The sequence below is a fragment of the Thunnus thynnus genome, chromosome 11, assembly GCF_963924715.1.
Source record: "Thunnus thynnus chromosome 11, fThuThy2.1, whole genome shotgun sequence".
Classification (NCBI taxonomy): domain Eukaryota; kingdom Metazoa; phylum Chordata; class Actinopteri; order Scombriformes; family Scombridae; genus Thunnus; species Thunnus thynnus.
The window spans coordinates 13,191,834-13,336,012 of NC_089527.1; the positions used below are offsets into that span (position 1 = coordinate 13,191,834).

Consider the following 144,179-nt stretch of genomic DNA (forward strand, 5'->3'; position numbering starts at 1 on the left):
GTCTTCTGTGACAGTAAACTGAACATATTTGAGTTGTGGACTGTTTGTTGTGACAAAATGAGACTTTTGAGGACATCAGCTTGGACTTTGGGAAACAGTGATCAACATTTTATAGACCAAAGAATCAATCACTTAAGAATCGTTATATAATCGTGAAATTATCGTTAGTCGCAGCCCTATACTGTTTGTATACTGTGTCACGGTTTACTGATTTGTGATGTAAAACATTTTGCTAATAATAGCCTACTTACATATCCTTACTTCATGGCATCTTCAATGCAGGACGTGTAGTTGAGTATTTTCATAAAACTTTTCAGTATTGCTACTTTTTTTTTTTTTTTTTTACTTGTTGTTGTGGACGGCTGCTGTGGATCCAGAAGGTTGCCGTCTGCCTCCGATACCCTGGCTGGATGTCTCCAGACGGGGTTTTACTGTCTGTGTAGGCTGGGATGTATCTTGTGGTCGTGTCAGTACATGTCAGGAAGTCACGTAGAGCAACACAAGCCTTCACTATAATGCACAGTGTTCTCTGTGCTGCACTCAACTGGACGACCATCACAGTGGAGGACCAAATCCTCCACTGTGATGCTTCGTCTTCACCTTCGTTCTCTCCTCAGGTCTTCTCAGAGCTGCTGAGAGCATCGCTGTTCGACTACACTGAAAGACACACTTACACTCACTGTTTGGAAATGTTGGCTGCACATATTAACCACATGACTCCCATCCATGCATACATACAACATAAGATATTTTGCATGAGACTATATTAACTCTTTTTGTGATAATGTCAAGTTGTGTTACAGAGTCTCAAATAACATCTTATCATGAGCTCTGTTTTCAACTTTTTGAACCGTTCTTTTACTGTAGATGTGTGCAGTTTTTTTTAGAGAGTAGGACTTTATCAACTTTACCCTGGATCTGTGAATCAGACACTGAAGAGATATCTGAAGGTTAGTGACACGTCTGCTAATTCACTCATCTGATTGTTGTCATCTGATTTGATGTTTATGTAACAAACATGTTAACACCTATAAAAATATTGAAACTAAAACATGTTTTTCTGCTGCAGGAGACCCAGATGGAGTATCAATGTTAGTGCAGTGCTCAGGTATCTTCTTCTTGAAAGTGATGACAGCACAGGATGTTATTACTTAATTACTTATTATTATTTGGGCTCCATCGTCCCCTTTAGTCTCCCCAGAAAACCACAGTTGTTTTTTTTTAAATTCTGCCATTTAACCCCATTCATGACTTTCTCCCCCTCTAATTTCTTTCCTGCGTTTCCTTTTCCACTCCATGGCTTCTGTCTTCGTCTATTAATGAATCCTCCTCCATTTCTTCTTCTCCCTTTTCTGCTCCGTCAACAGCGCACTGATCCTCCATCTGAGGTGTTTCAGGTAGACGAACCAATTATCTCGACAAGAGAGCAGGTGGTGAATGTTAAAATAGGTACGATGAACACTGACTGACACAACTGGAACGCGACTCAGTGTAGATGTTAGAGGTTGGGTAATGGCACCAAATGGACACAAGAGGGAACCAGTCACCTGTACTGGTAACGGTATGTGATGGTACAGTATCCAGAGAGATGGTTGGGACAACAAATAACCAAGATATTAGTAAAGTGTGGATGAGGACATCAGCTTAATATCAGCCAACTACCCCCGCTGAGCTCTTCAGTAGACTGTTTATACATTCCCTCACTCCACCAGAGCAGAAGATCCAAAATAAAGTGAAAGACTTGAGGCCCTGACATATTATCACCATATAAAGTTAATGAATGTAGGTTCAGTATTCATCAGGCCATCTACCCAGTAACTTTGTCTGTCTGGTGGGTTCATTAGAGCTTGTTTGACAGCAGCCTGTTGCTACTGGAAACAGGATACGACTCAACTATACAGTAAATTTATAGGCCGCAAAACCAAAACAATGAACTAATAGATAATGCTTCTTGGTCTCGATGAGTGACTCCTTTCACTTTACGCATTTGATTCAAAGTAAATATAAGAAATACACATAATAACTGTAACTGCAGTAACAGCTGATTGCAGCTACAGACCGACTGTCAAAGCATCTGGAAGTAATTAACTGTTGGCTTGAAAACTTGTGTCTGACACTTAATGTCAAAAAAACAGTGTCCATATGTTTTTCTTCCGGCTCACATTGACTGAACTAGTTGTTAAGGTCAACAGTCAGTCAATCAATCAAGTTTCTGAGGTCAAATATCTAAATCTAATGTTGGACCTTCGCCTGAAATTTGACAAACATGTTCAAAAAAAAAATAGTACAACTGTAAAAGTCAATCAGTTCACATTTAGACTAATCGGAGACTGTTTAACGTTAGACGCAGCCAAAATATATATAAACACCTCAGTTACTGTGTTATCTCGTGGTCACAGGCGAGTTCATCAGCGACTGAACCCCTACAGACGTTCTACAATCGAATATCAAATATTGGACAAAAGGCCAATAAGATCACATCACTGTCACATCCTGAGAGATGTGAACATGCTAAGTTTTGACGACTACATTGCATTTGCGAACAATGCCGATCTTATCTGCAAGTGTTTACATGGCTGGGCTCCTCAGGCTCCTCAGGCTCCTCAGGCTCCTCAGGCTCTCTGCAACATGGTGCGTCCGTTTCAGGCCTTTGGATTGTCCACAAGGAGTATCACTGCAGGGAACTATGAAGTTGTAAAGTATCGCACCAGAACTCCTCCTTGGGCCAGACGTCCTTTTCCATAAAGGGAGCCAACACATACGTATAAACACATATATGTGTCTGCTGGAGAGTCGGACTGCTGTTCCTATAATGTCAACAAAATGTACGACATAGTTTAACTCTGTTGTCTGTGAACATGTTTTCTGTCATTTTAAAGGCCCTTCTAGGAAATTAGCAGTAGCTATAAATGTTGTGATACATTGCCTTGGATAATTGCTACGCAGTTATCTGTATTTACTTTATCTGTCCCTAACAAATAAACATTAAATGAAATGGAACTACTGATTAGAGCAGATTTAAGTGCAGTTCTTGAGTAAAAGCTCATAGTTCTTTTCCACCACCGAACATGTCCCTGAAAGTATGAAACGGTGCCTTAAGTAACACAGATCAGGCAAGTAAAAAAGTGAATTTCTTTATGAAGTATCATGACGGCTTACCGAGGTATGCATGTACAGTATAGGAACATTTATCATCCTGCTCGGCCCTGACTGAGAAAGTGGGAGAAGTCTTATTCTACAGACTGACAACCTGCAGCAATGGAGGGTAAACAGCAGTTTGGCTCCCAGATGAAAGCTCGAGTTTTGACTTTCACAGTTTACTCAGAACTTTTACATAATCTTTCACAGCTCTACTGTGGATAACAAAACAAACACAAGGCTAAATCCTAATGAATATGACCCAGTTACATCTAATACTGCCCTCACACCAGGAGAAGTGTTAAAACCACGGCTGCACTGTGCTAAAAGAACAGTGCATAGTGCTGAAATTACATCTAATTAACCTTCCAGAAATTACATTTTAACAGGTGAATTCTTACACTGGTTTAATCCTACGTGACCCGTAACAGATTTGCTCCTCACAAACACAGACAGGTGGCAGTCTAACAGAAACTATGTGTTGATGTTAAGGCAACAGGACTTTCAATCAATCATAAATGAAGGAGGAAGCTGTTTATCGTGTGTGGATGTGACCAAATAAGGTAATCTCCGGTGTCAAAGTGCAACACACAACATATATTCATATATTAGTAAGTTTCAACCAAAGAAAATTACAAGTAAAATGAACAGTAACTCTGGTATTCCTCATGTACTAATGAGGAAACATAACATGTGCCCTCAACTACAATCCTAAACAGTGATATAAATCAATTTTTATTCTTAAATTGATTAAAAGAAATAAACAAAGCATACAGGTCTGCATTTCTAATACGCTGGTTAACAGCCCCCCAATAGAAAATCCTTAAAAACAGACCCATAGTTGAACCTGACTGCTGACCCCCTTCCTAAAGGACACTATGTTAATGCTCTCGTTGTGGCACAGCACTTGTTTGCCTGTGTGACAATTTCACTTTAAAACTTAAATATGACACAAACTGATACAGTAAGTTAAAAATTAAAACTGAAGCAAAGCTCTTCAGGGTTCATGGATGACTGCAGATGTAACCAGTGAACCTACTACAGATCTTTTCCACCTGTGACAGACGTTAGTTGCACCAAAACCTGCAGTGTGTTACCTAAACAGCCTGATGTCACACCTGTCTGTGGGCTGTCACCATAGTTTAGCACTTGTGTTGTAACAAGAGTGTGCATCTTTTTCATTATTAATTTATACTGTAGTTACTCACTTAATTACATTACTCGCATGTGTGTGACAGAGACAATGTATGTGTGTGTGTGTGTACCCTTATTTCATTACATCCAATGCCCTAAAAGCATATTCACATCAATTTAGTGCCTGTCTGAGCAGCATATGAAGTGAACTGTACATTTCAATATTAGGTCAGGAGTTTCTGGGTCTTTCCCGGTGGTTTGATTTGATTAAACTGGCCAATGAGGGAACATTGAGTTAGATGCTGACGCTGTATTTTCCTCTAAAAATTTTAACTCATCACTTTCTGCATCGAGAAAAGATCTTAATATTGATTATACCAGGAGGAGGATTTAATTTGGGCAGCTGGCTCTGACTGACTTAAGAAGAACGTATTTTATGATTAAAATCTTGTGATGTTCCTGTGAAACAAAAACTCACACACACACACGCACGCACACACATTACTGGAGTGCATGCATAAAACACCATGCACTGTATGTACTATAGTAGTAATGTCTATGCCATAAATCACGGTGGAAAGTCCTGTTTCTGAGTATTTCTGAGACCTGCCTTTGATCACAAAACCCTGTTTGGTAAAAAATGTGTCCTGGTAAAACCCACGATAAGGACTTTTCATGTTAGATGTGACTTTATGCAAACTTTCATAAATTTATATGCATTTTTAATAAAATTAAAGGACCATTTCACTGATTTTCAACCTTATCTCTTCCTATCCTAATTAGGAATATAGTGTGAAAAACAGATGTTCTCCGTGTGAACAGCACAACAGCAACTGTTAATGTTACCTGTAACTTTTGTATCTCTGAGCACAATGAAAGAAACAACGTTTGAGTGCAGTTTTTCACCCCTTCATCTGTGAATTTTTCCCAAACCAAGCTGAAATGGGGACGGCAAGTTTGCACTGATCCACATAACTGACTCCAGCGCTGTTTATTTTATGATCCCTGCTGACCAGTACAATATATCCAGACTTGATTAGGAAAAATGTTTTGTAAATGAAGATAAGCCTCAGTAAAGAGATATAACACTGCTTATTAACTTTGTCTCTGCTAACCGTCAGTAATAGATTGGAAAGGACATGTGAAATGCATTCTGTTTGCTGTAGGATTCCCCCTAAAAGAGCGATACAGGGAATCTACAGCCTTTTTCTCAGTTTTCTCCAGTCTCTGGAGCACCAAAAATAATTGCACATTTCTACTACACAGGTGACCTAGTTTTAAGAAATCATCATATTTGCAGCGGTGAAGTTTCCCTTTAAGTCCTCTTTCGGTCATGAGTACACTGTAGACTGCTGAAATATAACTTGCAACAGTAATTTCCTTATATTTGACAGGCAGCAAATGAACTAATGAATCTCATAGTGCTATAACAAATATTATGTGTTCATACATTTCCTTTTTGCAGACTCAGTGACCTGTAACCAGGTGTCAAAACCAGAGGTTGTTCAGGGAAACACGGGCGCTGCAGAGTGTTTAAAAAATATAAAACCTGCTGGCATTTGTTTTGGAAAGACGGAAAGAAAAGAGACATTGGAGGCTGTTTTTAGTAGATGTGGAAACAGACAGTTTGACCTTTAGGAGTTAAATCCAACCTGAACTCAGTTAGTTTCTCTCTGTTGCAGGTTTTGCATTTCATCTGCATCAATAGTCAAATGATATAAATAATTATTATACTGCTGCTAATAGCAACCTTTACAGAGCCTGGAGAGGGACACAGAGGAACTTTTTTTTTTTTTATGGTCGGAAAAAAATCTGTTTTTCTTTTTGTTTTGTTTTGTTTGTTTGAAGGGAATGCAAAACATTTGACTCTGATTCTGAAATATTTTTGAAACTTTCGGAAATACCCCTTAAATCATTCTATCTGCATTTGGCAAAAAGGAACTCATCCTTTAGTAGGAACATATGGAGGATCTTGTGCCGTCACAGTCAGGTTTACGTATAGTAAAGCAAATAAGGAAATGCTGATAATACGAGCAGAGGTGTGTGTGTGTGTGTGTGTGTGTGTGTGTGTGTTTCTGGCCGTATTGCACAGCGAGAGCTGACTTTCAACATCATCTGCAGAGACAGAGCCTGTCCAAGCTGCAGGTCAGCAGGTTCAGGTTGGCACACTTTCTGAAACACATTCACATTTTGGCCGCGTGCCCATATCTCAGCTGCGTTTGTCTGCAGAGAGGATGAGAGAAAGAAAAGGCGGACGAAGAGCAACCGGGGAAGAGCACATGAGAGAATACAAAGCGAGAGGGAAAGGTAGAAAGAAAGAAGGGGACATCAATTCTCATCACATTCGTCGTCTTACTTCTCTTGCTTGAAATCTTCCTATTAGTAAAAATGCTGCTGGCACCGAGAGGGGAAGAATATGTGATGTGTGTGTGTGTGTGTGTGTGTATCCATGTAATTGAAAGATTACAGACCAGGTGTAACTGTAATCCAGCAATAACTAAATCCCTGATTCAGACTCAAACCATGGATAACCTCAACCACCTGTTTAAAAAGAAAAAGTCTAACATAAACAACTTCGCACATCAGCAGCTCCAAATGGCAAAAGAGGTTAAAATGTTGGAAAATCTTAAAAACTGTTTTTTTTTATGAAGGAGAGAAAGGTTTGTTGGTAAATCGGTTAGAAAGGAAGCAAGTACATAAACGAGAAAGAGCAAGAGAGAGTCGCCTCATACACACAAAAAAGGATATTTAGTCCTCTTTGTCTCTTTCTGTGTTTTTACCCTCCTCTCTCTCGTCCTCTCATACAGATCCAGTAACAGAGAATAAATGGAGGAAAGGATAGAAGGAGGACACAGAGGTTTATTGAGCGAGTTATTGACCCAGAAACCTGCTGGTGACCACATGGCTGGCACACTGGCCTGGCCAAGCTGTCCGGGCCTTGACTACATAACTCATCATTCATTCACCTATAAACATTTTCCAACTTACAGAAATAAGTGTAGATTAATGATGTGGCAGAGACATAAATTACAAGGTGAAAAAAAACCAAAAAAAAATCCTGAAAATTCATTTTCTTTCCACTGAACTCACATGGATTTACTCTGAGGTAAATCAGTTTGTGTTTTTTGAAGCGGAACATTTTGGATTGAAGCTGCCAATGAGGTCAATTATGGCAATCTGTGCACAAACCATTAAAAATCCATCTTTCCACAATGAAATGATTATACGAAAAGAGGGAAAAGTAGAAATATACAGTTCTTTTAAAGGCTTAAAATGTCTTTTTGTATATCTTTTATCTTGGGCAGATGAAGTGAACATATAGTCACATTCAAACTGGATTCATATTCGGGGAGACAGCTCATAAAACAACATGCTTTTCTGGGACTTTTCTCATTATTCCGTCACTTTTCAGCTGCTGCTAAATTATTTGAAATAGTCAGGGATATTCTCTGGGAAAGCCACATGCTCCTCATTACTAGTAAACTTCATGCTGGTAATGAAATCATATCTTAATTAAATTCTTTCACTGCATTAAAGGGCAAGAAAACAAGGTGGATGATAGAAGAAACTAAAAGAGGAACAATGGCTCCGACGTCAGAGTCAATTTAAAGGTTTTTAATTTTGCTCCTGTGTCTGTTTAACATCTGATCACCAAATTCAGGGTGATCCTTTTTTTTTGCATCACCTACGACACTGTTGAATATTTTTTGCAGCTATTCAATATTTTTAATTTAACTCGTTTTCCATCGACGGTCTAAAAGTTTGTCTGAGTCATGAAAAAAATGTTGCATCAGTCATCAGAGGTGGATGACTTCCCTTCGCCAATATTAGACTTAATAAAAACTCAGTCTTGGGCTTATTTGTCATATGAACAGCAATATATATATATATACACAAATACATTCAGTTTGTTTTGGTCACAACGACGGGAGCATTTCTGCTGTAATGACACTTCTTGCAACATTTTCCATCTGGGTGGAAACAGTCTTCTGTCTGGACGTCCAAGCCCTGAACTGCAAACTCGCATTTCTTTACAGCCAAGTTGAGCTCTGGACCTTCACCAAGATTTTCAGTCTATGTCAACAGAAAATTCACACCTGAATCCTGTTGAGACGTTCGGTATAATGACTAAATTTTATCCTGAGTCTTGTGTAAACCTGAGCATTAATCTGCTGGTGCATCTTGTATTTCTGTGTACACACATCCGCTATATCATATATGTGTTGGTATACTTGAAAGTTGGCTGAAGGAATGAGGGTCGGTACTTGTGAAAGAGGAACATGTACACATATGAATGTTAAACGGAGTATCTGTGTGTGTTTGAACTAGAGCTGATTGAATAATTATTGTTAATTTTTTTAGGTGAAAATGTCAAACATTTGCTGGTTGCAGCTTCTCAAATGTGAAGATTTGAAGATTTTCTTTATTATACGTGAGAGTAAACTGAATATCTTTGGATTCTGGATTGTTGATCGGACAAAACAAGACATTTGAAGACGTCACCATGAGCTCCACGAAATTATAACCAGCATTTTACACACAAAACAAAACAATTACTCAGTTAATGGAGAAAATAATTGTTAGTTGCAGCCCTAATTTGAACTGTTCTGTTTGGTCTGATCCTGTTGTCCGTTTGATGTTATTAAGTTACCAAACAGACCTTATGACATATAAAAATACTTCGCTTTTAAAACAATTTGTATCTGATATGGGTTATTCTTCTTTTTTTCACAAAAATTTACATCTACTCCTGAATGGAAAAATCTACAATCTACAAATATGCAAATATTTGTCATTTCTAAAGTTTAAATGCTGGACCCAAGATGTCTCTACTTCACTGTAAAGTCCATTCTCAGTGTTCTCATGTTTCCACATCACACTTCTGTTAGTTGAATACTGGACCACGGTTGGCTCCAGACTAGCTGTGATGTCACAAATCCTGTTCGTAGGTACAGGTGCCTTAAATTGAGATTATAGGTGAGCACAGAGAAACTTTCCACTTTCAGCAGATTAATGTGAAAACAGCCTTTTAGTGCTAAACTCTGCACATACATCATTCTGCACAGTGAAGCTCAAACCACCCAAGTGTAGGAACAAGAATAAAAACATATTTGTGACTGGAGGGAACTTTGAAGTTCAAGCTTTATTGTCCTCTGAATAAGAAACAGATATCTCGGAAGTTAAGACTCAAGAACAACATAAATATTAACATTCGAGCAACATCGGGTCGCCTTGTGGTATTATCGCTCATATATAAATGTTTTTATATGCAGAGGAAATTAAGGCTAAAGACAAAAAGGTCAGTTACATAACAGCAGCGATGTGTTTGTGCACATGCTCATGGGACGCAGCTGTTAGTGCAACATCGTGGTCGCACATATTAAAAAAATATATAAAAGATGCAGCTGATTTGAAACATGGTGCACAAGTCCTGTACTTTATACATCCAACTGTGACTTTTCACTGCAGTACAAGGACGTGATGCTACTTCCTGTATTAGAACAAAATGTTTCCAGTGAATACAAATCATGTTTGGATTACGGAGATAAAATTACACCACTAGTCTGAATAGAGGGAGAGAGACAAATTAATCTGAAAATTGAGACTTTACTGTATTTGGTGCCGAGTTTGGAACGACTAGGAGGCCACGCAGTGTATTTCCATGGATGAGTCAGCACAATAAAAATCCCAGACAAGATCATCTGTGATCAGTTCAGGATTAAAATTTCTGTTTAAATACACAATTTCAATCCATAAATATACTGTAGATATCACACAGGTATCGTATTAAACATGTGTGAAAGACAGAAAGAGAAAGAGAGACTGATATGTTTGGCTCGAAGCTGATGGTTGCTAATATTTTAATTATAATAGAAATATTCGCTCTAAGTTTGTTCTTGTCAGTTGTTAGACGATAGTAACTAAGAGGAAGAAGAGGTGAGATACAAAGAAAGACTTTTGTCATCTGGTCGGTGTGCATTAATTAGCCGTTCCCACGCCATGTGCTCATTACCGCTACTGTCAAAGATCACTGGAGGTGTCGTGTATCACTCCCAAAGGACACACACACACACACACACACACACACACACATACACACACAGCCCACAGCTATATGAGCTGCTGGATAGGAGCCAGGTTTGTGAGCAGTGTCATCTACGTGACAGTCTGCAGCCACAAAAGCTTTTTGTCTGCTCAAGTGAAACCAAAGCACCTAAACATCTCACGTATGATCGACTCAGTGTGAGTGAGTCCAGGCAGTGTGCAGTCTGTCTGTAGGCAGGTGGTTGTTGTTGTGGTAGGAAGGACGTTTGCTTTGCTCAAAAAATCTTGTGACCACACTGGTGGTTTTACACGTTTCAACTCCATTACACGCTGAAGCATACAAGTTTTTATCATTTTTATCAACCTACAGGCAGGTTTCAGTCTAATTTTCTATATTTTTATCATCATCAGATCCCACAAAAGAAGAAAAAAAACAACAATGAACTGATGCTGCTAACAAGTATTTTCTGTGTAGATAAAGGCTTATATGGCTTATTCCTCTGCACCATAAAGCTCCACTGTTGTCCAAAAACTGTTAAAAACACATTAATTGAGGCACGAGTGACATGTTCCTTCATTACTGTGAACAAGGACACACTGTAGTTTATTTTGAGTCGATCCCACATACACCATCCTGCTGCTGGAAAAGTCATTAGTGCAGCAGATATGTTATGCTCAAAGGCAGAATATAGTCCCAACAAATGCACCATTTACTAGCCTTTAAAAAAAAAAAATCTGCTATATTTGACCCATTTTTTTTAAAGGTTTACATGTTTAGTAGGAACTTGGGGCTGAGTGCATGAACAAGGTCAGATAGTACCAAGAGACACATCATTGGTTTTGTTCTTTTCGTGAGATTTGTTGATGAGACATAAATAATATAAATAGCAGCAGCCTCATCCCTTAACACAATGTAGAAGTCAATTTTAGACAACTTAAGAGAGAGGAATGGGAGCATGCCCTTGCCTTACAAATATTAAATAAAAAATATGACACTGAACAGACTTCTTTCGGTTTAAATTGTAGAAACTGAAGATTAGGACTGACACTTTGGTTAGCAGTCCCCTTTATTGTTTATTTTGTTGGCCAGAGGGCTTTCAAATATGAACTATTGACTGTTGTCAAGAATTAAAACATAGAGGACAACTTGTGGGTGTAGCCATATACTGCATATCAAGAAATAAACAGTATTTTCTTCTGGAGAAAATCCTCGTGGGGTTTTTCTAGCTTAAACTTGTTTCTGAGCAAAGCAATCGGTGATTTAGATCAGAAATTCCTGTGAATGTAGATTTTTTTTTTAGCAGCAGATTCCACCACAGTTCACACTCAATATTTTAGCTCCAGAAATGTGCTTTTATCACAAAGTGACAGCATCAGATCGCTCTTGAACACACCAGCAGACAGAGTTTCCAGAGTAGTCGACGTTCACAGCCTCAAGACCACATGATGATGATGTATTAAACAAAACAAAATGAATAAATGGTCTTAACTGGGATTAACTGTATCTCGAGCAAGTTTCAAGTCTGCAGAAACCAGCAGATGGTTCCACTGTAGTACATTACAATAAAGCCAAACGGATGCTGCAGTTTACCGTAACAACATGTTGTGTTGTTACAGTAAACTGTGAGTTTGTATGCATTCGTGCAACCTCTGACGTTCCATCTTAATGCACCATTAGACGTCTGGCACTGTTCATCACTACCTGTATGTTCTGAATGAAGATGTTCACATGACTCGCATCTGTAGTAACGGCTTCGATGCCTTTTTATGAGTGAAGTGGTGGAAAAAAAAGTGTTTTAATGTAAAGAGGTCTAATAACCTATTTATGATGTTTTGATTATATTTTCCTGTTATGATTAATATCCACTAAACCATTTTAGAGGACAGGCAATTATGCTGTTTATTCTGTGCAACAGCCAAAAGCAAAAAACTTGAATGAAACTTGATCGTATGGTGCAATTTTGGGAAAGATGGCGACGTAAAATATCATGAACAGAAGAAGCTGGAGGGTGAAACACAAAGGCAAAACACTTTCCCACCACTTTGCTTGTCCATGTTTATATATTAACTACAATAATGACAATAAATCTTGTCTGTCATGCTGCTCACACTGCAATCTACCTGGCTGATGAGTCACTCCTTTCTGAGAAAGTGTGGGAGGCTGTCGTTGTACTTGATCTACTAATTCCTGACAAAGCATCATCATTTCAACAAGTAAACATCGGCAGGAAGTGCTAATGAAGTGGTCTTAATCAAAAATGATTGTACAACCAATGCAAATGTTTTCTGAGTGTAGCTTTTAGTCATGCTAGCAGTGTAGATAGATAGATAGATAGATAGATAGAGAGATATATTTGACAACTGACAAAGATAAAAAACAATTAAGTTAAAAGATTATTTCCAAGGTAGTCGTCTTAAAACAGGACAAAAGGGGTAAATTGGCAGATCTTCAAGTTATACAAGACAAGTTAAAACACCTGAAAAACCAGACAAGACTGAAGTATAGAAAACAGACAAAAAACAAACGTACAGACAGGTGTTGAGTCTAATGTGCAGCCTCACAGAGCTGCTAGCATGGCTGTAGATTTGCAGACTTGTTTCAACCCAATAATCTGTAAAATCTAGAGAGAGAAGGGGAAATTTGAAACGGTTGCAGCCTCTTATCTATTTTGCAACTACAAGCAATATTACTGTTGAAAGTAAATCGAACCTGTAGGGAACCAAGAAAACAAAATCAATTGCTAAAAACAAGAAGGCTTAATCTTTTGTCTTTTTTATGTGTGTGTGTGTGTGTGTGTGTTAGTGTTGGTGATTTAAGATCTGGATTTGCTTCACACCCACTGTTACTAGACTAGAGAGTCATTTAATGCTTTAAAGATGAAAGATCTGTTAGTAACAGAAGGATTCAGTGAGCTCAATCGTGGACTTCTTTCATTTCCATGAAAATGTCAAAGGAGGAATTCCTGGGAGGCGTAACACATCAGACCAACATTCATTCATTAATTACACATGACTCTCTGTGTCATGTGGAGGCCTGATGAGAGGTTGTCTCTTAAAACACTGTGGCAGATATAAAACACTGTAAGAGGGACGGAGTTTATATCGCTGTGCGCTGTCACTTCCCTCAACCAACCTCCATCACTCACGGAGGTCCTCTTTCACATCTGGATAAGGAATGTTTGATCTACATTTGCCCACACACAGACACACACACACACACACACACACACACACACACACACACACACACACAAATAACCAAGCTAAATATTACCTCAGAGGTGTCACTGTCACCAGTGTGCTGCTGGGAAAGGACTGTCTCTCAGCTGGATCTCCTGATCTCCAGTTACATCATTTTCAAAGAGTCGTACACATACATGAATCATTAACTGGTTTTAAACTTTTGAGCCTCATTTCAGGGAACCACTAGTGTTATTTCTAGAGATTTATACATAACAGGAAATGTTGTTACATTGTGAAAATCCTCTAACTAACAGGTCACTGGAGTGGCACCTTTTGTTAATATGTTCCGACAGAGCGCGAGGCAAATTTCAGCAGCGGTGCAATTGCATATAAAATAAATGGAAAGACACGATTAGACGTGAACTTGCCTGGGGAGGGTTTCAACTTGAGAGAAAAATTCATGCTTATATGGCGGCTTTATGAATCTGCTTCATAAGCATTCAGAGATGAGAGGAGAAAGGAGAGGGACTGAAGGTAAATGACGGACAGAACTTGAGTTTCTGTTGAGCTTTGAGTTCAATCAGAGGCTGAACTGAACACAAACACACGGTCGGTGTGTCCGTTTCAAGATTACAGCTAACTATCTGTACAGTTGGTCGAATGTGGTGAATCAACACACTGCACAAATGCTCCAACGGTCTTTTTTTTTATCTCACTTATTCATGCAAATTTGACAGTTTGGATGTTTTTGAGCGAATGGGTTCATGGCACAACTCACAGTAGAGGTGTGTGCTGCAACAACATGCTCCAATTTCGCACGTGAGTGTGTGACAGCTTGGAAAGTTTTCAAAACGTATCACAAGCTCCACTTATTTTCCTCCCGGCTCCCATGCTACCAGTAAATTTCATTATATCTAACACATTTTAATGAAGGCAACACTCAGAATGTTGTCAATCACACATAACTGCATGTGGAAACAAATTAAGTAAACATGGTGACCAGAAGCAATATGAAGTAGCTGCAATAGCTTCCTCTTTCGCTGGTTTAGACCATCTGGTGTCCTGCTGACACCCAACATGTCCGTCACATTGAGGCGTCTCTGCAGAGAGAATAAATGAGAGTGAAGGCATGTGTTTGTAAAAGGAGGTGAGTTTGGCTGTGAACGTCTGCTATGAAATCCCCGATCACCCAAACAGGAGGACGATGATGTCATTAAGACAAACACTCTCCTCTGTGTTTCCAGCCAGCGGTTTCCTTCTGACTGTTTAACATCCAAAACACATCAGGTTGACCACACGTCCCCCTCTGAAGGCCTTCCACATCATCGGAAAGCCACAGCCTCCTCGCTCTCTGCTCTCTTCTGTTGTATTTCCTCTGAAACTGGACGTCGATTAAGTTTCCTAGGAGTGCCAGCGTTGTTATGGCTGCAGTCACGTGATGTTAATCAAAACACAGACGTTACTGGCCTGACGGCGGGGAGAATAACGAGCTAAAGCAAACAAACCCCATACATAGCGTAGTATTTATCCAGGGTTCCTAGAAAGAGGCGCGTTTCTTGAGTCTCTACCACAAAATCCTGAATGAAGTGCAAAGGTCAGCATTCATCAAGCCTGTCATGACTCACTTAGAGTAAAGACACATCAACAGCTACTGTACTAGCAAGATTTTCATGACTGATGATCGGCTGTTGGTTTTCGGGAGGATTCCTTGTGATGTGACAGAGAAGAGACTAAATAAAAGCAGCTGTTAGCTTAACTAGGATGTAAATTCATGTAAGGAAGGTGTTATCATGGACTCACACACATTAAGGTGCTGAGAGCTCCTGCAGATTTTCTAATTTTTATCCAAGTATTGCTTTTCTCCGATGCACCCGTCACAAATTCAGGTGTGCAGAGACCTTTTCGATCTTTTGGGGGGGACAGCTTGTTCTCTCCATTGAAAATAAAATATGGGATCTTAGTAACGCCATTAATCGCTGCCTCGGTTCTCTAAGCAGAGGAAGAAACAGTGTCAGAGAGTCTGTATGTGTGTCAGTGTGTGTGTGTGTGTGTGTGTAACCTGGGCTTGCCAAGTGCTGACCCAGTTTCTCTGCTGAGGGTTGGCATCACCTGCGAGCAGCAGTCGAGTGCACAGAGAGTCATTCACACCACTGCAAACACGCACAAACCAAAACCAAACGTGATTGTGTTTGAATCTGTAAATCCATGAGACCTTAGATACCATAGAAACCTGTTTATGAGCATTTGCATGTGTGCGTGTGTGTGTGTGTGTGTGTGTGTGTGTGTGTGTGTTGACTCTGGCTGTCTGAAAGAGAGACTCGACACTCTTTAAACTGTTTTGGATTATTTTATGGCAGTCCTGGGTCGCCAGGAAGAGGCCATTTTCCAGTATGTTTATCCAAAACACACACACACACACACACAAAATTCAATTTCTTGTGATAAAAATAAGCATAAATTGGTGCATTTTAGTCCTTGATGATGATGCAGTTTGACTCGCTCACGTATGTTGTCTGACCTGTGTTTGCAAAAACATGTGCAGTGCTAAATATGAGCATTAATTTGCACAAACACACACGCACAGTGATTTAAAAAAATCTGTGCAGAATATTATGCGTGTGTGTGTGTGTGTGTGTGTGTGTGTGTGTGTCTGCCAGGCTTTTGCATAGTCATGGTGGAATTCCTGGAGGAGGAATATTCAAATGATGCGGGAAGATCAAGTAATAAAAGGTGTTTTTATTCAACATTAAAATTCACCAACATTGAAATGCAGAATCAAGCTTTCCCTTTTCTCAGAGGACTCTCATCAGGGAGCACATTTACATGAAAGAGAAATGTGATTTTCATAAATCAAGTGAAATCTAATTAAATGTTTAGTTGCAGTAGAATCCGTTCAGTTTACACGCTGCAGCGTTGAACAGTAAACCACATCACACCTAATAAACCCATATCTTTCTATCTCTATTGCAGTCATCTTATTTTCAAGCTCATGTGCAGCTTTATAGCTTTTCCCTCTTACAAATGCCCTTTATTAGCTTTAAAGATGTATTAAGCAATACTTTCATGTTAACATTGAATTAAATGACTCCCAATATGTGAAGCTGCTACTGACATTCCCACTCAGAATCAACAGTCCACTTTGGACGTCAACGCAGCTTTTATTTCATTTCAACTCACAGTTTTTACAGTATGTGTCTGGTTAGCGCCCCGGTGGCTTCGGTGTTAAGCCGTCAACTGTGAGCTACCATGTCCCCGGTTTGAGTCTGACAGAGGACTTCAGCTGCACATCGTCCACCATCTTTCTCTCATTTCCTGTCAACTCTCTACTGTTGCTAAGAACACATAAAGACAAAAAATGCCCATAAAAATTCCAACATTTATCTTCAGCGTTTCTTTTACGTACTTATATGGTCACAATTTTAATTATCAAAATAATAACTAACATTTTTCTTTCTTCTTCTGGAGTGCCCCCGACGTTTGTATCTGTGTCTGAGTGCTGTGAGTTTTGACAGTCTGCTGTCATTTGCTGTCACCACAACTGCCCGTGAAAGACAGACGGCTAACACCGGTTACACCCCCCACATGTAAGAGTGAATGTGCAGGAGCTTAACTGTGGATCTCAGCAGGTGCTGAAATAACATTAACGGAAAGTAACATCTAGTCGCAACCTGTGCTGACACAACACAACACAACAGAGTGGAATACCAACTTTACAGGACGACGGATCCTCTAAAATATCAAATGTTAAAGTGGCAGACATCTCTATGCTACAACAAGTCCAAATTAAACAACAAAATGCTATTTGTATCTGCCTTCCAAAAGCATTTGAGTTAAAATGACCACTTTGTTAAGATTAGGGAGCCTTTGTTGTCATGGTTACAGTAGTCAAGGACAGGGAATGAATTTGGTCATAATTAAAAGAAACCAATTGTGGATTTCAGTTGGAAGTGGGAAGCAAACAGAAACCTCCCTCCTCTATAACATCACACTACGTTCTCCTTTGCTCTGGATGAACAAGAGTCATAATTCCAACAGCTTCCAGAGAGATTTCTCACTCAAATGTTGTTTTTCAGGTGTTTACTGAAATGACCGATGCATGTCATTTTTCTCGGAAGGACAGTCTCAAATGTCAGCCGCTGCCAAGGGAGACACCCAGAGACCTCAATCTTAGATGTTGTTTTCAGAAATATCTCCAAAAACAGTTTTATCCTCTTTTAAAGAATGAAATAAAAACAAAATGAAAAAGCTGCAGAATCATTATAGTTTATAGTATAAAAGTGAGGAAACCTTTCACTGAAACTTTGATCTGCGTCCATACAATCTGCATTTGTAATGATGTAGCCATTAGTGAGTCTAGCAGTGATTAAACTCATCATCAGTTCAAATATGTGAACATCAGACTGTATTCCAGCATCACGAAGCCCATCGACGAGTCCACTTGTGAAGGTGAACACCTGATGCTTCAGAAACCGTGTGTGCCTGAAGGGAATGAACACCAAGACAAAATACAACCCTAACTTTCAGGTTTGTGTGTCAGGATAATTGCACAGTTTTAAAACAAAAAAAGTGACTCCACGGCAGAAAGATTATGGAGTAGAGGGAGAAAACAGTAAAACCTGAAGATAACAAGAAACGGGTGGGTGGGAAATACTACAGGTAAAACCAGAAAAAGAAGAAAACATTTAGAGAAGTGAGACCACGAGAAATAGACCGAAGACGGAGAGATAAACGAGGGATTGCTGCGGACAGGAGAGCAGAGAAAGAGGAGATACTTTAGCAGTGAGGAATGTTGTTATGGAAAAGAAGGCTGGACCTCAGCTTCATCAGAGCAGTTTCTCTTCTCACACACGAACACACACATTCATCTGATCATCCTGAGTCTTTTAATTGACTCCTTTCATTCATTAAACAATGTGAGACCACATAAACACACTTTCAAAGAGTTGCATGACTTTCTGCTTCTCATTTTACTGATTTCAAACTGTGCATGTTTGCTGGCTTCTGCATGTACACTTTGGGCTGGCCCCTACATGTCAGTGCATGTGCATGTGAGATGTATGTGTCTTTGCTCTCACACACTACAGTAAGTGTTTGTATGTACGTGTTTGCCCTCTGCCCCTTGTTCTTGTGTTCTCTCGGGTTTTCAGGCTTGTCGTCATTGTGCCTCTTTTGTCTACAGCTGCTTTGTTCCCCCGATGGTTGTTCAGTAAAACAGCAGCGGCTAGTTGCTAAACCAGCGCACTGGTTTTGTGTCTCAACACAGCGGGACAATATGAACCAGGCTGGAGCTACATAACCGCCAGAAGACCTAAACAAAGAAGTGCTGGGAGCACTAATCGTCAGGACAAAGAGGGATGATCCAACCACTCAACCACAACCACACTCACCAAAACCCGAACGCATCCCCCTGGCTTCTGCAGCCCACCTGTCCTCCCACCAAATTTCGCTTCTATTTAAAGGACACATTATTTGCTTTTTGTGATTTTCTGTTATTTTTTATACTGTTATGCTGTTGGATATCTATGCTAAACATGGTCAAAGTTCCAAATCTTGAGGTGAATGTTTGTAGAAATGCGCCCCAAACAAGACAATCCCAGGTTTCAGCCTTCTCTGAACAATTTATTTGCAGTGTGTTTTCTGTTTTCCAGATGAGATGATACCACCTTGCACAGTTACATGAATGGCTGTGCGTTCTGTAACCTCCGTAGCTGAGGTTGTTCACGTTGTCCACTCTCATATTTTGGATCAGGCTCAAACATGTGCGGATGTTTGAATTGGAAGCGCGGCTCCGCACCATGGAAAAAACAATCAGCTGCTAATATAGTTAGCCAGCCCCTAGTATCCGGTGCGGGCCGACCTAGCGTAGCTCCCACTCCCCCGGTAGCTCCCGAGCAGCCGGGAAGCCAGGGCGGCTGGGTGACTGTCCGAAGGAAGCATAGCCCTAAGCAGAAGCCCACGGTTCACCACCAACCAGTTCATGTTTCTAACAGGTTCTCCCCACTCAGCGACACACCCGCTGAGAAACAAACTCTGATTATTGGCAGCTCCATAGTCAGAAACGTGAAGTTAGCGACACCAGCAGCTATAGTTAAATGTATTCCTGGGGCCAGAGCGGGCGACATTGAGTCAAATTTAAAACTGCTGGCTAAGAATAAGCGTAAATATGGTACGATCGTCATCCATGTCGGCGGCAACGACTCCCGATTACGCCAATCAGAAGTCACCAAAATTAATGTTGAGTCGGTGTGTACATTTGCTAAAACAATGTCGGACTCCGTAATTTTCTCTGGACCGCTGCCTAATCTGACCAGTGATGACATGTATAGCCGCATGTCACAATTCAACCGCTGGTTGTCGAGGTGGTGTCCAGCAAACGATGTGGGCTTCATAGATAATTGGCAGACTTTCTGGGGAAGACCTGGTCTGATTAGGAGAGACGGCATACATCCCACTTTGGATGGAGCTGCTCTGATATCCAGAAATATGGCCAAGTTTATTAGTAAACCAAAACCATGACAACCCAGAGTTGAGACCAGGAGGCAGAGCTGCAGTCCTACACGCTTCTCTGCGCTTCCATTAGAGCAGTTACCCACCCAAAACCACATAGAGACTGTGTCTGTCCCCCGACCACATAAATCAATTAAATCCAAAGTATATAAAAGAAGAGTCATTCATGAAAATCTAGTAAAAATTAAAACCACTGCTGCAATAGTACAACAAAATAAGATAATTAAATGTGGACTCTTGAACATTAGATCTCTTTCATCTAAAGCAGTTTTAGTAAACGATTTAATTTCAGATCATCGTATTGATTTATTTTGTCTCACTGAAACCTGGCTGTGTCATGAAGAATATGTCAGCCTTAATGAATCCACTCCCCCCAGTCATATTAATACTCATATTCCTCGAGACACTGGCCGAGGAGGAGGAGTTGCAGCCATTTTCAACTCAAGCCTAATCATCAACCCTAGACCTAAATTTAATTATAACTCATTCGAAAGCCTTGTTCTTAGTCTCTCCCAGCCATCCTGGAAAACTTTACAGCCAGTTCTATTTGTTATAGTGTACCGTCCTCCTGGCCCGTACTCTGAATTCCTATCTGAATTCTCAGAGTTTTTGTCGTATTTAGTCCTTAGTACAGATAAAGTAATTATAGTAGGTGATTTTAATATTCATGTGGACGTTGATAGTGACAGTCTCAGCACTGCATTTCTCTCATTATTAGACTCAATTGGCTTCTCTCAGTGTGTAAATAATCCCACTCACCGTCTTAACCACACCCTAGACCTTGTTCTAACTTATGGGATTGAAATTGAACATTTAATAATTTTTCCACAAAATCCTATTTTATCAGATCATTTTTTAATAACTTTTGAATTCCTATTACTGGATTACACACCATTAGATAAAAATGTCCTCACTAGATGTCTATCTGATAGTGTTGTAGATAAATTTAAGGAAGCAATTCCGTCAATACTGAATTCACTGCCATGTCTCAATACTACAGAGGACTCTTATGTTAACTTTAGTCCCTCCCAAATTGATAATCTTATTGATAATGCTGCAGGCTCACTAAGACAAACACTCGACTCCATCGCCCCCTTAAAAAAGAAGATAATAAAACGTAAGAGGTTAGCTCCATGGTATAACTCCCAAACCCGCAAATTAAAGCAAACATCGCGAAAATTGGAAAGGATTTGGCGTTCCACCAAAGTAGAAGATTCTCGCTTAGTCTGGCAAGATAGTCTTAAAACATATAGGAAGGCCCTCTGTAATGCCAGAGCCGCCTATTACTCAGCATTAATAGAAGAGAATAAAAACTGCCCTAGGTTCCTTTTCAGCACTTTGGCCAGGCTGACAAAGAGTCATAACTCTACTGATCCATGTATTCCTATAGCTCTCAGTAGTAACGACTTTATGAGCTTCTTTAATGATAAAATTCTAACTATTAGAGACAAAATTAACCATCTCCTGCCCTCAACAGGCACCGTTCTCTCCCCAAACACAGGAACCTTGGTAATGGCAGTAAATCCTGACATATATTTGGACTGTTTTTCTCCAGTAGACTTGTCTGAACTAACTTCAATGATTTGTTCAGCTAAACCATCAACCTGTCTCTTAGATCCCATCCCAACTAGGCTGCTTAAGGAAGCCTTACCCTTGATCAATCAGTCTTTAGTAACAGGCTATGTACCACAGTCCTTTAAAGTAGCTGTAATTAAACCTCTTCTTAAAAAGCCTACTCTTGATTCAGGTGTTTTAGCCAATTATAGACCTATATCTAACCTTCCATTTCTATCCAAGATCCTTGAGAAAGCAGTCTCTAATCAGTTATGTGACTTTCTACATAACAATAGTTTATTTGAGGATTTTCAGTCAGGATTTAGAGCGCATCATAGCACAGAAACAGCACTGGTGAAAGTCACAAATGACCTCCTAACTGCATCAGACAAAGGATTTGTCTCTATACTTGTCCTGTTAGATCTTAGTGCTGCATTTGACACAATTGACCATCAAATCCTTTTGCAGAGACTGGAACATTTAATTGGCATTAAAGGAACTGCATTAACCTGGTTTAAGTCCTATTTATCAGACCGATTTCAGTTTGTACATGTTAATGATGAATCCTCCGTGAAGGCAAGGGTTAGACACGGAGTTCCACAAGGTTCTGTACTTGGACCAATTCTATTCACCTTATATATGCTTCCTTTAGGTAATATTATTAGGAAACACTCCATAAATTTTCATTGTTACGCAGACGATACCCAATTATATTTATCAATGAAGCCAGATGAAACCAATCAGTTAAACAAACTCCAAACATGCCTTAACGACATAAAGACCTGGATGACCTGCAATTTTCTACTACTAAATTCAGATAAAACTGAAGTTATTGTGCTTGGCCCTAAACACCTTAAAAACACATTATCTAATGATATAGCTACTCTGAATGGCATTACCCTGGCCTCCAGCACCACCGTAAGGAATCTGGGAGTTATCTTTGATCAGGATATGTCCTTTAACTCCCACATAAATCAAATTTCAAGGACTGCCTTTTTTCACTTACGTAATATCACAAAAATCAGGCACATCCTGTCCCTAAAAGATGCAGAAAAACTAGTTCACGCATTTGTTACTTCTAGGCTGGATTATTGCAATTCCTTATTATCAGGCTGCCCTAACAAGTCTCTAAAGACTCTCCAGCTGGTCCAGAACGCAGCTGCACGTGTATTGACTAAAACTAGAAAAAGAGATCACATTTCTCCCATTTTAGCTTCACTACATTGGCTTCCTGTAAAATCTAGAATAGAATTTAAAATCCTTCTCCTAACTTACAAAGCCCTTAATGGTCAGGCACCATCATATCTTGAAGAGCTCATAATACCGTATTATCCCACTAGAACACTGCGCTCCCAGTATGCAGGCTTACTGGTGGTCCCTACAGTCTTTAAAAGTAGAATGGGAGGCAGAGCCTTCAGCTATCAGGCTCCTCTTCTATGGCACCATCTACCGGATTCAGTCCGGGGTGCAGACACCCTCTCTATGTTTAAGAGTAGGCTTAAAACTTTCCTTTTTGATAAAGCTTATAGTTAGGGCCGACCAGGCTCGCCTTGGATCAGCCCTTAGTTATGCTGCTATAGGCCTAGACTACTGGGGGACTTCCCATGATGCACTGAGCTCCTCTCTCCTCCTCCTCCTCTCCATCTGTATGCATTCATGTAACATCAATGCATGTCACTAACTTTGCTTCTTCCCCGGAGTTTTTTGTGCTTTCTCATCTCACAGAAAAACCTGACTCCCGGGCCGAACCTTCGCGGTCCTTCACAGTCCTGATGGCATCCTTCCCTGGCTGTTGCTGCTTGTGCTTGTTGTTGTTTGTTGTTGTCATTGTTTTTCTTCTGTCCCCCCTCCCCCTTTCCCTCTCTCTTTCTCTCTCTCAACCCAACCGGTCAAAGCAGATGGCCGCCCACCAAGAGCCGGGGTCTGCTTGAGGTTTCTACCCGTTAAAGGGGAGTTTTTCCTTACCGCTGTCGCCAAGTGCTTGCTCATGGGGGAACTGTTGGGTCTCTGTAAATTAAAGAGTACGGTCTTGACCTGCTCTATGTGAAAAGTGCCTTGAGATGACTTCTGTTGTGATATGGCGCTATATAAATAAAGATTGATTGATTGATTGATTGATTGATGTAGTGGAGTAGTTTGCATTTCAAGTAAAGAACAAGAAAAAGAAGTGAAATCTTACTACTATTGTTTGTTGACGTAGGCTCTGGAGCTGAACTATAAATTATGCAAAGATATTCCAGTAGAGTCCCAGAATAAATATATAGACCTGGAAATGTGCATTATACGTTACCTTTTAAATATCTTTTAAAAAAAAATTCAGAAAGGGAGGAGGTGATATCTCAAAATATCTCTCTCAAAGACCTTGTTTACACTTGGTTTTAAAATACGTCTTGGGCGATCGGCTCACAAATGGACAATGCTAAATACAAGTGTAAACGACCACCAGGATGCATTGTGATCCGATCACTCAAACCACTTGCTGAGGTGGTCTGGGACTCACTACTTATCTAGTGTAATGCGTGTATGCGTCCCCGACAAGGACGTAACAATGCAGGACGTGGTGGTTGACGACTTTGTCTTTGACTTTGTCCTGATAACTGCACGGGGGCCCTTTGACCCGCTAGTGGAAGTGATGTAGGCAGTAACAAAATCTGAACACAAGTGGTCTGCTGGACACCGCGGAGATGTATGATGGACACAGGTGTGAACGGCAATGTGTCTTGGCTGTTCGTGTCACATCCCGCCTGGACTTTGTGTGTTTTTTCGACTCTTTGTGTTTTTGTGTTCTTTAGGGTTTCCTGTGTTACACTTCTGTTGTCAAGTCCTTCTGGTCATATGGTTTTGCTTGTTATGGTTTGGGCAGTGGGTTTAGAGGACTGCATTATTAGTTAGCTTGTAGTGTTCTGTGCTTTAGTTTATTCTGGGACGGTTTGAATTATGCTGGGTTGTGATTTAGAGTCTTGTGTATCTGGGTTTTGGTTTTCTGTTACTCTGTGTTTCCCTTGTGTGTTCATGTACTCCTCCTTACACCTGCCCTGCATTCATCCTCGTTGGCCCTGCCCTTGTCTCAGTGTTCTCCCCCAGTCTGCTGTCACCTTCACACCTGCCCTACATCAGTCTCGTCAGCCCTGCCCTGCTCTCAGCGTCTCAGTGCTTATCAGCTCCCAGCCTGCCCCTGTGTCTTATCACTTGTTCCTCGTTGTCTGATTAGTTTAGTTTGTATTTAAAGTCTGGTTTTCAGCTGAGTTTTGGTGGATCATTGTTCTGTTCGGTTCTGTTCTGTTGAGTTTGCTCCTCTCTGCTCAGCCAGCTTCTGTTTTGCCTGCCCAGTCCTGAGACTAAAGAAGGTTTTCTTCAACCCTGTATTTTGGTCTCTGCATTTGGGTCCATTCCTGCTACTCCACATGACAGGTTGCTTATGTGCAGATCACAGAAACACATTTTAAAACCAACAAACAGCCTCAAAGAGAGATGTTTTGGATTGACAAGCCCTATTAGCTACAGTATATTTCCATCCAAATGTAGTGCAGAATTTAACTGAATTTAACAGGAAATTGGCAAAAGAAAATTTGAATGAATGCATGTTTCCATCTGTTATATTAGGAGTTGTTTCATTAAGATAAACAACTGGTGGTGCTGGTGGCTTTCCAGTTGGGTGTCATTAAACCATTGCAGAGGAAGAGACCACAACAAGATGACTCAATTAAAGGAGTGCCAGTCAAACCTAAAATGGTGAAAAACTGTTGAATACATGATAGAAATGTGACTCTACTGTCCTGTAAACACCACAAACAATGTTTAAAGCCCCTGAGCAGCAGCTATGTCATTTAGTTTAGTTTCTTGGGCTGAGGAGTCGTCAGTATTACACTCAAGGGTGTGCTTTACCGTCATTCAGTCACTTCAGTGACACGACAGTGACCGCATCACTGTCGTGCCAACAATAAGGTAAAGCACACCCTCAAGTGTAAAATTGTGATTATACAACATTTACCAACAAAATAAAATATATAAACTAAATGTATTCATATTGTGAGGCAGTTCGCTCAAAAAATTAAAAAAAACTTTTTGCTTGTGTCATCTCCGTTTCCATGGAGATACATGGGGTATGACTAATACCTGGAAAACAATCACTCACATCAGTTGACTCTTATGTAATAAAACCTAGTTAGCTACTCCAGCAAGTAGGCCAACCCTTAGTAACGACCTAGCAACAGAGACGATTTCTAGTCCCTGTTGAGTCAGCCAGCCAATTTGAGCTAATGCTGTCTAGAGATCGCGGCATTTTTAAGCTTGTAGCGCCGTGTCACAGACTCACCGGCACAGCTGATGGAGGATGCCAGAGTGGGAGCTGAGATATACTCTCAACTGAGGGGAAAATGGCTATGTTTTACTGTGTATGGGGGTGCCGGGTAACGATAAAAAGTGGAGAAGGCTTTGGGTTTTTCACTGTGTGTGAGTGTGTGTGTGTGTAACTCATCCCGTTCCAAGTCTCAGAGTTCAATCCACCTGATAAAGGGTCCGTTTGGTTTCCCCACAACCCTTAATCAGTTCAGTTCAATCCAGTTTCACAAACATAAAAAGACAACTCAAAACAGAAAAAAAACCAAGTTTGCCAAGTTTACATATCTCCGCAATTCAAATGAACCACAAGTCATCTACCCAGAAATGACTGTTGTTGTTAGCGTGACGTCATGGTCTGTAGTTCAAATGAATGGCAGAGTAATATTTTTAGTGATGAGGCTTTTTTCATTTGAGCACAGCTCGGTCTGCTGGTATGCTGATTTGAGCACGTTCTACATGTCTAGTTGACCAGATTACTTCGTCGGAACTACGTGTTGTATAATTTGTAAACTGAGTAAAACCCTAACCCATTCTTGACTGGAGACAGTAGTTTTACAAACTAATCTTAACTCCAAGGCCACGCTTGGTTTTTTTCAGAGCTGTCAAACACATCTCAGAGTTTTCATCAGCAGATGAAGTTTGCTCAGTTGTTATGGTGACTAAAAGGACTCCATACATTGATGAAGACTGTGAGCTGTAGTTGAAAGCTCTTGGGAAAAAAGCTAGTGAATGTGCCATGAGTTAAGATGAGTTAAGATTCTTTAGATGTGTTTTATTGTTTGACTGTACATTCCCATTAGGTTAAATTTTACATATTCTCACTGCTAAAAACACAGATTCACAAAAAGTTTGTCTCCTGTTGTCCATCATCAGGAAAGTGTAGCACACACAACATTTCTGCATCTTCACCTGATGAGCAGCTGTTGTTGAAAGATGGATGAGTGACACTGAACCTGAGTCATCACACTATCTGTCATTGGTTGGATTATGCGTAAGGTCGCGGTGAGAGGAGATCAACATCTTCAAGAGAAAGCCAACTATGTGAGATTGAAGTCGTGTTTGAAAAGCCGAGTGCAAATCGAGGACACTGAAGATTTCGGCGGGTGGGTGCAGAAGGTGACTCTGCCGTCTGGCATGAGCAGGTCGGTCAGTGTGCATCCTTGTGAGCAGGCGTGTGGGTGTGTGTTTGTGTATCCACCCAGTTTCAGATGATAATTTTACACCACAGGAACCTCCAGGAATCCACCTTTTTTGAAACTCAAGAGTCTGGTTTCAGTTTTTGGTTTCTGTGCTACACTTTCTTGCCACGTATTAGTGGAGTTTGCAAGGCTGGAAGCCACAGACTGCTCAGATCCTCGACCCTCAGGTATATTGTCTTTCTAGCATTTTCAACCTCTCGTTTATCAGTCTGATTTGCCTAAAAATCATGGTGATTCAGACAAGTTGGAAAACCAAACAGGAAACGAATTTTTAGTAGAACTTTTTTTTTTTTTACCAGGACTTAACGACCCGTAACCAGGAACATCCCATAATGTGAACCTTAGCGAACATGTAGGGCAAAAAGGACATCGTCATTTGTCTAAATATGGTCTCCACTGTTCTTCATCATGAAAAGTTGAAAAAGTCCTCACCGATGTACCTACAGATGTAAAATGGTGGTTACTGATATGTTGTTGTACCTGGAACTTCATTTTGTACCACCTCATGAAGGGTGCTGAAATGTAATACTTGCCTCCAAAGAGGGCAGTGGAAACAAAAGCACAAAAGCTTGGTGCAGATTTGAAGCTCATTAGCAACTGTGCAGGTTAGTTTTGAGAATGATTAACTAGAGCCAGTAAAATATAGGTGTGCTGTAGAAATATTATAATGAGTGAAAAAGAGAGGATCAAGTATAAGTATTTTTTACAGTTCAGATCCAACAACCACTAAACAACTGCCGTCACTTCACCCAACAGTTGTTTGTCAAGAAAGAGCCTCATCTTCCATCTCATATTTAGAGTCAGGACATTTTCATCTTGACATATGCCCCCATATGTTTTTTGAATCATTGCAGGTATTTTTGCTCTGCATGTAACCGCTCATAGGGGACACATTGATGTAGAAAACAAAGTCACCTTGGTTTAATATGTCTCAGCGGAAGGCCTCCATTATGTACACTGTGAAAGAAAAGCGTCCTGTATGCACAGAGGTGATGTCAGCTGATTTTGATCAGAAAACAAGCAGCTTTCCAAAAATGTCACTCTGAAAATGCTACTTTTCTGTATATCATAATTATTCAATGTATCAAATATAAATACTTATGGTGTTTTCCAATTCTCAAAAAAGGGCTTTGCAATTTTTAATGATTTTATCATTTGCTCTGTTTTTCGGGTTTGTGTCAGTCATGGCCACAGTTGAGGTTCCTTTTTAAATTATGCATTCGTTAACTGCCAGGGTGGAGAGACTGCAAACACACACACACACATAACCAGTGTTGGTGTTTATGGGTATGTTGATCCCTCTGTGGCAGAACCTCAACATTGACCTATTTTCATTTAATAAATCAGCGCTCTTTTCTATTTTACTTCCTATTTTCACCCCCTCCTCATGCTGTATGATTCACTGTTCTGTCTTCACAGCTTCCTGTGACACATCGTGAAATTCTCCTTTTTAGGAGCCATACATTGATTAAGTTTATAAAATGCTGCCAATCATTAACAAGGTAATAAGTGACTCAGTTTACTAAAGGAACACTGGCTACTTTCGGCCAAAGTGACCTCATATCACTTCTCTCTGTTTGTCCTCAACTGACTCTCAGTGGTGGAGGAAGTATTTAAATATCTTATAAAAATAGAAATACCACACTGTAGAAATACAAGTAAAAATCTGACTTAAGTACATGAGTATTAGCATCAAAATATACTACCAAAAGTAAAAGTACTCATTATGCAGAATGAGGTTGGATGTTGGATTAAAATTATTGATGTGTAAGCATGATGGGGCAAAGTTTACTTTATATAGCATCTAGAGTAATAATGTATATCATAAAAAATTATTAGTTTATTGTATTTTGTATTGATTATCTGAACCTGCAAAGTAACTAAAGCTGTCAAATAAGTGTAGTGGAGTTAAAAGTATAATATTTGTCTCCAAAATGTAGTGGAGTGAAGTACATGTACCTCAAAAGTACAACACTTGAGTAAAATGTACTTAGTTACATGTCACCACTACTCACTCTTTTCCAGGGTTACATTGTTATGTGCAGAAAAAAGCCTTTCGTTAGAAATCAGATGTCAATGATCGTATGATAAGATGCTATGATGCAGTTTGATTAGATTGTTATTGAAAATTTGATCAAAAAGCACATTTTATGTGCGCAAAAACGTCACATTGATGACGGAAATGACAGTTTTTACAATTCACGATTAAAGTTCAAGTATCAAACTTCTGTATCGTGACGTATTTTCCGGTGAAACTGGACAGACAGGTGTGAGATAACGTTTGGAGGAATTTGATTTGAACATTGAAAAGTGGGCGCCATAATGAACCTTATCTCTGTGCCACTAAAAGAGATAAAAGATTTATTGATGGGCAGATGTCATGATATCATTGGTTGAAATGGGTCGGTTCAAGCCTACGTAAGCACACGTCATATTTTGTATTACAGGAAGAAAACACGATTGGATTTGACATAGGAATGCAAAGAAATGCATTTTTTTGTATTTTTTGGCATATATAGTTAAATATGTGCACAGTATGACCGGGGATGTGATCTTAAAGGGTTAAAAAGGCATTTTTCATTTCATCTCAACTTAAAAACATTTAAAATATGATATATAAATATAAAATGTATTTATTTCTTTAGTTTAAAGGATTTGGCGCGCAATTTTCCATATTTTTCTTATTTTCAACAAATCTCATGTGCAGAGCCAAACCAACAATGAATTGATAATAATACAACTTATTCCTCTGTGCCGTAGACCTCTGTTGTTGTCCAAAAACTATTAAAAACCACAACATTACACTGGGTGTTCCTTCATCACGAAGATTACAGCCATGTTAGTTTGTTTATCAGCTCCAAAGACTAATAACAGTGTTCACATTTTCAGTCTCCAGAGAGTAGTTCTGTGTAAGGTAGACTGTGTAGGAGCCACTGTGCATGTGCTGGGATGCAGATTGTTTACAGAGCTTATATCATAACCTCTTGACTTAAATTGTAAAAAACATTCATATAAAGAGCTTCTGATGAGATGAAGGCTAAATAACTTTTAACTGGTGTTACTTGGCAGCAACAGAAGTGTTTTTTCAGATAATGAAATTATGCGTGTTGATCATCTTTATACTTTTTATGTTACCTTCAGGGCACATCTGTTTCTTACACTTAATAAGCGCCCAAACGTGTCGTGTGTTATGGATCTCAGAGTTGCAGTTAATGGAAAACATTTTCGCAGGCCAGTTTCTCTCTTTGACTGGGGATAATCCTTCAAGCTGCACGTGTACTTGAAATAAATATACAGCTGGAATTTGTTTTGGCTTTTCCTGTGCGCTGCTGAAGACTGGTGCTTGTGTGGCAGGAAGGGTGTCTGTGTTATTCCCCGTTCGTGACAGTAGCACTGAGGGACTCGCAGAGAACTGCTCCACTGAGGATGACAGCAATGAGATTGAACATCACTGTTTGCAGACACGAAATACACCGAACATGACAGAGCCGCTGGTTTGTTCGATTGTGCATGTATGTTAGGCTGTGAGTTACGGTATATGAAATCACAGATGAAGCTCTGTCTGGCCCAGCACCTACCGCAACATCAAGGCCAGCAGGGTAGCGGGGCCAGCAAATGAGTTTGGCCATCAAAAGGAAAAGAAGGGGGCTTGTTTAGGACGTAATGAGTTTCAACCCAGCGACCCACCTATATGTTTTCATACAGAGCTTATTTTGTTCATGTCACACCCTCGCATGCAGACATCAAACATTTCCGTCCCCTCCCGCACCACTCCACCCTCGTCTCTCTTTACCTGAATTCATCTCTCACGTTTCAGGTTTATTTTGCTAGCTTTAACTACTGTTTACCCTCCTCTCCTGCGGTGGTTGAAGTGCATGTTTCTGCTCTACAGGGAGCGTTTGGACTATGATTAGGGAGGAAGGTTTGAGGTAAACAAGCCAGAATTCAGGTCAAATATTCTCAATGTTACACTCTGAAAATAGATTCAAAACAGAGCTACTGTGGGTGGAGTTTTCTCGCAATGAAGATGCTTTCAACAGACAGTTGACGATGAATAGCTTTGCACCACGGGAGTACTTCACTTTTCTGCATGTCCATCTGTGTTTTTGTATATCCTGTGTGTACTTATGCATTTTATCTGCGTATAGACATTGTCTTTTAACAGCTTTTCCTCAGAACGTGAGCTCAGGTACTTCCTCTGTAAAAGTCGGCTACAGCTGCTGTGTCACATGTGCATGTGTGTTCATGATAACATGTCTGCATGCCATCCTGCAGACTTTTTGCATAATTATCGCCTACAGGGGCTGTAAAGAGCCTCCCCACCCCGGGTCTGCATTTTGTTTGGTCTAACAAACAGCGAGAATATGTAGGTCACTCTGTACTTACTTCAGTGTTATTACTCACACGTTCTGTTATCTTCAAGTCTAAATTTAAAACACAGTATTTGAACAGGTGGATAATGTTAAAAATGCACTTTTGCACGTCTGGTCTATACATTTGACCTCCTGTAGACTAAAACACAGTGTTTTCCTCAAATTCCTGCCATATTCGTCTTTATAACATGTTGTTTTCATTTTTTTTTTTTTTACATGTTCTGTGTAATCTTCGTCCATTCTGTTTCTTTTCTTTACCAATGTTTTTCTTGCAGTGTTGTGTAATGGCTATTTTGACAGGGATGGGTGAAGCAAACAGTGGAATCGAATACTGAAAACAAAAGAAATTATAGCTTTCCTCCTTTAAATCACTTTTTTTTTTTTTTAGCTCGGATGGAAAACAACACAAGGTCAAGGAAAGTTGAAAAGGATAAAAAGAAAACCAGTGTGCTCAGATAATTTACACCAGGAAACATAACGTGTTGACAGTTGGAACTTTTTAATTAATTTAAATCTTTATTCATCAAGAATTTAATGGACAATACTAAAACTATACATTAAAGCATTTACAAACCTCATACTCAACAATACTTCTTTTCTGAGCAGCCAGATATTTACCATGAATTAATGTTAAAATACCATAAATAATTTAAAAGAATACATTAAAAGGTTGTAATCCAATAAAGCAGTACAAAACACAATCAATTAAATCATACAAATACATAAAAACAAACAGTAAAGATCACGATTATGATTTTTATCCAGTCAGCTCGGACTTTATATCAACAAAATTATTTGCACATTTGGTTTTTGTGTTTTGATTCCTTATTCCTGTGAGAGTGAAACCTTCCCTGAGTGAAAAACGTTGCTTTTTTGTCATCTGACAGGTACAAATTACTAGTGTGCACATACAAATTATTAAACTTTTTACCCTTGATACCTGCCAGGTTATGTTGTTTTCAAGCAGATGTGATAATACAGGTTTCCCCACTGATGATTGATTGTAGAAATGGTCACATTTTGGTTTCTTTTATCTAAGAGAATTGGCTTATTGAGATTCTTTTTTTTACACCAGTCACCAAAGACAAAATCATTTATAGAAAGGACAGAAATGCCAGTTTCTCTTGAGATACAAGAAGTGGTATTTTGTGTCAGTTCTAGTCTCTTTCTTTCTCTCTCATGCACACAGACAATGGAGACCCCGGGGACGGGAAAGAGAGAAGCTTGAAAACCAGGTCATTCAACGATGTTAACTTTGAACACACAAGAGACATTTGATCTGCAGCCAGCACCTCTGTTTACTTCCTCACAGCACTTCTAGGGTCTCTCTCACACGTAAATGTAAAAATTATTTGTGGTTTTAAGGGGAGTTGCATGCTGGAACTATTTCTTGGCGAACAACAGTGTTGTCTCGTCATTACAGTGAGGTTGCCAGGTTTGGTATCATTGTGCCTGTTCACCGGTTGTATCCGGCAAGCTGCACTATGGCCGGAGACACGCAACTTAAATATGATTTGTTTTTGTTTTTTAAACATTTCTTTCTGGACAGGTTAAATAAACAAGATTTAACATGTTGTTGAGCTTGATGAGTGAGATTTTGGACAAGGTTAAACATGTCTTGAGTCTTATCATCTCACTCCCAAAAGAAAGTAGATAAGCACATTCCCCAAATGGTTAAACTGTTCCTTTAATAAATCAACAACAGTAGTGATAATGTTAAAACTAATATTTGTTATAATTATCAGTTTCCTGCAGACCTGAGACTCATGAGCCAAATCATTTCACAGTTACAGCAAAACAAGCTGAATATTTTGGCTGAATGATCACCGCCGAAAAGCAAACAAGCATTAGAAAAAGAAAGGCTTCGGTGGGATGAGATATGATTGGATGACTGCTTCGGGGAACTTGAGTCATTGCAGAAGCAAACTTAACGGATATATCCACTGAGCCGCCTTTTTTTTTATACTTTCTTCAATCAGAGTTGTGGGAAAGCTATCCCAGCATGCACTGGGCACGATGCAGGGTACACCGTGGACAGGTTGTCTTCTGTCACACGGGCGTTAGGATACAGAAGGTGAAATTAAAGGACAAGGCTGTAGAGTCAAACTAACAATGAACTCATCCTACTTCATGTTTTGTGTGTGTATCCAAAGTCTGATACATCTTATTCCTCTGTGCCGTAGACCTCCGTTGTTGTCCAAAAACTACTACAAACACGTCAATGAGCCACACCGCTGCACTGGGTGACATGTTCCTTCTCCATGAAGATTACGGTCACGTTAGTTTGTTTAGAAACAGCTCCAAAGATTAATAACAGCGATCACATTTTCAGTCTCCAGAGAGTAGTTCAGTGTAAGGCAGCTAGTAGTACAGGCTAATGTATATACATATATAGGCTATATAGGTACAGACTAAGGGCATTCCACAGGGTTCCATCTTAGGTCCAGTATCAGTCACCATCTATATTAATAACATCGGCATGTCCCTCAATAGATGTAATTTACATTTTTATGCAGATGATACTGTTTTATACAGTTCAGCAACCTCTATCCAGTTAGCCATTGATAATCTGCAACTCTCGTTTAATAGCCTACAGTAAGGTCCTTCTAAACCTTAAACTTGTTTTAAATGTAGATAAAACAAAGTTTATGTCTTTCTCAAGAACTAAGGAAATTGACATTAGTCTTCAGATCTGCACTTTAAATGGTACACCGATTGAGAAAGTTCCTCATTATAAATACTTCTGGATGCATCTGGATTGATGACAAATTCACTTTTAAAACCCACATAGACAACTGAAGTTGCAAATTAAAGATGCAGCTTGGTTTTTTGTACAGGAACAGGTCCTGTTTCCCATTGAAAAGGATTGTGGCAACATTATTTATAGACATGCTCTTTTCTCTAATCTTAAACATCTGGATGTCTACCACTCAGCTCTTAGATTTATTATTGACAACCCATATGGCAGCCATCATTGTGTCTTGGATCAGAAGATGGGCTGGCCCTCCATCTCTGTCAGGCAAGATCAGCACTTTTATCTGCTCAACTATAAAGGAATACTTAAAAAATTATCACCTTATTTATTGTCACTCTTGTGCCTAAGGCGTTATATTTTTGAGACATTATACTTTTAACACCTGTTCTCAGGACTTGCTGACACTGTATGTTCCTGCAGTAATCTTGGAAAGACAGCCTTCAGATATTTCACCCCATTTGTCTGGAATAATTTACAACGTAGACTGAAACCTGACACACTGATATCGATAGGGCAATTCATAAAGGGTCTACTGATTTTATGTTTTTCATAATATGCTTGTACTTTTATTTCTTTGCCTATGCCAAATATATTTTAGAATGCATTTATTTATAATTTGTCATGCCGTTGTCTATATGAATGTATGTTTAAATCTTTACTATTTTATAATTATATTGCTGAATTGTAGATGTAACGGACGTTCCTGAGCTACAGCAGTCTTATATCTGACTGGATGCACATCCGTTACCTTCTGTGTGATCTGTATTGTGTTCTGTGGCTGCGCTGATTGAATTATGGATCTGAACCACAAACAGCTACTGGTTGTTCTTTTAATGAAGACTAGATGGTGGTTGTGTCCCTGTACAAGTCAATAAAAAATAGAAATGTTCTGTAACATACAGTTTGTTCCACACATGCGGGTCATCAATCCAGTTAGCAGATAAACACAAAGAAAACCCTGTAGCGCTTTGAAACACGTGTCTACTATAAAACTTACAAAATGGCATTTACAAAGTTTATATTTGAATGGCGCACAGCTGCATGTTCACAATCATAAGACTAACATTTATAATTGCATACTGCTACGTCTGCATTGTCTACAAACCAAAATAACCATGACCAGGAAAATAATACATACCACTTCTCAGTTAGCATAGTGCGGACTGAGAGTGGCATAGCATTGATGTCAAAACTGCGACCTCTTTAAGTGACAGTACAGGTATTAACACTTCAGTTTGAATTGAAAGTACCATCCAGCTACACTCCATTTTGACAGGGCAAAACAACAAGACAGTTTTTCAGTGAAAAAAATAGACAAAAATATAAGCAAATCATTGGACAAATGTGCACAAATTATAACATTTGCAGATATTCAAGGCAAGGCTCCTACAGATTTCTCCCCCTCTAAAACTTCCATAAAAGATCTTCACATCTTCTCAAAGGAGTATTTATCCTTAATCATGAACATAAGTTTTTCAAGAGCAGGTTTGGATACACACACGACACCTGTAAGTAGATCAATTCATTGTTGGTTTGGTTCTGCACAAGAGATCTATTTACAATATGAAAAATACAAAAACTACCATAGTCCAAACCAAAAGGCATTATTGTGTTATCCATTGACCACACTCCCACCAGCATGATTCCTGCCGATGAAGCTGCATTTATTATTTTTTTTATATGTTTGTCAATACAAATGATCAGTCAACTGCATGTGGGACATCGTACAGAATCTTTAAAAGCAATGCAACACACTTAATTATGAGTCGGCTGCTTAGACTGTAGTCGGGCCGTCTCTTCTTCTTCTCTCCATTGTTTGACTTCGTGTGTCCCTCCCCAAGCAAACCCTTTGATGCAGTTGCTAGGCAACCTCTGCTCTCTCTCTCTCTCTCTCTGCCCTCCTTTCTCTCTGAGCAGCCGGCAAGCTCGTCTTGACAGACTGAGTCAATGATGTAAGTCAGCTGTAACTGATTCAGTAACATGTGCATGTTACACTTATGTAAAGCTTGGTTGTCATTTCACCATATTGGGCTGAGGTCAGATTTTATATTGGTCCTTTTTGAATGCTTTTCTTACTATAATACAGCCAGAGACCTATTTGAAATTGATGTTTGAAATAAATCACACTGACCTTAAAAGATCCTGTCAGCAGGCTGTTGGTGTCACCCTGTTTTCATTGAACTGAAAGCTATAGAGCAGGAGTCACTCAGGGTGAAAAGTGCCCCTGACTGTGTGCAGTGTAGTGTGGAACTATTTCACTGGAAATATAGGTTTGGAATAATCCCTTCATTCAAAAAAATTGGTCTCATTTAAAAATATTGCAGCAATGTCCTACTTAGAAACTTCTCCATGTGGTGTAAAATGGTGTAAAACATGATGGCAAATACATTCAGTTACCAGTTTATTAGGTTTAACTAGCTCAAAATAAAGCAGACCTAAAAAAAAAAAGTTCAGTTTTTGAGAGGTGTTGATTCAAGTTGGTGCTGAACATTTTAACCTTCATGAAAATAGTATTTATGGGAGCTCTGTTGTATTAGACTGTATTCATTTCAGCTAACCTGATAAACTAGCAACACTGCTGTGTATATTTCAATAATAATTTAGATTGTTTCTGTGTTTGCCTGACAGCATCTAGTATTTCTACTACAATATTTTGATCTCTGGTGTTCTCACTCTCATTTGTTTATGGACATGTCATATATCATCTTCCATATGTCAAGACATACATTATTAAAACAGATCAGAACACCCACACACAAATCACAAAGTCCATTCAAATCCATACCAAATAACAACAGACCAATAAATGAATAAATAAATAAACACAAGGCAGCCAAGGCTCTCAAGTTTGAGACAAAAATAAGCTACAGTAGGCAACATTTTCACAAAGTTCCTGAATAATTCAACAGCACTCCGATCCCAATGCAAATGTCTCTTAAAAAGAAAAGAGAGAGGAACTAGCAGCAACAACAAATAATTAAATAACAGAGTTGAATTATTATATTGTTCCATGAAATGTAAAGAAAAAACATAAAGTTGTATCTCCTGTTTCAATTTTGGTATCATCATGTCCCCATTTTTCTCTTTTTATTATTAATAATAATAATAATAAGGAGTTGCTCTTCAGAACATATTGCACACAAGTGTTTGCATAATTCATTTATGTAAAGTATTAGAATGTAAATTATGTACATAGCTTTAGTAAGTTGTTTTTTTTTATTATACTAATTGAATTCAAATAAATCTGCTTCCTTACATCACAGCCTTGCACCGCTACATACATGCTTCCTACATGTACTAGATGGATGGATGGATGGATGGATGGATGGATAGATAGATAGATAGATAGATAAAATAAATGAATACAAATAAAGGCTGAATTGTATTCAATAACTAAATAGACTCAAATAGAAAAAATAAAAATAGAATAGAAACCAGAGATGTAACCATAATTATAATATGCTATATTTACTTGGTAAAACATATAATGATAAGAAGAAGAAGAAGAGAAAGAAGAAGAGAAAGAAGAAGAAGAAGAAGTGAACAGACTTGTCATGCTGTCTTTTTTAATCACTTTTTTTTTTCAAATGAAATCGATTAAAATCCATAATTGATGACAGGAGCGCGCGCCCCGGGCCACGCGAAAGGGGCGCTGTGTGAAGTGCATCAACATTAACCACGTGACTTCCTGTGTCAACCTTCAGAATTAAGGCTTTGACAAACACTTTACATTTAAGTTTCCTCGGAAACACGTCAGAATAATGAAGCAACTATAGATACACCTTTAAAGATACAAACTGCGCTTCCGTCCGTCCTCTCGACCACACACACCGCACCACTAACGTCTCACTCTTGCACTCTGAAAGCGGAATCGGCGTGTTTCCGGTTTGCTTCCGGCGGAGTTGTGCGAGCTTGACGCAGGGGGGGCGCGAGCTGCTGTTGTCAGCCTGCAGCATCAGAAAACAAACAACAGGCGCAGCAGGCTCGTTATAAACGCCGGGAAAGATGGTGGCTAAACAGAGGATCCGCATGGCCAACGAGAAACACAGCAAGAACATCACGCAGAGAGGAAACGTGGCCAAGACGCTGGTGAGCATCCGCTGACAGCATGGCATTAGCCCAGATAGGTGACGTTCAGCATGATGATGATGATGGTGATGGTGTGGTGGTGGTGGTGGTGGTGATGATGATGATGGTGATGACCGTTCAGTGTGTCCCGGTTATCTCACATGTGTCCCCCCTCCAGGTGTGGTGGGAGATGGAGGATCCAGGTTTAAGCTGAGCTGTTTGAATAAAAAAAAATTTGATTTATTCAGTCTCGATTCTCTCTGCTCGTTACCGCCCTCCTCACAGTAACTTAACGTTACTTTGTTGGTCAAGGATGGTGACAAAAATAAAAAGTTTTTTTTATTATATTATACACAGAGGTTAAAGTTCCATGTCTGATTTCAGCCAGAGAGCAGTTTTAAATCCATATAATACTTAATTTAATATATTGTACACATTTCATTCTGAGCAACTTTTCAAGCTCACAAATCTTTTCTTACTTTAATCCCAGTATACAGACTGGAAGGTCAAGTTCTGTACTTAAGCACAATTTTGAGGTACTTCTACTTGTACTTGAGTATTTCCATTTGATGCTATGACATTTCAGAGAAATATTGTACTTTCTACTCCATTATGTTTATTTGACAGCTTTAGTTACTTTTCAGATGAAGATTTGACACAATGGATAATAGAACAAGCTTTTAAAATACAACACATTGTTAAAGATGAAATCAGTGGTTTCCAACCTTTTTGGCTTTTGACATCTTACATAAAGCAGTGTGTAGTCTGGGTCACATTTCAGATGTCTATGAGTTGTTAAAAACTCCACCAAATAGTGATTTTTCCTCTAAACTTCTCACTTGGTTTCATCTCAATAAATGTTCAAATGATACAATATTTCACCAAAAATCAAAGATTAGAGAAAAAGTCCAAAAACTGAAAACAGATTTATGTATCACAACTTTATTTTTTCTTCTTTCCTCTCCCATTAATCATCTCACGACCCCTCAGATTTATCAGGTGACCCTTCAGAGGGGCCCGACCCCTAGGTTGGGAACCACTGGACTAAACCACTGGACTAAACTAGCTAACTGTAGATAAAGTAGTTGAAACTAGCTCCACCTCCAGCAGCTACAACAGTAACATGCTGCTCTAACACTGATGCTTCAGTATTAATAATCTAATTATGTCATATATAATAATATATCAGTCAGAGGGACCAAACCACTACTTTTACTGCAATACTTTAACTACATCAAGCTGCTAATACTTGAGTTCTTTTTCATTCAGGACTTTTAGTTGTAATGGAGTATTTTTACATTGCTGTATTGGTACTTTTACTTGAGTAAAGGATCTGGATACTTCTTCCACCACTGCTGGAAAGTAACTGAAACTGCTGCTGATTAGTGAATCAAATAAAAACCAAACTGAAAAGTGAATATACCAAAACATTGATTGTATGTAGCTTCTCAAATGTGATGATTTTCTGCTTTTCTCTGTTTTATACCACTACATATATTTGGATTATTGGTTGGTTGGTTCAAATTCCCGTTTTTCTTCAAGGACTGTTTGTCCACGCTGGTTTAAAAGCTTAAAAGTTGAGATTGAGAGTTAATTCTTGACTTTAGTTGATAAAACAAATTTACCATGTGGTCCATTTAGCAGCTGTTGAAACTCCTGTTTCAAAGGTCAAGAAACTTTCAATCTCAACTTTTAAGACATCATGGACAAGATGTGAAAAATGTGAATTTGAACATCTGCAACCACAGAAACTCCACCTGCAATCAAAAGCTCCAGAACAGTGAATAATTTTCCCATTAAATCTCTCCATTATGAGGAAGAATATGAGCCATCTTTCTTCCTTCTGAATCTTTTATGAATGAATGCGCTTTTAAGTTTTTCCACCTCATCCTCTGCCATATTTCATCAGAGGACAGAGAGTGTTGTTCCTGTAAAGTATATGTATATTTGATTTTTAGTTTCTTTCAAACACTCACATATAACTTTTTTTGCAATGGGTTCAGTCATTAAATGGTAACTACACACTAAATCATTGTTATATGCTGTACACATAATCACATATGTCTACCTTGGCGTAAGATGTTAATACAGCTCAAAATTAGCTTATTTCTGTCTGCTTGGATTTGGTTATACAAACAAAAGTAGTGACCTATAAAATACCAGAAAACATGGGAATCACTGGTTCCCAAAGCCCGAGGTGACGTCTTCAAATGTGGTTTGTTCTCAACTCAAAGTACTCAGTTTACTATCACAGAAGACTAAAGAAACCAGAAAATATTCACATTTAAGTTGCTGGAATCAGAGAATTTGGACTTTTTTCTTTAAAAAAATGACTGAAAACGATCAATCAATTATCAAAATAGTTGGCAAATAATCGACTAATTGTTGCAGCTTTAGTGTGAATGAGATTTATGGCCATAGAGTAGTGTTTCCTGTCATTTAGATTAATTCTAGTGCATTAAGAAATGATATTGAACCAAATTTTTCTGGAGACTCTTGAACTCTCTCATGGGCGTTTTACTACAATATGTCACCACAAACAGTACAATCACCATTTTTCTCATGTGGGTTGTGGTGTACAGTAACATTGCACAGCCCTCTTGTCACTAAATGGAGACTAAATAGTAGCTTAAAGGTCTAATATCAAGCTGCTCAGGTTACAGACACTGCTAACGCTTGAAGAAAACAACCACTCAGCATCAGTGACTGTAACAGCGTCCCTCATCACCAGCAGACAAACATGTTTCCTGTCCAAGCAAATGATGTCATCCTGTGGGACTGATGGGTTCTCCCTAAATCCTAGACTGACGCCTCGTGCTTTACCACTCATCTTTTCCACATGACCCACAGTGTGAAAATCTGCTAACTCTGCACTATTCAGTTTATAATTAGACACCTCTTGTTGTTCTTTAGTGCAGCCACAGAGCTGTTATTGTGGACATTTTGATGAGTATCATCGCGTCTCGTTACTTCTGAAGATAACTGGCGGTGGCGGGTTTAGGGAGAAAGAGTGACACAGCAAAAAAAACAGCAGCAAAAAACAACCCGAGCAGCCGTGGAAATTGGAAACCTCTTTGTAAAGCTACCCACGCTCAAGCAGTTTTAGCTTTGCTTTGCAGCATCTGTCACTTTTCTATTGCAGCTGTAACGCTAATGTACTCTATGTGTGTGTGTGTGTGTGTGTGTGTGTGTGTGTGTGTGTGTGTGTTTCTTTCCCATAGCGACCACAAGAGGAGAAGTATCCTGTGGGCCCCTGGCTACTCGCCCTCTTTGTATTTGTTGTGTGTGGATCAGGTACGTTCCTTGTACAGCGATCCCTCGAGAGCCTGTGAGCCGCAGCTCGGGGTGAAGAAAACTTGACCTACACACAGATCACCACACACACACGCACACATTCAGGAGTGAAGCAAAAGTCACATGTAAGAAAAAAAATGGGCAAATTTTCTACTTTTCCAGCTGTTGAGGCTGAATCTCAAAGCTCATTAATAATAAGTAGTCAGTTTTTTTTGAGTACATAATAAAAGTGCACACATGCATATTGTGATAGTTTCAAAACTTTCCACACTTTATAATAATATAGCTACAACAGCAAACTCCTAATTTAAAGGACATAAAACAGAATTAAATACTGTATATTAAATGTAAAGAGAATTTCAACCTTGTGATGAACTCTTTGACCTTGATGTCAACTCTTCAGTGCATCCACATCCAACAATTAGTTGCAAAATATGCATCAAATCTTCTTTGTTAAAGTTCATAATTTGGGGAAAAACGCTTATTCGCTTTCTGTCAGACAATTACATGAAAAGATCGACACCACTCTTATGTCTGTCTGTCTTCAGTTTACTGCTTATGCTAAGCTAGGCTTATTGTAGCATAAAGACTGGAAACAGCTAGCCTGGTTATGCCAAAGGTAACAAAATGTGTCTATTAACTCCTCTAAATTCCCCAAATGAACCCATTATATCTTTGATCTATAAAAAAAAAAAAAAACGGAAGTGTAAAAATGACAATTTTGCATTTTATGGGGGCTACGTGACAGACTGATTCTCGGTGGTGAGCAGTAACTTCCTGGAGTCTCCACTGGTTGCCTGGCAACTGCTCAGAGCCAAAAAAATAGTCCAATACATAAACCCCCCATAAAAAAATTGTTGCTTTACACTTTGGAGAACAAGATATAATGTGTTAACAATCTAGTTTCCCCCCCTTTCAGTCTTTGTGCTGAGCATGAGAGTCGTATCAATCTTCTAACCTAACTTTCCATGAGAAAGCGAACAAGCGTATTTCCCAAACTAACTCGCTTTAAAGGACCAGTGTGTAGGATTTAGTGGCGTATAGCAGTGAGGTTGCAGATTGCAACCAAATGAATACACCTTTCCTTCCAAGTATGTAGGAGAACCTACGGTGGATGCGATACTCACGAAAAACGCAAAAAGCGCTCTAGAGCCAGTGTTTGGTTTGTTCATGCTGGGCTACTGTAGAAACATGGTGGTGCAACATGGCGGCCTCTGTGGAAGAGGACCCACTCCCTATGTAGATATAAAGGGCTCATTCCAAGGTAACGAAAACACAACAATTCTTATTTTCAGGTGATTATACACTAATTAAAACATACTATTAAAAATAAAATATTATATTCCATTTCTGCCGAGTCTGTTCTGCTAGATGCCACTAAATTCGACACACTGCACCTTTAAACATCATTAAACTCTATGTTCCTCAGTTGTCATCACTCTGTTTCACACCACAATGAGAATATTTACTGTATGTTGTGTTTTGACAGCTTTGTTTCTGTATTTTTGCTGTGAAATTGGTCGTTTATGAAAAGCAAACAAACATGAAACAAGCCAGCGTGGTTTGACATGTCGGTCTGTGTCCTCTCAGCTATATTTCAGATCATTCAGAGCATCCGTATGGGGATGTGATCCAGAAGGAGCCTCTAGGCTCCCGTTCCCCTCCTCATGCCCTCACTGAGCCTGGCTAACCCGCGCCTGCACACACCCCCCGACCCCCTCCAGAGGCCCAGAGACTGACACCGAAGCTTCGGATCCAGCAGACCTCGGAGACAGAAGCTTCCCCCCGACCTCTGCCTCCAGCGACCCCTCGATCAGCGTTTACATGTGTTGCAGTCTGTGGTGCTGACAGCTTTTCTATGGACAGTCTAAAACCACGCCGGCTGGAGAACGTGTGTGTGTGTGTGTGTCTCATCACTCACTTGGCTCATACCTCTGTGTGTGTGAGTGTGTGTGTGTGTGTGTGAGACTGTTAACGTGAGAGTGTGCGGCCAGTGAGGTCTGCTGACAATGTGCCATACTGTATCTGCCTGTGTTCGTCTGCGTCGTGTGAGAAGAATCTTTTTTCAAATAAATGTCGAGCATTTAGGAAGCGCCCGGGTTTTGTAGACTCTGTGTTGATCTCACACACACACACACACACACACACACAAACACTCTCTCTGTGCTGTTTTGATTGATGCTGTTAAAAATATATAAACATATACTGTGAATAGTACAATCAAAACAGAGTTGTGACTTGACTCCAAAAACACATGATGGGCAGATGTCTGTCATATGTATGTTAACATGTACAGAAAGTGTCTGCAGGATAAAACAAATCAGTTACACTTTGTGTCTCATGTTTAGTCGGGATGAAGCTGCAGAAATATCAAGACATTATTTCAAGGCCTCGACAGCTTGAATGGCACAAAAAATTGATTCCTTACAAGTATCAGTTCGTTGATTAAGTTTTTAGTTTCCTGCAGAGTTTAACACTAAATGAACTGATCATATGTTGTTTGATCCTTTCAAATATGTTAATATAGCATTTAAAAGCAACCTGTGAGAAACTGAGCATCCACCTCGCAGAAAAACAAACTGGAACTCTCCCACTTTGCACAAGGTGACACACCAGAGAGATTACTTTTAACACCATCTGATGAACGTGCATTGAGAATTATAATCTATTAACAACCAGAGTCTCTTACAACCCTCCTGTAACGCTGATGACTTTAGCTTATTAGGATTAGACCATTCACTGGTTTACACTTTTGATGTGGAGGTTTCCCTCAAACCAAGTCCAGTACTGTTTGGGATTATTGAACTAAACCGTGTTTAGAAAAACAAACTGTAAAAAATCAGTTTCAACCTCTTTAAGGTGTAGCTCAGCCACCAGAAACAAGTCCACTTTAGTCTGGGAGACCACAACGACTGAAATACTGATTTTTGTTTTTACATTGTAAATCTTTATTTCACAGATTCATTGTTTCCTGATCATTTCTCTTAAGTTTCCCGGAAAGAACAACGTGTTTTGGTGCTAAATATAGAGAAAATAGAAACAAACTAATGTGCTGTTACTGTAGTTAACTCAAAGGTTTAGTTTTAAAAGCAGTTGATGTCCAGGGGAATTTCCTTGAAATCCAAATTAGTATTCATCAATCATTTATTACTGGGGACTTTACTCTTCATATACTATTTTGAATTGTGTGCTTACCTGTAGACAAATTACTGCACATTTTTACACATTGAAAGTGTAATAACTGAACATTCTTCATATTTTACTTGTAATTGGTGCCAAAATACACATTTCTGTCTGGAAACCTTCCCAGGAAATTATTAAGAATTCAAGAAACTGTGAAATAAAGCCTCACCAATCTCTGTGTGTCTGGTTCAACAGGGAGGTCATGCAGTTCACACTGTTAATGTTCACACCAAACCAGACTGTTAACAGTAATTATCTGCTTTGGCCTCCATGTTTATCATCAGGCTGCCCACCTACTATCAGTACAGTAACTATCTACAGTTACACTCAGCGAGCACTTTATTAGGAACACCTGTGTAATCTAATGCAATCAAACACACCCAGTCTACCATAAATTCTATTTTTACATAGCTTTCAGTTTTTGCTGACGTTGTTATAAAGTTTATTATTCTACTTTATGTTTATTGTTGAGGTCGTAGTGGGTGGTGGTGGTGTGCATTATATTGAAAGGTGTTCCTAATATTTAAAAAATCCACAAGCCTTCTGTGCAAAAATGTATTTAAAAGTTTATCTTGGAGCTAATATGAAGCTTCAGTTGTCCAAATCAAGTACGTTTCTACTTCCACTGCAGCCAAACAGGGAAACACTGTCTAAGGAAACACAAAAAGGGGAATTTTATGCTAAAAATACTGTAAATGTGGCAGATATCCATTTGATGTGAATAACTCAAGACTGTTGAAGCCTCATATAAGCTTCAGATCAACTTCAAAATGCATATTTGCACTAAATGACTGTGTGGACACACTGTGGATTTTGTTTCCCATCACTTACATTGAAAGCACATTTGAAGGGGATCTTTTAATAGCCGGTATGAACAGGAGGAATGATTAGAGTGAGGAAAACCTCTTTCAGGGTTCATAAGACACACTGTGAACATATCCTTTAACTGCTAACAAAGCAGATCAACATAGCAGACAATCATTAACCTCGATTCAATAACGCCCTGAGCAACACGACTCCCAAAGTCACGGGTCTCTTGGTGTACATTCGCGTGGTCGCACCCGCTGGACTGAGCTCACCAGCCAATCAGGAAGGATGAGAAGGACAACAATAGTCACCAGGTAAGTTATTCTTCCTTAAGCATGTTTATTGAAAGTTGTGAAGTGCGGCTGTCAAGTGCAATTTTGTGGTATGTATGTTACAATTTCTCATCCGGTCTTTGCGGAAAACATGCACAGAACATGAGCATACAACTGATACACAGAATGTAAAAGAAAAAACATCTCCAGAGTTTGTTTGTATTTGTATTGTTTTTTGTTGTTTTGTTTTTTTTTTTCTTAAAGGTTGAAGATATTGTTCATCCAGAAGTACTTCACTGTCAAAAATTTAAAAAAAAAAAATCGTAAAAGGTGCAATACGTCAGGAAAAAAAAAAAAAAAAAAAGGAGCCAAGTGAAAATGGTTTTACAGTAAGAGTTATTGTAGCAGTAGGGGATATGGACAACATTGTTGGCTGTGTGTTGTCACTTAAATAACCTAAACTCCCATCGATCCACAATCCTGAAAATACAGCATTAAAAATAGACGACACAGACTGAGTAAGACCAGCACGTTCCTCGCTTCCCCACTTCAATCTGTGTGACCTAGATAGCATCTGTTGTTTTTCTTCTCTCCTCCTCACTATTTTACATGTTACTTACACTATACAGAAATATACATCATCTTCTGTCCAAACTTTTTAGGAAAAAAAAAAAAAAAAAAAAAAAATGCAGCTTAGCCCAAATGTCTCTCAACCCTGTCAAATAAGGTTTAAATTACATGCCACTGCAGGGCTGAGAAAACAGCAACGATGAGCTTTTGTCACGGGCAAAAATGAGGAGCTTGAAAGTGAAATACTGAAAATATAATATTATCATTTCCATAAGAAACCACGTTTTGTTCATCCCACCAACCCACAGTTGAAGTAACGTCATCAATGCTGCCAAGTGTTGTTCAAAATACCCTTCCCCTGACTCCCCCCCCCACCCCACCCCATTCCAGATGGGGACTTTGTCATGATAATAATTGCTCACATTCTTCATTTGTCACTCTGAGAAGGCGTTTTTTCTCGCTTTCTCTCTCTCTCTCTCTCAAATCTCTCTGCCTGTAACTTTAGCCTTGAGAGAGAACCGCGTTTATTTACATTACATCATTCAGCAAAAAATGGTAACAACCAACACAGTCCTCCACCTCCTACTCTTCCTTCGCCATCATCAGTAAAATCGACATCACTTAAAATCCAGACACAGGCACAGTGATTTTTTTTTTTAATCTATAATTAAGTATATTATCGCCACTGATAAGCTTGTTTTGTTCCTTCTTAATAAGACATTCTAGTTGATATGTCCAAGGGTTATTTGGCAAATGTTCGATGATTCCTCCTCCTCTGAAACCAACCCCCCGTAGAGCGTCTCAAGATTGTCACCCTCCACTGCCCCACTCGTCCCGCTAGCTGCATCCTTCTGAGAGATAAATATGTGCAAATTCTTGTCTTAACAGCGAAACCTCCTGCTGTAGAAGGCAAGGTTTAGCTCTGCTGCCGTAGCAGAGCTCAAAAACAGTCAAGTCAGTCAAGTTTGTGTTTGCGCAGACTGGGCTACGCCGAGGGGCCAGAGCTGTGCGAGGCGGGCTGGGCGAGGGTGGCGGTGCTTGGGGGCCCTGGAGCGGCAGATGTAGGGGCTGCGGGCGGGGAGCCGGTCTGGACCTGGGCCTGGAACTGGGCCATCTGCTCTGGGCTGGCCAGTGTCTTCAGCAGGGTGTTCTCCTGCTCCAGCTGGGAGTTACGCTCGATCAGCTCCTTGATCTGCTCCTTCAGGACCTCCACCTCCTCGCGCACGGCGTACATCAGGTGACTCTTCACCAGGTCCTGAGACAGACAGAGATCACGGTTTAGGACTAGAATCCATCAAATAAACATCTACCTGAGTTTCCCTGCCCCAGATTTACTGAGCAACAGACCAAGAAATGCTACAAAATGTCCTGAACTGTACATCAAGTGACCCCATAACCCAAAAGATTGTTTGCTCTTTAACAAAGTCCAAACAAATGTTAATTAAGAATAATGACAATATAAACAGTTTGTCATTGAGGCAGAAACTAGTCATCATGTCATACAGCAGGGAAAATGGGATTTATAAGAATACAGACAATTTTATTTACAGGGTATCTGCAGGGTTCATAAAGAGCTGTTAAATACCTCATCAAATGCAATTTAATATCATAATACCAGGCAAGAAATACTACAGTATGATGGAAAACCAGTAGGGACGATATGGCCTAGAATTATTTATCATTATGTGTAATTTTTTCAGTGCTTCCCAGCAGTATATAAGAATAATTTCTCATGATATAATTAATTCAATTAATGCAACCTGGACCTGAATAAGAAGTATACAATAGATGGATGGATTAATCAATGAAAAATGATTAATTCAGGTAAGTTATTGTTAAAATTGACACTTGATAAGCTTTCAAACAACTTAAACTAGCAGTAGTGAAAGTGTGTGCCACAGGTCTGATGGTGCTGACTGATACTGCACAAAAAAAGATTAAACAGCTTCCTGCACGCACAATCTACTGTCGAAACAATCCCACTTTTAGTTTATAATGTGTATAATGCCTGCAATCAGATACAAAAAGATTTCATAACTAACATCCCTGCCCACAGCAGGAAGGAAAAAATATTAAAGACTTTTGTAAGTGAAATTCAAGACTTTTTAACACCCTCTAAGGTCTGAATTATGTTTTTGGAGACCTGCAGATACCCTGATTTATTATATGAATGATGCTAGCATCTATATTGGTATCACTCTGAATGAGGTGCGAAACAAAAACCTGCAATCTGGATATACTAAAAATAAAAAAGAACTATAAATATGTGCAAAGTGATTGTAAACCAAAGATATTACATACTGAACACACATATTGAGTGACAAAAGTGAAACAGATCTTTAAAAGTGAGGCTGATAGTGTCAAATTAAATTTATTGATAATGCAATAATCAGATATAAAAAGCAGAAAACGAAGGTATATTCCCAGGGTGCTACGTCATTAATCCTGCCCACATTAAAGTGTCAGCCAATCAGAGGCCGAGATATTTATAACAAGCCGTGAGAGCCTTCCAGTTTGCCTAGCAACAGCGCTGACAACAGCGACAACTGAACTCAAACTGAAAATGAAACTCGTCTGGTTTTCTGTGGGAAAATAAAAGCTCCGAATACCGAAAGCAAGTTGAATACGACCAACAATCTGACATTTATTGTTTTATGTTTTTACATTTATCGTTTCATGTTTAAAAAATAGGCATAAACGACACTTAAAACGTTCATGTTGTTGTCTCAAGCTGCCTACAGAGTAGTAACGGTTATTCTGTGAAAGACGCTGACGTTATATTTGCTTTAGCATATTCGGTGCTATTTAGTGCTTTAGTACATGTGTATGATTCATTTAAACCACAGTAACACAAAAGCTACTTCCATTTTGTTCCGAGTGATTTAACGTTAAATGAATACAAGTCTGTTGTTCAAGTGCCGCAAGAAGATCAACAAAGAGCAATGTTAACGGATAATGCAATAAACCAACTGCCTCATAGCAAAAAGGTCACCAAGGTTACACGTACGTTTCCTGTAATCCTCATCAAAGCCACTGATATTTTTTGTTGTTGTAAAAACTCACCATTGCTTGTTCAATCTTGTTGTCTATGGCCACAACGCTGGCTCCTGACGAACTGCAAAAGAGAAAGAAAAAGAGAAAATTAATAAAACATGTTCGAAACCAATCTCTGCTTATAATAAATAAATAAATGAATAAATGAATAAATGAGACACACAGCCAGCCAGAGCACCGCGGAGAAAGCAGCCTTTCTCTCTTTATAGAAATGTGGGTTGTTACAGGGAAGCTTCTGGAAATTTCTATAAAAATCAACGGCCTGTTTTCATTGTGAAACCATTGCTCATGCCTTTTTTTTTTTTTCCTGGAAAGCGTTTTATTGCAGTGCTGCCTCTGAAGCATCCATCGACTGAGCACCACCATTACATTACTGGGTGCAGGTGAAGGCAGCTGAGCCCTGAATACACGTTTAAAAAAGGACAGTACATTCACCTGTGACTATATTATGTAAAAGACATTATTTACCTATTGTCAAGCTTTACGTGCGAGCTTTCTGCGCTCAACAACGACGACAGAAAGGATATGGAGAAATTTCTCAGCTGGCAGACGCCTAGATCCATAGCCACGGTGTAGCACGGCGTATTCATGCTGTTCATGTTTTTACAGTCCGTTTAGCAAACAGCCCCGTGTCCCGACTGAGTAGACCAGCTCCGCCAGACACATCCAACAAGCTCTGTTTCGGTATTTTTTGTTGTCCGTTAACGTTCGTGCACCGGCAGCAGCGGCACAAATACAATCCAAGGTCAGCTCATCTCGTCTCTACACAGTGGGAAAAAAAAGATCTGCAGCTCGGGGACAAACCGGCATAATTTATCCAGTGACACGCCGAGGGACTGCCTCCTGATTGGTCGAGACGGAAGCTATTTGCATAATTTATGCAGGAACGCCCCCACCTGCCGCTCAGCTGACACGATTTTACCATAAAATATTCCAAGAGCGGAAAGGAGGTGGATGAAACCGGGGAAAACCGGATGGGAAAGGAAGAAGAAAGAGCTGCAAATGCTGAAAAACAGGGCAGGGGAAGGGCAAAGATTTAGGACTGTTGAATTACAGCGACAGTGTACATTAATCAGCTCCTGTTTGAATGTGATGTGTCAGCTGCCAGTGCTGCTTTTGGGCTTTATATTCACGGGAATTTACTCTGCCTCCTTCACCTCACAAACATGATCTTGTTTTTATCTCTTTAAGAAGAAAGCAAAGCGTTTGTCGCCCCAGAGGACTTGCGGGGAATCCCTCTGTTAATATCTAATGCGTTATTACTCACGGTCTTGTTACCCAGAAGTGAATATAAGCGGTTTTGGTGGCAAATAAGTCATTTTATGCTCAATTTTTATAGGTGTCAGAATGTGTATAATTGCATTTATGCAGCATTTTCGCATACTAACGCTAATTGTCTCCTTTTGAGAAAAATGAAGTCCTGAGGCATAATATTACCTAAACACAGTATCCAATAAATCATTCCAGGATGCACCTCTGACCACAAAAAAAGACAAATGTTCTATCTTTCCAATCAATAGTGACAGCATTTATCAAGAGGATAGATAACAGTCATTTTCCGATCAGATAGAAACATGCCATTCATTTATGGTCAGGTGATAAATCAATTTTGGACAGTTATCCATCATGGATGTGGTCCATCATGCATATATATGTACATGTTGCCCTCATGTGGCCTTGTAGAGTACTGCAGAACATAGTGGCTGAGACACTGTATTATCAGGGAGCCCAGAAACTCTAAAGGATAGGTTCATAATGATTCAAATCTTAGTTAAAGCAATATTCAGGCTCCTAAGTGAACACTGACACGTTTTTTTTCTTGCTGTAATCATTCCTCCTGTTAAAACTGGCCATTAAGAGATCCCTTCATAATGCACTTTCAATGTAAGTGATAGGGGACAAAATCCACAGCCCTCAAAGTTTATTTGAAGCCAGTATTAGGCTTGTCCACATTAGTCAAATCAAGCCAAGTTACTGCCTTCTTATTGCCAAATTCCCTCTTTTTGTTATGATCCTTCCACTGCAGCTGAGCAAAAAAAAAAAAACACTGTCTGTCAAGACACAAAAAGGATTTTTTTTTACCTAAAAGACTGTATATGAGGAAGATTTTTATTTAACTAAATCAGACTGCTGAAGCCTCATATTGTCTTAAATACATAAATACCTTTTTGCTCAAAACGAGGACTATGGATTTTGTCTCACATCAATTACACTGTAAATAATTCATGAAGGGATCTTCTAATGACCAGTACGAACAGGAGGAATTATTACAGAATGAAAAACCTGTTTCAGTGTTCATTTGGGCTCCTGACTGTTGTTTTAAGACACACTTGAAAAAATTTGAACCTATCCTTTAAACAATTATTAGATCAAATAATTGACATATGAAACTAGATGGCTGTCAACTGTGAAGCTAGAAACTGCAACTCTAAATGCAAAGGGTGACACCTTGAAAAACTTGCACAGTAGATTATCACAAGCCTAAATCCTCAGAATATACTAAAAAGATGTTTTCTCAACCCAACTGGTTTAACCTCTGTAAAATTCAATAAATAGTGGGGAGGTTTTGTCAGTATGGTCTCATTTGTTACCATGAATTTTTTCCATGAACTTTTCATACACATTTTTGAAAGAATGATACAAAGGCTCTGCACCATCTTACTCTACAATACAATCATCCTGTTACTATTCTTAAGCAGTGTTCCTCTCATGCCTCGGCCTGTCACTGATTTGATTAAAACTTTTCACCAAGTCCTTATGAGATTTAAAACACACGAGAATCAAGTTTGCAAGATAGTATAAGACATTCAGTTGACAAGGGAGATCAAAGAGGTCAACCTAACGACATTACCACACACTCAAAAATGCCTTTACAACACTTGACAAGGGGAGTATCTTTGTGCTGAACAATCATGCAGACACACCTAAAAACAACTCCTCTACTCAGAAATTCACCCCTTTAAACGACACACACAACTCCTACACACTCTGAAAGGCCGCTCTCACACATTCCACATACACCCACAACCCTAAAAATCATGTGTACACACACTCCACATTCCTGCCTCACATCACTCACACCCACACACACACACACACACTATACAGTCTTCTGCATTCAAGAAACAAAATTAGTAATTCGGCTTTCTGTTTCTTTTCTCCTATATTTATCAATGAAAAGAAGGTCCGCCAAGTTCAAGATCTAGTAAAGCTTTCATGTACTGACCACAAGCCAATGGTTACACTCCTAACTTAAAATAAGAGCAGGTGTGGCATCAAACAAACATGAAGACAAAGTCAAAGGTATGGTAAGGTCCACATAAGACACTCTGACTCATCCAAGACTGATGCTTTAGTCCATGTTAAAATACACTCTAGCACTAGATACCCAGTACTACTGACTGGTAGCTGTTGTATTAAGGGCCTGAATAACAAGTGGCGACCTGAGAGAGATCAAACTTTCATTAATATGTCTTACGCTTATTGGCAGTAGTTTGGAAAAATATAATTAAAGGTGTTAAACTAAAACGTTGTAGACATATACATGGTGTTAAACAATGTTACAGATCCTAAAAAATACATTTAATTTCCACATTGTACCATTTCTTTTCACTAAATGCTGTATTTAGTAGTGAGAGAGGAGAGTAGGTGAGGGGGCAGATATGTCACTAATATCAGGAGTAAAAGGTAAAGTACCGTCAAACTGATTCAAAAGTCAGTGCCTCCCTCTGAACTAGCGGCTAAGGCTAATTTGGGTATCTGCATAGTCAGATTGCACTACACCTGAGTCTTAGCTGATTAAGCGCCGGTACCATGAACAGAGCTCAAACATAGCACCTGAATACATTTACTGATGTCAGTTTCTGCTTATTTCCGATCCCAGTCAAACACTTAAGCACTCAACAAGAGGCCGACCTGCTTAATAAGACGCTCTAAGCCACGATTATCTTTTCCGGTCTCTTCTTTGAATGGAAAAGGGTTTAGCCAATTATCCAGACCCAAATAGCCTGTACAACTTACAGCTCTTGAGGAATAAAACCTGCATCTAATGCGGTCACACTCAAACACAAGCAAACAGAGGTTTGATTGGGGCTATATCTTGGTTATGGTGGCAGCTAGCCAAGAGAGAAAAATGTTCCAAGAAAAAACACTTTGATGAGTCACTGATCAAGGACAAGATTTTCATTCTTTCAGGAACAAATCTAGAGTTTAAGTGCTACACAACACAGGAAAACAACTGGATCTATGTTTGTTTGTTGAGATTAGTAGGATTTATTTTCCACCAGTGGAGTTTACCAGTGACAGCATTCCTGTGATGTTTTGTGGGGATGCTAACATCACAAAAAAAAAGCTGTTTTCTAAGTGCATGTACTTGATTTATTAGCAAACACTTGAGTGTTTAACTGTAATAATTGCAGACTGTGTTATATGTGGGTCAGCCAACTGACAGCCTTGCTGTTTTGCTGGATAACAGCTACAGCCCAGTGACCTACTGATGCAACTTACGAGAAGTGACTCAAAATGCAAAACAGCCCACACTGTTTGCAGCCCAAAGCTTGAAGTCCTCTTACAGAGGCCTGCTTGAACACAAATTCAACACTAATTAGTAGTTTGGGGCATTTTAAATACAAACGAGTACACGCTTGTTTCCGAAAACAATATTCATCTGTACAATCTGTACAAAATATATTAATTTCCAAACATATACATCCATTTCTTACTACATATAATCAAGAGTTATCTTTAAATTAAACAAGCTTACATGCATGAAGGGGTCAAATATTACAACACCATGACTAAGGTCTCAAAAATGACCAGAGTTGAATCAACATCTCTGATAGTGACAACAAAAACAAGCATTTCACAAAGAACAACAAACAAACTGGTACCAGTAAACCCCTTACAAGAAAGGTAAACACTACCTAAATCATGAGTGCTGTAGAAATCAGTTTGAAAACAATAATAAAAGGAGAGCAAGTCTTACTTGTGTACTTTATGTGTCACTATACTGTTGCAGAGCAGAGGGTGACTTCATGTGAGACCAGATTGACTAACATGACGGCAACAGAGCTGCTACAAATTAGCCAAATATGTCAAGAAAATAAACATGCTGTGGGTTTAATTACTCACGGTGCCATGGAGGTGACAGATATGTATAGTATATATGTGCCACTTACTGTTATAACACCTGAATATACCTCCCAACTTATCAACTATAGACATTAAAAAAACAAATCCTGAAGAGTACCACTCAAACCAGTTCTTAGTACAGTGCCTGTTTAAGTTGTTAACACAACCCCTGAAGCCGTGAATGACTGAATAGGAAGTTCAGAGAGGGAGACAATACAGCCATACAGCCTTTTGTGTGCAGCTACAGTAGTGATTGGCCCAGGCAGTGCCACGGTGAACTGACTCCCTGGGGATTCCCTGTCTTTATTTTACCTTTTGAGATGCTGCTCCAGCTCCCAGAACAAAAGCTTCATTGCCATCTCGTCATGGCCCTGTACTCGTACTCCGCGTACTCTCATGGAGCCGTCCGTCAGGAGGAACATAAATACTCCAAAGTGACAGAGCAGTGTGTCCCGAGCTTCTTTTGTTTAGTGTAACTAACACCCCTCGTTCCTTATAAAAATCAGGTGGAGAGATCTGAGTCGGCCCCCTATAGATGCATTAGTGAGAGCACCTGCACGGGGAATCAAAGGTAGCATAGCAGGTTGGGATGACTGTGTATGTGTGTGCTCATTTTTCCTCTGTCATCCATTTGTGTTTGAATGGCTGACTAGTGAGTGAATGACTGAGTAGGGACGGTAGCTGGGCGGGTGGTGACGTGTGATCATGTGACACTAGGAGTTACATAAACCATCAACAGAGATTAGCATGTGGCCCAGTGATTTCCCTGCTCCTACACCACAAGCCCTCTATAGCCAGAGACTGGATTATACAATAGAACTTTTAGCCTCAACTTTTCAACATGTCTTTATTTTTTACTGGCCAACACACAAATATGTTTCTCTTTAGAATAATCTAGTTTTATAAGTACTTCTGCTTCACATAAGTGAGGTGACAGGGATGATGTAGATGTCCGCACACACTGTCCCAAAGTCACAGATGACAGGGATTACCAGTAACATATTTTTCTGGTTATACAAATGTTTGTCAGGATCACTGAAGTGGTCAAAGCTGTCAAGGGTTTTTGGTCTTTTCATAAAAAAAAGTGCAAAAGCAGCTCTGACACTTCCACTTGTCGCTTTAGTGGGCAGTTTCCAACTGAATCAAGATTTTTTTCGTCTGCCCTGTAGGTTTGTATGCCAGCCCTCTGCGTGATAGTCAGGAGACCCTGTGCATCAGGGTCTTATCTTGTCATTTCTCATTGAAAGGCTGCCTCAAGATGGCTTAGAGCCTCGGCGGACAGAAAACACAACATACACTCACAGAGCCTCCGGCGGCTTAGAGACGGCCGGCCAAGAAACAACAGGTATACGGGTGAGCACAATGCAGGGGATTTGACTTGTCCTAACAGACTTGGTGTGCTGGGGTGAATTAGTGTCACATGACTTCTCAGTGGGCCATAAAAGTCCTACAGCTGGGCAATCTTTCTCAGTGTAACAGACTTCAAACACCTTGAAAATTTTGCTTTTTATCCAGAAAAAAAAAAGAAAAAGAAAAAGGAAAAAGGCTTGATATTCCCCATGTGATGTTTCTGTAGACTAAACACTGCCAGTGAATGGACTGCCTCTTGGAGTTGGGCTCATGTCATAATGCCTCTGTTGTGAAAGTGAAATTCAGCCTTTCATGAGCAGCTGACATCACTTTCATCAATTTATCTTGACATTACTTTGTGTTTGTTTTTTTAATTGGTGCAAAGTCCATTAACACAAAACAGTGGTAGAGACATAAAGTGAGAAAACACAACAAGAGCCAACAAACCCTTAAATAAAAACAAAAACAAAACAATTACAATAATACAAAAATCACCAGATATATTAATAGTAGTAAAAACAATTATTATAATAACGCCCGCCAGTTACTGCAGCGACATGTGTGTATTTGTGTGTGTGTGTGTGTATATATGAGGATGTGAATCTACGACAGAAAGAAAAAAAACAGAAGCAAGAAGTAAGATTAAGGAATTAAATTATTAAATTATTGAAAAAGGGGAAATAAGAAGGAAGTCAATGAGTAAGTAAATTTAAAAAGGCAAAATAACAAACACCAAATAAGTATTATAGCAGCCCTGGACACCATCATTGGAATTGGAGGGCTACTAGGGCTACACATTATTATGTATGGTGTCCAAAGTTAGTCTAGTGCTATAAGTCATTAGGGCAATATGATATTGGCATTTCTGATCTGTGCAATGCAGTCTAAAGCTTCAACCTCAGTTATAAAAAGGTATCAGAATAGAAGAAGAAGCCGTTCATGAACTACAGTCACTGCTGTTGCCTCTGGCAGGGGCTAATATAAATCTAGGGTTCATCCATTTTTGTTGTGATGTGTGTTTGAATAAAATAAAAAGATAATTTCAAGTCAGATGAATAGATGTTGGCAGGTGTGACGCTATCCCCAATGTGAGTGAATTATTTACTAAATACTTGCAAATAACTGCATACTCTGATTACTTTTATCTACGTGACCTAAATATTGGCTGGCAGAACAGTTCATGTTGATGTCCGAGTGAAGGAATCAACTGTCGAGCACTTAAGTGAACAAAAACACTACTTATTGCGCTATCATTGGTCTTTGCTTCTGGAAATATTGGACTTCTTCCAAACTATTAGTGAAGTCAATTTCTAAATAAAGCCGAGGTGAGAAACAGGTCGTGCAGCATCAAAAAGCTGCAGCAGCATGCTTTAAATTAAATTTGCAACATCAACAACTTAGTTTTGTTGTTGAAGGAGTTCAGGGGGTTTCAACAGGCGTCAGCTAAAAAACACTCACCACCTTCTTCTTCTTCTACTACTACTACTACCTCCTGGTTCAGCACATATCTAACCACCAGCCTCCAGTGATTCTCAGCTTTTGAGACTTTAATCTTGTAGCAAAGACTGAGCTCTTAAGATGAAGTCTGGCTTTGCGAGGCAACAAACACTCAACAATAGTATTTATGCTACGTGAATGCATGACGTAATTTATGCATCGATTAGCAAGCCCATCTAGTGGTACATGTAATATATTAAATGAAAGCCTACTTTGTACTAAAAGTCATACATTTAATCTACTTTTGCAAGTATCACCAAATTATGAAATCGCACAAAATAAAGCCAAACAGCCCGGATAAAAAGGCTGTCAAGTTAAGAAGCCAAAAGCATGACATGAGGGTTTCTTACCTAAATACTGCAATATAATGGCTTGTTCTACAGCACTACCCAGTCTTTTTCTTTTTGATTATGATACGGGAAGTACTATGTATGTCTATATTTTTTTGTTTCTGGTTTAATTCCTGTGTTTTGCTGCAAACTGTCTCTTTCTCACAGGAAGACGAATTGCTGTCACATCTGCTGTGTTTCTGCGGAAATGCAATCTCTAAAGTTAATAAAAGAGGCCTGGCATGTCCCAGCGATGAAAAAAGAGGCCTATTGAATTGTTGAATTGTAAAGGCTTTTGGCTGAGCTGTAGTTTGATAGTGTAGAGTGCACACAGACTTTACCAGTAAGCCCTGGCAGTGGTTTTCCATAGTCACACCCTGACTATGGAGAATGACAGAGAGCTACTGAGTGAGTCAGTCAGAGAGGCAGGGAGGAATGATGAGTGGCCACTTTGGCCTCTAAGAGAGAGAGGTGCTATTGGAGCATTTGGGCTGACAGCAGCAAGTCCTTAGTCCTCGCTCTGTACTCAGCTCATGCACACTGGGGGAGAGCCAGAGGGAGAGAAGGAGGGAGAGAGTCAGCCAGAGACACAGAGCTGGAAAGGTCTAGATCCACCGCTTCAGCATTCACGCTGTCTCAAAACGTCACAGGCGGAGGGAGAGCAAAGACTAATAAATGTTTAGAAGGTGGTTGGACTGATGAGGATTTCTTGTTTTTTTTCCAACTATGTTCAGACAGCAAGCAAATTAAAATTCTTAAATCTGACGTTCAGATCAATCTGTCCAAGCACGACTATTTGAAGCTCATCGGGTCAAATTCATGTTTTTCTGCTCTTAAAATAGTGCAGAAATGTTCAAATGTATTGATTTGTACAATGACTGGTAGTGCATTTTTACAAAACTCTGCTGGCAACATGAGCACACCACAAACAGTACTGCATGAAAACGCATAAAAAAAAAAAAAAAATCACACTTTGTAAATTGACTTAACATGAACGAACACCCGCAACTGTCCTCGAACGTCCTTACAATGACTCAAGAGTTAAGAGATGACACAATGACACCACAGTTCAGGAGGAAACTTCATACAATTACTGCAGGTGGACCGTCCGCTGATAGCTGCTACTGTAGTACATTTCTCAGCTAATAACCCTTAAAGTATTCATTGAGACACTTAAGCTGCTACTGGCAGGAAAAATAACCCATTTCAGAGAAGGGTCTAACACTCTTTCTCGCAAACACACACACAATGAAGATCCAAATTACATAAGAGCGTGTGATGTGTGTGTGTGTGTGTGTGTGTGTGTGTGTGTGAGCAGCAGGTTTGAGTAATGTGGGGTGAAACCTGGCATTAAAGGGATTAGCAGCCAAAGAACACACAGCGCTCCGAGTCCAGACAAAACAGGACAGAATAATGCAGCGAGCAGCGATGAAGATGAGGTGAAAAGGCGTTATTATGGGGTTGGAGGGTGAATGTAGTGATACATATATCTCCTTATAGAAATGTCAATACGGAATCAACAATCGGAGGCTCCTACTGGTAGGCGTCAACTGTACATATGACTTCTCCTGTACCTATATCTGGTTGATGACATCTACTTTGTGATGTGTTGGCAGTTAAAAATACAAAATCGGTGAACTCACAACGTATATTCCCCAACAGGCAGCAGTTAAATAATGAAGCCTTACAGCTGTGTTTCTATATTCAGTGGCATCAATGATGGATTTTGAAAAGTCCTATAAAGCACTGAGGAATACTGTTATACCCACATTAAAACCAAAACAAGGTTTGCCTGTTGTTGCCTCTGGCTTTTCAGAGAAACCTTTATCAAATCAGCTGCAATCTATTTTCAGCTTTGTGTCAGTAAGCTCACTTTTTATGCAAGGATAGTAAATAAAGACTAATCTCCCAAATTCAACAGATTTTCCAGGACAGTTATTTGTGCTTTCATGGGTTTCAGCACAGTTCTTTGCTGGTTTGTTGATAGAGAAACATCATAAAGGGGCGACCAGTCTAAATTTCATTACATGAAAATAATTATTCTGATATTTTCCTACAAGGTGGCTCTACTGCAGAATTCCCTTTATTCTCCCTCAACTTCCCTAGTAATTTTTCCAAAAGTCTGTAATCCAACTCTAGAAATACATGATAATCCAGAAATTCTACAAGCAGTGAGAAACGTTACCTCAGTTTATTCCTGACAGTGTGTTTGGTTTGTAGTGCTGCTTCTCTTCCATCCCCCCTCTGCTTATCTCTACCCAACCACCAACCACCATAGTTAACTAAAAGTGTATATTTGCTCTGCTTAGGGTTGGGTACCGTTCATATTTGAACAGATTCCGGTACCCAACACTACCTTTTTTCGGTACTTCACTCTCTCTGTTATAACAAAGTAATACTACTTTGTTATCCTTATGTTTAGTAGGATTAGCATGTTCAGCTAACAGTCCGTCAGCTGTGTGACTTCATATCCGCATTGTGATGTCTTTCAGAGCACACAAACACTGTAAACACACCTGTCACCTGCCCAGCACACTGCTGGTAAACGAGCAACACCGCCGCTACACCTCATTTTTATACAGTCTATGGGCTATACACAGCACGGCTATGCTAACGATACTAGCCATGCTAACTAGCTGCTAGCCACTGTGCAGACTGCTAAAAAGAATCCGTAGCGTCTCTTTATATCCGCGGGTTGGTGCTCCTGTCAGTGTTGGAGCCTCCATGTTAGACGCTTGGGACAGTAAATGTGTGTTTTTAAAACTTATTTTGGGGCTGCGCTCACTCTCTGTCCCTTAAAGTACCGAAATTTGGCATCGATTGGTCTAACGTGAATCGGAAATCGATATAATTAGGTCGATACCCTGAAAAGTACTGAGCTCGGGACCAAACCCTGGCTCTGCTGCATCTTATTTTTCGGCTGGGCCCTGGCAGGCTGAAGGGTGTGGCGGGATTGATCTGTCATTGATCATCTAGAAAATGTTAATGTCCATCTTAGTTTGTTTCAGCACTTTGCAGAATTCCTTTCCCTAAATATCAAGACTGTCTTAGCTGCCTGAAAGAAAACCTATTTCATGAATCATCCGTAGCATCTCCAGCCCAAAAGAATCCTTATTTATGACAAGTATACAAAAATACAGAAATAGGGGTCTTTAAATAACATTTTATAGATATAAAAAGAAAGATCAATTGATTGAAAAAAAAGGCTAGATTATTTTAGGTAGAAAACATCATTATTCTCATTTTGTTTTCCAGTTTACATCAGCTGTTGAAGCGGGTCAGGGAGAGTTCATCAAATCAATAACTGTGGAACAACCAGGCCACAAGCCATGGCCCATTTCCTTTATCCTATATGTGTGTGCGTGTGTGTGTGTTACTAGTGAAGAGAGGAGGACAGAGCAGTCAGTGGATTAACTGATGATGACTCCTCCGTCAGGGCCTAAATCTCTGACGACAGCAGAGCTATCATGAGCACAGCTTAGTCACAAACGGTTGTTTCCTACACAGCTTTACAGTAAGGTCAATACAGCCTCACCATCGTTCCGCTTTCACTGAGATGATCCTTATCTGAGGAACTTCTGCTCTATTTCTCTTTACTATATTTAACATGCTTGAATTTTCTCATGTTCAGCCCAGAATATCTGATGACGTATACAGTTCACATGCAAAGTCTTCACTAAGGCTGCATCTAACAATTATTCTGATTATCAATTAATCTGTCGAACATTTTCACATTTAATCGATTCATAATTTTGTCTATAAAATGTCCTTAAATAGTGAAAAATGCTCATTAATGTCCTGCAGCTCAATAGTGTATTTTATTCGCCCAACAACCAAAACTGCAAATTTTCATGTAATTTATGTATAATGACATAAAATGACGCCAAAAAACATAAATCCTCACTTTTGACAAGTTGGAACAGGAAGTGTTTGGTATTTTTTGCTTATAAAAATGACTAAAACAATTAATCTCTTATAAGAATAGTTGCAGATTAATTTTTACCTTTACAAACTACTGTTAAACTCATCGAGGATACTCTAATCGTTCCAAGTCTGTTTAATGTTTCTGAGTTCAAATCTGGACCCTCTGGTCTACGCTTTCTGAGCTGACCTGAAATGGCAATAAAATGGGACGAGCAGAAAAAAAATTGTATGTATGAATTGTATTGTATGAATTTACAAAACAGCTAAATGGAGGAAAGTCTGCTGCAATGTGGCAAGAACTGCCTCAGACTGATACAACATGTCCATCAAGATATATCACAACTACAGTAAGAGCAGTCAGCGCTGCCATCTTCTGGTGATAAATCAGAACTCAAAAGTCCTGTGACTGCTTTGAAAAACTGCGCTGCAGACATAAAGACCGTAAACTTTTGTTTAGTGCTTCCTGTAACTTGCCTCAAGTAACATGAGTGGAAATAGGTGCTCTCTTGTGATCAGTTCAATTCTAACAATTCAACAGGGAGAGCAGAATGACTTCACACTGCCCTCCTGTAACCTGGATTCAAGCTGCACTTGCTGAATCACAACTTGGATCACAGTGAATACAGAAAATTAAAAAAAAAAAAAAAAATAGTCTTACCTGTTACAGCAAGAAGACAGGTCACAAGGAAACATGAAAGAAAAGACAAAAAGACAAAAGATTAATGACAATATACTGGACCAGCGGGTCAAGGTGTGCAGAGAAGCTCTTTTCTGCCGTCAGGATCACTGTAAGTGACTCAAATATAAATCTGAAGGAAACAGGGTTATAAAAAGTGGAGTATCTCCACACTGTACCAGTTAATAAAGACTATATGGCATTGAAAATGAAAAGACAACCTTCCATATAAACATAATGTGTCTTACACAATAGTATTCAGCTGTTAAAAGACTTGTATTTTTACATTTAAGGAGTCTTATATTATTTATGTTAACCCCACTATTAGAAAAAACATCATATTTGTAGCAAATGTGCTTTGCCAATAGAGGAAACAAAGCTTAGAAATATTCTGTCTGATGATTCTCACTCATGTCGCACTGAAATTTTAAATAATAGAACAATGAGACTGTGCTGCACAAACCGAAACACATGAATAAAACGGCTGACTCAATCACAGATTAACACTGCCAGAAGTCGCATACTAGGTTTGTATTAAACATTCAGAAGGCAGACACTTCATCTGATGTCTTTGAAAGTCTATAAATTCACACAGAGCTGTATTTTCAGGCTTCAAATGCACATCCTACGGGGCCTGTCAGGAGATGCATCGATACTTCTGATGTGTAGGCTGGTGCACGGTGCCATCTGGTGGCAAATATCGGAGCCAACACTGGTCTCACTGCTAGTTTCAACTATCACAATAGGCCTGTGGCAGACTTCCTAGCGTCGGGCTTAATTCCAGTAAAATCTTTGCCACAATGTTATCAATCAGACCCAAACACACCCACACAATCCTGTCTCTTCTGAGCCTTGATCATCAGAGAAAATGTCTGACATGTCACAAAAATTCAAACTTGAGAAGAACAGTGGCTGAGTTACTTCTCTTTGAACACAAAGCCTCTGCAGTCTGGAAGCTTTCATCTCTGTCTGGTGCAAAACAAAAGGCGTTTGATTGGTTTTTCTCTGTAGTGCGCAGAGAGTCAAATTGCCTCAGTCAGAAGCTACCTCAAAGAAGAAAAGTTGCTTTAAAAAGTGGGTGTCACACACAGTAACTGCACAAAGAGACTTTTTATGTCTCATGCCGCAGTTATCTTCCGATTTTTGCTACAAGAGAAAGTGAGTTAAGATGACTGTCAATTTTTTGTCATAGCATATATCATATCATGACTTTATGTAATTATATCACCTTAAACAAACCTTATGATAGTAATGTTGCAGTATTTTGGCTTCATTTGTAATGGGGAAAAAGTATACTGTGTATTTTAAAAAACTGATTAGTTGGAAAACAAACTAATGAAGCTTGAAATTAAGGTCTTGGCTGGAAAAAGCCTTTAAAATCCTTTAATACTTAATCTCTGTCATGCAGGGTTCATTATCAGCCACTAGAGGGAGGATGGTATTGTGATTCAAGGCTCCTTACAGAAACTTCTGACAAGCTCAATGAGTAGTATTAACAGCTCTCAATCCTGACCTTGGTCCAGTCTGAGTGTAAAAGAGGTTTAACCTGCGACTGTAGGTTTGCCATAACAACTCTAAAAAGCCTGTGCTCAGAAAATCAGTCTATTTAGAGTACTGATACTCAAATTACATCAACATTTCCCATACTCAGACCTGTTGGAGAGGGTGGGCATAATTTCCTATGAAGTGGGCGAGTATATATTGAGAGCAGCATATGTGAGTTCAGATACTCAGTGTCACTGTGACAAGTCCACATTTCATTATCAGTATTAAACAACCCCATTACCACCTTAAATGCTATAAACCAACCAGGCAATAAAGATGTGCACACAGGCAGTTAGTAAGTTATTTAAGGGTGTAACATTTCACCACTTATTGTCGATTTAGGCTCACAGCTAGATCTCACAATCAGATGCTGTACCCCGCTTGCTCAAAAGATCTGGGCCTCTGGGATAAGCCACTCAATGGCTCACAGTGGCTAATCATTTTTTCAACTCTCAGGTTTAAGATCCTTTTAGTTTGTTTGTTTTACGCTTATTAATTTACATCCTGGGAATGGATTGCAACACTGCTTAAGAGCTCCTTTCATTCTAAACATCTCCGTTTCTGTGGCTTTAACAACTCTGTGACCTCTCACGTGACTCACACAACTCTCACATGACAGCTTCTCGAGTCTCAGATGTTGAAACATATGAAGTCACAAGCACGTGAATGCATGAACTTTTCAAACAGATTCGCTTTAAACTGAATTTCCTGAAAATAAAAAGGCGATTTAATGGTTGCTTCAATTTGATTTACAGAGGCATCCAATTCTGATTAAAATGTTGCTAAATCCTGATTGGTGCACGGATGTACACTCACTGAGCACTTTATTAGGGCTGCAACTAATTATTTTCCTTATCGATAAATCTGTCAGTTATTTTCTCAATTAATCGATTAGTTGTTTGGTACATAAAATATCAGAAAATGGTGAAAAATCTATCTATCACTCTTTCCAAAAGCCCAAGGTGATGTCCTCAAATGTCTTGTTTTGTCCACAACTGTCCACAACCCAAAGATATTCAGTTTATTATCGTAGAAGACTAAAGAAACCAGAAATTATTCACATTTAAGTAGCTGGAATCACACAATTTGGATTTTGTTTCTTAAAAGAAATGACTCAAAACAATTGATCAATTATCCAAATAGCTGGTGATTAATTTAGTAGTTGGCAACTAATCGATTAATTAACTAATCGTTGCAGCTCTTAGTGCGTTATATTGAAAAATGTTCCTAATATTTTGCCCCCCTCATGTACATAATTGGGTGGACACGATATTAGGAACACCATTCAATATAATCAATTATTATTATGATTATCACATTTTTGACAATGTCAACAAAAACTAAAAATGTATAAGCTTCATAAAAGTAGAATTAATTGCAGAGCTGTTGGACTGGATTGCATTAGATTGCACAGGTGTTCCTAATAAAGTGCTCGCTGAGTGTACATGACATCACATTTTTCCCAGTGGAGCCCCGCCACACTTTAAACCAGTGAGAAACCATGGATGAAAGCAAAAACACAGAAATCTCTCATGTGGAATATCTAAAACAGTTCTAACTTTGTTCATGTTGGGCAACATGACTCATTGTAAGACACTAAGAAAATACATTTTTATGCCTTTATAGTTAACTAGACAAGAAACTGAGCACATAAAATATTGTTCAGTTCAAGCTGGTTTAAGGAGGAAATGTGTTTTCTTATTGTATTAGAGGGAAAGTGAATCAGCTTTTGGAAAATTGGTTCAGCTGGCTGACCCTTTACGCATTGCACTTGGAGATTACTGTTTGGCAAGATCACAACCTGGCTATTCTGGATATGTAAAGACAGAATTTTGATCTAGTTTCTAGTGTTTAAAATTTACAGTAGCCCTGCTACTGCCCCCAAGTTCATTTGACCGTTCAACTTTAAGACAAATACAATGCTTTTACGCCTCAAAACAGCATTCAGACCACCACATGTCACACACATACCTTTACGATACCAGTAAGAAGTTTGGAAACACCTACTCATTCAAGAGTTTTTATTTATTTTATTCTTAAGACATCACAATTATGAAATAACACATATGGAATCATGTAGTACACAATAAAGTGTTAAACCAGAATATGTTATATATTATAAATTCCTCAAAGAGGCCACTGTTTGTCTTGATGACAGCTTTTCACACTAATAGCAATATTTTAACCAGCTTCATGGAGTCACCTGGAATGGTTTTCAATTAACGTGTGTGTCTTGTCAAAAGTTAATTTGTAGGAATTTCTTGCCTTCTTAATGCATTTGAGATCATCTGTTGTGTTGTTATACAGCAAATAACCCTATTCAACTAATGTAGTAATCCATATTATGGCAAGAACCGCTCAACTAAAGCGGAACAACAGTCCTTCATTACTTTAAGACATGAAGGTCAGACAATCTGGAAAATTTCAAGAGCTTTGAAAGTTTCTTCAAGTGCAGTCGCAAAAACCATCAAACGCTATGATGAAACTGGCTTTCATGAGGACCGCCTCAGTAAAGGAAGACCAAGAGGTACCTCTGCTGCCGAGGAGAAGATCATTAGAGTTACCAGCCTCAGAGATCGCCAATTAAAGGCACCTCAGATTAAAACCCACATCAATGCTTCCCAGAGTTCAAGTAGCAGACACATCTCAACATCAAACATTCGGAGGAGACTGCATGAATCAGGCCTTCGTGGTCGAATTGCTGCCAAGAAACCACTACTGAGGGAGACCAATAAGATGACTAGAAACACAAGGAATGGACATTAGACCAGTGGAAATCTGTACTTTGGTCTGATGAGTCCAATTTGAGATCTTTGGTTACAACCGCCGTGTCTTTGTGAGACACAGAAAACATGAACGGATGGTATCTGCATGTGTGGTTCCCACCGTGAAGCATTGAGGAGGAGGTGTGATGGTGTCAGAGTGATGTGCCGGTGACACTGTTCACAATGTATTCAGAATTCAAGGCACACTTAACCGGCAAGGCTACCACAACATTCTGCAGCGAGACGCCATCCCATCTGGTTTGTGTTTAGTGGAACCATCATTCAGGAAATCAGGAAGAGCAGCCAACAAGCGCTCAGCATCAGACTGTTGGAAAAGCAGCTGGTTGAGAAAATGCCAACAGTGTGCAAAGCTTTCATCAAAGCAAAAGGTGGCTACTTTGAGGAAATTATGAAAGATATCCTGGTTTGCTAACACTTATTTTATTTACAACATAATTCCATGTGTGTTATTTTATAGCTTTGATGTTTTCAGTATATCTCTTCTATGTAGAAAATAGTGAAAATAAAGAAAAACCCCTGAATGCGTAGGTGTGTCCAAACCTTTTGAGTGGTACTGTACATATGATGAGCCTGCTGTGTGTAGGTAGTTCACAGCTTGCTAACCAGCAGGGGGGGGTGCAGGACTGCTTACAGAGCTGAAAATGGTTTGCAGGAAGACCACAATTGGCATTACAGTATAATGCTGCAGTGACAGCGCCAATAGCAACCAAAGGAAATGTATTAAGCACGCTATGCTGGGAGCAACAAATTTAGACAAGCTAATCTCTAGTTTGAACAGATTTTAGGTAAAGAGACTGGTAGATCAGGGTTTCCCCACAAGTTCAGGATGTACTTTTGGTCACCTCAGGGAGGAGTGGAGGTTGGCAGTGTGTTGGGCTGCAAACAGCCCTGAACATAGACAGTCTGCTGCTAAACAGTAATGAATTCATACGTCAACTAATGACTGCATGTGAGAGCAAAGCTATTTTTCTCATTCTGAATCATATACAGGAAACAATGAGTATCTTACATGGACATTAAAGTACCAGACGTAGACGTAAGCAACAGCCAAATGTCTCTGTGCTTTATTCATTCTATTAAGAAAGCAGCTGACTAGACTACTGAGGGGGAAAAGATAGAAAACAAAAAAAAAAAAAGACCTTCACCCCTCCCTCCTGCAGCCTTCCTCATTCAGCAACAGAGCATTGAGAAGGGGATTAGCTCACACAAAGAGAGTGAATGAATATCAAATCCTATGGGAAAAGACACTCACTGGCCAGAGCCCTTTCGTCATCGCAGCCAAACAGAAAGACTGAAACTCTACCAGACTCCTTCGACATGAGGAAACCACATAAATGAACAGCAGTAACCCGCATTACACTTAAAGACAATCATTCATGCACAGACTGGTTTTAACATCCGAGCAAGAAATCTCAATTGTAAGGTGTATTTTTGAACTTTGAACAGAGCTAGGCTAGACATTTCCCCCTGCTTACAGTCTTGACGCTAAGCTAAGCACGACCCAACCCCCGCTCTGTACACACACACACCAGATTTCACATCTCCCCGTCTGAAAGACATTTTTTTCCAAAACTGTGGAACTATTCCTTAAAATGAATGTTTCACCTGAACAAAGAGCTTTGAAATGGATTGTTGCAACATTTGTCTCCTGCTGTGTGTCCTTCTGAACATCTTTGCAGTGACCAGAGCAAGATTCAGTTAACGCCTTGACAAGATTCTTTGTTACCATATTGATTCTAGATCGGAAACACTGGTCGATGACAGGATTGACAGAAAATTAATCAGCAACTCTGATGGCAAGCAATCAATCATTTCACTAATTTTTAATACAAAAATTATGTTCTTCCAGCCTCTCAAATGTGACCATTTGCTGGTTTCCTTCTTCTTTTTCTTCTATGATGGTAAACTGAAGATGTCACATCTTAAGATGTCACCTTGGGAACTGGGAACATTTTTTTTTTACCATTTTCTGACACTTTATAGATCAAACAATACATCAAGAAAATACCTCACGATGAGAACAATAGTTTGTTGCAGCGTCTATGGCGTGATAACAGTCGAGCATTAAATCGAGTGAATATTATTTAATCCTTATTGAGGGACTTGTAGACAGAACATTCACCTCTGGCAGATAAAGCCATGTTTCTAAACATGATATATTGATGACACACGTATTGCTATTTGACATTCAGTTACAAATTAGGCTGGTTTTTAGAGTTTTGTATATTGTAATTTTCAATAATTATACACTATTATAATAATTTACACGATTCAGCTCAGCACTGAGAACAATCATATGAATGTAAATAGTACAGTATGTCATCATGTTTTTATCAATTACTGTGCTTATCTATGAGTGACCTTGACAGCGTTTATTCCTGTCAGGCTGAAAGAAGAGATACGTAATGAACCAAACTGCAAGAGAACAAACTGTATGAAAGACACGGAGGAGGAACAGGCAGGAATGCTTATGCCGATAGCAAAGTCATCCACTGCACTTTGTGTGTGTGTGTGTGTGTGTGTGTGTATGTGTGTGTGTGTGTGTGTGTGTGTGTGTGTGTGTGTGTGTGTGTGTGTGTGTGTGTGTGTGTGTGTGTGTGTCTGTATCTGTGTGTGTGTGTGTGCTCCTGGAGCTGACTGGACAGTGTTCTGGCCACAGGAATGCCAGCCATGATTCAGCACATTGCCTGCATGTTTAGGGGAATGACAGTAGCAGCTCACAAAAGCCAAATAAATACCAATATGTGGCTGATAACTTTATAGTGTCATAAATTGAGGCTGCACGATTAATCAAAATACAATCAATCTCTATTCAGGCATCTCATTTTTATGTGACAATGATTATGTTGTGTTTGCATTAGCGGGGAGATCTATTGCATCGAAACAAACGCACCTAAATTCATCCTAAGGATCAACAAATGACAAGTGCGCATTGCTCCGCATGACATTCACAAGGAGGCAGGACATTGATTAATAAATCTCACATGTGTGAGACTGAGGAGTAAAATGCAGTGAAAGAAAAAGCTTTTTATGGAACAACAAAAATGTGTCCTTGCAGACACCAAGAGATGAGGAGGAAGAACAAAATAAGTATCCACCCCCAGTTCTGATAAAAACACAATGCTTGTAAAAACTTTGCAGTTATGTGGAACTGTTGACAGTAAAAAGTACCTAAGTTACTTTGCATCAAAAAATTAAAACCGCTAATTTGTACAACCACCTGACACATCACAAAAGCCCGACCACACTAACATCAACAGCAGGAGGAAGATTAGTATGACTCATCACCTTCCCACAACCGCTCTTCATGTTGTGTTACCTCCTCTGATGTCACACACGACCGTTTAGTGATCAGTCAGTCGAGGCAGATATGCAAAAAAAAAAAAAAATTAATCCTTTTTTTAGTCAAGCTGATCTATTGAATCACACATGAGCCTGACAGTTTGTTTTCTTATCAGTAATGACTCATCATAAACGGTCTGAGCCTACAGACCGTGAGGACTGAAGCAGGCTCCTAATAACTGCTGGTGTTTGGGGGTGGAAGTGGTTTGCATAAAGCAGTCTCCCAGTCTTCATAACTGGATAAGGCCTCCTTTGAGTTTTGGGGCACGTATAACAATATCTGGCTACAGATGAGCTGTGTACTAATTACAGTTTTAGTAACACAGAAAATACAAGAAAACATTTGCCAAAAAAGAAAAGACAACAGACTTAGATGATTATTCTTGAATTTAGCATTTCATAGAGTTACATAAGAGCTGTCTGTTTTACAAAATCATTTCTGATCTTATTGCTTATACTTCTAGATAAAAGACAATTGCATTTTTTTTGTTTTAAAGCGCCTGGAAAGGCAAATGTATGATTGGCTCTTAATTATGTAATTTGGGATCTAATGTGCATATAGTAAACACCTAAAAAGTATGAGAACATAGCCTTTGTAGTTCTTTAGAAAGTCTCTCTCCCTTCCCTTGTTACTGGGTTGCAGTTAGGCAGGGCTACGCAAGGGAATTTATTACATAATAAAAATCTGCCCAATATTTAGGAGAAAGATGATTGACGTGGCTATCTGGCCAAGCTGACTTCACAACACTTACTCTCGTCTCCCCCATGAGAAAACAATGCACTGCACTTGTCTTTGCTTTTAGCTAGAAAGCTGAGCATTCAAATTAGCCCGACATGGTTTGAAAGTTACTGTGTTAAGCTAACTAGCAGACTTGGGTACACCACCCAAATCTGCATTAATCACGGAGTGGATAAGTAGCTCAAAAGTGTAGCATAGCAAAGCTAATGCTAACCACTGCATGTGAGTGAATGAAAGATGCTAAAACACTTAGCTTCTTGGTCTGGGAGGTATAATTCAATAAAAACACAGATATGTGTGGTCTACCCAGGTCTGCTAGTTAGCTAATTAGTCAAGATAACTAGCAGACTACTGCAGTAGTTGATAATAAGCTCAAAAGTTTCACATAGAATAGAAAATGCTAACCGTTTCATGTAAGTGAATGGAAGATGCTAGAACAATTGGTGCCATACTCCAGGAGGTATAGTTAAATATAAACACAGATTCAGGTGGTCTAACCTAGTTTGTTAGTTAGTGGATTATTCAAGCTGTCTAATCAAGTAGGGTCAAATTGATAGATTTGGTGGTTAAGAGCAAAACGTTTAAGCTATGCTAACCGTTTCATGTATGTGAATGGAAGATGCTAGAACAATTAGTGCCATACTCCGGGAGGTATAGTTAAATATAAACATAGATTCAGGTGGTCTAACCTAGTTTGTTAGTTAGTGGATTATTAGTGGATTATTAGTGGATTATTCAAGCTGTCTAATCAAGTAGGGTCAAATTGATAGATTTGGTGGTTAAGAGCAAAACGTTTAAGCTATGCTAACCGTTTCATGTATGTGAATGGGGGAATGCTAATACCATTAGCGCCATACTCCAGGAGGTATGGTTAAATAAAAACACAAATTTGGGTGGTCAGACCTATTTTGCTAGTTAGTCAATTAGTCAACCTTTCTAACCAAATAGGGTCCATTGATAGATTTGGTAGTTTATTCCATGTCAGCGAAACGTTTTAGTGATTGAATGGAAAATAAAATGGTACTTGAGCTGTCAATCAAACGTGATCTGGACACGCCCACACAGTACTAAGAAATGAGCTGTTTTTGAGCTAGGTTTTCTAATAGTTATGAATGTTTATTTTCATTCAGATTTTTGTGGATGCATAATGAGACACTCAACTTTGATATCACATATGTATACATACATACATATTTTTACTATTTCAAGCCACATTTCCAGAGGCTTTAAAACAAAAAAAACATAAAAGGTGTCCCTTAGAATTGTGGAAGAAAACATAATCTCAAATTTAAATGTGTGTGTGTGTGTGTGTGTGTGTGCGCGTCTGCGTAGGGGTGGGTGGGCAATTTTCTCATAGATGAAAGGCAGTCTAAAAACACACAATCCATTATCATCCATTACAAGCCATTAGTTTTCCCATCACACTCTAAGTGAAACAATCCTGTTTATTGATGAAAAAATAAACCATCAGAGAGAAGAAGAAGAAGAAGAAGAAGGAGGCTCAGACAAATGAAATCAATGATCTGCTAAAAGCTTACAAATAAGCATACAAATAGGCGAGAGAGTGATTTAAAGAGAGATATGAATCTGTGAGTGGTTAATCTGCATTTTAACGACACACAGTAAACTGCTCATAATCTCCTTGTTCAGTTTCATTCTGCCATTCATGCTTTCATCGTTCAGCTTAAAAAAAAAAAAAAAAAGACATGATAAATATTCAGTAGTGTGTAATGAGACCTCTCTCTCTCCCTCTCTCTCTTTCTCCCCCTCATACACAGCATGTTGCTGCTCTGCTGTGTTCTGGTGCTCTCTGGCTTGCTCTATGTTGGTGGGAACGGGGGAGGCGTCAGCAGCATAACAAATAACAAATGCTGTTTACTTTTAGTGAATCACTTTGGTGATGTGCTACTGTAGACCACAGCTCTACATAAAAAAAGGCAACAGCTGAACACAATATTGGTGCAGTTTCTACAAAAAAAAAAAAAAATAAATAACTGTGAGTGTCTATCATGTCGTCAGTAAACTATTCTTACTGCTTAAATGAGCAGTAAGAGGAACACCTGTCCAGGTCTTTGGGACATGAGCATGAGTGATTATTTACATTTTTCATTAATCTACCAATGTCAGAAAATGCCCGTTATAATTTCCCAGAGACAAAGGCTACATTTTTAAATAAAAGTCTGACCTGCCGATTCAGCTCTTCTGTCTTTCTAAGGACTATAATTGAAGCATAAACATTTTTGTAACTTTTCTTTAATGGAAAATTCAAGTGTATGTTCATTGTTCACATAAAACATGAACACAGTATTTGGTTTTCTAACTACATGATGAACCTTTTAAGTTCACTGAAGTCAACTCAAAGTAAAATACTGATAAAATATTTGTTAGTGGTGCAGATAAACCCTGGTAGGAACCACAAAGTACTTTCCCGCCCTGTTTTTCACCTGTAATATTTTGTAATTTCCTACATATTATCTTTTTTTTTGTGTAATGAAAAAGTACTTTACTTATATAGCAAATATCAGCTCATGACTTTAATAGTGATTTGTAGCAGTTTTTTTACTCTGCTCTACTTATTGGGTCATCATATCTAGATTAATAATATTCACTAGCTGTGTTAATTAAAATTTACTATTTACACTAATACTTTTCCCTACAGATTGAAACACACAGCAGGATTCATGTCAGTGTGTCAGATAGTGAGAAACAGGTAAAAATTAAATATAATATAAACAAAAACAGCAGCAGCATTAACAGCAGAGCCACACCTCAGTTCATTTTCAATAAAACATTAATGTCAGACTTTTCCTTAAAAAGGTAAAATCACCTGGTTTCAGGTAAACTGAATGTAAACAGTAAACAGTGTAAAACACGTCCTGGTGTGTTAACTCCATGTTACATATACATATATATATATATAGGCTATTTTGGGCTGGACAGACCCAACACCTGTCCCATCTTGAGCAGAGCCAGGATGGTCCGGGTTTAGCCGTCTGAGCCCTGCCTGTCGACGGTCGCGATGATGGTGTTTGACATGTTGTCGGTAAATGAAACGGATAAATTAAAGTGAATTATAATTTTATGAAATTCAATTTGACTGCTGCCACAATGTAACACTACAAACTTTTTACAGCCATCTTTCAATCCTACTATCGTAAAAATAAACAGTATTTAGTGTGTGATTACAACAATTCTGCGACTCTGCATTTCACGATAGATTACAAGAAAAGTACCAATGACACATCTACGTAACTGAAGAGGAACAGATGGGTTAGGATTCAGCACAGGGCAGCACTTAAAGAGCATCTGAAAAAGACAAACACACCAAGATGTGGCCGATGTTTAGAATATCTCTTTTATCTGAGACAGACTGTGGAACAGCAGCTGTTCCTGGAAATGTACTGTCTGGACACCGGCTCTGTCAAAGGAATAACCTTCAACCTCCGACACTCTACAAAGCCATCTACAGAGCAGACACTGATGAAGGAAATAGTAGAGCAACACAATGGTAGGATTTATCAGAGCTGGAACAGTGATGCACAACTCTATTCAGTCTGGTTCCATCTAGTCCAGTCTGCTGCGTCCTCAGTCGTTGGTCTCTACCAGCTTCAGTAGACCTGACAAAGTTGGGCTGGGTCAGGTTGGGTCACTTCCTCTGTGTGCTGTGAATTTTGGGGATCACGTTGATCTCCACACAATGAGCAACAGGCCCAGCACACACTGGCTCCCCTGCACTGCCAGGGGAAAGATTACATTCAAAACAGCCAGCAGCAGAGATAGCCATCACGCTGCCAGCCAGCCCACATTCCCCCAAGCCTTCACACATTCAAACACACACACACACACACACTTAGGCTGTGTTCAGACTAACAATAGCACTGCGTTTGAAAATGCAGCCTCCTCATTCATTTCAATGAGACCTTTACGTTGGCACAGCAGGGGCTTCAGCGAAAAAGATGCAGGTTTATTTGGGAGGCGGAGGAGGAGTGTGGGGGGGGGGCGGAGGGGGTGTACCTGGCTAAACCTTTTGCCGCAATGTAGCATCATGGCAACCACATTGGCCAGTCACATGCATGCAGGTGAACACACCCCCATCAGTGGAGCCAGGAAGTAGAAAAGTAAACATATATTTGGATCAAAGACAACAGCCAATGTTTAGTGGTGACATTCTCAATCTGTGTGGAATAATCTGATTACTGCATCTCTTTAATTAAGAACCAGAATAACTCTCTGTCAATTTGTCACCTCACATTCAAGAAAGCCTTAAAAGACAATACAACCAACATAATACAATATTACCAACATAGAAACTACATTAGGACAACAAATAGAGCAAGAAATATTACAGTAAAACAACTGGGTGAGAACAAAAGTGTACAAAGATCAGTAAACAAAACTAATAATTAACTAACTTTAAAATTATGTTTATAAAGTGTTTATAAAAGCAGAACAGAAAATAATATCATACACTAAACTTAACCCCAACTCTGACCTCTATTCTACACCCCGGTCACACCTAACTAAGCTGATTTAGTGTTTTAACCAGTCTACATTACCTCTCATCACAACTGTCTTCAGTCTGAAGGTTTAAAACAACTGAACTACAAGACATCAAGCACACACCCACAGAAACATACACACACACAGAAACATGCATGAGGTCAAACTGCACAAAACCACATACAAAAACACGTGCATAGAAACCTGTATATGATCACGTTAGAATACCCGCTGTCGCGTTAGCTACATTTGCTAATGCTATTCAACATTTAGCCCGTTTCACCATTAACGGCCAACAAACCCCAGCGGTCAATCAGCACACACACACACACACACACAGAGACCACCCACCCATCTTGAACATACTCCATTAATGACTTGTCAGTGCAGATGGAGCACATGCACTGTTGACACCCTCTCTCGTTCAAATACACCCTCGCTGTCGCACATACGCACACAAACACATGTGCACTGACGCTCTAAAGAGACCCTGGTGTTTTACAGCTGTGCCTTAGGTGCTGGTTTTATGAAGATGGGGTCATCCCACACATAAAAGCTTGAAAATATGTTGACAGCAGACCGCAGGGCCTGTACAACCACTGATATGTAACACAGCCCCCCCCCCCTCCCCCAGTCAGAACATGGCTGTAAATACATTAATACAACAAATCATCTTTTACGAGAGGGACCATCTCCTCTACAATTAGTACACAAAGGAAAAAGGTCCTGGATCTTGGCAAGGCTTCCATTAAAGTGACTTTACAAGGTGCAATCACTAATAATTTACTGCCTCTTTGCACAAATTGACTATCAATTTCAGCAGGAGACTGAAAGTGTTGCTTAACAAGAACAGGCACTCCCATTGTTGCTGTGTTTTCAGACAGAAGGCAAAGCTAATTTTAACAGCGACACAATTGCATTCAAAGTTAATGGAAAGACACGATTAGACAGAAATTTGCCCGGGGTGGCACTAATTGATGCAAAGACTCTTCAGAGTAAATTGAAAATTAACTGAATCTGGTTCATAAACACAGAAACAGAAGGAAAAAAAAAAAGAGAGAGACTGGAGGAAAATGACTTCTGAGTTCAGTCAGAGGCGAATAAACACTGTGGTCAAACTTAATTAATAAAACTTAATTAAAAGTGAGTGAGAAGATATTTTTACACAGACAGAAACAGCCTGATCTGGTGGTTTTGCTGGGAGTGCCTTAATGTCCCACGTAACCTGAACTACCCACTGTGCACTGCATTTAGTTTTCCTGTTTCTGTCTCAAGAAATTGCCCTGAAATTTGGTCTACAAATAACACTGGGCTTCATGCATGAATGTTTTCTTATTTTTCTCTTACATTTGTTCTTGCACAAAAGACAGGAGGAAAATAAGGGTGAGTTTCATTCACAAAAGAGTAAAAAGACTGCGCAACTTCAAGTCCTGCTTTCAGAAATCAGAAGACAGACACATAACAAATTTGTTCTGCTGTCACTTTTTTAAAGTGCTGTGACGTCGGATGCTAAAAAACATCTTTCTAAAGCAAAGCGCTCTGTGATGGGAGGCGGTCATGTGACAGTCACAGATATATAGAAGAGAATATTATAGTCTGCAGTAGGTGATATTTTTAACACAGTCAGCTGTAACACAAGATGATACCAGACAGAGACCTGCAGTGACACAGAGGCAGCCGTCAGAGTGAGAAGTTCCCTAATAACTACTGAAAAGTAAAAGCTGCTGCACCAAAATATGCCAATAAAAATCGAAAAAACCTTTCAGTAAATTGGCAGCCATGATGATGAAAATATGGTAAACACAATAGGTATTAATGTTGCATTGTTTGTTTTAGTTATATATTTATTTATTGGTTAATGTCAGTATCATATTAGGAATCTAGCAATAGCCAATAGAGGCTTAGCTTAAAGTCTATTTGCATTTTAATGTCAGTTTAATAATATCACATACACCATTATGAATTAAAAACTGATTCTGAAACACTTAACCATAGAAGCTGGAGTATATGTTAACGTAAACATAACTCTGTAGGTTTGTCTGCATGGTAAATTGTTTTGTGTGTAGTAATTAGGGGGGGGGTCGATTCTAAGATGTATCCCAATGCGGACATGGATGATTCTGCATCAATTCACAAATGTCAAAAGTTGATTTTCTAATTGTTAATTGATAACGTGATGTTGACAGAAGGAAAAAGGCGGAAATGCGAGGGCAGTGCAGCACCCGGACGGTCTACAGCGAGCGCACGCTAGAGTTATCTTGTAGTTCATCTTCAAAAAAGGAAGCAGTTGCAAGCATTTTTTGATTTAACGTCTAAATAATTACCTTTGCGAGACGAGACATTAAGTACATTGTGAACTTTCTATGTCATCACTCGTCGATACTGACAGAGCAGAGCGGAGTAGCGAACTCTGGCAGTAACAAACGAGACCAGCTGACCGACACATACTACAGCACTTCAACAACTTAAACCAACTCTGAGGTGAAGAAAATAACTCGACGCTCAGTCTGTTTCACCTCAAAAGCCCTGCACCCACTCAGCATCTTGGACAACGATGTCTTTCCCCGCAGCTAACGGTGCAGCAGAGAAGCTGCTCTCCATTGCTGGAGACATGATGTTAATAACAACACAGTGGAGCACTCTACCTCCTCCTCGTTTTGTTATTCTCATACAGGCAGGAGACTGCTTTCAAATTAATTCATTCAAATGCAGTTAGCTTTTTAAAATGAAAAGGCTGTGGACCATTTATCTTATCTGCCAGTTATGTTTCATATTGTATTTCAGAGGAGTGAGGACAGCAGTGAATGGTTTGGCACACAGTATACTGGAGAAAGAGAAAACAGTGCCTTTTCTATTTAATCGAGAATCGATTCTGAATCAAATCGGATACAAAAGAATTAAAATTGCATTGAATTGTGAGATTCCCAAAGATTTACACCCCTAATAATAATGTAGGAGCAATGTGGATCAGTATAGCACCATCTCCTCCATCTCCAACCTCAACAATGGTTAAACGAGCTAATCAAGATGCTCAATATGGTCACATATGTGTTTTGACTGCACGACTTATACAAGAAAACTGAGGACAGTCACTTGACAGTGCTCCACATACAGTATAAGTCTTATCAGTTTGCTATTTTTTAAAATATATGCCCCAATTTCCCACACTGTGCCTTATTTCTACTTGTTTTAACCAGAAAAATTCATATTTGAATGTATGCATGAGCATATGTGTGTGTTCGCATCAGCTGATGAGCCTGTACTGTCATGTCTGGGTTCAGGCTACTTTTTTGTCAGTGGAGGTCCACCTATTAAGAACGGGAGAGAAAAAGCAAGGTCAAGTCACAACCGCCAATCAATAAGGAACCTTAGCCCTTCAACAGGCTCCACCGCTACCACTCTGACAGCAGGTAAACCATACAGAAGTGAACCGTGAGTCTAATTCACCAAGACAATCTTCTCATTTGTAACAAGGGCTTTGGTTTGACCCAAATGCTGCTTATCATCAAAGACAATAATCCACCTGATCCCCATAGATTTCACATTCCACAGAGTTAAACATCATGTGATAACAGTAGCCATCCTTCAGTATCCATTTAACTGGCCCATAAAGACAGGCAGACCTGACTGAAACAAAACCACCAGCATTAGATACGTTGAGAGTTGTTACCTCCTACATTCCCAGTAATGAAAACCAATTAAGTTTCCAAAAAAAGACAAAAAGACTACCACTCCTTGTTTTCACCTCCATGCCTTTTTTATTTTAACACGGTTAAACATCCTAAAAACTAACATAACATTACAATTTCCAGAAGACAGGAAAAAGGGCTTAGGTTTGTTAAGAGTGACTGAAATGTGAGCAATTTCCTGCTGCTGGAAGGTGATTAAAATTCCTGTCTAAACTCAAAATGGGTCCTTAAAACGTCTTATTGGAAGGAAATTCCATGGGATTTTCTGTTAGGCCATAACATGAATCACTAGCCAACTGTAGTGACTGGAGAAGAGTGACAAAGACGGAGAAAGGAAGAGAGGGATAGTGAGTGTAGCGAGACAGATGGAGATCTTTTAATGAAATCAATAAGCTTTTAGTGAAGGTCTACTGCACTATATGTTTCATCTCAACGAGGAAGCCGTCGTCTCTTCCTGATGAGTTCATTCAAAAGATAGAAAGGGAAGTTTTCACCTTTGCTTTAAAAGACAAACCAGAAAACTAAATTAAATGTAGGCTGTAATGTTCTGTCATCTGAGGAATTTATTCCATTTCTATCACATTTGCGGCTATCTGCCTCGTTTAATCTTCTAATTCAATAATCATACAACCTCTGCTGTGTCTCCTGCTTTTCGACAACAAATGTGCTGAGTGTACAGCAAACTGTGCACCAGGCAGAAATTGTGCCCTGTAAGGCAGACGGTCAGGATTGGAAGCAGGCGGGCAGACAGGCTAGGTAAAATGTCGAATCACTGCAGCCACTTGATAAAGACAAGAGACATCACAACCAGCTGAGCCCTGCACTGTGTCCCACTGACAGAGGACAGACAGACTGTGGCAGCCTGGCCACTGTCTGTGAACTATCTGGGATAACAATAACACTCTTCATCCCTCACAGCTGCAACAGTGACAGCATCCAGTAAAACCCATCCAGCCTCACACAGACGCTGAATGCTGATCTTGTCTACAAATACCAATTTAATAGGAGGCATCGCTCATTGATCTACTTTGATTCCAGACTCTAGTGCAGATCTATTAATTACCCGTGCCTGTGTTGAAACTCCATGCAACTAAATGTAGAGGGAAAAAAAAAAAATCTTACCCATCCTCCTCTCCATCTACGTTCTTGAGACCAGCTGATGCAGTTAAGGCACTGGCGGTGGTGGCGCTGCCCTCAGCTTCTTGACCCTGGCCAGTGTTAGATCCCGATCCAGCCTCTCCTCCGGACAGCTTGGTCATCCCAAACAGAGCCGACTGGTGCTGGAGGAGCAGCCGCTGGGCGTCCTGCAGCTGAGTGGTGGTGAAGGTGGGCAGGCTAGCATAGAGGGCACTGGCCTGGGCGGCATGAGCCAGGGCCTGGGCAGTGCTGTGGTCCTGGGACAGGTTGATACACGACGGCTGGTTGTGGGGAATACCCTGTGGGGGCATCCTACCACTATTCCCAGCATTGTGGGCTTGATGCTGGGCCTGGGGATCACTCTGGGGGTTGGGAGGAGGCACACTTGGTGCGGACACTTGGCTCTGGTGGATTGTAGTGGGCATCTGGGTGCCCAGGCCCGGGTTTTGGATTTGTGTTGGGAGTGACTGTGGCTTCTGCTGCTGGCAATCCAGATGGGCAGGGTGGCTCTGAGGCTGCTGGCCAAGACCTGCAACTCCAACATGAGAGGTGGTGGCTTGAAGGGAAGGGGGCTGCTGGGGCTGTGTGTGGAGGAGTGCCTGTGACTGCTGCGGGCCTCCCATCATCTGACATGCTCCATTAGCTGGCCCGGTGGGAACCGATCCAGCTTGGTTCATCAGAGGTTGAGAGGCAGCTGCCTGGGGGATACCCTGGTGTTGCTGGCTGTACTCAGGTGGCCTCACCTGCACCGGAGCTCCTTGTGGGTTAGCAGGTGGCTGCTGTGGCAGGGAGGCATACCCTATCTTGTGCTGCTGCACACCCACTATGCCCTGTGTGGAGCCTTGAGGTTGATTAGCAACTGCCTGGGCATAGGTGAGCTGCTGCTGGGATACAGCAGACGTAGAGAGTCCAATGGTGGCCTGGTGGCCCGGCATGGGTGCAGGCTGTTGAATGTTTGTGGGGGTCGAGGGGGCCACAGTAGTCTTTACATGTGAATGGGTAAAATCCTGGGGCTGCATGTGAGGCTGGGTTTGTGACACACCCATGCTTAAGCCACTCGGGAGGATTGTTTGAAAGCCCTGAGGAGGGGAGGCATAATCCTGGGCATGCTGGGGTACTGGGGGTCCCCCAGCCTCTCCACTGCACACACTCTCAGTATAATGGCTCAATGTACTTATCGTGCTACTCACAGAGCTACCACTTGTGCTTTCCCTCTCTGAGCCCCCAGCAAAGCTCTCAGAGACAAACTGACGCATGCTGAGAGACCCAGCTTCAGATGTGGAGGAGCTGGAAGCGGAGGCTGGAGTGTCCTTGTCATAGAATTCAGTGCATGTCCATCTGCCCTTCTTGAAGGGCTCAGAACTAGAGTCCAGCTTCACCACCCTGAAGCGAGAGCTGGTGGTAGCAATTGCAGGGGCTGGAGCTGGGGCAGGAGTAGATGGTATAGGGGCTGTAGCCATAGCTGTAACAGTGGCACTGGCGGGCTGCAGCACAGCAGATCCAACTCGGCCCTGGATCACACTGGAGAGTCCCATTCCTCCAGAGGCACTGGCAGCAGCAGCAGCAGCAGCAGCAGCAGTAGCAGCAGTGGTCGTAGTAGTCATAGTGATGTTTGAGTTGATGTTTTGGTGTTGCTGAATCATGCTGACATTAGTGGCGGCCATGAGGTTACCCCCAGTGGCAACAGCACCACCTCCACCTCCGCTGCCCCCACTGCTGCTTATCACATTGAGAGGAAAGCCACCACTGCTACTGCTAGCACTCGTACTGATCCCCCCCCTCACAGGCACATTGGCAGAGCTCAACATATTCACATTACTAACACTGCTGGTCTGGGGATTAACTATGCTAACTGTAGTGCCCGTAGCAGAGCTGTGAATTCCTGGTACAGATCCCGGGGCCACAACCCCCACAGGCTGAGCAACGCCACTTGGAGGGGCTGCCTGGGAAACATTCTCCCCCATGTTAGAAGGCATTTTCTGGGTGACACAAGGTAAAGCTCCAGACGTGAGGGCAGACGGGGTGCTCCCAGCCCCGGAGGACAGAGGGTAGGCCTGGACATGGTTAGGATGATGAGGATGTTGATGGTGATGGTGCACAGTCCCGTTCACCATGTTCAGGGTATGGGGGTGTGAAGGCTGGTTGGGGGATACAGCTCCGGGGGTCTCCGCCTCATGGAAATTATTCAGCGTCTCCTCTGAGGAGCTCCTCTCGGCTCCGACAATGTCATTAGCTCGGGAGAGAGATACATCCAGGATTTCAGAAGAAGACAGATCCTCTGTGTGGGACTCATCCAGGTCATCATAGCTCTCCGTGTCCTCTGCAATACTGTTGTTGGTACTCACAGATATCTGCGCAGGAGTCACACTCGTGATCTGGAAACCACTCTTCTTTTTCATCTGAGCCCCGGTGGACTGCGCGGGCTGGGGTTGGGGATGTAAATTCAGGCTGTGGGGAGGAGGAGGATGATGATGGGGACTCGGGGAGGATGAACCAGCAGGAGGTTGGCACTGAATCAACAGGGAGGGTTGATAATCATCGGCGGGGACGTGGCTGTTATTGACCACCGGGTTCGCCGGTGTTGACAGCGCAGAGCCGCTCCCGCTGCCTGTAGTGCTACCCCTCCTGTGAAAGACACCCGGGTGCGACATCTTTCTAACACTGCCAGAGTCTCCTGCAGGGTCCGGATGATGCATTTCGAGAGGATCCGGGGGGTAGTTGGTCTCTGACAGTATGCAATAAGGGTGCAGTTCGTTAACGGCGCCGTTTTGACAAAACTACGGGCCAACAGACAACACGATCAAAAAAATAAATATTCAAAATCAAGAGTCTTGGTGGCTCTTCTCAAATATCAGGCAAAGTTGTACCAATATTTACAGCTTCTCATACACGATCCAGTGATCTCCGGTGACAGCTAGCGAAGCGAAAGATGCTACTGGCCGCTTGATGTGTATCGTTAGCTAGCGAGCTAACGTCAGCCGGTTGTTATCCGTTTGTACTTTATTTAAACACAAGCTAACATTTTGAGGGTTTTGTCACAAGAAGCTATGGTGAACACTTGTGCTAAAAGGAGAATAGCTGCCGAATAAGCCAGCTGTGTGTGTGTGTGTGTGTGTGTGTGTGTGCGTATGTATGTGTGTGTGTGTAGTGTGTGTATGTGTAGTGTGTGTGTGTGTGGTGTGTGTGTGTGTGTATGTATGTGTGTGTATGTGTGTGTGTGTGTGTGTGTGTGTGTATTGATGCTAGCTAGCTGCCAGTCTCCATCACCGGCTAGCTAAACACAGACTACAGTGACTCGTTTTTAGCTGCTGAATTGGCTCAACGGGAAGAAAATACGAAACAAGCGACCTTTCATCCGGTGCACAGCGATGCAAAATCCAAACACGATCGCCAAACTGCGGCGTATAAAAGGTTTAATCCATTCCGCTGAATCCTCGGTTTTTTTAGGAGGGGGGGGGCTGGTTTTGCTGTCTCACTGGTGCTGCCTCTATGTGTCGTCTCCTGCTCTGCTGCTGGGACGGGACTGACCGGAGGGGAGGGCTGCTCGGTAATATGGCGACCGCGCATGGTCTGTGCTGCTCTGCTGCCAGACATAAAGCAGTCTGGGAGAGGAGAGGCGGAGACGAGCCCGACGTCAACAGCTACGAAATTTGCCGGAAAGTGCCGATGACAGGGCGCTCCCCCTAGAACCAGTTTTTACATACTGTTTATGTATTATACTCATAGATAGATAGATAGATAGATAGATAGATAGATAGATAGATAGATAGATAGATAGATAGATAGATAGATAGATAGATAATCTAATGATGTCATATATAATAATATATTAGTCAGAGGGACTAAACTGGTACTTTTACTTTAATACTTTAAGTACAGCTTGCTGCTAATACTTGTGTACTTTTATTGAGTGGGGTTGTTCATGCAGGACTTTTGCTTGTAATGGAGTATTTTTACATCGCTGTATTGATATTTTTACTTAAGTAAAGGATCTGAGTACTTCTTCCACTACTGTATATGCTACTATACCAGCAGTGGAAAGTGAGTACATTTACCAATACAATCTCCCACAACTCCATCCTGCTGTTTCCCACATCCATAACTCCCACTCCTCACTGTTACCTTTGTCTTTTAATCTTTTCTGTTTTCTGTTTTCTTTTTTTTTTCTGACCATTTATTTTACTATTCAGAATGTAAACTCTCACTTTAACTGCAGGAATGTGTAAGCATTTGTTTGTTTATTTGTTTTTTAATGTCATGTTTTTCATTTTCACATAAAAAATTTTTGGAAAAAAATGAATAAATTAAGTCTGTATAGGCTACTTAAAGGATTAGGTTCACTATTTTTCAAGTGTGTCTTAAAACAACAGTAAGGTGCTCGTATGAACAGTGGAGGAGGTTTTCCTCACTTTAATCATTCCTCCTGTTCATACTGGCTATTAAAAGATCCTCTTCAAATGTATTTTCAATGTAAGTGATGGGGGCAAAAATCTACAGTGTGTCCACACAGTCATTTTGTGCAAAAAATGCATTTAAAAGTTGATCTGAAGCTTATATGAGGCTTCAGCAGTCTGAGTTAGTCACATCAAGTGGATATCTGACACATTTACAGTCTTTTTAGCATAAAATTCCCTCTTTGTGTTTCACTGTTGAGCTGTGATGGAAGAGGGACTTTGTCACTAAAAAAAAACTGTAACGTTGAAAGAAATCTACTTAATTTGACTCATTTGGATGAAGCTTCATATTAGCTTCTTTTAATCTTTTGAATATATATTTTTGCACTGAAAGAGCAGTGTGGATTTTGTCCCCCATCACTTATATTGTAAGTACATTACGAAGGGATCTTCTAATGGTCAGTATGAACAGGAGGAATGATTACAGCAAGAAAAATCTGTTTCAATGTTCATTTTGGTGACTTGACTGTTGTTTTAAGACAGACTTGAGTTTTGAGGTACTTGTACTTTAGGTGAGTATTTCTTAAATATGTTGTATTTTTTGACTCTACTATCTTTATATAAGATTTTACATATAAAAAAACATGTGATTATTTTATAAAGTATGATGTGTTCTTACAGATTTAACAACCCAATTATATAATAAACAAATCAAATTAGCTCCATCTGGACCAATCTGCTACAACAATACAATACTATAATATACATAGTAATATAACCCTCTGTACCCATTCTGCATAAGGAGTATTTTCCTTTTTTATACTATATTTTGTTGACAATACATCTGTACTTGACTGATTTGATTCTTTACATTGTGATGTTTCTACTTATACATAAGTAAAGGATCTGAATTTTTCTTCCTCTTCTGCATTTTACAGTGATGGTGCCCGGTTACACTGTACATTAGTAGTTTATAATTACTGCCCAATGAAAAGCCAAATCATATAGGCTTTAAATACACAATCAGGCTCCTGAGCATCTGTTGTGGATTGAGCAAAACATCAACATCACAACAGTGTCGCTGAAACAAAGGTAGACAGAGAGGTGCTAGATCTCTCTGCAGACACAGGTGGTAACTACACTGAAGGATTATTCTACACACAGGTACTGTTTGGGGCCTCTCTCTCTCTCTCTCTCTCTCTATCTCTCTCTCTCTCCATCTCTCTCTCTCTCTCTGGTTGTGTTTGTATGTGATATAGAGAGAGGTAGAGAGGCTGAGAGAGAGAATGTACACATTTGTTGGCCTGTAATGTTGCCGCTGTGGGTCAATGAACTCTCGTGTTAAAATAGTCAAGCATCTCCATTTTATGTGTTCTGGTGTTTTCTGTTCATCTCTACTCTAATAACACTTCTTTTCTCTTCTCTTCTGGTACGGAAACACACCCAAATAGTTTCAGTTAAGACAAGATAAAATATTAAAATAGTTTAGAAAAGTAAATAAATTAGACTAAATAGTCTCTCAGTAGCAGGAGGAAAGACTGTACTCTGCTGGTCCTTCAGAAAGGAGACATCATCATGAAAATGTATTAAAATAACATCAAAAAATTGATGCTACAGGCCTTATTTAGGGCTCTGTAGACAAATTATATATTCAGCAAGCAGATCTATAATCAGTGTTGTTTAAGACAGTTCATCAGACTCATCCGCATACTTATTGGTATTCGAGGAAATGTGCAGAAGCTTTAATGCATCTTGAGCTCTCTCTCTACGTTGTGTTTATTAGAGCTTTGCATATTTTATGACTCTATGTACCCAAGACTTATGTGTAGGCTTTTACAAAAAGGCTCATGTCTGTAAAGATGCTTTGTTCAGTTTCAGCCGCCGGGAAAAAACTGTAAATCATATGATTATCTGTGAAAGCGTTGCACAGAAGAAAATCAGGGAGGGAAATGATTGAAACAGAAAGCAAGAGAGAGGAGGAGTTGAAGTTACTCATAGAGAGAGCAGCAGTTAGTGAAGGAGGCGGAGGAGTGAGAAGAGAGAAAAGAGAGAGGTAGGGATGGACTGTCAGGCAAGCAGACAGGCTATATCCATCGATACAAATGATAGAGGACGAGAGACAGCAGGAGCCGATTGCAGTGTAAGCGTCTGGTGCTGTCAGCAGCTTTAAATCACACTGGCACCCCGCAACAAAAAAACACACAGCACTATTGTGCCGCTGCCCCAACAATAATGCTCAATTTATACTCTGGACTCTGCATTCATTTTGTAAACACTCTGTTCTGTTCTGAGTGAAAGTAATAATCCACACTGTATTCATTAAAAATAATTATATGCTCGCTAAAGCTGATGAAAAGTTGTTGGATGTTTCTCATGGTGGTAGTTTATAATTTAATTCAAGAGGCAGTTAGGGTTGGCTGTAGCTCAAGTGGAAGGCGGGTTGGCAGCTCAGTCACCAACTCCTCCTGTCTACACGTCCTTGAGCAAGACATTGACACCCAAACGTCTCATAAATGTAAGTCACTTCAAATAAAAGTGTAATGTAATGTAATGTGGTTAGCATGAGCTAAAAGTAGCCGCCGTAGCTAGGCAGATGAATAAAAGAGAGCTACAAAAAAATCTAATTGTATCATTACTGTTCTTACTGATTGTGGTTACAGGAAAATGTTTCTCTTGTGAGTATAAATGAAAGTTCCCAAAGTTGGCTAATAAAATAATTATAGGTTTTCTGTTCACAGCTTCCCAGACAACAATTATGAAGAAATGTTCTGTCATGTGTCAAGGCAAAAACTCACAACGCATTTATATGAATTTTTAAAGGTTTAAACCACTGTTTCCAAACATTTCCACTGATTTCAAAAGAGATTTTTCTTTTTGAATGAGACCGTTTATTTTAAAGGAGTTATATATATATATTTTGTGATTATGCTCTAAGCAGATCAGGATGAAGTTTATTGGTCAAGTATGTTCACACATCCAAGGATTTTGACTGTGGATGCAGTATAGCTCTCAGTGTAGGTACATGCATGTCCAAAACAAACATACAGAGAGAAACAAACCAACATGCCATTCAGATTTATAATGTAATAAAAGTTTCCGTGTATATAAGATGTTATCTACCTCATTCATCATGGCTAAGTAGATGAATAAAAGAGGTCCACAAAAAGTCTAATTTTATCATTACTGTCCTCGCTGATTATGGTAACAACAGCCAATCTTTTTCTTTTACAAATGAAAGTTCCCATAAAAGTTGCCAAATAAAACAATTCCAGGTTTTCTGTTCACAAGTTTTCCAGTCAGTGTAAAGAAATGTGCCAAGACAAAAACTCAAACATGTCTTTTACGTGCATTTTTAAAGGTTTAAACCACTTTTTTTCCAAACATTTCCACTGATTTCAAAAGAGTTCTTTCTTTTGGAATAAGGCAGTTTATGATGCGTTATTTTTTTTGTGATTATGTCAGATCAGGATCAAATTTTTTTTAGATTTGACTCTGGATGTCAGCGGTATAGCTCTCGGCTTACTTACATGCAAGGTCAAAACAAACACGTTTTGTGCAATTCAGATTAATAATATAATAAAATGTTCCATGTAAACACAGCGACTGTTTGAAGTTTTTTTATCCGAGAACTGCAGTTCAAAGTATTCTAGTTGTCCTCAACATGCACGTTTCTACTGTATGTGAGTTATATTGACCTCAGTTGCCTTGTTTAGATTATAGCTACAAGTAGTAATTACTCTGGCCTGCTGAAGTTCAGGTAGTTGTGAGCATAAAGAGACAGATTTGTCAGAGCAGAGCGGTGATGATGACGGTGAAACCAACCTAAATTCTTGAAACAACAGAGGCTTTGGTCGCAGAGTGCATTGGACCGTGCCCAGTGATGCGGGGCAGGGTGTCTGTGCCTCTGTCTGCGGCTTGTGTCCACTGAGCCTCCCCACACTGAATGGTGTCCAAAATAGATGCTGGCTTTATTGTTATTGGACGGCCCTCCCAGCAGAAAATCACAGTGTGTGATTTACTAGATGTTTAAATACCCAGGCCAACTACATTCATTCATGAGTTTGTCTTCCCACACATACTGCAGTCTACCAAAACCAGTGATACTGTCTGTCACGTTAACAAAGGAAGAAGAAAGAGGAAACATTGTGAATTATAAAAGCCAGTGTAAGACGCCTCAGTTAGAAAAACCTGCTTTATACGCTCAGTTCAACACATTTATACCTGCATATGGTGGATTGCTCAAAGGCAGACCAAAAACATAATGCATCCAATTTCCAAGTTCATATTAGTAGATTCAAACATCCCGTCATCTATTCCTGAGTAGATTCCTCATTACAGATTTACAAAGACACTTCATCCAAAAAGCATCCAGTTATTTTAGCTGTGATTTCATTTTCTTGCACATGAAGAGACATGTGCAATGATTTAAAGTCATACCACCTGTTTTTTTTTCCAGGTAAATGTCAAATGGAAACCTACAGAGTCAGGAATGTATAGTCTTACACATAACCTTTGTTATGTTTGTTTTTGTCTTGAAGCTGAATGAGGGTGATAGCCTCAAGCACATGTTCTTTACAGTATGTACAACAATGTACTGTACATACCTGTAAGACTCCGCTTTCTCATTAGTGTATGTATGTCCACATTTTGAAATAGTATAGAATAGTGTTTACTTTAAATGAGGACACACAGTGAGGCTTTACTTAGCAGTTTAATGGGTGTGAATATGTATGAGAATATTGGTGAATATTAGTGATGTACGGGAGCCTAGTATTTGTATTTGTATCTGTATTATTTGAGGCAGCAAAATTATTTGTATTCAAATAAAAGTGGAAATAAGAGTAACAATCCTGTTTTTGTTTTAATAACAGTCCTGATTTTAGGATATTAAAGTGTTCAAATAAGTGTTCTTCAATAAACTATTTTGCAAAGGAAGATTTCCACACTGGGTCTCAAACATCAGTCTCCCAAACCACAGATGACTGCGCTGACCGCTCAGCCAAAGCTCAGCTCTGCCAGACATTCAGCAGAGTGGAGCAGAGGACAAAGACGGAGACAGTGATGTAACCTGACTACGCTACGAGTCCCGATCTGCTTGCTGTTATTTGACATATATTTTTTTCTTCCAGAACATTAATGATTTTTAAAACATTTGTACAAAATAAATATTTGTATAAACCCACTATTTGTGCTTTTCTGAATACCGGATTCGGCTCCACCCCTTGTAAGTATATTTGTGAAGTAAATGAAATGAGTAGGCACATTAAACCATAACTGATTCAATAAAGGTTTCATACATTAGGCACTAAAAATGTTTTTTTCAATGTAAGAATAAATAAATGAAGATAAATTTCCTTAAAAAGATAAAAATGTTTCACAAAAACTGTAGCTTTAATGTTAAAATCATACACAGTGTTATGAAAAATGGTTGTGCATTCGTTATTGCATTAAAAGACATAGCACACAGTCAGCACAATGAATTAATCAAAACAGTAACCTTAGATCTGCTTGCCTGACTGATGAGTGAAAGGGAAACCTGAGTAATACTGTATTTAATAATGAAGGAGAGAATCTAAGATGGTTCTTACTTGCAGGCATAAGAGTTCACGTCCAAATCGACAGAACAAACCTTTCGCAAAAACTGGTTTAAGTGACGGGACCACGTGGCCACGAGGGAAGGAGACATGTTTACTATAGGTGTTTGTGAAAATAAGGTACAGAAAAAAATGATTGTGCGTGAATTATTTTGTGGTTTATGAAGGTTTCTGTGCAGTACATCCTATTGATCATGTACATAAACCTGATTTAAGTAAAATGAAAATAAGTGAAGAGTTACTTTAATCATTTAAACTTTGCACGTAAACCAGATTTTCTCAATAATCTGTAGCTCCGTGATCCGTGATGATATATATATATATTTAAAAGACCTTTGATTATAGCACCTCCATCAGGTCAGCCAGTGTTTGTGTCAAGCATTAAAACAGTGTGAAGATGGATTCTCCCTCAATGTTTTAGTTTGACACGGTAACGATTAATCTCTAATGCCAGATATGTTGGACAAAACAGCATCTGTCCACACTGTGCAGCTGGAAACAGATGGAAGGTACTCAGTACTTCAAAGACACAGCTCCTCTACTGGAGGACGCTTCACTTCAGCGTTTGATTGTAAACAGAATATACACTCTGAGTTCTCAAGGGAAGAGTCTCAATATAGAGCACAAGCCAATTAATTAATCCTCTGGAGTATTCAGCTTTACAGATAAACACATATAACCAGTGGCCAACTTTTTAAATACACCTTAACAGCAAACATCCAGCTCCTATAGAGAGCAAGAGATAGTCTGACAGCTGCTTTCCTGAGATGTTTGCAAGTGAAGAGTCCCATAAATGAATTGATATTGTTAAAACTGTAACTGGATGACTGAAAACAGGAAAATCATCATCCCACATTCTAATTGGTGGGATGAGAATTTATTATAAACAGCTTAAATCTCTTAAAGGTGGTGGTTTAACTGTATCGGGGGTGTTTTCTTTATCCCCCTCATTACAAACAGAGCACCACTGTGAGGCTCTCCTGTGCACTGTTTTGACGGACACATCCAGCAGGATAATATGCCGCATCACAAAGCTCTCATCATCGCAGCATGGCTCCAAGAACATGTGAGAGATAATCTGCAGGCGTCAGCGCAGTAAAGTACCTCAAGGATGGAAGTGAAACAGGAGCGCTTTCAAGATATGTGCCTCCAGCAACATTTTCCAGAACATCAATGAATTCATACATTCAAAATTAAGGCTCTTCAGGCAATAAGTTAAACCCAGAATCACTTAGACAACAACTTCAGACAAACGAAATGAATTAATATTACATTTGTGCGGGTTGTAGCTTTAAATAATATGTTACAGCGTAAAGATTTATAATATGAGCTGAGATGAAAGAGGAGATTAGCAAATTAGAAGACAGCGTGGTTATTTTCATGTCATCTGCTTACTTCTCTTTCTCTTTACTGTCACTATTTTGGTCTTAAAATTAAGGTGCATGAAAAGACAGGAAGAGCAGCTTGAATTTGGCAATATTTTCACTCCAATGCATGTTATAAGGAATGACATCTCTTTACTGGTACATACAATTAACTGTATTTTTACAGGAAACCTCAAACAACAGGTTTTAAATCCCTTTTTTTTCTCCCCAAAATCATTGTATGTGGAAAATTCTGGCAGATGTCATTTTCCTTTTGGCTTCCTTCTTTAAAGACTGTATCTGCCAAATGTGAGCTGCCATGGCAACAGCCTTTCAACTCACTGCGAGCACTTACTGTACTGCAGAAATCATAGCAAAGGTTTATGCTACATTAATGCAAAACCATGCCAGGTCCCGCATAAATGATCCACTCAGTAAGACAACTGCTTGATCAGGCAATCAAAATCATTTGGAAATGTTTTTTTGCGTATGAAGATTAGGGTTTGTTGATGGACACAGTCTGTGTGCTGGCATTTCATTCTGAGGTTGATATATCACTGTAGTCTGGCCCTGAAATATGCCCAGACTGTGGGCAACAAAAAAATGCCTACCTCAAAGGGAGGATGACCTTGAGGGGAAAACCAAAACCCTCAGCTAGTTGGTGCCAAGTTCATTTTATCCCCGATGAAAAGGGATTTCTGAATCTTTCAACCAGCAGAGGGCTGATAAAGGAGTTTCACAGATCTGTGTGAGTCAAAATTGGGTAATAAGAGGAAGTTAAGCTTCAGTGTCTCATGCACACACACACACACACACACACACACACACATACACACACACTTTCAACACGTTCCAATGATGCTGATGAACTGCAGCCAGCAGTTGGCACACGTTGGAGTCCGTGTCTCGCTGTAGATGAGAGATTTCTCTGTGTAAAGCTTTATGTGAATGTGCTGACGGCTGGTCAGCTGACGGCGGAGACTCAGATTTCTCTGAGAGAAAAACTTTGTGTTGCGGAGATGTGGCTGGTTTGTTCTGGGTCACACAGCCGAAAGATCCATTTGGAGCACAGGAAGTGATGTTGCTCCATAAACCAGTGTCACAACTCCTCGCTGCCTATTGTTATCAAAAAAAAAAAAAAAAAAAGCATGACAATCAACATATCCGGCAAAGACAATGCATGTGCAGGATTTTTACATGGAGGTCTTGGTAAGTGTTCACTCTCAGCTAAAGTGGTTTTAAACCAAACAAAAACTAAACCAGCTGAACACTGGCTCTTTTTGACCTCCTTTAAAAGTCTTAAAACTGCACAAATAACAGCCTCCAAGTTGTTTTTAGTGTTTTTATTGCCTTACTGGTTGGTAGGGAGTTAGAGGATAAGTCATGAGATCATTACGGGTGTAACCCCTTGGGAGCATGAATGTTCTCGGGAAATTTCATGGTGTTCTGACTATTAGATCACGATATGTCTTGCATGTAAAACAGACAGTTTGGCCTGAAGGTTACACTGAAAGGTCAGTGTTAGATTCAGAAAGAAAAGAGGTCAACTTCTGGGGAGCATTAAAGTGTCCATTAGTTCTGGTATTTCTTGTGTTAAAATTTTAATTAGATTTTCCTCAGATGGAAGTACCAGAGCAAAGGTCAGTGTGTCCCAAAAGAATTAGGATTAATCTGTTGGTGCCTTAAACCACTTTAACACAACCGTTGTGTGGCTCTTTTGTCATTTGAGTTTATAAAAATGTCCTGTGCAACCTGCAGAGAAAAGCAACCATGGTGCCCTGTGTGCAGGACTGCAACTTCTCTGTCCCATGTTTAATTTTCATATGTACATCACTTCATAGGAAACACGTCATATACAAGAGAAAAGCTAATGAGGCTTTGTAGCGTGTGGAAATGTTATCTTTATATGATGTAGTTTTACTCATTCATTCATTCACTTACACATGTCCAGTTCTAGTAGTTATCCACAAGGTGGCAATACATACAAACCAGCTGCATAGTTAAAGGGCAATGCTTAAATATTTTCATTCCTTTATAAACAGCTCTTCACTCTTACATGACCTCCAGAAATGAGAAAATGTTTGCCCAGAAATAAACAGAGATGACCTCAGTTTAGACGAAGCCATTAGTCCTCAAAACCAGTTAGCATTATTATATTTATATAAAACTAAAATCTCAGGAAGATAACATCCACATCCCAACCTCAAAAACATCACATCAGTTTGTAATCATGTGTCTTCCCTAAGATTTGAGTATAATGGTCAGGCCAGCTTATTTATATTACAGAAGATGTGACTTAATCACAATTCTGAGGTAGTGAAACTTCACTTGATCTCTATTTTCTGAGATTTTATACTTTTAAAATCCTTTCTAAAATACTTTCTTCTAATAACTATGGTGACTGGTTACTTCACAGATCCAGATGTTTCCTCCAAAACAGACAATAAGCTGTTAAAATGTGTTTATCCAGCTGTATAAGCAGTTAGACGCAGCACCGACTGGACTCTCCACGACAGTAAAATACTGATCACAAAGCATCAAGTTTTCAACATGAAAAGTACTTTTATCTACTACTTTCTTCTCTCTTCTACTGTGGATACTTGTTTACTTGGACTTGTTTATTTGGAGGATTTACGAATATGTCATCTGACCACTGAAATTACAAAATAAATGAGACACAAACACATTCATCTCTGTTAAAGACTGTGATAATAAAATTAATCATCATATGTGCTTCAAAGTGTACTCAAGCAGAAAAACAACAGATTTTCATTGTTTATGATTCAGGAACCATTTTAAATATCTAACAGTGTGCAGTCTAAGTTTCATGATTATCAATGTGTATCAGACTGTTTTAAGATGATGTGAACGAGGTATTTAATGTTAAAATGACTCAGAATAGCCCAGCTTTCATTAAATCTTGATTTCTTCATCTTAAAAAACAGTTCACCAGTTGTGTTGTTAAGCCAGATGTTTATTTCCACTTAACATTAAGTAATGGGGGAACAATGTGTGTATATTTTTATATACTCAGTATTGTCCCAAATATTTGATTTACCTTTAATATATTATTGATAGGCAAACTGATGCAGTGCAGTTTGCAAGTTCATTAATTACATTTCAGTCACAATCCAATAATTCATGTTAATGAGCTTGAAAGCTAATCTTGATTTACTAAATACATCATTTATTTAGTGAAATAATGAGTGCAGAGCTGAGCTTGGCTCACGTCTCCATACGATCCATAACAGCAGCAACTTCAAGTCACAGTAAAACCACTTTAGACTCTTTAGATATTATCCGTGAAACCTAATTTTTAACTTCAAAGCTGCAAATTTTAATGGTAGATTAAATAAAGTGAACAAATAATATAAACAAAAAAATATATAACTGTGTAAAGAATCATAACTCTGTAACTCAAATCCTTTTGTATCATAGTGTATGTGGAGGAAGAAACATCTTAGTGTTGAGTGTGAAGCTACATGACTTCCTTTCATATTTTTGTATGGTGCAGGTCAGTCAGGGTTGTCTAATCAATATTTGTGATAACGATCAACTTGCTCCAAAAGTCAGAGGTTCAAAACTCAAACATACAATGAAATTCAATGTTATCATCACACCAGAAAATGTGAAGCTGTTCCAGACGATGAATCTTTTAGCTTTGACCGCAGCCTTCATTCAGTCTGAGCCCTTTTCACAACTGACTCCTGTTAAATTAACGTCGACAGAAACCTGGTGGTGTTATTTTACAGATACATCATAGAATTGGTCGTTACTTTCTCATTAATCTGTTGGTGTGAGAATTTAAATGTACGAAGCAGGAATCAGCTCTTAAACATTGTCAAGACAGCAAGTAAAATCATTGTTGAACAGCAGCCTTCTCTGTTTATTACATTAGATTTAAAACAAACAAATCACACAGAGAAGCTAAATCTATGTTATCAAATCCAGACCATCCTCTCCTGAAGGAATACCGACCTGTCAGAGATACAGGTTTCCAAAAACTAGGTTGGGGTTCCTCTCAGAGCTCAACACTTTATTCATCTCATCTTTATTCCTCTTGTTGTTGTTTTCCTTGCTTATAACATACATCCGTATTGTCTAAATTGCATTTATAGCACCACTTTTGATGATTTCCTCTTGTGGAACAATAAAGATCTGAACTGAACTGAACTATATACACATCAAGCTCAAACATCACTGAAGAAAATATCACAACTGATCAGTAACAGGAAAGGTTCATTTACATGGTGACGATGGACGCTCAGAGGACAGATACTGCCCTCTTGTGGAAATAAAAGGTTATGAAACACAGGTTATATGAAATATTAACAGCTGAGTGAGGAAACTTTGGCACTGTCAGTAGTTCAGGTTCACACATTAGATACTGACTAAAGGTCTTTTTCAACATGTCAGTGAGGAGACGGGTGCTGCTGGCTAAAGGTGATACTGTTTATACTGTTTATACTGTTTATACTGGGAACATTTGCACATTCCCAATCAATATTTGTTCATTATTTTTTAAACTCAACAGGTCTCTTCACCTTGAATAGATCTTTACTTATTCTTTATTGTAATAATTTAACAAAATCTCGCATGAATTGAACAAAAAAAATGAATTGAAAGTGAATAAAAATAAATTGAAAGCAAAAAAAAGTTACTTCAAAGGCAAAACTCAGCAAAACTATACAAGATGACGTTTGATTACGATATTCTCCACCTTTCTTCCACTGATCAGGTTTTCTCTTTTATGGTCACAAGTTCTGCCTTTGAGGTCTTTTTTGTTGTTGTTGTTGCTTTCAATTCATTATTATTCACTTTCAATCTTATTTGTTTGATTCTTAGGAGATTTTGTTCAATGACACAAATTTAATCCCATATACCACCTGTCTTTTACAGTAGTTGTATTTTTCTTACTTTGCGGAGATACTCGTTTTGTTTTTTCTGTCTCCTTCTATTTTTTGATCGTAATGCACCACGACATCAAGACAAATTCCTTGTATGTGCAAACTTGTCAATAAATCTGATTCTGATTCTGATTGGATCGTTGTGAAAGACTGCAGGTTTTCTGTCGATCCACATGGTGATGCTACCAGTCTCTTTTAAAAAAATGACACGGTGATACAAAAGTTTAAATGACACATGACAGGGGTATTAAAAATACAAATAAATGGAATCATTAAATCTTAATTACATTTATGACTTAAAGAAAATAGACACAAGAAAGCAAGTGTATTAATACTGCTTCCTAAATGTTCAGTTTGTTTATTGTTGCATCTTTAAAAAATGAAAATATTTTCCTATTGATTGAGAATAAGATTAACTTTAATATTGTCCCAGAGGAATAATAATAAAGTTGCCAGAAACTGTTTATGCTACAGTTCAATAAATGCAAACTGACTTGTTGATTTGTGGCCTCAGTTGAAGTCGACTCCCTTGTTTTATTTCCTCTATTTCATATTTGCTCTGCCCTCTTCTTGAACATTTAATGTTTAGATCTTTCAATAAATATCTAAAAAAAAAAAAGATGAAGAAAATTGAAACTAAAAGCACAATGATTAGAAAAGGTAATTATTTGCAGGCCCCCACTGAGTGGGATGGCAGGTAGTTGGGTGGTTCGGTGATGAAAAGAACTTAAAAAGCCACTCTCATGGTTGTGTTCTGCATTTATTACCATAACTGATCCTGGACTTTAGTAGCCTGATAATCAGACTGAATTGTTATTTCTCTCCACTTCACTGAATGAGAGATGAACTGAGATGTGGGCGATTAATCAAAGGTCTGGAACCAGGTTTGGAGGTGGTGGAAAGTACATTTACTCAGGTTCTGTACTTAAGTACAATTTACCATTTGATGCTACTTTATACTTCCACTCCACTACATTTCAGAGGGAAATATTGTACTTTCTACTCCACTACATTTATTTGACAGCTTTAGTAACTTTTCAGATTAAGATTTGACACATTGGATGATATAACAAGCTTTTAAAATACAACACATTGTTAAAGATGAAACCAGTGGATTCCAACCTTTTTGGCTTTTGACATCTTACAAAAAGCAGTGTGTAGTCGGGGTCACATTTCAGATGTCTATGAGTTGTTAACATCTCCACCAAATAGTGATTTTCCCTCTAAACTTCTTACATGGTTTCATTTCAATAAATGTTCAAATGATCCAATATTTCACCAAAAGTCAAAGATTAGAGAAAAAGTCCAAAAACTGAAAACAGATTTATGTATCAGAAGTTTGTTTTTTCTTCTTTCCTCTCCCATTAATCATCTCACGACCCCTTAGATTTATCTAGTGACCCTTTGGAGGGGCCCGACCCCTAGGTTGGGAACCACTGGACTAAACTAACTAACTGCATATAAAGTAATTCACACCAGCTCCACCTCCAGCAGCTACAGCAGTAACATGCTGCTCACACACTGATGTTGGTATCAATAATCTAATGATGTCATATATGATAATATATCAATCAGAGGGACCAAATCACTGCTTTTACTGCAATACTTTAACTACATTCTGCTGTTAATACTTTTACTTAAGTAGGATTTTTCATGCAGAACTTTTACTTGTAATGGAGTATTTTTACATTGCTGTATTTGTACTTTTATTTAAGTAAAGGATCTGAATACTTCTTCTGTTGCAACATCACATTAGTCCATAGCTCTTTTTGATCCAATTTATAATGCAGATATTTTGTCAGTGGTCAGCGGCAGTTACCAAATGATTAATTTGCAGATCATGGCCGGATGTAGCTGCAAGGGAGCCTCAGGATAAAAGCTCAGCTGGTCCCTCATTAACTTCCCATTCCCCCCTCTGTCTTTGTATAGGGTTCAACATTTCTCTGCTGGAATAATACATGTTCTCTGGTTTGCTTTGTGGTTACTCCAGTTAACACAGACTAATTTAAATATATGCACCATATATTGTGCTTTACTCATTATATTACATCAAAATTAACACTTACATACTACATACATAAATAAATAAAATATAAAGAAGGAGGAGAGGAAGATGAAGAAGAAGAAGAAGAAGAAGAAGAAGCTTGTCTGGCCCAGACCAAAAGATAAAATAAGATAATAAGATATAAAATAATATAAAGATATAAAATAAACTGCAGACAGAAAAGTTTCTGTTGAACATACAGATATTTTTATAGCTCTCCAAATATTTTTTATTGTTTGTGTCATGTATCAGTTTTATTTTGAAAGATGTAACAGGAAGTTTTAATTAGTAATTGCTTAATTGAAAACTCCTGACTGAGCTGAGGTGTGGAAACCTTCCAGTCTTGTTCACCTGGTTCAATCTGTCTGTACAACTTTCTACAATATGTCAGATAAAATGGAGGTTAATCTATCTGGAGTCAAACAAAGTAAAGGCGTGTGGCTTGTAAAGGTTTGTTCACCTGGAGATGATCAAATTAATCAATAACTTTCAGGATGCTAAACCAGTATTGATTCACATTTTGTCTTGTTTATCAGTTAACACTATTAGCTGTCAGTTTAAATTAAGCAGCTTAATCATTGTCTAAATCAAAAATTGTATCAAAATGATTCGTAAAAGTTAGAAGCTGACTTGATCCTCTTTGTTGAGTTTAATGTGTATTTGTCTGTCTGTATTTTACTGGTTATCTCAATAAAACACCTGAATTGCCAAATCTCTCACTAGGTTCCCAAGTATTTGGCTCAGCAATGGGACAAAGCAACAGAAAAGGGAGAAGTGGGAAAGATCACCATTGGAAAGTACGTATCTCATTCTGGAAATGTCCTTTGATACATGTTTTATATGTTTTCCATTTGATAATCAGTATCAGTGATGCACACTTTTTTTAATCTTTTATTTGTCTTCTCATCCACCTGACAGGAAGCACAGCAAAACAGAGGTGAGACAGCTTTTAGAGCTACAACAATTAGTCGATCGCTAACTATTTTGATAATCGATTAATCGTTGTGAGTCATTTTTACATGAAAAAAGAAATTGAAATTCTCTGGTTCCAGCCTCTTAAATGTGAATATTTTCAGGGTTTTTTTTAGTCCTCTGTGACAGTAATTTGAATATATTTGGTTTGCAATCTGTTGGTCAGGACAAAACAAAACATTTTGGGTTGCTCGTTGGGCTTTTATAAACAGTGATCGACATTTTTCACCATTTTCTGACACTTTACAGCCCAAACATCTTGATATAATGCATATATATTGATCTTTTAAGCCCTTTCCATTGATTTGTTTCTTTGTAAACATTTTCTTGAATTCAGCTGGTAGTTTTGATAGTTTTCACTCATTCACACTGCGTGTATTGAATATTTTTAGTCACATAACAGAGGTCATATTTATTGGTTTGCCATATTTTTCTATGTTTTTTTCTTTGTTGTATACCATCACTGTCTGCTGCTGCACTGTTCCTTCGCAGGGATCAATAATGTTCATCTTCTCATATTTGACCTTATCTGATGAACCAGAGTAGACTGTTAAATGACCATTCACCTCGATTCGGCTGTGTTTCTCAGGTACGTTTCAGCCTGAATGAGGAGCTGGCTGCTGTGGGGGAGAAGGATGCATCGCTGCAGGTGCCCAGAGATCATCCCTTCACTATGCACACAGTGGGCGGACAGACCATGGCTGTCTTCAGCCAGAGCGACAAAGGTCAGTGTCCAACTCAGTGCTCATCACTGCGTCTTTTGTGCTGGGTGCTGTCATCTGAAACGCATGTTGATGGGTGGCTAGAGGGTTCAAACTGAAATAGATCTGACAGTGAATGTGATTCCTGTGACTATCCACAGGGCAGAGTGTTGTTTTGTGAGCTTAAGATCTGAAACTCTTTACTGCAGAGTGCAGATCACTTAGTCTGAGAATGTGGTGAAGAGGTTAAGCAAAAAGTAAGGCTTCACAAAAAATCACTTTTAAAGACGAGTAAGAAAACTGTTTGCATTGATTCAGAATGTGGATGTTGCAGTTTCCAAGACAAAATCAAAAAGTTTGAATCTATTTTAGGATTAAGACAGAATTTAGAGTTTGGATAACAGTCTTTGCACTATTTTAAATATTAAAGAGGATGTATCCTGCACATTTCCAGGTCTATATTTTTTATTCTTGTGCTCTACTAGAATATCTTTGCATGATTTACAGTTCAAAAGACTCCTTACTTATCTTATACTGGCTCTTTATACAGCTCCTCAGTTCAGCCTCTGTCTGAAACAGGCCGTTTTAGCTCCTGTCTCTTTAAGGCCCACCTCCCGATGAGCCCACCCTGTTCTGATTGGTCAGCTTCAAGAAGCTGCCCCTCAGCAGACTTTGAAGGCTACGTAAACAAACAGTAGTAGGATTTCAACAACCTTAGCAACAAAGGTTACAGAACAGACGGCCGTTGGTGGGTATGCGCGAACAATCTGATGGCATCACGATGAGGAAATAGAGGTAACATTGAAAACGGCGTTCAGAGCATGTTGAAACCCTGGATTTTGACTTGAAGGCAGCATTTTTACATATGTTCACCTCAAGTTTTGGACCATGTTTAACACAGACATCTAACATCATAACAGTATATAACTGAAAATCACACACACAAATAAAAAACATGACACGTCTCCTTTTTAAGTGTAAGCTGTGCCTTAGAAAATTGAGTCTTATGTTATTTTTTTCTGATTTGGTTGTTAAATCAAGCTCAAACCAGCAAAAAGATTTCTCAAAGTCTTGTTTAGAATTTTCTGGTGCTTGCAGATAAAATGTACTGATTAAACTTTATCAAGAGACAAATCTTGGAGCTGCTGTGATGACAATAAAAGGAGAAAATAATAAAAAACCTCTTTTACACTCACAGGGAATTTACTCGGGCTGGTGGCACATTACATCACAGATTTAACTTGCCTTTGTTCTTTTTAGTTTCTTAGGTTTTCTTGCTTTGTAAGAAAGCCGGTGCTGATGTATTCTGCATTGATTGCATTGTAATATTCATGAGAATACTCAAGAGGGGCTTTTGATTTATGGAGGACGCTGGCTGCCAGACATGATGTGTCATACTGCTTTCCGAGCCAGAGGGATTTGCAGAGATTTGCATCAAACACGGAGCATAAAAATAGCTGTAACTGTATCGTTTGGTGTCTGTGTGAAAGTGACCAGAGAATTACTGGAGATTAGGATGTTAATTTTAATGGGATAGTTCTGTTTGACAGCTTTCATGTATCAAAACAATAAAAGAAAAAAGAGTTGAAACAATTAATTGATTAATCCCCAACGATTTTGATAATTGGTTGATCGTTTTGAGTCATTTATTAAGAACAAAAATTTCCAATTTCTCTGATTCCAGCTTCTCAAATGTGAATATTTCTGGTTTATTTGGTCCTCTATGACAGTAATCTGAATGTCTTTGGGTTGTTGTTGTTCTGGGAAACAGTATTTGACATTTTCACCATTTTCTGACATTTTATAGAACAAACAATTAATTGAGAAAATAATCATCACATTCTCTCAGCTTGTACACAAGAAAGATCTACTACATAAGGAGGAGACTGGAACAGTATTTGTCTTTCATTGTAAATGGGACGGTAGAGTCATAGGTTAGAACCGGCTTTAGGGGTTACAGGTTGGAGTGACATTGGGTCAAGACGACGCCTTGAGGTCACGCTCTAATTCTTAATCTCTCCTCAAGGCGTCAGTTGTCTGTGATGTTTTGTTGAAAGCAGAAGCCTCTCTGATAAAGGGTATATCAGCACTGCCATGGTAGGCCAAGGCCAAAGAGGACCCTTCTAGACAACAAAGATAGGTGGAATCTGTGGCCAAATAGAAACTAGTGAACCGATTAGACTGATTTTCCATATCGTAGGCCAATCTGCTGGGCTTAAATACTAACACTCAGACTGTCAGAGGGCAGTACAGGAAGAGACAGCATCCGAGTTACACCAACTTGGATGTTCGCTGTTTACAGTTCTCCTTGATTGAGTAACTTCAATAAACATTCTCAGCATTAAGACATTAAAGGCTCGTGTGTGCTTCTCTCCACTGAAGTGTTGACCATCACTCAGAGGGACCGAAGCCAGAATAGTTCCTAAAGGTAAAAATGGTTGAAACGTAACTGAAAGACATCATTAGCACAAAAAATAGGGACTAAGTAGACGTTTCCAACATGTTTTCAATTAAAAAAAACTATGAGAGATGTTATTACTTAACTCAATTTAACCATAACTGCTTTTGTGTTGTTAGTCAATGGTGCATTTGGATCGCAGTGACTGTAGATTTCTTTTTTTCACTTGAATATTTTGTTTAAGTATCGATTTGGCTCCTGTGTTTGACATTAAATGGGTGCTGGAGCCGAGCCTTAATGCCTACTGATGCCAAATGGTTTAGATGCCTTTCCCCAGTGCACTCGTATGTTGGAAGTCATTTCCATGTTTTGAATTAATGTTGATTGGAGACATTTTGTTGTCAAAAGAAGTCAAAAAGAAATCTACATCCAACCAGTTCAGAGCTGCAACGACTAGTCGATCAACAGAAAATTAATCGGCAGCTATTTTGATAAGCTAATAATTGTTTTAATCATTTTTTCAACAAAAAATGCCAAATATTTGCTGGTTGCAGATTCTCAGATGTGAGGATTTGAAACTTCAGTGTGTCTACATGATAGAAAACTAATTATCTTTGGATTTTGGACTGTTGAGCAGACAAAACAAGACATTTGAAGGTGTTACCTTGGGCTCTAAGAAATTATTACGGGCATTTTATACTATTTCTGTACATTTATTGACAAAACGATTAATCTATTTATCAAGAAAATAATCTGCAGATTAATCAATAATTAGTTGCAGCACTACTTCAGTACTTGACGCAGCTGGGGTGTTGAAGGGAGTCATAAAGTGAAGCACGTAGCCCACTGTGTAAGTAGGCTTCAGTTCAGTAGTGAATCCCTGATATATATATTAAAAAAAACTTGGTGTGTGATTTTTTTTGTCCTACTTCTACACACACACACTTCTTTCGAGGTGAACATCTGTACGAGACCAAGTCATGAATCCTCAAGTTCATTGATTTTAAATGATAGGAAACAACCGAGACAAACAGGAAAGCATCTAAATAATTTCCTCATTAAGCAGCTGAGCAGACAGTAAAACAAAGTGCAGGCGAACCGAGGAGCACATAGATTAGATTATTTCCGTTAGTGGAGGACGCAGCAAGAGAAACATAATGACACACTCAGTAGTAGAGAAAATACACTTGAACAGTGAATTGTATTTTCAGTATTTTGATTGCAGTACTTCTTTTAACTAACTCTAAACTGATTTTATTATGGGTGTAGTGTAAATTAAAAGAAAGAAATACAAATACTTTTCAGCCCAGAGAAACTAGTTAAAGCTCCCGTAGGCTCCTGTATGACCTTGTGCATTTTTAATCAATACATTTATCCCCCGGCATTTTGAATCAGAGAATATTATGCAGTCCTCTTAAAAGTTTTGATGAAACCTTGAATCACTGTGTAGGAAAGAGAATTTGAGTAATGACATGTTTGTGTGTGTGTGTGTGTGTGTGTGTGTGTGTAATAGTTTTAACACAGTGTACTTCAAATGAATAGAAAGAGCTGAATTTGGTGCAAATCAGATTCTCTAGTTTGTCATTGTGTTGAAATTTCTACTAGTAGTACTAAACTACAAACTCACACTATGAAATCCTTGAATTTCTTTTCCATTATTTCCAGTAAGTTTTAGATCAAAAGTACTGTGAACATATTGTGCAGCACTGGTACATGTGCATGTGTGGTTAAGAGCTTTGTTTTTTTGTGCTATAATCTGAACTAGAGACACTTTCAGTGGCATCACATCATATGATTGTATCGTGCTAACTAATAGTGAGTTTTTATTGTTTTAGAGGTTCAATATTCACTCTCCTTCAGCTCTGTGTTTGCTCGCTACCAACTCCTGAGGGAAATATCTGGTTCTTTAGCTGCTAAATGCTCCACTAGCTAGTCGCTAACTGTGTCTGTTTGCCGTGGTGCTGAGCAGGTAGTGTACAGCGGGTTTTTAGAGCTTTTTCTCTGAAAACAGCTGCTATGAGAGCAGTGAGAAAGAAGCGAAACAGTAAAGTTGCAGCCAGACAGCTAAACAATGAGCTGAAACTCGCTATAAAGCCGCAGTGAGTGGCAGAGTCGGGTGATGATTCTCTGTAGATTCATCACTACGAGTGACGCCTCTCACATTACACATTGTCATTTGATACATTGTTGTTATAAAAAAAATATCCATTATATAAAGTCACAACTTTATACTTTAAGATTGACAAAATCCTTGTATTGAAAAAGCCGCCATTTTTCAGGAAGTCCATAAATGGTCCCCACACTTTTCACACTTTTCAAAGTCTTTGGATTTTCCCTTTAATGCAAAAGTTAATTTTTTAAGGTTTGACAATCCTGTTAGCCGTTGGCTAAAAGATGACTTTGATGGATTTTTCCAGCACGGGGACACTTAGTCTGTATTTTTCTTCTCACAGCTTAACATATAGTAGCAAATATACCAAGTAAACATAATTTGGAGCACAAGGAAAGATTGTAATTAACAATACTGCATGAAAAACATAAAATATAACTTTCTTGTAAAAATCTTTGATGACAATGAATATTTTATTAGATGTAATATGTAACAGTGGACCTCTGTGCACTCTGAGAGACATTTTGATTATTTTGCATACTTGCTATCTTTACATATAAATGAAAATATGTATTGATCAATGGAAAAAAAATGAAAAATTAACATTGTGAGGTCAACCAACCAACCAACTCTAGTGTGAACGCCCTATTTAGGGATGCAGGATGGTTGATGGATGTTGATGATGTTCAGACAACATTTGTGAACGTTTCCATACTACTGAAATAGTCTACAAAAAGAGCAACAATGAGAAAGTGTTAGTGAGTGAATGAGAGAGCAAGAGAGAGAGAAACTGAACCAAAGTTAAAATTGAACTCTATCTAATACGTATTTTATGTGGCGGTTTAGCAGAAATCTCGGTGGAACTAGACTTGTAGAGTTTTTCTTTGTCGTGTCCATATTAAAACCTTAAAATATAAACCTCATATAAAATTTAGTATAAAAACATCATACATGTGTCTCCTGTATGAAAGGAGTATTACTGACCAGGATTATATTTAGTCCATTGTTTCTCTGTTGATACAGTAAATAACTACAGCCCACTTAAAAGGAAATTTGAATTTCTCATCAGAGACATCTCTGTCATTGTTAGTCAACTGTGCCTCTAAAAACTCTGGCTTAAAAAAAGTGAAATAAAGCTTTTTCTTTCTTCATCAGGATGCATCCTACAGCCACGAGGTTTATTCTATCACCGCCCTCATGCACTTTACATGCACCCACTCATTGCATGTGCATTATTACCTCCTACATGTGATGATGGATTTTTCCATTTCTCCTTTGCAAGATTTTTTTTTTTTTCTCTCTTGCTTTAATCTTTTTTTTTCTACATTTCAAAATCTTCTGTAATCATTTTTCCAGCAAAAAAAATATGTTTATAAATTGTTAAAAATACTTTTCTTATTTAAGTAAAAGCATAGGCTTTAAGTGTCAAAGGGGATCCGCATAACATATTTGTGTTTGTGAATGTGGAAACATGGCATTCAGGAGGCGTAACAACCTCTTGGTTTGTTCTTAAAGGTGCCCAGATGACTGGCTTGACTGTGAAAGTGCACTGGAAACACAAAGTGGGATAAATGTCCTCGGAGATGTGGTGGTGTGTGATCTCTGTTTACCTGACCGGACGCTTAGCTCCACCTCCACTCGCCCACAAGAAGGTGTACTGTATGACACCGGTCTCCCACTCACTTTCCACACACACAGCAGCTTTCCAGCTTCACTGTACCTGCACACTTGCACTGATTTGATCTGCACTTGCGCTCTCATTCTCACCTTTTTTTTTTTTTTTTTTTTTGACACACACACACACACACACACACACACACACACACACGCCTTACACCTACTCATATTTTACTGATTCTTGACAGCTTGGACAAAGTGGGTGTACTTTTTGAAAAGAAAAAAAAAATCGATTTACATATGAGAAATCTAGTCAAATATGTATTCAGCTATCAGCATCCACATTTTGTTACCTTATGTCCATAAAATATATGTTTTATGTCATCACTTTATGTTTAAATAACGCTGCAACTAATTTTTTCAAGATATATATTGGGCATTTTTTTGCCTTTAATGGACAAGTTTTATTAAATTTATACTGTCCTGAGTTGAGATTTGGAGGTCTGGTACTTTCTTAGGTGCGCTGATGGACGCTGTTACAGAATTGGTGAGAGGAGTACCATAGTGTTGCTCTTCCTGATGTTTCTTCCATTTTTCCCTGAGTTTTCCTTACCTGAATCAAGGGTCTAAGAATAGAGGATGTTGTGTGCTGTACTGGTTCTAAAGCCCCTTGAGGTAAATTTGAGATATTGGACTATAAAAATATCCTTGACTTGACTTGAATAATTCTAGTCTCTTAAGTCTCATAAAGTTCCTCTGCTCATATTTTCTAATTAGCATTTAAAGTTTTATGTAAGTAATATTCAGTTTCTTGGCAACTTTTGGATGAATTTCTGTGGAAAAAAAATTGGGTACAGACATTCATGGTTCCCAGAGACTAAATACTGACTTTTAATCTAGTGCCACTGATGTTATTTTCAGACTATTTCTAAAACTATGTGACAAAATGTAATTTGAGATTAATGCAAAAATATGCAAAAATGCTAATGTTAGCCTGCCTCTTACGGTTCCTTAGGTTAAATGTTCCCTGGTTTGTTTCAGTACAACACATTCCTAATAACACTAGTTTTGTGTTTGTCACATAAAAATATCAAAAGATAAAAAAAACTGAATGGCAATGACATACAGCACAGTTCAGACATTGTTGACCAAATGAAATGAGCTCCGTCTATGTCCCTTTGATAGGAAATATTTAATCCAGCCTGCCTTGCAGTGTCTAATCCCTATAATCCAAACGTTTTAGACTGTGTATACCTCATTCCACCACCCCTGTAATACACGTATTCAATAAGCCAACGATAGCGAGAGGTTGCTAATGGTCACCGTCAGTGATTGAAACACACACAAATGGTGTCTGACATGGCTTTTGTACTGTACGGCTGCTAGCTAAATGTTCCTTCATTATTTCCCCTCTCGTTGTTCTGCTTTGTTCTGGCAAGGACCAGGTATTGATTAAGAGGTTGCTAAGCAACAGGCTTAGTTGCCACAGAAGCGTGCAGAAGAGAAGAGACAGCCAGATGTAATGTATTGCTCTGTTACTGTAGGCAATGACTTTTCTTCAGCTGCCTCTATGGGAGCTTTTCATTCAAACTTTGAGTCCTTGAATTCTGTTACATCTCTGAAAACCACAGCACAGCATGTATGTATCCTTATTGTCAGGATGAACTGTTGTAACTTTGAATAACCACTTTTGTGCTTTTTGAATCCCACTTTCATTTGAAATGCAAACGGGAGTGTAGATCTTTTTTTTTTGTCATCCCATATCTTTGTTGCTGCATTGCATTCTGATCACTGTACTATATAGCTGTACTACACTACTACAATTCAGGATATTTGTATCAAAGCTTTCTCTGCAGTGGATATGTTTTTGTACCAACGCTGAATTTTCGTTCATGACTTTATAGAAAGATGTTTCGTCCTGAAGGACTGACACCAAAACCTGGTGTTTACATGCTTTATATAACTGAAACGTTGTACACAATCATTAATGTATGTAAAAACTGCATTAATGTTTTAGCATGGACTTTTCTAAGAAGTTCTTTAAAGCCAACCACAGTTTTATTTGAGACCAAATTTAGAGTACAACAACTAGCCAATTAATCGATTAGTTGATCGGCAGAGAGGTAATTGGAAACTATTATGATAATCGATTAATCAGTTTAGTCATTTTTTTGCTAGTTTGAGCTTCTCAAATGTGATGATTTAATGCTTTTCTTTGTCAAACATAACAGTAAATTGTAAATCTTGGTTAAGGACTGTTGATCAGACAAAACAAGACATCTGAAGATATCACCTTTGACTCTGGAAAATATAATGGCAACTTTTCACTATTTTCAATCATTCTGTAGACCAAATGAATAATTGAGAAAAAATTGGCAGATTAATCAATAATGAAAACAATCATTAGTTGCAGCCCTACTGCAATTAAGGTGCCTTGTTTTCATCTCCAATCGCAATGATGAAGGGTTTGCATTGTTGCATTAGTACTAAATGCTTTGCAAAATACTCTTAGCCCAAAACCTTAGGAGTCCTAAATTAAGGCCCGACACACCCTTTATTTTAAAGTTCCTCGTAACTCAGCCAGTTAGGAGCTTCTCTTACACTGAATACAGCCCCTGATTTGCTCCTCTGATTGGCATCTTCTCCAAAGCAATGACAGCAGAGGCTCATTGGACGTATTCAGATCTGTCCGCAATGCCAAACTGATGGAAACAAAGAGGTAATAATTAAAACTGATGGCCGTAACATATACATTAGTGTTGCTACATTATCTGAAAGAATCCTGCGTTTCTGTGTTGAGGAACTTTTGAGGATGTCAGTAAAAGAAAACTTCAAACAGGAGAAAAATACTCCCACTTCCAACTTTGAAACTCTGCTGTATCATTTAAGACGTGTCCCCATCCGTCTGCCTCTGACAGCTTTGACAGCCTAATTAAATCATGAGCTTATCATTTGGTCCCACTGAAAAATATTCTCCAACCAGGAAAAAGCCATTCACAAAACAACATCAGACCTTTTTTGAACTGTTCACAAAGTCGGAGATATAGGGAGCCAGAATGAATATATTTATTGTAGTTCAATATCACAACGTGTGCCTCAAAGGGCTGTACGTATAATAAAAACAGTAATGAGCAACATTAACAGAAAGTATAAAATCGTATAGAAGTGAGATAAACTATATATAGAGCATTATAAACAGAATATTTGAAATATTTAAAAGTAAAAAGCAAAAAGACAAAGTATGTACATGAGACTCTTGAACATTCTTATCTGGATACAGATGACAACACGTGTATATATACAAAAATATGTAACATACAGTACATATACGTAACTATGCACACACAGACTGCATATAAGTTGGATACCTGTAGTTTAGTATTTAGGTCAGACTAAGTGAGGTTGAAGGCTGGTGAAAAAAGATGTTTTTGAGTTTATGAGTTAATGAGTCCACTGAGATAGCCTCTCGAATTTTGGTAGGAAGAAGAGAGGCTTGGTAAGAGAAGACCCCACCACCTACTGATGTTTTATTTATTTTTGGAGTAGTCAGGGGACCGGCATTTTGAGATCATAGAGCTGTAGCAGATATATGAGGAGTGACTGGAGATGATAAGTAGGATGGTGCAAGTCCAGGTAATATTTTATAAGTTAAAAGTCAGATCTAGCACATACAGGGAGCCAATGTAATGAAATAAGAACAGGGGGAATACGATCAAAATTTCTTGTTTTGGTTAATATCCTGGCAGCAGTATTTTGTACAAGTTGTACTTTGCTAATAGTTGATTTAGGTAAGCCAGAGAAAAGTGTATGACAATAGTCAAGCCTTGATGAAAGAAATGCATGAACAAGTGTTTCAGCCGTGGAAAGAATGGGATGTATCTTGGCAATATTGTATAAGTGAAAATATGCAGTCTTTGTAATATTGTTTATGTTCTCAAAGGAGAGATTAGGATCAAATAGGAAACAGAGGTTTCTACTATAAGGGCTTCGTGCAATTGTGGAACCAGCTATGTTCAGAGTGAGTTCACAGAATTTATTTCTAAGCTGCTTTTGATCAAGAATTCGCATTTCAGTTTTCTCAGCCTTCAAAAGAAGGACGTGTGTGTGTGTGTGTGATTTCTGACATGCATTCTTCCAGTTTCACCAGCTGATGATAGATGTCAGGCTTAATGGAGACGTAAAGCTGAGTATCATCTACATAGGAATGGGAACCAAGTTTGAAATTATTGATAAGTACCAAGGGGCAACAAGAATAGGACCGAGCACAGATCCCTGTGGCACACCATAACTGACCTTCTTGTGGTCTGATCAACAGTTGTTGTGAAAAACAAAGTGAGATCTGTCAGATAAGTGTGATCTAAACCAAGAGAGAACAGTTTCATTGCGACCAATAGAATTTTGTAGGTGATCTAATAGAATGTGGCGATCGATCATCAATCAAAAGCTGCGTTGAGGTTTCTTTGCTGTGGAATTTTCTAAAGCCAGATTGTTGAAGCTCATACATGTTAGTATGAATGTTTGTGTGTTTTTTTATGTGTGTGCGTAGTTTTTATGAAAGGGATAAATTCCTGGGACCAGATGCATCATACATGAACTGTTTGTACGCACAAAGCCAGAAATACAGTATGCAAATGTGTCCTTTTCATCAGATTTATAAAGCCGTGCAGACGCATGGTTCTGTTTCATAAGTGGATGTAGACTCGCCCACCAGTCTTTACACCTGTCAGTGAAACAAAGGAGAAAGAAGTTACGCATTCTCACCGATTATGTTGCATCAGAGAGGGTGTCCAACAATGCCACAGCAGCTGTCATTGTGTGCAACCATTACGCACGGCTGTGTGGCTATTTATAGCATCACATGTAGCTGTAAACCATCATCAAACTATCTCAATCATCATTATCAAACGTCAGAAATGTAATCAATGACTCATTTGTAGCACTCATTTTGAAAACCGACTTTACAAGGTGTGTCACAATTAAGGATAAAATAAAAATAATAAAACAGAAATAAAACTAATACTCCTACACCATAGTGTCTCTGCATCGTTTGGTAACCTGACAGTACAGTCAAAGGCCCAGTTTACCCGCCTTATACAGACAAACATGAAAGTCATGGGAGTCTGCCAACATCCCAGTCCTTTTTTTAGACAATCCATAATGAGACAGGCCCAAAAAATAATCATCTCAAGTACAACTCATGTCCTCCAACCTATCAGCTCCTGCTCAGGCGCTACAGGGTCCCCTTCAGCAGGCACCACTGTTTTAAACATCCCTTAGTCCCCCTTGTGGATTAAAGCCCTTTAACAAACCTAGACTGAAATATACTTATACCTCAGCTGTCTTTCTCGCTGTGATCGCCGTTACATATCGTACTCTATGTGTGCACTTTTCCTAATGTAGATGGACTATTGATTTATACATGTATCTGTTGTTTTATTGTTGCTGCTGTGATTTTATACTGCAGACACTGTGATGTCCAAGGCAAATTTCCCACTCTGGGACAATAAAGTCTATCGTATCGTATCATATTGTATCATAACCTATCCAATCTTAAATTAAAAGAATGATACAACCTGCCATGTAGACTGCATAAACACATACATAATCAGTCCAGAACAATTAATTTTATATTTTATTTAGATTATGTTACATTTCACTCCATCTCCACCTCTTCATATCACCTGCAGCCCACTGATCTGAAGTATGTGAGAGTTGGGAGCATTCTCACTGCATGTTGTAGTTTTATAAACACCACTTTATGTGTGGGGAAATGGGGTATGCATGATTTTTGTGCATACACATCGGTCATACGTCTGGCCCCTGCTGTGTGGTTATTTGAAATCCCTGCTGGGTAGAAGAATCACTGGAACTGTGCAGCTTGTTGGATCCTGGTCAGACTGTCGTAGGTGTTTTTATTGAAGCGGTGTGGCTGGCTTAGCTTTGTATGTTCATTCCTAAAGTGTGGCTCATGAATTGCTGAGGGTTTAAAGAGGAAAATCTCTTGACTGGATACCTCTTGAAAAGCATGACTTTGCAGTCAGACGACACTAACAACGCGTGCTTTCAGGATTATGTTGGACTTCATTCATAAGGATTCAGCAGGCCCACAGTATGAATTCTTGGCATTCATCTCCAGCTTTCAGCAGTTCCTCCTGCTACACTGGAAGTTGTACACTAATAGTTGTATAGCTGGGCTGTTTCCATGGCTGACGTCAAGCAGCAGTCTTGGTATTTTGTTAGGAGAGGTCGTGTACAACGTTGTCTATGAGGAGACTACAGAGTTTCTGCTGTTGGAAAGCTAAAATCTCTCGGGAATACTGACTGTCAGAGCTGGTTGTAGCTGTCAGTTCTCCCCTGTTACACTGCTCACCAGAAAAAAAAACACCACCATTCTCGAAATATGAGCATTACAGGTATTGTTGAAATGAATTTCTAGCTACTGTGATATTTGTTCTGCAGCTTTTATTTATCCATAGAAATTCACTTGAGCTCCCCGCTATTTTTCCAGCAATCCTCCTCGTCTCATTTAAACAGTTTCACACTTTCAAACTGGCAGCTGCTCATTGAGGTGTAAAAATAGATTATAGCTTATTATCTGTGTTGTGAAACACCAATTATGTAGGGATGAAAATCTTGTCCTCAACAGATTTAATTAATTTGTGTTTGCTTACAAGTTCAGAAGGAATAGAGGCAGCATGGATTCATCTCATCCACTTCATCATAAGCTCAGTTGCCAGTTTATTTGTTACACCAAAAGCTCCCACCTTGATGAAGGTTGTAATTTATTTTTTGTTGAAACTGTTTTAAAGAGGTGGTGCTTCAACTTCATAGTAATTTTGGAGGCTGCAGTTATACCCGTGTGTGATGCTGTTGTGTTATTTGTGTTGTACTGAGAGGTATTTCTAAAGTTTTGTCACGTCAAATAAATTTTTCCCAAAGATGGTTTCTGTGATTTTAGATAGTTCTTCTCACGCTGATGGATATTCAAATGCTCGTTTTTCTGATCAGATTGTTTTTAATTAGTTATTTGATGGTATAAAAAGGGGGTGTGACATCATGATTGACAGCTGTGATTGACAGCTGCCCTCAGGAGACACCCGGAGGACGAGCTGAGTGACCGCAGCAGCTTCTGATGGAAGACACTGATGTACGTTTTCGTCTGTGATTCACTACCAGCTGTAGCTGCTGGTTTACAGCAGCGGGACAGCTGTCAGTCAAATTGAGGGGGTGTGTCACGCGGGCCGTCATCCCCCCCCCCCCCCCCCCCCCAGACCCCAACCCCCCAACTCTACTGCACAGACTCTGTTGCAAATGATGTCACAAAAGCAAGATGGCAGATGTCATCCATCTTTATATATAGTCTATGATTGTAACCATGATGACAAAGCCTAATTACTTCCCTAACCTTAACAAAGTACCTATTTAAACCAAACCATGATGTTTCCCTAAACCTAACCATACCTTAACCACAGCGTTGACACATCATGAAACATAATTATTATTTCAACAGTGATTTGTAACAGTCTTGGAAGGCAGACAGATGATGTCGTCCTGCTGATTACTGCCAATAGAGGGCGTCAGATCAGAAAATGCTTGTATGTGCCATTTGTTTGGAGGATTTGTTGGTAGATATGAGTTTATTGTGCAATGACATAGAAATATATTACATTTATTTGCTAGATATGTTAATATTAACTGTATATTACCAATAGTAATTGTGTCGTATAACATAGTCATTACATTTGTAATATTGCCAGATATTTTATAGTTTTACAAATCAGAAGATTATATCATGGTGAAGCTTAAATTCCCCTCAACTTAAAAATGTGTTTTGCTTCTCGTTCCTCCAGTTTGCTGTTTAAGCCTCACTGTGCAGAATGATGTATGAGCAGAATTTCCTTTCATATTCTGCTGAAAGTGGAAAGTTTCTCTTTGCTCAGCTTAAATCTGAGTCTAAGACGTGTATCTAGGAGCATGATTTATGACATCACAACTAGTTTGGAGCCAATCGTGGTCCAGTATTAAACTAAAATGTGGAAATGTGACATCTCCAGTGCACCATCACTGAGAATGGACTTTACAGCGAAGTAGGAGACATCTTATTCAACTTTTGCAATGAAAAATATTTGCATATTCATAAATTCTGGATTTTTCAGTGAGGGAGAAGGATTAGATGGATTAAAAACCATATCAGACACATATAGTTGTTCAGTATTTTTATGTTTTATGTCACGTCTGGAGGGGATCTTTAAGGATTACAACCTTAAAGCCCAGTAAATCTAGAGTCTTCTACTATCTGTTAATGTAAAGCATCTTGCTCAAGGACCCTTTGATTAAAGCAAAATTACTGAAATATATGAAATATGGTTTCTGTGCCCAGAGAGCATGATTGTCTTTTTAATGAGGGCAGGCAGATTCTATTCTTTGTTCATAAATCCATTCTTCAGTAAAGGAAAAGTACCAATTATTTACCGGATCAAACAAGTCTAAACTTGTGGATTACTGATTGGTGCACGAATGCAGCTCTCACTTTTTTTGCTCTCTATTCTCACAGTCGTGTGAAGGAGGGGGCTGAGCTCACTGTGATTGAAGGCCAGCTATTCCTCTCAGAGACAAACCGTGATTGTTGTTGTTGTCGCTGCCCAAGGTCAAAATACGAGAGTGAGCCGGCAATTGTTTAGCCAGACAAATGTCATCCGCGTTCTCATTTCTGTTTTGCTTTCTGAGACAAAGCTTTGTCCAACTCCTGCTTTGCTCCCACACAAGAGACATGTGACATCCAGAATAATGACGGAGGGATAAAACGTGACGCTCCGTCGCCGGTAGATCTTTACAGGAGGATACAATGTGAGCCTCAGCAGGTTGAAAAGGTTGCAGTGAAACACATTCATAAGAGAAAGTGATAGAAGTAACCTCTTTTAAGTCATGTTTTCTATAAAATGTTGAGGTGCTTTCTCTTTCCTGACCCTTCTTCTTCTGTCTACAGAACCCATTATGATAATTGTAATGTCACGTCTCTGAGCTGCAAACACAGTAGATTTTCACTCAAGTCTCCAAGTTTGCAGTTAATGTTATTTTTCAGTATTTTTCAGGTCCTGTGGGTCCTTTTACACTCACAATGAAGCAAAATATACTTAAAGAAAATGTACAAAACCAGCTGCTTTTACATTTTTTCTTACAATTTCATCTGTATCTCTTTACTATTTCACTAAACCTCTAAAAGTTTTTGTAATTTCAGGCAACGCTGGTTTCACAGCTCACATTTTAGCAACCAATCCTTTTTTGTCAGAGAGTCTGAGAGCTTGTGCTGAGGTTTATTTTCCTTCCATCACTGCAGCATTTTAAAGCTCAGCTGACCTGCACTGATGGTTTTTTAGAGGTAGTTCAGAGCCGGCTATTGCATTTCTAGGGAGTCATGAACACTGTCACTGGGAATAAAAATGTAGCACATTATTGTTACACTGGTGAATGAGTCGGCTGCTCTTTATTAAAACATAATAATATCCAGTGAGTGTTGTCCGCTGATATGATGAAGGTTCCTCCACACTCGGGTCACGGTGACCATATGTTTGTATTATTTTTGTGTGAGATGTCTGAGAGGAGAAATGATTTTGTGTCGTGTGGGAGGATTTTACTCAACAGAAAAACAAAACTTGCCTCACTCAGCCATAAAAGCTGCTCACCCACCATTAGTCTGGCTTTCAATGGAGCGTTTATGTGTTACATCGTCCCATGGTGCTCCAGATCAGGCCTGAGTTGAACATTTTGTACGTGGATTCAGCTTTGTGTCCTGAAGACAAGCCCCAACTCTGCCAAATGGAGCTGTGAAGTCTTGAAGCTAAGAAAAAAAACAAGCTAGGAAGGCTGTATGATTAATGCTGCATAGTGTACAAGAGAAAAACATGCTCAGACGTTTATGCAAGTGCTCCAAAATTATACATTACGTTTAAGCGACAGAAGCCCTCCAGTGGCCGTAGAAATTATGATGACAGCAAAAGAGGAAATCGGATGATGTAAATATATACTGTAGCGACAAAAGCCATGTACAGAAACTGTATTCTCTCTTAACTCTAATGTTAACAGAACCCCCCTTTGCTTTTGTCTTTTTAATAGTTTAATTTTATCGTCCTTTATGTTTCATTCATTCATACTCTCTTACATTGCTCTCATATGTTCATGAATTATTATAAGATGAATATGATAACATGTTATTTCTTCTTTTTACATAATAAATGTGCTGTAATGGTTCGTGAGTGAAACCAGGAGAAAGTTTTGAAAGGTATGGGTGGATGGATGAGTCAAAAAAAACATTAATACACCTTAATGCTGCATACTGTAGTGTGTAAGAGATGTATGAGATTAACAGCAGCTTCCAGTTAGTCATGGTTCAGGTTTGAAAGGTGGGAGGCTTGTTTTCAGATGAAGTGTAGCATTTTCCTACAAATTTAAATGCAAGTCATGACGGTGAGAATGCCCTCTTCTAGAGATGTATGGAGGAAAGCGTGCTGATGAATAATTGTGCTTACTAAATTTTGTAAGGGCTGATGAGTGGAATTAAAAAAATTTATATAATATGCAGCCATGTAGTCTTGTGTTTGTTTGCTGTTTCCCCTGCAGCAGCTGTTTGCAGTTTGTATTTACTCTGAGGTCTCTAAGTCCCAATTAAGCACAGTGCACACAGCAGACTATACATGGCAGCTTCATGATATACCTACAAATGAACCTCCAACTCTTATGCTGGAAAAAATGCGACATGGCTCCAGTTTTTTGTAATTTTCATGAAAAAAAATGTTGAAATAACAGAAGAAAATAATTTGGATTAAGACATTCAACCCCCACCGGCTACTCATGATCAACTTTCTAGAGGTCCGATGAGATGTAAATGTGAGATACAAGTTGTTTAAAATGATAAATTATAGCTTGTGGGACCTGACTTGGAGTGTTTAAGGAGTAGTGGTGTACGGTAAAATGTAAAGATAGAAAAATGTTGAATTCTATTTTGTATTTGTCTTGTATATGTGGGCAACACTGAATTTATAATACTGTGGTACTTTTATCCAATTCAAGTTGTTTCAAGAATATAACATAATAATCATATGTAATTTCTTTGATACATAAGAAGTGAATGTCCTTTTTCTGTCCAATGACCTGATATTTTGCTTCTGTTAATGCTTAAAAATGCTAAAGATCCATTTCAACAGCATCTGTACGGTGGTCATATCTGAAAAAATTCCCCTTTTTTTGCAGCTACTTGTCTTCATTTCTATTATAAATACTGTCAGAGTCCTTTGCACCCTAAAACAATATACTGTACATGTATCAATAACAACATGGCTCCAAAGATACTGATATTTGCATTAATTTCTAATTGATTAATTCACACAGATACACATGTGTGTGTTGCAGCCCTTACTGTCATGTTGTGTCAAAGCGTGTTGATTACCACTTTCACACATACAGTAGGAAGGTGCAGGACAGGTTGGCTCTGATTGCGTCCTCCACCTCCTTCTTTCTGATTCTGTTCTGCTGGAGATCTTCCCCGTGTCTTTCACTCTCTGATCCTTCCTTTATAAAGCTTCTCTTGTCGTCTTTTTTTTTTTTTTTCCTGTCTGCTCCCATCTCCTCCTCTCAATTTTTATTAACTTTCTTTACCCCGGTGGCCCTGAGATCTGTGGCTTATAAGAACACAAGCAAACAGACAAAAGACAATAAAATTGAAGAAAACATCTTCTCCAATTTGACAACACATACGGTAGAGAACGTTCAGAAGAAAACACTACAAAGAAATAAACATCAGCAACTTAAGAAACACATTCACCAATTTGACAACACATTTAAACATATAAAACCACACTGCAAATACAGGACAACAACCAAATACAGAAAAATGCTGCAAAAACAGAAAACACAACAAAAAAGAAATATACGACAAAAACAGAAATATGCAGCTAAAACAGAACATTTAATCAAATAGAGAAACGCCACAAGTTGCACAGAACACAAAGGAACTGAGTTACAACAAGACAAGTTTCCAGGGGACACTAGAAAGTGTTGAACATTTCCCCTGACACACTAGTTGTTGCCATTGGCCCAAAATCATAAATCATATATCTGAGTGTGAAATTTACACTCTGTTTGCTGTCTTCAAACATTCCCACGATGAAACAAAAAGTGTTGCTCATGGCATGAACATTACTCTCTGTTAACAATCCAACAACACCACACATCACATTTTTAGATGCTAAAATCACTGCTGTGATCACTCAGAGTAAACTATCGAGTGTCTGTTTGCCTGTAGGAGCAGAGAACAAGTGAATGATGAGGGACTTTCTGTGTGTGAAGATGTTTCTTTCATTTGCTTGTGTTTTTTTCACTGTAATTTACTCCTTAATTCACTCTCTCAGGATTATCTATCAGGACAATATGATAACGTAACAAGCTGATAATGTTTTCAATTGTATAATTGACATTAACAACATTATACTGGTAGTTTATGGGAACACTGAATTTATTATAATGTAATACTTTTCTAGTTGCTTCAAGATTACACAATAATCATGAGTAATTTCTTTGATACGAGAGCACTGAATGGCCCTTTTCTGTCCCATTTCATGATATGTTTTAGTGAGTAACCGCACTGGGAACAAGAGGAATTAATCTTCACTGTTATCTCTTCACTCACAGAACGGTTTCTTGAATCTAAGAAGAAACGACTCCCAAGACTCAAGTTTTTTTATTTTTATTTTTTTTATGCACAAGTGTAAAATGCTGTTTCAGAGGCTTTTATGCCCTCAGGGAAAAAAATCCAGTTCTTGGTGAGAAGCTTTTTTTTTTTTTTTTTTTACAACATTAAGTATGAAAGAGGTCAGACTTAAAAACACTGAAATATATATTACTGCATGAACGCATATCTCATCTCCTTTTTGTGACTGTATAATGGTTTCTGCTGCCTCTTTTGTCTGAGCTGAGAGTGGAAGGGGCCTGACCTTCCCTCCGACTCCTCTTCATCACCTTGTCTCTCCTCTTCCTGCCCCCCATCACCACCACCATTGCTTCTCTTACTGGATTAATAAGATAAAAATCCAAGGTATGTTAGTCATTTTCTGGCTGAGCGGCTGCACACGCCTGAGGCATGATGATAAGGAGGGGTGTGTGTTGTGTGAGAGAGAGTCGGAGAGCAGCGTGCAGGCATATGATGTAGGAATTGAGTTTGCCTGGCAACAGGTGAAAAGACTGCTATTACCACCTGTACCTCCTGCCTCCCTCTTCATCCAAAGCTCCCTTTTGATGAGGTGTGGATCACTTTAACTGAGCGACTAATAAGTAAAGCAAGTCACCGTCATAAAAAATGCATGGAGCTGATCTGCAATTCAAAAGGTTTGATGTTGTTGACAGTAAAGTGTCAAGATCTGTGTGTGTGTGTGTGTCTATGTGTGTGTGTGAGACATCTGAACAGCACTGGTTCACTGAGTTTGCCTCCACCATGATGGTGCGTGTATGTGCTTTGTCACATATGGTGTTTGTATGTACTGTATGTTGTCTGTGTTTGCGAGGCGTGGGCCGAGGATGAGGTTCGCCTGATGTCAGAGGTGGATGTGGGCGTATGAGTCATGACGGGGGTTTGACGACATCGCCTGCTGGAGCAAATGGTTTTAGTTGCCATGGAAGGGGGGGGGGGGGGGGGGGGACAGCACAGAGAGAGAGAGACGCTGTTCACTCAAAGGTGGCTGATTGTTGTTCTCCATATGGGTACACTCGGCAACTAAAAGCTGTGTATTAACTTTGTATATTAACAATTCCAACAAGCAGTAAGAGGCACTTTAAAACAACTTGTTTACAGATGTTTTCCACTCTGAGAAGACTTGACCTTGTAGGGAATGAATGCTTTTAAATGTTTGGAATTTAAACATTTTCACTCCCACAGGCTGCCATAAAAAGGATTTTGACTCATCCCTGTTTCACATCATTTGGACATAAACCAGGCTAGACTTGTTTTCTTTTCGCACCAGCAACATCTTCCAGTGCCAAAGAAGCTTCTGTTTATTTAAACAAAACCCTTACACACCAGTATCAGGCCTGTTTTGTGACCCAGTATGGTCAATCTATTGATTTATATTTAAGTGGTGGATCAAATCCAGTTTGCACTACATTCTCCTACATAACTACTACGTCGCCTTTTTTATTCATCTTTTGCTAAGATAAAAGTAGGAGTAGCAGCAGTAGGATGATAATTACACAGAACACATTGAATTATATTAAATCACAATGTTTCAGTCTTTCAGTCATATTGATTTTTTTTTTTTTTAAATTAGTTTTTGATTGTCTACTTATTTAATTTAGAGTAATGGTTCGACATATTTATCATTTTTAATTGATTTTATATTAGAGTATGTTTAATCACATGTTTGTTTATTTCACTGTCAATCAGTTTAATTTTGGCACATCTTCTAGTCTTCAATTTTCATCTTTTTACTTGATAAAATCAACAGTTTGTTCACAATTTTACATCCTAATGGTGGGAAAAGTCAACTTTGCTCTCATTTTTTTTTTTTTTTTTTTCTATCTGAACTAGTTCACTGAAGCTGTCATAAGCTCAGAGCATTTCTGCATCACCTTTAATTGGGAGGCTACTTATGATAAAAACAAATCAAGACAGGACAATAATCACAGTGTTTCAGTACTTCGACTCATATTAAGAGGAGGAATAACTAAAGTGAAAACTTTGTTGTCAGTTATAATACTATTGAAATTAGAATTGGACTGTTCATTACTAGGAAAAATTGTATATTACTACTTGATAATGACACACATCAGGGTGCAATGCAGACAGATAAAAGAGATCCTCCTTGAGGGAAGAGGGTGACTGGCCTACTTTTAAAATACCAGATATCTTTACTGGAACTGGGAGGCTTTGAAAGGGCTCCCTAAAGACTTCGGTGGCAGCGAGCCAGTACAACTTTCTGTGTCAGTCACTGCTTTACAACAGGTAGGATACAGGTGAGAATGGAGCTGAGCACATTTTAATTATATTGTTAATTCAGAGTGTGCGCAAACATCGCTGCATGGTGAAAATGGGGTTTAATGGCTGGTGTCATCAAATTCTGTCCATAGATACAAGCCGACTGTCACTCAACACTGTCCTGTTGTAGGTTACTTTGTGGTCGGTCCTGCAGGATTCCTGGAAGACAGTAGGACTACTTCAGTGGCCTGTATGTCATATTTGTTTCAGCTTCATGTAAGATTATTTCCTTAAGACAAATTCAGAAAATCAAAGGTCTTTTTTTTACCAAATATGAGCCAGCTCAGTAGAAGATTAATGCGTCAACATCATGATTTTTAAAGTGGCTATAATCAATATTTTCTATAATAAAGTATGAAATGACAATGTGTAATTTCAGAGGCGTCGCTTGTAGTGAGTCATACAGAACATTGTCACTCAACTCTGCAGCATTACGGAGCTTTGTAGCAAGTTTCAGCTCATTGTTTATCTGCTCAGCTGCAACTTTACTGTTTTGGTTCACTCTCACCATTCTTGTAGCGCTGTTTTCGGCAGCAGGAAGCTGTTTAAAAAAAACCCACCTGCTCGGCACCATACGGCAAACAGACACAGTTTGTGACCAGCTGGTGAAGCATTTAGCAGCTAAAGAGCCAGATATTTCCCTCAGGGGCTGATAGACACCATAAACAGAGCTAAGAGCATTCATCTGTTGGACATAAATACGACACTGAATGAATGATAATGTTGCTCTGTAACTGCTGGATGTGTAAATAAGCAACAGCTTGCTAACAAGTTCAACGTATCAATTATGTATCACCAGTGATGTCGGGATGTACAGACCACATCCTCAGTGCACTTCAACATTACCACAGTGATGAGAACGTTTTCAGCTGGTTTAAAGTTGGTGTTTAACATTTGGAAACGTTGACTATTGTGTTCATGTTTCCTCAAATTAAAGTCATTGGGAGAAATAATTACTTTTACTCTGCAAAACCCAAAATATAGTCAGACGGGGCGTTGGATGGACTGTTAACTATCAGGGGCTGAGCCTCTTATCTTTTAAAAACATTCTTCTAAATAAACTGTTTCCATGCTGTTTTTTCTTGCAAATGAGGGTTACACATTGCTTAAAAATGTGAAAATTGAAGAAGGAAGGAAGGGTTTGGATTTGATTTACCATATAATCTGCACATGAATATTCCAGTCACTTGAATGTCTCAAACTAAAATGAGCATCATATCAGATACCTGCTACCATTATTACAAGGCCTACATGATGGAAAATCCTCAAAACCCAAAATACAACAGCAATTTCACGAATGAGAGTTGAAAACAGCTAACTGCTCAGAGTGACTGAGTAAATTTCCATATTTGGTTGCAAAATCGTTGCTGATGGACCTACTTTTTAACGTCATGTTATCAGCTCAGCTTGTAGCCTAAAGTTTTGTTTTATAGAAGCTGTGGTTAATTTAGCTGCCAATGTGTGACATGATCACAAAAAAGTTGGCCTGGTCATAAAACTTGCCTCGCATGTTATCACCGCTACAAGGCTATATCTAACATGAGACTAGGCTAGTTTGGTGTTGCTAGCCAAGGGGAGGCACAGCTAAGCTATCATTGCTAACGGTTAGGCTGGTTACAGTGCAATGCAAAGTACATGAGCTGTACATAACTTATGCTCTGCTCATATCATGTTCACTTAACTTAGAACTCATACAGACATTTGCACACCTCGTTTTTCTGGCTGCTTCAGCTTCAACCCCTTTACCGGTAAAAAAATCTACCTATATCCATTTTTTCCTCACACTGACTGACTGTGTGAGCTAGCGTTTGGTATAGTAAACCCTTAGACTTAAACACCAGTATTTCCACATTCCCTGTAAACCCTCTCTGATTGGTCTTGCCTCCGTTCTGATACACTGAAGATATAAAATTACAATGTTGCCGTCTTCTTTATTGACAAACTGCTTAACGTGGAGAATTCAGGGCTAAAGAAAAAGGGCTACAGCCCCAGATGCCCAGGCCAGGCGATGCCCATGTAGTCAGAAAGATTTGCCTTCTTTTTTGACCCGCAATTTTTACTTGACAGTCGATTTTTCCACATTTTATCTCCATTTAAAGTCCGATAAACCACGATATACACAGAAAGTGTTGCACTGTATAGAGTCTTGACCATCAACTGCTGGGATATTATAATAGTGCGACAGAATTGTTTTATATTATATTTATATTCTGAAACTCTGTCAAAGCCACCAGGAAAATTACTTTTTATACGTAGCATACTACCACTGGGGGACGTCTGATAGGCTTAACCAATTACAGGCAGTTTAATGATAGAACATAATTTTTTATGAAATCATGATGATGATGTGAAAATGCTGAAGCAGCCCTAAAGGTGAGATTCATTTTATAAAGAGGGTTGTTCATTTCAAGAGGTTTCTGTAGTTGCAAAAGCTTTTAGTGACCTCAGCCAACAAGAGCCACTATCACAATTAATGGTTTCCAAGTGGGATTTGAACTGTTACCTTCATTCAGGCAGCAGAAACCCAGAAACATTACAACCTCCACTGTTCTGACAACTAAAATGTGTAACGACAAAGAATATACTGTACATGGTGTTATTTCTGTCCCTGTTATTCTTCATTAGTTTTACACACCTACTACTTTGTTCCAGACATGAAAAATTGGGGTTTTAACACATATAGAGAAGTGTAAAGTGAGTAATTTCTGCAAGGAACATGTTCTGGTTTGCTAAAGCTGACAGTGAGAGTCAGTTCAGTGTGTCTCCCCCACTTAATTGTATCAGAAGGTTCTGGAAACTTAACACTAATAGTGCTCCTGTCTGGTTAAGTGCTTAACAGTCACACAGTGTACAGACTGTAAGTTCAGGCGGGTCAGGACTGAATAATTATTGGAAAACTTTTCATCTGTGATGCAGAATTGGGGCTTTATTCTATCTGATACAAGCAAAAAAAACCTTACCATCAGTTAGTGAGGCTTATTGATATATTGATATGTGTCATTAATGTAGGGCTGCAACCCCCAATTATTATCTTGGTTAATTTCTCAGAGGCCACGTTAATGTCTTTAGTTTGCTTCTTTTGTCTCACTAACAGCTTAAAATGTTAAGATATTCAATTTACTGTCATATGACAAGAAAAGACAACAAATCATCATATTTGAGAAGCTGGAAAAATGACTGAAACTCATCAAAATAGTTGCTGGTTAATTCTCTGTTGAATAATTTAGTTTAAAGCTTTACATGAATGCAAAGTAACATAACTCTCAGCATTATTACAAGCAGTATTTAACAGTTACACCATGCATAAACTTTACAGACTTTTGCAGATACACAAAACACTTTCCATCAAGGGTTTCAGTGTCACTTTTATTTGTAAAATATTCACACTGAGAAGTAATAGGCATTGTTGTTGCACTGACTTCACAGAGGCTCACAGCACTAACAAACACACTGTTTATTTAGTGCACACATGCATCATGCTAGATTCAAAGCCCTTACAATAATCATGGTCATTTCCGCTTAAATTCAACTCGATGGCATGATCAGAGAGACAGTTTGTTTTTCTGTCTGATTTGGATGTCGGTTTATCAGTCAATCTAAAACGACGTTAATGCGCTGTGTTTTTCCCTTCCGGCTCCAGAGAAGCTAATAAACTAAACACAAGCTATTAAACCCACTAAACACAGCACAGTGTATACTGTAGCAACACACACACACACACACGCACACATACACACATACACACACGCACAGACTGTAGTAAAAGCTGAGTGGCACAACAGTGCACATCACGGCTGGTTTTTGAAGGCTTTGCAGCCATTGACAAAGCAGCAGAAGCAGTTCTTGTGCAGAGATACATCCACTGATAAAGCTGTCGAATCTCACTTTGATCACTTGGCCTTCAAGTCACTGTTGTCTTCTTTTTTTCGTATTACTAAGTGGTGCTTTTTGTATTATGCCGAATCAATTCCAATTTAGATATTGTAAATGCTAATTTGTTCCAGATCATTCTGAATCAGTAAATACGAGCTTAGAAAGCAGTGCAAAGATCAAAATGCCATTCTGCAGATAATGATTGTAGATTCACCCAAAGTTACCCCCAAACTTATTAAATGATGTGCTTTTGAGCCGACATTGTGCATTAAAGATAAAAACACTGTCTTATGAGACCCACCTGTTCTCCTTCTCCCACCTATGACACATTACAGTTCAGCACACGTTACAAGACCTTCAAACCAATACCTTACATTAGTGGGGTAGATATGGATTCAGGCACTACTCCTTTCCCTCTCTGCCCTCTCCTCCTCTCTCTTTCCCTTCATCCTACTTGACAAAATGCAGGGCCTCAGCTGCCACTACGGAGCCTTTGCTGCTATCAAGGCTGGTAACCAGCTTGAAGCCTGATCTCAGTGCTAGCATCACTGTCTCTAGTTTCAGACAGTCAAGAGTGCACAAGAATGTGCTGTCCTCCTTCAGGACGAGCCTCGAGCCGGGCTCCGACTTGATGAAGTGTCGAAACTGGATCACGTTGGACGACACCACAAATTCTTCTGGGAAGCCATCCAGACGGCTCTTGGAGATCTGCACCAGCCGCGCTTTGACCTTATCGATGAAGATGGTATCACTGCAATACACCTTGAGGCCCTGCGACCTCTCGTGGCTATCCGTCACCTCCAAAAAGGCGACTTCCCTCTGGGCTGCCCTCAGACTTTCCCACTCGACCACGGCTTCCACCAGTTCACTCAGACGGTAAAAATCGGCCTCTCTTCGCAGGAGCCCCGCCTCCCGGAAGTCGTCAGGAAGCTGGAGCTCTCCGGTTCGGAGGTAGTTCAGCACATGGCGAAAAACTGGACCATCTCTATCAATGAACGGGTTGCCCATGGAGTCGGTGTGCTGAACTGGCTTCTTACCGTTGGCAAGCTCTTCCAGAAAGGAACCTTGGTGCTTGGCAAGGGTGGTCCGGTGGGCGGTGTACAGGAACCCCCCTACGTTTAGGGTGATGGTGCCTGAAGAAGGCTTCTTGAAGCTCTTGCTGGGCTGCAGCAGGTCCGGGTTGATGTGCCTCAGTTCACTTTCCATCGTCCCGAGGTTCCATTCCATTCTCCAGTCACCCTCTCCAGCTTCAACCCAGCCTCCTCCGAGCTGGTGTGTCTGCACGTGTGTGCGCGCAGAACAAATCAAGTCTGTTTTGTTCTTCTCGTTTGGATCTGTCAATGTGAGTCTTTGGTGCTGCTGAGCAAATGAAAAGGTGTTGTCAGCTGTCGTATAGTGAGAGTGAATGTGTTTGAGAGTGTGTGATGGTGGATGGGTGAGTGCTGTCTGGCAAAGGAGCTACAGTGAACTGGGAGCTGAAAACAGACAGTCTCTATGTTGCTCTCTCTCTTCTCTCTCTCTCTCTCTCTCTGTGGGTGGGCAGATGACGTCACATGCAGGGAGGAGAGAGAGGGAATATGAGAGCAAACAACAGAAGAGTACGAACTCCAGGAGCTCCGTCTTTCTTCCTTGCTCTCTTTCCCTAATTATCTTTGATAAAGAGGTGCAGAGCTGAGCTCTAGCAATTAGTGCACACACACACACACACACACACACACACACAACCTCCTGTCACCAGATGGAAGGGGGGTGCCTCCATAATTTTTGTGGTGTGAAACTGTCTCAGCTTGTGTGAGTCTGAATATGAAACTCCTTTTGCAGCCAAATCCATCTGTTTGCCACACAGTGTTACATGTGATCTGGAATCTGTTTGAAAAGGAATCCAGTTTAATTCTGGGATTTATTGACACACTTTCTCTGTCTCATCTCTGGTAATGACAGGGAGAAGTAGGCTGCTTGCCTCACTTATGTAAATGAAAGCAACAGGGAATGCATCTATGTAAATAGCCTGTTTTCTTTCTTGCAAGCTAACACGGAAGCTCATTGTCTTTGCAAATGTGTGTGTGTGTGTGCGTGTGTTGACTTTTAGGTGCCTGTGGAGGAAATGAACCAATTACAGTCAATAATGGTCTGGTTGTGAAGAACTGATTTTGAATTAACTAATGCGTTGGCCTGTTTCCTCCCTCTGGGGAACTACAATATAATGGTGATTTGGTACAAATGCCTCATACCACCACTGTGTGTGTGTGTCATATTATTGTGTGCCTGCCAGTTCACCTGCAGTTCATATCAATTATGAAAAAACAGACAGGGCATGTTAATGTCATGTATGTTAAGATAATGTGTTTGGTTTCTGAGTGGTCACAGTATGTGATTAAAAACATAAAAATCTTTATGTACCCTTGATGATTGGATCTGGTGCTCTATGCTAACACTTGCACACACTTGACACTATCCTGTGTTACAGCAGATGATCTCAAAATTGTGAAAATGATCATTTTAGGAAAGTAGTGACTAAATGGTTTATAGTATTAAATGATATGTGGAATAGTTGTGTCTTACATGTCCATTGGAAGTGTCTTTGTTTGGTCATTAGAGATTTTATAGCTAAAGATCAATGTGTAGTGAATATGTGGCCTGGCTGTTTAAGCTACCACATGGTGAGTTAATGATTTTTTTTTCTCCACATTTTATAATCAATTTAAAAAAAACAAAAAAACAACCCATATTTATTCTATCAATGTTTTCCCACCTCATAAATCTCTCGACTACATCTAGCTGTGCTGCAAGATGGAAATTCAGTCTCACTGTGATAAATAATTAATATTCTGTAACCAATTTAGATCAGCTTTTAACGATTGTTTGTTGATAAATATTCAGTTGAGCGTATGAAATTCCTCTGAGATGATTTAAGGATTTATTAGAAACAATACTGTTTCCTTTGCTTTGACAAAAAACAATGATCGGTTAAAAACTCGTGAAACTGCTTTTTCCTCTAACTTGTGAGCAGCAATGCACTTTTCCATCAATAAAGAGCATCAATGATTATTGATTAAGCTGGTTGCGCTGAACTTAACTCATACCCCTCTCTCAACCTCCGTTCCCCATTTCTGTGCACTTTTAACTGTCAAAGGCAAAAAATGCCCAAAAAATGACTGAACTTAATCTATAATTTAGACAGAGATCAGAATTTCTTATTCATAGAGTCAGACAATCTGACTGTATTGTATTTTGATGATTCAAGATTTCAGCTCCTTGTGCCTGAGAAGTGAGTTTGGTTGTCAGGTGTTACGTCAACAAAAAGAACGATAATCTGTTGATTTTGGGGGAGTTTTTCTTTGAACTCCTTGAGTTTTTCCTTCTGAATTGAGAGTTTATAGATAGAGGGTGTCATATGCTGTACAGATTGCAAAGCCCCTGGAGGCAAATTTGTGCTTTGTTATATTGGGCTGTATAAATAAAACTGATGTGACTACTGACACGCAAGCCCCCACATTTATCTCTCTCTATTTAGTTATCCTTACACTGAAACTCAATAGCTTGGGTAAATGTGGCAAAAGAGGTTACGATAAGTACTCTCTTAAATGGTATTGATTAGGTTAAATTATACTTTATGCCGTATTAAACCCCTTGGGAAATGGAAATGGGTATGGATTTCTTTTTGAGTGGGGGACATAAGTGTGAGTCCAATTTAATCTTTGTTGTGGTTGCACAGTACCAACCTTGCTCAGGGAAGGAACAACACTTTATATGTTTGATATTAACAGGTGTATGCAGATAAACATTGTTGTATACGGTTCAACAATGCAACAGGTGTCTATGTGTGAATGTATTGTATTGGACTGTGTGAATATCATGGGTGTGTATGAGTGAAAGTGTATATATGTAAGCATTTGATGATTAATTGGTTCCAATTATTTCTCTCTTATCTCACGTAACGATGGCACATGACACAATCCTGCGTCTGTCCACTTTGCACCCAAAAGAAAAACCATCCGATAAAAGTGTGGTCACCAAAAAACAGACCATGGAGTAAGAAGAAGAAAATGGCAGAACACCAATGTCACAAATGCACAAACACTTGATCTATGTCTGTGTTTGATTCTGACCCAAACAATGATACCGGCGATCATAAATGTACTCCTACTTCATAAACTAAAGTCTAAAGGTTTGGATGAAGCCACTATTCTACTCTTACCTTACAGAGAAAACTCAGACTGTTGTTGCTGATGGTCCTCAAGCCATCTTATCATCAGAAATGGGGTGCCACAGGAGTCTATCCTTGGTCCACTGCAGTTCACATTATACATAAATAACAGAATTCTACTTAATCAATACTTAAATGTCCATTTTTTTGCAGATGATACAATTTTATATGCCCCAGGCTCCACCCCAGTCCAGGCCCTGACTCGTTTTCAGTCTGCCTCTGATGCTTTACAATTATCACTCCTTAATCACAAGTACATGGTATTTTCCACCTCCACCAGTGACTCTGACTATCCTGCCATTAAAACTTTAAATGGTACCCATATTACTCTTGCTGAGTCATACAAATACTTTTGAATGTGGCTTGACAGCAGACTATCATTCAAGATTCATATTCAACATTTGACTCAGAAATTAAAAATCAAACCAGAGTTCTTGTATAGAATTAAAGGTTGTGTGTCTTCTTCCAACTGTACAACTATTGTGCAGTCAACCTTCATATCTGACTTTGACTATGGAGATATTCTGTATTGTCATGCTGCCCCATCAACACTTCAGCAGTTGTATCACTTTATCACAAATGACAAATTTCATACTCATCAAGGTTCTCTGTATCACAAGGCTGGTCAGACTTCTTTACAGACAAGAAAAATAAAACATCTCATGTTATTCATCTATAAAGTTTCCAAACTACCTCACATCTCTTCTCTCATTTATATCCAGTAACTACAGTAATGATCCAGTAACTACTTAACCTTAGATACAGTATCCCTCATGTTTGCTCTAATGTTGGCAGAACTGGTTTCAGGTACTATGCACCTTTTTAAATGGAATGAACTGCAAACTTGAGTCTTATATTCCTCTTGGAGACTTTAAAGCTTTAATAGCTTGTGTTTTTTTTATTATTTTTGTAGCTGTTTTTACTAATTTCTTTGTGTAGTTGTGTTGTTTCTGTCTGAAAAGACACACTTCTGTGAAGAGAACTTAATCTCAATGAGACTGCCTGATTAAATAAAGATTAAATACAATAAAAATAATAATTTAAAAAAATAAAACAATTCTGCTACAGAAATATTTCAGTCCAAATGGTTTGTAACTTAGTTTTTTTTTATACCTGGGTGGCCAGGTCAGTCAATTTGTATAATTTATCTGCTCTTGCACAGGAGTCTGACAATGATAAAATACCTGGATGGTGGCAGCATTTTTCACTGCAGGACAGCAAAGACACAAGTTTGCTTTGCAGGGATGTTTATATTTCTTGCTACTCGGTAGCAAAATATTCTTCATGCATTTACTGTGGTGGGAGAATGAAGTCGGCTGTACTGAACTCCGCAGATGAGAGAAGTAAGGTCCTGGGATGATGGATTAGATTGGATCAGATGAGAATTGAATAATGTCAGTGGGGAAATTAGGCTGTCACATCTCTATGGAGAAATGATATACAGCATAACTGGAAGCAGCCAAGATATTTATGCATGCAATGATTCTTTCCCATATGTCTTATTGCATTACATGTTGGGGACAGGCTGGAGAAACAGCCAGAAGACCTTTTTGAGTCCTTATACAAACAAACTCATCAATGCATTTCCATCACTGTAGGGTACTGGAGAAATATAATTCACTGAGTTTTGAGAATTTTCTCAAATTTATGCCTGGTTCATAAAATTTTAAATGGTTTTGCCCCTCCCCCATGAAAATGAGGTTGTATACATATAGCCAAAATTCAAACATATAAAGTAGAATTTATGGAAAACAAAAGTTTGGCCTCTACCACATACCAATATGTAGAAAGTAACCTTTTGTTCATCATGAAAAGCTTGACAGCTGAGAAAAGGAAAAATTGCCTGTGTACAGAAAAATAGAGCCCCTCGTTGAGTACCTCGATGAACCACCTCTGGCCCTGAAAACGGTTGCCAAATGTCATGACAGTGACTCAACATACCCTGCTGTTTAATGCTGATCCTGCAGACAGCAGAGCTTTGCCCAGCTGCCAAACACTGACGGTACCGGTGCCACTTTCTTACCAGTGATGCATACTAGTTCATTCACAGCTCAAAAACTGCTCTACCGCAGTCGATTTCTTGTTACTGTACGCCTCAAGCCGCCCAGCAACACCCACGTTTATCTATCAGGGGTCAGCTTCCTCTCACAGTAGCAAACTGTTGGATGTATTGTGTTGCTCTGGTCTACAAATTGAGAAAAGCAACTGTACAGTCTTGGTGATGCTCAGACCCGCCCTCACACTCGTGGCTCCTTCTCAGCAGTCCGTTCATATGCAAAATAGGTGTGGAAATAAAGGTGTTGTTGCATGCACCTGTTTATTTAGCAAAGCAAATTAAAAAGGAGGGAAGATTCATGTTTCTCTGGGTTTGTATTTATGAAACTTTTAAGAATTACACTTAAGAATGCTCCAAAGAGCCAACTTAGAAGTACAAAAGACCTCCTGAGTGATTTATAGTGAAATAAAAATACATTTACCCAGTTTTAATCCTGTCTCCCTGTCTTAAATATTCAGTTATTCTTCTTATGAGTGTTTCATTTTTGAGTGTTTTCTCTTCCTGTAAAACATTTCCATATGTTTCATGACTCATCTTGAACTTTTATACAAAAATATATCCAATCAAAAGTGATTTATGGCAACTACATAACGGCATTCATCAAATAAAACTGCACTTAACCACTTCTGGGTCAGAGTAGTTAGCAGAGCAATATCATAGGAGGTGTTTGTTTTGGATATTAGTGGACAAAAATGTTTTCGTTTCCAAAAGAATGTGGCTGAAGTCCAAATTATTCATTCCTCCTCCTCCTCCTGATCTAACAACACGGGTGAGGGAGGGAGGGGTGTGGAAGCCAGCAGTCCTCGACAGCTCGGTTTCTCTCTACAGCTTCGTATCATGCTGTACTCGCATCGCAGTGTATCAGGATTTGATTTAATGCTTCAGATTTATACTGTTTCACTGGGAAATATGTCACAATACAGAAGCTAAAGACTTGATAGTGTATAGAGCAAAAGAAATTCACAGCTTTTATTCTTAACTTTGCAAGCAAGACTGAAAGTGAATGATTTTTACTTTTATCTTTCACTTGAGAGGTTGATAAGTTTTTGGTCCTGATCACTGACTATGCATGTAATATATAACAAATTTAATTTGACAGATAACACAATCATGGAAGTCATCCTGGCTCTTTTCCCATCAGTTACAATCTATACAGAAATAAAGAAAAGATTCATTCTTCTTTCAAGATACAGCGAGCCACAGGTGTCTTTTTCTTTTGTGCAATACGTTATCAACTAGTCACACCTCAGAGCTGCTGCTGTGAATGGAAGTTCATTGCACAGGGAATTATTCAAGCTTAATTTTCACTCAAACACTCAAACACTGTGACCTCAGGGGTAATTGATGTGGGTTTCTGAAATGCCTGCATTTATTTCTCTGTGTGTGTGTGTGTGTGTGTACGTTCGTATGTTTGTTTATTTAGTAGCAGATCCTGGAGTGACGGCTCTCTCTCTTTTCTAATCACAAGTGATTAGTGGTATCATTCAACAACGCCAAACTAGAATTGCAAACGAGGCCAAAATACAGCAGAGAGGATTGTGGGAGGTTTGACCTGCTTTCTGCCTCTTCTCCTGTTGATTACAACTGGCTCATCGAGGACGATCATTATCTTCAACGTCGGTGAGAATCTGTTTGCTACGGCTGTTGTGTTTCTTTACCAAACTGTCAGCGATGACGGTTGAATTAAATTTCCCAAAATACTGTTAGCAAAGACTCTCCTTCCGTGTTGAAGGTGGTGAATTATTCATGGAGCTGCTCTAAGAGCTTGTGGTGAAACATGGAGTTACTGACTGCTGTGAAGGTGGCATGGCAACCACTTAAAATAGGGTCTTGTATGAGCTCACAGCTGTCAATCTTTTTATTCATTATGGAGAGTCTGCTGGTGTTAACGTTAATCCGATACATCAGACTGATCAGATTAATGCATTTTTGATTTTTAAACAAGTCGACGCATGGCCTGGGTTTTAGTGGAGCGTATCATTGTCACATGTTCCACTCACTGTTCAATGGACTTCTTTTTAAAAGTTGCATTTTGATATTAATCTTTAATGTTTAATGTTTGCTCTATTTTTATTCTTCTATGTTGTGTTTGTGGGAGCAAACGCTAAGACACATTCTTTGCATGCTTGCATACTTGGCTAATAAAACAGACTCTGATTCTGATTATTTTTCTGATTCTGACTAAAATCTTGTTTTTACATTGTAAGATGCAATCTCTCTGTATAACAGGAGAATTATTCATGTCTACTTGGAGAGAAAAGTAAAGCGTCAAACTATTCTTCAGTGGATTTCTGAGTAACCCTTCAAGTCGAGATGGATGCATGATTGAATGTTAAAGGGAAACTTTGGTATTTTCCCAGCTTAGACCCTATTTTCCCATCATTTTGTGTCAAAGTGATTAACAGGGACAAAACGTTTTGAAATTGGTCCAGTATTAAGTGAGAGTGCTGCAGCCGGCAGCTGTGAAACAGGCTGCAATGTAATCTTTTGGGGCAATTGCGCCCCGTCGATGTTGTTTTTGCCATTGACAGGCTCAGATTGTTTATCTGACATTATTGAAAGGACCATACAGAGAAATAAGATGTTTTTCTGTTATAGTGTCAAACCAAGTCTTGCTCAAAGTTCTGAAATCTTGAATTGAGTTGTTGAAATCGGCTAAATAATCAGTCATGACAGAGTTGGAGAGAGGAGCACCGGGAGGAGTCTGTTGTGTTGGAGTACAGAGAGCGTAGCTTACTGTTATCTAAAAGATTTTCAAAAGTCATGGCTGAATATTTAGCTGATTTCAACAACAACTTAGGTATCTCAATATTTCAGAGTGAGACTTCTTCTTGTCTTCTACGTTAGACACAATAACAAACAGACCGGAGCAAAAGGCAAAGAAAAACATTTTATTTCTCTGTATGGATCCTTTCCATAATGTTCCACTTATAATAACAATCTGAGCCTGTCAATGGCAAAAACAAGCACTTTTAGTAGATGTACATTGATGAGGCACAATTTCCCTGTTGGAACTGGTTGTCCCCATTAGTCTTAGACACAAAATGATGGGAAAATGGGGTCCAGGTTGAAAAATGCCAAAGTTTCCCTTTTAAGAAATAGACAACCTAAAGAGGCAACCAAATGGCTCAAACTGAAATGATAAAAATTGCCATTACAATCCCTTAAAGGCAGTTTCTCTCCCTTTGAACCAGGTTCATCCACTCCTGCCCTCCAGGGCTTTATTATATGTACGTCCCTTTCTTGTACGACTTTTGGAATAAAAGAGCAGTTGATATATACACCAGTTCCCTGTATTTATGCAATAATAGCAACATATATTAGCCTTTTATCCATTGCACTGCTGCTTTAGTTCTGGTGGTCTGATGGGCATGAGTTCCTCCAACCCTACAAAGGTGGTCTTTGATATACCAAGTTCATAAATATTATGTACCACACTGAGTTATAGTCCACCCACATCAAACATGCAAACATGCTCTACTTGACCTTTTTTAAAACCCATGAGGCAACATTTTGAATAAGTTGCAAACAGCCAATGAGTTTTTAAGTTTGAGAGAGGAAATTGCCCAGTCGGCTGATAATCAAATTTTCCACCAGTTCATTACCGTAGTAGCACTTTGAAGCTTGTTTGTTGCATATACTAGATGCTGCTTATCCACGTTAAAATCACAATGAGTGGGTGGAATACTGTTTCAGACAGAAAATCACTTCAAAGTTAATGAGCAGAATCATTAAATTTGCTTAATGAAGCAGCCTCTAGGCTTTGTAGAGATGAGCTCTAATGGAAAATTATATTTGGAGACCCTTATTGCTTCCTTGTTGTCATCATTAATACACAAAGCTCCGTCACAGGTGTGCGTGTGTGTGGAAAAAGAGAAAATTAAAGAGTAAAGAGACTCAATTTTACTTTTTCTGTTGTGTTTTATACCTGATGGAGTGAGGTGCATAAAATTTGACCTGACAAATTAAGAACTAGTGATGTGAACCATCACGGGACAGATGCATAATTCTTTGTGCAGGTTCATGACTCAGTTTTCACTCCAAACCTGTTTGGTTTGATTAAAATGAACTCTAGTGCGTTTTTGTGCTCAATGCAGTTGTCAGCCAGACTCTGGTGCGAACTAAACACCTTTCAGACATTTTATTGGTGATGTGAAAGCCAATGGATTGACCACAGGATTTTTTTGATAGTATATATGTGATTTTAGCATAAATAAAAAAAAACTAACCTATCCTACAATACTCAATCTGTATTAGCAATGTATTTATGTAAATTATTAGGTAACCGTGGCAACACATTTGCACGTGATTCAATCAGTGTGTTGTGCTTGTCTTACTCCACATACTTGAGTGCGTGACGTAGCAATACACAGTATTTCTCTGTCATACCATCGTACAGGACGTCACTTTCTCGTCCCGTCTCTACCTGTTTGCCTGATTCTTGCTCACACAGTTCGCTGCAGGTAGATGTAAACATGTTTTTGTTTGCATATCAGTACTTGTCTGCTCCACCAGTCTTTAGACCTGCTGATGAATAGAACAGCAAAGAATTGACACAATTTCAACGATTTGCATTGGCGAGGTTCTCCAACAAGGCCAGAGAAGCTGTCATTATGTATGGCTGTGGCTTTTTATAGCACCCGTATCATTAACTCATCACATGTACCTGCAAACCGTCATCAGCGGTGATATCAGAAGGTTTAGTTTACATCGCTTACAGCCTTTACAGATTTTCGAATGGCTGCAGAAGAAAAGATAATATGACAAGGTCGTAAACACAAGGAATAAGAGGATGTCTCCGATGTAAATACATGATAAAAACTGATCACGCAAAGTTAGTTGTGTTAAGTCATTTGTGTGCCTTTGTGCCTTGGCATTGTACAGATGTTGTGTGACTGTAGGTCCCTCTAAAAGGATTTACAAGAAAATCCCAGTTAGTGTGATTTCCAGGAGGTCACCAAGCTTCAATCACATCTCAATCGAGATCAGAGGCAGTTAAATAGTCGTTTTAGAGGCAATGAAATAATCCAAACGTTTTATTGGAGAGTGATCTCAGTGTAAAAAAAAAAAATAGGGTCACATGTAGAGCCTGAGGCACAGTAACAGGCAGCTTATGCAATGGGTCATACCTTGTGTTTGGAAAAAAAAAGTTATTTTTGTAGACTCTAAATGGAACTTTAGGTTAGTGACCCTTAAAACGAGAGAAGGAAGAACTGTAAGGCAGCTGTGGTTTTACAATACTGAAGAGCAGCGTCCATGTAGCAGGCTGATGAAGGTCTTTGACTGACCTATTTGTATTTATTGGTCTAACTGTAGTGTATGTAGACTCTGTGGCTTGTATATGTTGAAACACAGATGAGGAGGGATGGTTAGAGAGTTACAGAGACAGCGATGGTGGATGGAGGCTTGGTGGGCGGCGAGCTGTTTGTTGTGTTTAACATTAGGAAGGTCAGAGCTTTGAGGAAAGGGCCTCGGAGCAAATGGAGGTAAGAGATGAGCGTGAGGGGGTGGACGAGTGACCTTCTCACCTTCGCATCGGTCTCTCTCTTCCTCTGTTGTCTTCACTCGGCCCTTTTGCACTTCTCTACTCTTAATGAAACATCTAAATGTAATGCAAATAGATGTGTTTAAATAGCGTATATACATTTAATACAGGTCTTATACTTTCCAAATACCTTTCAATATGTTTTTCTGCTGAACTTTTTCTTATACTGCCTAGCAATGGTTTTTTCATTTATTTTATAGACTACAATCAAGCAGATTTAAACTGGTAATGCTATTTTTTTTTTGGTTTCATTCAGTCATTCGCTGATCTCACTGAGGGCTTATTTTATATCAAGTGGTGTTTCATTGTAAAGGAACAAAAGTGCTTTAAATTAGTGTCGTTTTACAGAGATAATATGCCAAAATTGCTGTGAAATCACAACACTGCGTTATTTAATAAAGGAGCGATTATTGCAGTGTCTTGTTTTAATTGTTAGCCACGCTGCTCTGTAAAAAAAAATGATTCTGGTCATGACAAATATTTGGCTTGAACAAATTCTTTATAATCTTCAGTCAGACTCTGATTTAATTTCCCAGGAGCATCTTTAGCTCTTTTTGTCTTCATGGCAGATTTTTATCTTGGAGACACACTGAAATACGGAGGATGTCTTTTGGAGATAGATCTGTATTTGTAGTATAGCCAGAGGCCGACTGGCAACAAAAAGCAGCCCGAGAATTTGCTGTCAAGCCGACCTAATTTGTTACACCAAATTTGAACTGACACAACATGTTTGTTGATCAAGGAATCATTAATTTAAAAAAAAAACATACAATCTTCATTGTTTGTGTTAGCTAATAAGACAAAACCTATCTGCTTCAATTAAACTCTATTGTTCATATATATTCAGACAGGTGACAAATTAACTGAAAAACCAGTACAGGTCTGAATGATTGACCCCTACAGTTAGGGGATCCCGTGGCTCTGTTATGCTTTGGGGGGCATTTTGCTGGCATGGTTTGAGTCCACTTAGAGGGAAGGGTCACTGCAAATCAATACAAAGTTATTCTGAATGATCACCTTTATCCTATGATAAAACATTTCTATCCTGATGGAAGTGGTCTTTTCCAGGATACAATGACCCAATTCACAGGGCACGAGGGGTCACTGAATGGTTTGATGAGTATGAAAATGCTGTGAATCATATGCTGTAGCTTCATAGTCACCAGATCTCAACCCAACTGAATGCCTTTTGAGAGGATGTGTCAGAAGGACGTGTTAGACAGCGCTCTCCATCACCATCATCGAAACAACAAATGAGGGAATATCTTTTTGAAGAACGGTGTTCATCCCTCCAGAAAAGTTCAGAGACTTGTTGAATCAATGACGAGGCTGATGAACACCATCCTATCCAACTATTGGATGGATTGCCATGAAATTTGATGGACATTGATGCCCCCCTTAGGATCAATTTTTATGACTTTGATCATCCCTTAACTTTTCATCTAGTGCCGCTGTCATGTCAAATTTGTGATGACATTCCCATCAGTCTCAGCTGTACTTTGTGTTTAGCGCTAATTAGAAAACGTTAGCATGCTAACATGCTAAACTAAGACGGTGAGCATGTTAAACATTAAAGGCCGATTCAGATAATGTTGATATAAATCTCCAATTGAAATGCAAAAGAGAGAGGGAGAAAAAAACAAATGGAGATAAAAATACCAAGCCCTCGGCAAAACAGCTCCAAACACTGGAAACAAAGCATCTTAAATTCAGTAAACACATTAGTGAAACAGAGGCTGCTGAAAGCCAGGCTGCTTGAAGGCACTCAGCTTCTGAATGGAAGAATTTTGCCACTTATATATATCATGGACTGTCAGAAATACAAACATTCAGAATGTGTTTTAGAGCAGAAATCATTGAACAGTCGTGAGTGTTTCTAATATTGTGGATCATTACTCAGTAGCATCTACACTCAAGACTGTGTCTGCACTTTGCTGTTATTGTTTTGACATTATTTGTGTTCAATTCAGGCCTCTGTAATTTAGAGTATGACATGATGGGCAGGCAGAGAGCAAGTGTGTGTGTGTGTGTGTGTGTATGTTACACAGCAATGTAAGAGAAGAGTGATTATAACTTAAAGGGAGACTACGCAGGATTTGTTGCAGTTGCTGTCAACAAACCATTCAAAGTTGGCCCCTCCTTCCCGGCTCAATGACGAGAGAGAGAGCAGTGGCCGAGCGAGCTAGAGTGTGAATGAAGAGAGGGAGTGGTGGTAGAGAGATCAAAGCAAAGCAGTGGAAAGGTAAAAAAATATTTTCTGATTGTTTCACAGTGGTTGCGTTGTGAAGCACAAATAAACACATCCACACCTCAGCACAACTCCAGGAGAAGGTGCAGCGTTGCCGGATCGAATTCAGAGCTTCATCCTGTCCGCTGTGGCCTCTCTGCTCTGCTCTGTGTGTGTGTCGCTCAGCTCCGCCCTCAGTCAACCAGGCACAGACCTGCCTCTAAAGCTCACTAATTAACATGTTATGTTATATTTATTTAATCCATATAAAAACCCAAGTGTTATAACCATATCGGTAAACCATATTTGTTTACATTTTGGCAATGTACGCACGGATGTACAGACAACAATGACTGGACCTACTTTGTTACTGAGGAAAACTTAAAAACATGATGATTCTCAGACAAAAGCAGAATCTGTGGATTTACGGACGTTTATTGGTGATGAACATCAGAGGCATTGAAATCCTTTTGAAAGTGTAATCACACCAAATGATATCATTGTGTTTCATGTCTGAGCACAGTGTATATTTAATTCCCCATCTCCCCCTGTAATGTTAAGCCCATCCAAATTGGGCTAAATAGTGTTTTTCTTTCTCTCCTCTACATGACTTATACATCAGGTCTGGACAACTCGTAAATTTCATTTGTACTTAAGAGAAAATTCTGGATATGAGAAAACTGGTGAATGAGATATGTTCTCATAAATCCCTTGTACGAGCCACTTGAAATCTATTCGTACAAGAGGTTATGAGGCCCATCGTATTCATGATACCACATAGATATTACTATTATAAATGAAAGCAGCTGGATAACTGCATTACAATCCACCACGTGGCTACATCAAAACCGTAAATCTCGGCCTCTACTCTTCGTCATCAGGTGGAGAGTACTGAATTCTTGTGCAGCCCTGAATAAGAGATGCGTAGGAAAATTAGGATATTGAATGTCTGCTGATGGTTTGGACCAAAACATTGATCTAGCACTTAGTGAAGCCAGCGTGCAGGAGTCTTCTATTTATCTCAAGTGTTCCTCCTCCACATAAAAGCCTTGAGCTACACTTGCTGTGGTCAGTCCACTTCCCAAGCTGGTCCTCTCTCTCTCTTTGTCTACAGTATTTATGTCTTTCCATGTTTAGAAAGACATTTCTCTCCTACATACAGTCCCTCTGGATCCTGAAGAGAGGAAGCAGAAAAGGAAGAAGTCCTCATCTCTTCATGGCCTTGACCCTGTTTGACCTTTAGCGAATGCACAACAGGGATGTTGGTGTAGCATGTTCAGTGGTCGTGCGCATGTGTGCACACGTTTCTCATGTGTGTGGGTGTGTTTTTAGACGTGTCGCTGGCACGTGCTCTGGCACTCACCAGCTGATAATTGTGCATAATTGCATCCATTTGTGGAAAAGGCACAGATGAACATTAGTGAACGATGTGACATGTGCTGACATGTAAGTGTTCGTCGCCTCAAGATTAAAAACGGACTCTTGCGGTTGGCTGATGGAACGTTGCATGACATGTGATGTCAGGTGGCATGTGTTGGTTACTATGGTGACCACAGCTGTTGCACCTGCATTAGTTCAGCTTTAAGTAGCGCTGAACGAATCAAGGCTGTTTTTAATTGAATAACAAGGCTGACAACAAATTAATTTTCCTTTTGTCAACAATTTCCATTCAAAGACTAAAACCAACAAGTGTCGTCTGTGTATCCAAGGCTATAAAGCTCCATTGTTGTTTAAATTCCAACTAAAAACACACATAAATGAGCCACAGTGTTGCACCGGGTGACATGTTCCTTCCTTATCATGAACATGAGTCATGGTCATTTTGACTCAGTCCCACAAACCCCCATTGCTGCTGTAAATACTCACTAGAGAACCAAATGTGTAATAATCAGTGGCTGAAAATATATTATTGCTTTCACAGATTTATGTCTCCAGTGGGAACCAATGAATTTGTGGCTGAGAATCAGAGAGTGTTAAGAAACACATCCACGCTTTTTGGGTTTCTGGTCCTGTTATATGATTTGTTCACAGTAAAAAAATAAGAAATTTTTTTAAAAAAGAAGAAGAAGAATATTGTATATTATTTACCATTTTCTGACATTTTATGGACCAAACAGCTAATCGATTAATGGAGAAAATAATCGACAGATTAATTAATAATGAAAATAATCATCAATAGTCCAGTAGCCTTAATATATTCCATAATATGTGACATTGTCTACCTGTGTTATTTATTTACGAAAAAATGACATTTTCACTTTTTCCCTAAAACATTTAGGTAATCAATTATTTGGACACATTTCCAGCATTCTGTGTATTACAGTTATTACACAGGTGACACAAATAGTGATTGAATACAAAAATGCTTTGCTGCCAGTAGAAATGGCCCAAGTGCATCCAGTACATTTAAAAATATAACTGTGGGTAGAGCTGTACGTGGTGTGAAAAGAGGTTTTTTGTGCATGTGCGGATGCTTTTATGGGACGACATGCAGAGCCACTTTTTTGTTTTTTTTTTACATGCAGTTTTGTCATTTGGAAGGACATCAATGAAACAGGAACAGCAGGAGCAGTGGTGACACGCACCCTTATTATCTGGACAGTACATCACATTATCGGTGAAAACACAAAGAGAGCAATAGCTACCGCAGAGCAGTAGCAGCCGACTGACTGGAGATCCTGCTGTGCCGCCGTCACTGGCAACTGACGTCGCTTCAGATGACGCTTGAGAGGGAAGGCACAATGTATTTCACAGTTTTATTTTTCTTTGCCTCTCTCCCACGCGTTCCAAGAGAAAAAGAAAAGATGCCAGTGAGGGAAGCATGGAGACAAGGGAGGGAATTGGCATGGATCCCTGGAGGAATTACTAATTCTTGATTTTTACAGCATGTTACATCCGAGGATACCCAACTGTTTCTGGAATTTGGAAGAGAAACAGCCTCTCTCCCTCCTCTGCAGGTCATCTGGACCTGTCAGTCTGCTCATTATCAGTCCCTCATCACCTAATTGTTGACCTCTACAGCTCTCTGTGGACGTGCTCTCTCTGTTTGCTCTTTGAGCGTCTCTCTCTGCTGGTTTTGTTAACTGATAGGCGTGAAAATGTAGCAGATTCTCAGACCTTTTTATATGTCCAAATACAAAATCGATGCCAAATCATACAACAATGCACAATAGACCAAGCTGGTGCCAATATTACGCCAACGCTCACCAACTGGACTCCACCAGTTTCCTGGACAGCTGATTCATGATCATAACAGAGGATGTGAAGAGACATTAAATGGTTCATGTGGGTTGGACAGTTGAATAATTGGCTAAAGCACCTTCTGAAAGAGAAATCCAACAAAAGAAAACAAAAAAACAAATTCAAGGTGAATCAGAAATAGCTGAAAATGTCAAGCTGCATGTTGTATATGACCATAACTGGCTCAGTGATGACTGTTTGCTTTCCAAATCATATTTAGAGCTGAAAACATGTTCTGAAGGGGAGAAAATGGCAGCATTTCATCCTGCTCTTCACATTCAAATGACCCTAAATACTAAATGTGTTTTATAGTTAAACACCACTAATTTTACATTTTTACACATTTGTAGGTTTGAGGTACATTTGAGGTACGACTGACAGCCATTGAAAGTATTTTTGAGGCTGCTGCTGCCAGCACACACACCCAGATTTAGGCAGACTGGAGGGGTTTCTCCACAGATTTTTCAGTTGGGTTCGGTCTTTGGCTTCTTGTCACAAAGTCTCTCTAGCATCATCAGGGCCACATGATTTACTGTTTTGATGAAAGGTGTGTCTGTATCTAAGTCTGAGGTCAGTTTTTGTGCATGTTTGCCATATTTAGGGCTTTCCCAAATCAGGTAGTGAGTAGAGGAAGCAGACGACTGTACAAGAGCCAAGTGTGCAACTATAAACTGAGAATATATGATAGGAAAGAGTGGAAATATTGAACATATTTGATGATGAAATCAGCTTTATAGCCTGACCAGTGCTGCTTTTTTGAGGTTGTTATTTAGAAGTAAAAACAAAAAAATCCCATAACAATATTTAGTTTTTTGTTTTTTTACATAAACGTTCTTCAGTCAGCATCCCTTAAATTTGTTTAGGAATTGTGACCACATTCTGTACTGAAAAAGACATTTTAGCAGTTGAAAAATAAGCTTGTCAGTGAAGTGATGGAGATACAGTTCCCAAATTACCTCAAACATACAGTATACTTGGCATTTCTGTGCTGCGGTTTTACTGATATCAGCCAACATGTACACCGATCACAATATATTTGTAATAAGCAAACATTAGCTTACATATTACCCAGAACAATTTAGCAGCCTAATCGTATTATATTATATGTTAAAACGAAAAACAGAAAACATGTAAACTTCTCATCAAAAACTGATAAGTTTCATAGATATATTGCTGGACTGCTGTATTGGTTTGTTAGATTTAAGCTAGCAGCACAGTGTAATGCTCAGAAGAGCACAAATATTCTACAGTGAAAGCTTCTGATTTAGAGGATGTTTTCATTTGTACAATATGTGCAAATGAAAACCTGTGTGGCGTAAGAGCGTAATCCCACAGTTTACCTGGTTATTTATACCCTCCCAGTTAGTACAGAGAGCCTCCACTGCTGAGAGTGTGACTTCATGTGGAGTGACACTCTGGTCATTACAGTTTGCTAAACGGCCGTGGAGCTGCGACCGTCCTTCTGGCACTTCTTCCCGTCTCTGCTGAGCTCTGTTAGTGACAGCTGGGGTCTCCTCCGTGACTACTTTTGGCTCAACATCCAGCGCCACCAAGAGTCATACCGAACTTTTTTTTTTTTTTTTTTTTTTACCCTTTTCTGGATTTTTTATCAGCACAATTCTGTGTTGAGATCTGTGGAAAATGTCCTTAGATCTTATGGGGTTAGGATTAGAAATAACAAGCATTGACAACACAGCACTAAATTCAGTGTGTAGGAGAACCTACTGTGGCTGCTAAACTCGCAAAAAACATGAAAGGTCTTCTCTAGAGCCAGTGTTTGGTTTGTCTGT

The 144,179-nt window shown here is 39.2% G+C and overlaps 5 protein-coding genes across 8 annotated transcripts in view; 3 read left to right on the forward strand and 2 right to left on the reverse strand.

Annotated features, from left to right (window-relative positions):
- Window positions 1-19,257: 19,257 nt before the first annotated feature.
- Window positions 19,258-20,441, forward strand: LOC137193071 (uncharacterized). The gene has a single exon (XM_067604254.1). It carries the CDS (start codon window positions 19,258-19,260, stop codon window positions 20,014-20,016), a length of 759 nt encoding a protein of 252 aa, XP_067460355.1. The 3' UTR covers window positions 20,017-20,441.
- Window positions 20,442-37,933: 17,492 nt separating this feature from the next.
- serp2 (stress-associated endoplasmic reticulum protein family member 2) lies at window positions 37,934-43,678 on the forward strand. The gene is made up of 3 exons (XM_067602633.1): window positions 37,934-38,318; window positions 41,519-41,591; window positions 43,182-43,678. Exons 1-3 carry the CDS (start codon window positions 38,235-38,237, stop codon window positions 43,220-43,222), a joined length of 198 nt encoding a protein of 65 aa, XP_067458734.1. The 5' UTR covers window positions 37,934-38,234; the 3' UTR covers window positions 43,223-43,678.
- Window positions 43,679-45,896: 2,218 nt separating this feature from the next.
- LOC137192490 (TSC22 domain family protein 1-like) lies at window positions 45,897-83,702 on the reverse strand. Of its 4 annotated transcripts, none has more exons than XM_067603229.1 (3): window positions 80,107-83,702; window positions 49,487-49,538; window positions 45,897-47,678 (listed from the first exon to the last, which is right to left on the reverse strand). In XM_067603229.1, exons 1-3 carry the CDS (start codon window positions 82,815-82,817, stop codon window positions 47,409-47,411), a joined length of 3,033 nt encoding a protein of 1,010 aa, XP_067459330.1. In that variant the 5' UTR covers window positions 82,818-83,702; the 3' UTR covers window positions 45,897-47,408. The 4 variants fall into 4 exon arrangements, with proteins under 4 accessions (XP_067459330.1, XP_067459333.1, XP_067459332.1 ...); XM_067603232.1 differs by lacking the exon at window positions 80,107-83,702 and adding an exon at window positions 54,920-55,251; XM_067603231.1 differs by lacking the exon at window positions 80,107-83,702 and adding an exon at window positions 49,946-50,799.
- Window positions 83,703-98,734: 15,032 nt separating this feature from the next.
- Window positions 98,735-144,179, forward strand: part of LOC137192492 (general transcription factor IIF subunit 2-like) — a 54,827-nt gene continuing 9,382 nt past the window's right edge. The window contains exons 1-4 of the mRNA XM_067603236.1: window positions 98,735-98,874; window positions 99,148-99,221; window positions 99,343-99,361; window positions 99,986-100,121. Coding sequence (XP_067459337.1) covers window positions 98,809-98,874; window positions 99,148-99,221; window positions 99,343-99,361; window positions 99,986-100,121 — 295 coding nt within the window. The 5' untranslated portion in view covers window positions 98,735-98,808. The remainder of the gene's footprint in view (window positions 98,875-99,147; window positions 99,222-99,342; window positions 99,362-99,985; window positions 100,122-144,179) is intronic.
- Window positions 124,589-126,614, reverse strand: kctd4 (potassium channel tetramerization domain containing 4). The gene has a single exon (XM_067603235.1). It carries the CDS (start codon window positions 126,339-126,341, stop codon window positions 125,565-125,567), a length of 777 nt encoding a protein of 258 aa, XP_067459336.1. The 5' UTR covers window positions 126,342-126,614; the 3' UTR covers window positions 124,589-125,564.

What these genes read in the sequence shown, in the direction of transcription:
- serp2 (XM_067602633.1), top strand. Translation starts at nt 38,235, where the DNA reads ATGGTGGCTAAACAGAGGATCCGCATGGCCAACGAGAAACACAGCAAG. An exon ending in GAAACGTGGCCAAGACGCTG is followed by an intron (nt 38,319 to 41,518) that starts GTGAGCATCCGC and finishes TCTTTCCCATAG; the next exon opens with CGACCACAAGAGGAGAAGTA. An exon ending in ATTTGTTGTGTGTGGATCAG is followed by an intron (nt 41,592 to 43,181) that starts GTACGTTCCTTG and finishes GTGTCCTCTCAG; the next exon opens with CTATATTTCAGATCATTCAG.
- LOC137193071 (XM_067604254.1), top strand. Translation starts at nt 19,258, where the DNA reads ATGTGCGGATGTTTGAATTGGAAGCGCGGCTCCGCACCATGGAAAAAA.
- kctd4 (XM_067603235.1), bottom strand. Translation starts at nt 126,341, where the DNA reads ATGGAATGGAACCTCGGGACGATGGAAAGTGAACTGAGGCACATCAAC.
- LOC137192490 (XM_067603229.1), bottom strand. Translation starts at nt 82,817, where the DNA reads ATGCATCATCCGGACCCTGCAGGAGACTCTGGCAGTGTTAGAAAGATG. An exon ending in GTAGATGGAGAGGAGGATGG is followed by an intron (nt 49,539 to 80,106) that starts GTAAGATTTTTT and finishes TCTCTTTTGCAG; the next exon opens with TTCGTCAGGAGCCAGCGTTG. An exon ending in ACAAGATTGAACAAGCAATG is followed by an intron (nt 47,679 to 49,486) that starts GTGAGTTTTTAC and finishes TGTCTGTCTCAG; the next exon opens with GACCTGGTGAAGAGTCACCT.